The sequence below is a fragment of the Taudactylus pleione genome, unplaced genomic scaffold (genome assembly GCF_031769625.1).
Source record: "Taudactylus pleione unplaced genomic scaffold, aTauple2 ptg000129l, whole genome shotgun sequence".
NCBI classification, from domain to species: domain Eukaryota; kingdom Metazoa; phylum Chordata; class Amphibia; order Anura; family Myobatrachidae; genus Taudactylus; species Taudactylus pleione.
The window spans coordinates 7,627,163-7,749,058 of NW_028284531.1; the positions used below are offsets into that span (position 1 = coordinate 7,627,163).

A 121,896-nucleotide genomic window follows, 5' to 3' on the forward strand; every position below is an offset into this window, starting at 1 on the left:
CCAAATGACATTACTGAGGATATGTGTTTAGCCACCATGGACTTATCATCTCTTTATACGGTGATACCCCATCTGGCAGGTATTGAAGCAGTGAGAACCATTCTTAGCCCTGATACACATGTTGGACCTCCTATTGAGTTCCTATGCTAAAAAAAACACATTCTAGGTCAGTTTGGATCTAAGATAGTTTGATATAAAAGATATATCGATGATCTGTTCCTCATTTCGAAAGGGACGGACATCTAATTTTTTTTATATGATTTCCATCCTCAATGCGCTAGATAGCCCTATACATTCACTGCTTGGCTATGCTAAAAATTCCATCAATTTCCTTGATGTGACTGTGTCTAGCCAAGGGACCGGAATACGTTCTACCCTATATCGTAAACCCACTGACCGGAACACCCTGCTCCATGCATCAAGCCATCCCGTGAGCAGTTTTAAGGAATCACTGCCTAATTTATGCACGCCCCTACAACGGCATTGAAATGCACTGGCATGCCTGCGTTCACCTGACCACCCCCCCTTCCCCCGTCACCACCCACAAACGGCACTTCCTGTCAATCACTGTGCTCTGGGTCTGTGTAGCCTCAGCAATCACAGTTATCATTGCAATTGCTAGTTCGCAACTGCATACGCATGCGCAGAGCATAAACATCGGTCGATTGTGTGCGTATTAGCATCTGCGTTCCTTGCTGAAACATGCCCAGTGTCTCTCAACAAGTCTCTGACCTGATCCCCAGGCAATGAGAGACTGACACATCGTTAAACAGTCTCTTACAGGTGTTCTGGCAATCAAGGTTGCAAAAACTGAGCATATACAGTACCAAAAACATAAATGGATAGATAAAGCCAAAAGCACTCCAGGGCTTGCGGCAGCAAGACCCTACCGCAAGGGTCACCCACAGCTAGGCGAGCAGCCAGGAGGCCGCTCCAAAAAGGAGGAGGGACGGCCCTGATTCAGAGCGAGCGCTCTGTCAGAGCATCCGGCTCTGAATCAGGGCCTCTGTACGGACACAATCGGGGGGCATGTGCAGTGCAATTTGAACATATGTGCAGTAGCAAAGAATCGATCCACTATGTCTGACATAGGCAGTGTTGGTTAGCAGAGCGTATTCTGATGACCAGTATACAATACACATGGCCACTCAATTTTTCTAGAAAGACTATATTATGGGGGGCAGCCTGCAAAACATGCCATATTCTGGTGACCCCTGTACAATGCAATTCTGATAGCTAGTATACAATGAAAATGATCATGACTAGTGTACTATAACTGACACTCTGAAATTCTGGTAGAGAATGCAGATCAATTCTGGTGACTAATTAACAATTTAATCTAGATAATGGTCCTGAATCAGAGGTGGACGCAATGCTCTTAGCTGCTGCGATCACGTGTGCAGCGATCCTGAGAAAATATGCAAATGTTGCAGCCGCCTAGTGGCATCTCAAGTCCGCCGCTTGCATACAAAGAAACACACCATTGGACTTCTGAGAAACCCTATGGTCGCTCAGAATGTCCGTCGCTAGTAAAAGCCGGAGCCTTAACAACTGCATATGAATTAGCAGTTGCTAGCTGCAACATGCCCCTGAAACGGTTGAGACATGCCTGTATTTTAGCTGCCACCCCCCCTATTACCTCCCCCAAACCGTCACTGTCTGTCAATCATTCTGCGTCCTAATCCACACTACAACCGCTGTCACAAGATCATTGCGACCCATGCGCAGTGCGACTCTGACGCGTGGAGAGAAGGATAAAGGAGATTTATGTCTTACCTTCCCTTAAGTCTTTTTCTTTGACTACATAAGGGGCACAGGGACAACTCTTGGGTATAGTCTGGAGAGACTGGACACCAAATGGTTAAATCAATTTACCCACAAGCCCCAGGCTCCTCTCCTCTATACCCCGCTAATAGGCACTGGACCTTAGTTTAGTTTGCAAGCCCATGGCAGGAGTGAGGCAGAGGAGAATGAAGGCCGCCATACATACAGAAACATACATGTCATGGAAGTACAGCCGGACCAGTCACCAAGGAAACACCCCCCAGCAGACAGGTGCGTCAGGGCGGGCGCCCTCTTCCCCCTATGGTGTAGAAGAAAAATACTTAACAGGTAAGACATTAGTCTACTTTTCTTCTCCCTCCACTAGGAGGCACAGGGACTACTCTGGGATGTCCTAAAGCTGTCCCATATGGGCATTGACGCTCCTAAGCTGCAGTGAGCACAGAACGCCCGAAGGCAGTGTGTGAGGATGCAAAAGTGTCAAAAGCATAAAATTTAATAAAAGTATGAGCAGATGACCATACGGCAGCGTACTGCCCATGAAGTCCCCACTGACTGGGTCTAATGGGCTGTCACCCCAGGGGCAGGTAACGAATGGTAAATCGAAGCCAGCGGGCTAAGGTCTGCTTAGTAGCTGGCCATCCTTTCTCGTGAAAATCGTACAAGACAAAAAGAGAGTCTGACTTACGAAACCTCTTAGTCCATTAGACATACAAACAGAGAGACCTCACCACATCCAACGAATCCGCAGGGTGAGATGGATCCAAAGAATGAAATGCAGGAACCACTATTTCCTGATTAATGTGAAACTAGGATACAACCTTTGGAAGGTAGCCTAAGTGAGTCCTTAAGACAGCCCTATCAAAATGGAACACCAGAAATGGAGAGCAACACAAGAGGGCCCTCAAATTCGAGACCTTCCGAGCCGACACGATGGCCAAAAGAAACACCGTTTTCCATGTGAGCCAACGCAGATCAGTTCAAAGGGAGCCAACTGGAGAACCAAGGAAAGATCCCAAGGAGCCACAGGAGAAACAAACAGTGGGTGCACATGAAGTACACCCTGGAAAAAAGTTCTCACTTCAGGAAGCAGAGCTATCTGTCTTTGAAAAAGAACAGACAAAGCCGAAACCTGGACCTTTAAGGACCAAAGTCGAAGGCCCAAGTCCAGAACTGTCTGTAGAAAGGAAAGGACCTGGGATTAAAACCCCTGGTCGAACACCATCGTAAAATAGGTACGCCAAATCCTGTGATAAACATGTGCAGAAGAAGGCTTTCTGGCCAGCAGCATGGTCCGAATAACTCTTCTATAGAATCTCTTTGCTCTTAAGATGGATATCTCAAGAGCCACCCCATCACAGCAAGCCTGGCCAGGTCCGGATGTAGACATGGGCCATGTGACAGCAGATCCGGCCACAGAGGAGCATCTACGGAACAGGCCCATGAGATCTGCGTACCACACGCGCCGAGGCCAATCCGGAGCCACCAGGATCAGAGTGCCTCCTTCCAACTTGAATTTACGAAGGACCCGAAGAATTAGGAGATTGAAGGGAAGACATAAATCAGTGGAAAGGTCCAAGAACTGCCAGTGCATCTACCAGAAGAACTTCTGGATCCCTGGCACGAGAGCCAGGGGCAGATTGGCCGTAGACTTCACCGGGAGTTTCCCTGGTGGGCCGGACCATGTTGGGGCCATTAAAATGTTTTTTTTTTCTTTCTGTTTTTTTTTTTTTAAACCGTGTCCTGGCCAGCACTGATCGGGAGGCGGCCTGAGCTGGTGAGAGGCCCCACCTTCAATCAGTTCAGCAGTCTCTGTTCAGGCGGCTGCCTGAGACTGACGGCTCGGCAGATAAGTACTCCCATTCCTGTCTCTCCCCCCATCTTCAGCTCAGTGTCCCTGAAACCCTTCACAACGAGCTCCCTTCTGACTGCACCACCTCTTAAAAAAACCCAGCCAGCCCAATAACAGTGGGCAGCCTAATGAGCACAGTGTTCCCCGTTCCCACCCCCAATCTCACTGCCCTCCCTTTCCATCCAGCCAAGTGCAGCCCCATCTCACTGTCCCGTCATCTAATCCAGTGTCCCACTCATATATCACTCACTCCATCCCCCCAATACCTTCATCTAGCCCAGTGTCCTCTCTCCCTGTGAACAATATAGGAACCACTTTATCACCCCCCCCCCCCCGATCATTATGACCACTGTGTTAGGTATGTGATGCCGGTGCTCTGAATCCCTGCGGTCAAAATCCCAACACCGGCATTTCGATATGGTTAGGATACCAACACCTGTTGGTCAGTATCCTAACCCCCCCTTTTTCCTACCCCTATCCCTCTCATCTTGGTGTCTAAACCTAACCTTCCCCCTAGAGCCTAAACCTAACCTCCCCCTTCCCGCACCCTAACTTTCCCCCTTAGTGCCTAACCCTCCCCCTAGTGCCTAAACCAACCCCTAACCCTCCTCTTAACCCCACTACTTACCTTTGGGATGACGGTGTCGGGCTCCCGGCGCCGGAATTCTGACCGCCGCAATCCTCGCGGTCGGTATTATGACCGCATCCTGGACCACTGGTAGGATTAGAAGAAAAGAAAAGGCTGAGGGACAATAATCTTCAGTAAAATACCAATTCTAGAAACCATATATACAAATGGTACCGAATTATCAAATATATTTTATTATTTAATTATTAATATAAAATTGTTAGATCAGAGAAACTCAAATTTTGCCCTGCCCCAAAACTTGTGTTATTGTAGTATTATCTGGTTGAACCCCTATAGCATGATGATGACGTTGGCTTTATTCCTAGGCAATCAGATGGCTTCCGGACGATGTGATGTCTTGCATGAATATAAATACTGACACTGTCTGTCCAGGAGGGATCAATTTCTTCAGAGCTTCCCCATTGCAGAGAAACCACAAAAAAGTAAGGTGCATTTTTTATTTAGTACACACAAAAATTAGTATAGCTCTACTTGGTCTAGGCCTGTTCCTGCAAGTAGTGACACACTTGCATGACTGCTTGATTGACGTCTGTCATAGCAAGCAGAGTGGCCACAGAGGATCTCTTCACATCGCAAGATGAGACCATCCTTGTCTTGTGAGACAGAGCTCCTCTTGCGGTGGAGGGAAGTTGAGAGCCCCCCTCTCACCCACTGAATAGATACTGTGCACATGCACAGGGTGTCTATACACTGGATAGAAAGATACTGGGGACATGTCAAGCAGCTCCTGGAGTGCAGGGGATCCCCCAAGTGTGACGAAAAGAAAGGGAGTGGCTCGTGGCCATGGTATGTAACATGGCACGCCCCTTCTCATATGGCACATCCCTTTTTTTCGGGCACGTGCAACAATCCATAGGTTGCTCTTACAGTTAGCCAACGTAGGCCACTTTAGTTTCCCAATCCACCCCTGGTGGGAGCAATATCTCATTACCTGGTGATTGTAGCGAGACGCCATCATGACGATGTCTGGTAGGCCCCCGCGATGGACTAACAGCTGGAAGACATCCGGATGTAATGCCCACTCTCCGGCATGTACATCCTTACTTAGAAAGTTCACTTCCCAATTTTGGACTCCCAGGATAAAAACTGCGGACAGTGATTGTAGCGAGACGCCATCATGACGATGTCTGGTAGGCCCCAGCGATGGACTAACAGCTGGAAGACGTCCAGATGTGACGACCACCCTCCGGCATGTACATCCTGACTTAGAAAGTTCGCTTCTCAATTTTGAACTCCCAGGATAAAAACTGCGGACAGCGCTGGAAGATGCCGCTCTGCCCAGTGAAGGATTTCGGCTACCTTTTCAAATGCTCCTTGACTGCGAGTGCCGCCCTGGTGATTTATGTAGGCCTCCACGGTTGCGTTGTCCGACTGTACCTTCACTGGTCATCCCCGAAGGAGGTGCTGTGCCTGACACAGAACCCTGTATACAGCCCGGAGCTCCAGAATGTGTATGGAAGCTAGCTTTCCTGATGTGTCCAACAGCCCTGAAAGGTGAGCTGACAAGTTACAGCCCCCAAAGGCTTGCACTGGTGGTGAGAAGGACCCAGGGGGACATTCAGAGTCGGTCGCAAGCGCTGAGCGCTCGCAACCGACTCGATGTTGCTCCACTGGGCATGCGCACGACAGAGCCGGCTCCGTCGTGCACATGCGCGAGGCCCGGCTAGCGATGGACGCTCCGTCGCTAGGGGTCTCACAGCAGATGGGGCGAGCTGTCGATGGTGAGTGACAGCTCTCCCCGTTTGGGAGCCAGGCAGGGGGCGTGCCTGCCCAAACGGAGACATTCCCGCCAGAACGCTTGCCGTTTGGGGGTGGCCCCACTGACATCATTGCTGATGTCAGTGGGAAGCTTCCTGCTCGATTAGAGCAGGAAGCTCCCTGGGGTTTACAAGTGCCCAGACCCAACCTTAGGGTCTGGTCGTAAGCCCCGATGGTCGCGATGGTCTTGACCATCATGACCATCACCCATGTCGGTTGCTAGAGCTGTGGGTGTTAACCCACAGCTTAGCGATCGACAAGGAGGTGGTCGTTCAGGATGCATGGGGGCCACCCTGATTCAGTGCGACCGCTTGCAACTAACAACCGCCTCTGAATGAGGTCCCCAGTCCTGGATCCAAAAGGGGTGTCCCTTGTCCAAATGAGATTGCTGAAGCCACCACAGTAGGGAGATACGAAGTTCCTGGGGGAAAATTAAAGTCTGAGCCTTGAGGTTTGGACGAGACTTGATCCAACGCCTAAGAAAGAGTCCATGGAGAGGACGGGAATGAAACTGTCCATATTCCACCATGTCGAAAGTCGAAACTAATGACCCCAGAATTAGCATGCATGAGTGAATGGACACTCGCCTCAGATTGAGAAAGTTGCACATTTATTTATTTTTTAAGTTGAGTCATTTTAAGAAAGTTGCGAATTTTGGTTTGCAATGACAAAATCTTGTCTGGAGGAAGGAAGACTCTATGAGTTCTGGAATCCAACAAGGCTCCCAGGTGGAGCACCTCCTGGGATGGAGATAGTGTTGACTTGATCCAGTTGATTATCCACCCGTGTGATTAAAGAAGCTGTATCATCAGATGGAAGTGATCACTGAGCACCTCTGGAGATTGCGCTAAGAGAAGCAAGTCATCCAGATATGGAAAAATTCTGACTCCCATTCATCGTAGATGTGCTGCCATGACTGCCATGATCTTCGTGAACACAAGAGGGGCCATGGACAGACCAAAGGGTAGTGCTTGAAATTGGAAGTGGTTGGTTTGTACCACAAACCTGAGGAAATGTTAGTACAGAAATTGGCTCACATAGGGATATGCAAATAAGCATCCTGTATATCCAAAGACGTCATAAAGTCCCCCAGTTCCAAAGCTAAGTTGATGGATCAAAGGGACTCCATGCAGAATTTGGGAATGCAGAGAAACTTGTTTAGATGTTTCAAAATGAGAATGGGCCGGAAGGAGCCATCCAGCTTCTGCACCAGAAAGAGGTTGACATAAAAGCCTAACCTTCTCTGGGATGGGGCAACAGGAATGACAACCCGAGGCCATGAGAAAGCAAATTGATGCCTCTAGAGCTTCTTTCTTTTCTGGTTGAGCAGATGGAAAAAACCTGTAAGGTGGATGCTGTGGAAATGTAAGGGTGTAGCCTCGAGACACAACGTCCTTGACCCAAGCATCCATTGTGGTCTGCATCCACAGGCGAAAAGCGAAGAAGCCAGCCTCCCGCTCCGAGGTCCCATCATGTGGCAGGCTTGTCCACTGGCTTGGCAGCTGGATGTCTGGTAGAGCAGGCCTGCTTACCTCTAGGCTTAGAGTTTTTGGAGGCAGAACCCTGTGTTCTTGGAAATGGCTGAAAGGAACGAGATACGGAAATCCTGGGTCTCGTAGTGGTGACAAATGGTAGAAAAGCTGATTTGGAGGCTGCCAATGTAGTCACTTTGTCCAGTTCTGGACCAAACAGGATCTCACACGAATGTTGAAGAGCTTCCAGAGCCTTCTTAGATTCTGTGTCCACTTTCCAAGTGCGCAGCCAAAGAGCTCTTCTGGCAGCAACTGCAGAAGCACTAACCTTAGAGGTTAAAAGTCCAGAATCTATAGCTGCTTCAGAGAGATAAGAAGCTGTTTCCCTAACGTGTGCAACCATAGCCACTGAATCACTCCTATGGGCGCACAAGAAGTCTGTCCAGCGGCCTACAGGTTTAACTACCCAAGCAGATGCCAGGGATGAGCGAGCCAGGGCTCCTGCATTCATATCAATGGTTTTCAAGAAATTCTCCAACTTTCTATCTGTAGGATATTTAAGAGATGGTGTATTTGGTATAGATTGGAGGGATAACCTATTAAGGCGGGTAATATGGGCATCCACCAGGGGAGGAGACTTCCATGTAGCCCTATCTGCTGCTGGGAGAGAGTGCTGGGAGAGGGTAAAAGGTAGCAATATGCTTGGAAACCTGAAAGCGTCTACTAGGGTGTGTCCATGCTTCCGCCAGGAAATCTTCTAGCTGTGCAGAAGATGGAAATTCCGCCACTGACTTTTTCTGGTCAGGAGCCTTAGATCTGGGAGGCTATTCTTCATCCTTGTCAGGTTTGGATTATTTTTTTAACCCAGGGTGGATACAGGAAAAGAAACTGGAACGGGTTTGCAGTATTGAAATGCAGCAGGTTTAATAGGAGTATTATAATTCATGAAACGGTGATAGACCTATAAATTGGCAGAAATAAACAAGTCCAAGTGATGTGTGGCTGAAAACAAATGTCTGGCAGGAAAACAAAGTCCAATTAATGAGGCAGGGGACAAGTGTCGGGCAGAAAAAACAAAGTTCAATTAATGAGGCTGGGAACAGGTGTCAGGCAGACAAAAGAAAGTCCAATGGAGGTGTGACTGAGGAACAGAGGTCTGAAGTAGTGGAGTGGGTTCTGAGTCAGGAGAGCTGGAGGGTTCACAAACTGTGGGGTGAGTAACGGGGTATAGCAGGGTAGATGCGGGTATCCAACAATAGCCTGTGATGGAGACAGAAGAGGAAACGGAGCACTGCTGGAACTACAATTATCACACCGAGCTAAGGAGCACAGAGAACTCTCACACAGCTTGCGCTGTGTATCCATTGCACTGGCAACTAGAGGGCGTGCTGAACACCATTAAGTCCATGGGAAAGTGCATGATAGGCTGCTGAAAGTACACACAAGATGTTCCAACCTGATTGGCCTATTCAGGTCACATGCCCAAAACCAAGATGGCGGCTCCCAGCAATCCCCAGCGCGGCAGCGCTGCCAGTCTCAGCTGTCACCACATGGCCTTCGGACATCCACGAGCACCTGGCGCCAACCTCCAGACACCAGCACCTCCACCAGTAGGACCACGCCAAAGCACCCGCACAGGCAGAGACCGCGACCCGCCAGGTACAACAACTCTGGTCGTGACAATCCTTCACTAACAGAATAGACTTAACTGCTCTAATATGAGCTTCTACGTTACAGGAGACATTGTTTCCTTTGGAACAGAGGAAGTCTCCACATCTGAAGCAATGGAGGTGCTAGCCTCACCATCTGAGAAAGCTACTGAATCCGAACCTCTGTCAGGTAATGGAGTGGGACTTTCACATGGAGCAGGCCTACATTTAGGAGTCCTATCTCTATCAATCATCTGCTGAAAAGACGTGGACACCTGATCTAACCCCTGAACAGACTGAGCAAAAGTTTGCATCCAGGGAGGCTCTGCCATGGGAAGCTGTTGCACATCAACAGGGACAGGTGGATTAAGTACTGACATACGGTCAACAAATTGTGACATTACCTGTGTCAGACGAGACGCCCAAGCTGGTTCTTGACTAGAAGCCATAGGCTGCAGGGCTCCAAAGCAATTGACACACAGGCCATCATGCTCCGGATCCTGAGGAAAAATGACAGACAGACACTGTTTACATGTGTGCATTGCTGTAGTGCATGCAGGGGGCCATCTTACCTTTAATCCCCCGCTGAGCGCCAGCTGCAGCTTGCGGCTCCTGTAGTGTGGGAGTCCCACGGGCCGAAGACACTGACCCAGTCGCCAGTACTGCGCCCACCGGCGCTGGGGTGGTGGAGCGGCAGTGGGGGCAGCTGCGAGGTTGATCTTTCTCACCAAATGTTCAGTGTCTGCTGATCCACTTTGTCAGTCCCTCCATTGGCTGCCGGTCTTCTACCGTATTCAATTTAAAATACTTACACTCACACATAAAGCTATTAACCAAACCACACCAACATACATCTCTTCACTTATCTCAAAATATCTTCCAACCCGACATCTCGGTTCTGCACAAGATCTGCGTCTCTCATCCCTGCGCATTACTTGTTCCCATGCACGGTTACAGGACTTTTTTCGGGCTGCACCCAACCTGTGGAATGCCCTCCCACGCACAATAAGACTTTCCACTAGTTTCCAAACATTCAAGTGTTCTCTGAAAACTCACCTCTTTAGACAAGCTTATCAGATTCCAGGACCGCCCACCTAACCTTTTATAGCTCCCTATCTAACTCTCTATCTATAGTAAACACCTATCACATCTTCTCTTTCTTCAATTTAACATCCTTCTAACCCTAGGCCAACTTTCCAGTGTGATTGGATTATACAGCCCACCAAGAATATCTGCAATTGGGCTGGACCAATTTGCAATATGTAGCACCTCTCCTTGTGTATCAACACCTATTTCCCTATAGATTGTAAGATTGCGAGCAGGGCCCTCTTACCCTTATGTATGTCATGTATGTATGTCTTTTACAACCCAGTATAATGTTAATGTTGATTTAAATTGTAAAGCGCAACGGAATTTGCTGCGCTATATAAGAAACTGTTAATAAATAAATAATCCTATAAATAAATTATTGTTAAAATAACAAAATAAAATCAATAAATAAATACGGAGGAGCACCTAAAGTAAACCCCCTAATAACTGGTGCCCAGCTCATGCTGGCCCCAAACTTAAAATGAAGGTCCAGTGCCTGGAAGCGGGGTATAGAGGAGGAGCCTGGGGCTTGTGAATAAATTGATTTAACCATTTGGTGCCCAGTCTCTCCTCTCCAGACTATACCCAGAGTAGTCCCTGTGCCCCCTAGTGGAGGAAGAAGAAATACAGTATTGTCTACTTGCCACTGCATCCACTGCTGCATTCTACCAATGAGAGCAAACATAAAGTAATGTTAACCCCAAAATGTTGCCTTATAGTTTCTTCTGTCAACAATTATGCACTATAGTTTAATATGCCATGTGGCCAAACTAAAATATGATCCCACTCTCAATGTCCACAGGATCGGCTGTGTGTGGTTACCTTTATTAGTTACTACTAACAATTATTAAAGGTGCATACACACGTTACGATTTTTTGAACGATTTAACTATAACGATGTCGTTATCGTTCAATTGTTGAAACAATCGTTATAACGATGAACGATTATCGTTCATGCGCATTCCCGTTTGTAGTTCACTCTGACTGACCAACTGAACGATTTTCATTGAGGGAAGTTACAAAAATCGTTTGTATTTCAATGAATCATTCATTACACTTTAAAAAATCTGACAGATAATCTGACAGAAAATCGTTCATAAAATCGTTCAGAACATCATTGGTAACAAAATCGTTACGTGTGTATGCACCTTAATTATTTATTCCTGGTCTTCACCATTTAAAATATGGAGCAAATAGTCACACCGACCCCTTCTACTGGCTTCTTTTACCGCACCTTTAGTCCAGAGAATATTTCATAAATCCAGGTCTGACTTTTATATAACATATCTTTTCAAATAGTACAACAGGACCAGTTTATTTGTATCTAGTAAATACACATTTTTGCTTGTTTCTTTGCAATTTTAGAATAAATGTTCAAGCATCAGTAATTTGATCGCCCTTTCTTTTTGTATTGTACATCCAGAGCATCATATCTTTATCTGCGCCTGATTCACTACCATACGTAACTGCGTATGCAATAGCGGTTACGAAGTTGTGTATGGTAGTAAATCAGTATGCTAATTAATTGCGATCGCTATTCCCTCGCAGCACTACACAAGGACGCCCACTTTACTTACCATACATCCGTAATGGTTAGCAAGACTGCAAAACCATCGGTACAGTCGAGTACCATCACAGCCTCACACACACTTGCACAAGCTCTGACCTTACTCAGAAATTGCTAACAACCACACACGCTACAAAAGACCTCAGACTGCTTAGGCCATTGCAGTGGATAATTTATGCACATCCCTGCAACACCGTTCAAATGCACTGGTTTCTTACCTCCTTGAAGAAGGCAGAGCCCCTGCCGAAACGTGTCGGAGACCCCCTACATTCTGACACCACAGCCAGCTTACACCAGAGCTCTTCATTCCCGCGGAGAACTCGGTCGAGCCTTGCTGCTTCCAGAACCCTCTCTACCTACCACCCGCAGGGCCGCGCTGGGCATCACACCTAGCAAAGCCCTGCGCACCCCTCTTGATCACCACTCCACCTGCTAGACCCAGGCGACCACGCACCGCGCCCTGGGAGCAACCAACACCAGCTCCACTCACAGCTGTTCGTCCAGCAGCAATCCCTAAACGATCCACACCAGCAGGCACCCACCAGGCAGCGGGAACAGAACGCCAGCAACGCGATGCACCAAGCCCCACAGTGCACCAGCAAGCCACTACCACACACAGAGCTTCCTCCAACCGCTGACACCGCAGCAGCCATCCAACACCGCATCTGCAAAAGGAAACTCTAACACCAGCTACCAGCAGCCCAAGCCTTTTTCACCAACAATTCCTGCCGGTAGGTAAGTGACTCCGAGACTTATACCCCTGCGCGGGACGCCGCCAGGGTGTACATCCACAACCGCCAGACCCGCTGCCAACCCACCACTCCCCTCCCCCCGAGACATCCTAAGACTGTTGACCAAAGGTCCAGCAGGGGTAACGTGCCGGTCTATTGAACTGCACGGAAAGGAGCCCCCTAAAAGGGTCCACTCACCTCCCCAGTCTTCACCCACACACACCCCTAAGTGGATCGCTCACCCCACCTGGGACCGAACAGGATTAGTACTGTTTTTTTCCAATAAACCCTTTGGCCCCCATTTCTGCCTCTGTCTTCATTTCCTCACCCACCACCTCCAGTCCATTAGACCCCCTTCCCTCCCTACACCCCATCACTCCACACACAACATCGAACACAAAAGACCACAACACACTATTACCCCAGCATTACACCCATAGGGCGAGCGCACCCTCCGCACCCTCTACCCAATTCTATCGTTACACAGGACCCGGTACTCCTGCTTTTAGGAAGATGCAGCACCCCGACACAAACAATATATCTCACATCCCATCTGCCCATACAGCAGAGCGCAGTTCTAACCCATCATTTGCAGTTATCTTCAAATGCACTGGCACGCCTGCGTTCACCCAACCACCTTCCCCATCACCACCCACAAACGGAACTTCCTGTCAATCACTCTGCAATGGGTCTACAGAGTCAATGCTAGTCATAGCTAGTTTGCGCACTGCGATGCATACGCAACAATCATGGGTGCGTAATCGCAGCTGCGTATGGTAGTGAATCAATTTGAATTTTCCAGGTGCCATGGCCTGTCATGCTCTCATTTATTAAAATACATAATAATGGAAAATAATTATTTAACTTATCATAATTCTCTCATCCTTGCCATTCTGACCAGCATTCGTATATTATGTTATCCCTCTCCCCCTTCCTTTTACAGTAGCAACTCCTTCTTAAACCTTAGAACAAAACCATTTACCATTGTCGTGTAGTAATTCAGTTTTGCCAGGAATTTCCTTTTTTTTTTTTTTAACAGAGAGTGCAGCTTAACCTCCTGGCCATCAAATCTAAGGTTATGGTTGGCATGGAATTTTCCAAATATCTGCAAACTGGGCAAGCCTGGAACACATGGATGGGTATTTAGAAAATCTGCAGGAGATTCAAATATGAGGCTGATTCCATCTCTACTCAGACATATCTGACACCCATTTGACCAGGAGAATGCTAGAAAATAAACAGTTCTCAAATAATAGAATCTATGGGGCATATTCAATTGGCCACGTTTTTTTTTTTTCTTTCTAAATTTCTTGAGGTGCATGAAATCACGGCCAGCCCCAAGGTTATTCCTATTCAATTAACTTCGAAAATTGTAGCCACCAAAATTTTTTTTGTGCAGCTTCAGAGCAGATGCAGAGTCGGGGAAAATTGCTAATTTCAAAGTTTTCTTATCTTGGGGGACTTCAACTGAGATGACCGGTTAGTACGCCACAGTTTAGCCTACATTTGTCCACCCCATTCATTAATTTAATTTTTATCATATTTCTCCAAATATTCTGCTTGTTTGCCCCTCATGTATTTCTTGTAACTACTGAAAGTGATAAAACATTGGATCTCTTCTATTTTAAGTAACAAATAAAGAATTACCTTTGATAAACTGATTTACATGCACATATTTCTGCGCTTACTTAGCTAATCATTTGGGGGTCTATTTACTAAGCAGTGTTCGGAGATAGAGTGAAAAGTGATAAGGAAGTGATAAGGTGCCAGCCAATCAGCTCCCAACTGTCATTTTTCAAACACAGCCTGCGAGATGACAGTTGGGAGCTGATTGGCTGGCACCTTAACACTTTCTTATCACTTTTCACTCTGACTCCTAACACTGCTTAGTAAATAGACCCCTTAAAATTCTGTTCAAACAGTTTATCTGTTGATTAGGGTTCTGGAGGAAGCCCTCTGATGGTAAAATTATCAACATATTTGCCAGATAAAAGGAAAAACTATGGAAAAGCCCTGATAGTAGTGCTATATATCACAAACAGCTTTTATTTACATATTTCTACAAAAACATGTTTTTTTGGGTTTAGCCTTTCTTCTGTAATCTGGAAATGTTCCCTCCATTTCGCCATGGATAGATAGCTCAGCCTATCCAGGTAAAGGGGCCTATCCATTAGCAGATGTTATTCTGAAAGATGAAAGACAAAAGATATCTATTGAGAATTCCGGTGGCTGTGCTGAAAGATATCTGTCATGTACATGACAGATTTTGGCATACGACGAACGATGAACGATATCGCATGACATCATTCAGGAAGTGGATTTTTTTCTCTGCAGCGCTCTGTAGCTGCTGCTAAAATCTTTCGTCGTTCACCGCATATAAACTGCTAGATATTTCTAATATCTGGCAGCGATATGCGATAAGTGACCAACATGTTGGAGAGATGAAAGATTCAATTTATCGGCCGCGGGAGTGCGCATCTGTCATCGTTCAGGGCCTATCAATAGCAGATAAATCGATATATCGTTCAATTTATCTGCTAATGGATAGGCCCCTTAACAGGACCACTGTTAGAAAACCAGACGTGCTTCAGTCTCCTTAACATGGCATAATTGCTCTCACAGCCACCCTGAAGGTTACAGTGTTGAACCAGGCATTTGACAACTTGTGCCTAAGCTCCTGTCAGATGGAGGCAGTTGGAGCTTATTCCTCAATCTATCCTGTTCCGGTTATCCAGTTATGGAAGATACAATTTCCTTGGACCCAAACAGAGCTCAATCATTTGACGGCAACATTTCCATTTAAAACCCACACATCAGGCATTGACAATGCTGTGCAGGCAGCCACCCAGGGGGCCCACATGTCACCGCCACCATTGTTTATTTGTATGTGACTTATCAGGTGAGGATGTTGGGTCAGGAGCTGCAGCTGCAAGTGGGGGAGGGGGTCAGGTATTACGGCCACAAGTGAGGCATGGGTTGAGGGGGATATAGGTGCTGCGGTCGCAACTGGGATAAGGGTGTCGGGTGCTGGCCACGAGCAGGACAGGGGGCGGAATGAAGCCCTTTACTGTGCATCTCATTGCTACAATGCATGGTCAATGCCACTGAGTCCTACTGTATCTCCTCTCTGGTGATCGGAGAGGAGGGTCTTAGTGAGAACAGAACAGCAACAGGTAAGTGGGCGGCTGGGATGAAGGGTGGGGGGAATAATGGGTATGGTAGGGAAAAGTTTATAAGGGCTATATTTATTATCAGGTCCTAAATATTTTGCGGCAATAAGAAATTAATGATTAATGGGATGTATTAAAATACACCCACATTACAGGGTGTGTTAGAAGGGAAGTGATCGCTGATACGATCACTTAATTTCTCCTTTGGGTGCACTACGTATCCTATAGAACCATCTCCTGGTAACTCTTGCAATCTGTGGCCCATAAGCTACAGCGGCTAATGCCATCTGGAAATGGTATCTACCAAGGCTAAGCTCCAGAATGCATTGCATTCCAGAGCTTCGTAAATTTGGCAAAAAAGCAGTCCCCATAAAAACCTATGGGGCAGCATTTGCAAGTAAAAATGGATATCGGTTTTATTTATATTTGCATGTACACGAGTAAGTTATGCATTGCTTTTATTATGAGGGTGAGTTAAAATGAAGGGCTTAATGATTTTTTTGGGATGGTAATTAACTTTAAGGTTTTATTTTATTAGAGTGATGGAGGTAATGAATATAAATGGAATTAATGATGGGGATAAGGGACTGTTTATATTGGGGGGAGGCACACATGGGGGGAGGCACACATCATTTTTTAGGAGGGATTTTTAAGGTTGAGGGGATAATATTGTGTGGCAGTCTCAAAACTACTCTATATTGTATAGTGGTCACTGTATTATATGGCGGTCATTAAATTATTTCTGCTGTATTATATGGCAGCCTGTACTCACTGTATTTTATGGCAGTCATTTACATGCTCTCAGTATTGTATGGCGGGCACAAAAATGCTGTCAGTATTGTATGACAGACACAAAAATTCTCTCAGGATTGTATGGCGTTCACAAAAATACTCTGATTACTGTATGTGATCGCAAAACTACTCTGATTATTATTGTATGAATATCACAACAATGGGAAGGGTGCAGTGCATACCGTATGAGAGTTGTATACTGTATATCTCAGTACTATTTCACTTGCGACTGGGTGGGTGTAACTGGGCAGCAACAGTGCGCTCACACTTAGGAAAGGCTTGCTATGGTGTGCTGACGGATTTACAGGAACTGTCACCCCTTATCGTTAAATAGACCCCTATGTGTTTTGTTTCTTTATGTATTAGTTTGCTTTTTAATTTATTTATTGTTTCTGTAGTGGTAGTTGGTTTTTTTGTTAAATAACTGCCTTCAACTCCGGTTTGTCTAGTAAAGGCATTAGTTGCATGAACGGATCGTGGAGATGGCCCAAAACCAGCATCTTGCCTAGGGCCACGTGATGTCTGTTTCCAAGGATCCCCTTCTGGATTTCCATTACTGGTCTTTCAGACAGAACTATTATAGAATAACTTTATGTGAGACATATGGGGGCATCCAAGTTTATTTCAAACAGTCACAACCTTTAGCCTATTTATGGTTACAAGCTACATCAATTATTGTTCTTTCATTAATTGTATATTGTTATTGTGTATATTTTTAGAATACTAGTAAAATAACTGTTCTTTTAATAATTAGAGTATTTATCTCTTTATTTTTCATTGAGAAGGATTGTGCGCTGTTTGTGTTATTCATATAGCCAGAGGCCAGCTAATATACCAGTTACAGAAAACAAAGTGAGAGATTCACTAAGACTATTCCCACAGGGGCCTCTACTTATTTTGCCCATCTATGGTTCTACAGTAGATATGCTTCCAGGCTATATCGGGAAAACTAAGCCCACGAATGAAGACTGCTAGTTGGAAGTTTTTTTAAATTGTACATATTTTGTTCCATACAAATATGTAAATAAAAGGTGTTTGCGATACATAGCTGTACTGTTTATGTTTTATCTATACAATTGTATAAGATGTATTGACCTTTGGAAATTGCTAGTCATTCTACCATCTGTAAGTATCCTGCAAAACTTTGATAAACAGATAAACTTTTCCAGATCCCTGCATTATATATGTGCCTATATTCATTCACCATTAAAATGCTCCACTATTAGGGTGCTTGTTTTCCACCATACTTTCGGTTTGCGTGCAGGTGTCAGGGAAGTCAGCCATTCTTGTGGACAAAAGTAAATAGTGCATGAATTAACATAGCGGTAATTCACATGCTCTCTCAATATTGTATGGCAGCCACAAAATTGGTCTCATTATTATATGGCGTTCACAAAAACGCTCTCAGTAGTGTATGGCGGTCACAAAAATGCTCTCAGTATTACATGGCGTTCACAGAAACGCTCTCAGTAGTGTATGGCGATCACAAAAATGCTCTCAGTATTGTATGACAGACAAAAATGCTCTCAGGATTGTATGGCGGTCACAAACATACTCTGATTATTGTATGGTGCTCACAACAATGGGAAGGGGCTCATGCATACCCTGTTAGAGTCTTATATATCTTAGTACTATCTCCACTTGCGACTGGGTGGGTGTAACTTGGCAGCAACAGAGCACTCGCACTTAAGAAAGGTTTGACATGGCGTGCTGACGGATTTGCAGGCACTGCTGATAGAAAATGTTATCTATCACCGCTTAGCGTTAAATAGACCCCTATGTGTTTTGTTTCTTTATGGATTAGTTTGCTTTTGTAATTTATATTTTGTTTCTGTAATGGTAGTTTTTTTTTTTTTTTTAAGATTTGTGGTCAGCTCTAGTGTGTTTAGAAAAGGTATTCATTGCATGAATGGAATCGGGGTGGGGGCCCCAAACCAGTATCTTGCCTAGGGAACCATGAGGTCTTAATCTGGCTCTGTTTCCAAGGATCCCCTACTAGTAATTGGTTCTGGACCGGATTTCTATTACTGGTCTCGCAGACTGCATTATTACTGACTCGCTTTATGTGAGACATATGGGGTATGCAAGTTTATTTCAAACAGACACAACCTTTAGCCTGTTTATGGTTACAAGCTGCATCAATTATAGTTGTTTCATTTCAATTGCTATTGTGTGCATATTTTTATAATACTATTGTGACCGGACGCCTTTCACCTAGGCCATCCCTGGTCACGGGTTAGCACTCTTGGACTCCCACTCACCGTCAGTGACCGCCTGTCACTGACTCCGCCCACTGCACCATAGGTTGTAACGATGCTGCCACCACCAAACTCTACCACCGGCGTTTGGAACCGCTTTTTACGTTACCCTCAGGCTCCTCCCTCGGCACCTGGAACCGCTTCTGCTGCGTATGCGTTTGACTAGCTGCGGCCACACCCCCTGATTGGTGTCGGCTATTCCCACCTGATCCCTCGCAGTGGACCAGGTCTGCACGGTAGCTTGGCAGAGGGCTTGAACTTGGAGACACGGAGCTCTTACCCAGAACAGCAGGAGAACGGAATAGCGTTTTGCGCAATTCTGTTGGTCGCAGGATTGAGATACAATTGAATTCAGGCAAGATATTTATTGCTCAAAGTCTTAAAGAAGACCCTCCCTTCCGTCTGAAGGGGAATATCACACAGAAATCAAACAGCAATTCTCCACAAAGGATTTCCAAAGATGTACCACATACAGAAATCTTATCAGCAGCTCTTCTCCTCAAAGAAGTTACAGGGTTGTACCCACACAGGGCTCACAGTCCCTCTTTTTAAATCATTCTTACACACAACATCACAGGGGGGAAAATCCACCCTGTGTTCCTTCTAGCCAATCAGGCTATCTCAGAAAACATAAATTAACAACATATTACATTTCAAAGGAGTCTCTCAATATCCTCCTTCCTAATCCACCATCCAAACTTTAAGCACAAACTGATTTATCATACATTATACTGTCTCCTAAAATGTTGATATAACATTTCACAGGAAATGGTAAATGACATTCATCCTTATCAATCAGTTTGGCATTTCCAACCTTAACACATTCAGCTTTTAGAAGTGGCATCCAAAAGGATCTTCTTAAAAACAAATTGTCTTTTCAAAAGGAAGTTCTGTATCTGAAGGGTTTGGCTATATGACACCATTCACACCTTCACACGGTAACCTTCCAGCCAGAGTTCACTGACCACAACAGGTCTTCCTATTCTTCAGACCTCCTGCTAGTTTCTGCAGACACAGAGGCTGGTCATGTCATATTCAGGCATATATTCAAGAAGTGCATTTTCTCTACAAAATATACATTTAAACCGTATAGTGCATAGCCTATTAAACATATGTTGCTTCATGCACTAATGCATTGCAGATCAGCTGCAGTGCATTACAGCAATACATATATACTTTAATACAGTTTATTATAAACCATGTGCAGTGCGCTTTTACACTGTCCTTTTAAAAATGGCGCAATGGCATGAGGGTTAATCCCCTCAATGCCTTGGCAGCCATTTTAATCACGTGTGGTCGGCCTCCGGCCACACTTCTCCCCTCCCCCTCAAGCGGGCTACCAGAGGGCCATGTCCCAATGATTTGGCTCCTGGTCCCGCAGTCTCTTGGGGGGTTCAGGGAAGCTACCTGGGGGACTTCGGCTCTGGTCTGGACAGTTCATCCATATTGCAGTGGGCCTTTCCTTGTCTGTGCACAATGTCCAAATAGTCACACTGAAGTCCAAGGCTGCACCACAACAGTCTGTCAGTTTCTCTTTTGGGGGGCAGGTCGCACACATAGTGCCGAAGGTGGTCCAATGCCCAAACAATTGCCAACCACTGTGTTCCAATTGTGGCATACCCCACCTCCCACTGTAGCAGTATCCTGCTCAAACAAGCCAAAGGGTGGTCCTGCTCATATGGCTCCTCCTGGCTCTGTACTGCTCCCAGTCCGTGCAATGATGCATTAGTTCGTACCACAATGTCCTGGTCCTGAAATTGCGCCATCTGCACTGGAGCTGGTATCAGAGCCTCCTTCAATCACTGGAATGCCAACTCACAAGCGGGTATCCAGTCCACTGACTTGGGAAGTCCCTCCCTGGTCAACTCTGTAAGGGGTGTCACTACAGCACTAAGGTCAGGGACAACTCGTCCATAGGGCCTTACAGTTTCTAAGGTCTGTACCTGTCTTGGGGTTGTGGGCCGGGGACAGTTTCTGGTTGCCTCCACACCCACTGGTCTGGGCCTACCCCTGTCTCCCCCCACTCTATACCCCAGGCACTGCACCTCTGTCATCTCCACCTGGCATCTGTCTGTACTACCTGTCAGACCTGGCCTGCAATCCTCCTCCAATGACCTATGACTATGGGAACCGACCCTGTCACCTAGGCCTTTTCTCACCACCTCGTCCGCTACCTGTTCCGTAGTGATGGCGGACAGATCACCAGCCTCTGAGCTCCGTGTGGAATCCACCATGGGTAGGCTGTGTGTCTTCCCCGATCTACTTGGCACAAGCAGGGGACCTTGCTTTCTAACTGGCCTATCCCCTCCTACTTTCCTGGCTACCCTGTATCTTAACCCTTCCCGCCAGGTCATACTCACTGTTGCTATCCCTGAAAGGCCGCTACCAGCTTGGCACGATATGCCTTCTAGATATGGGTCAGCAAGCTGAGCTTCCCTGAACTCCTGTCTGGGGCCCTCACTTCCTTCTAAGTAGGGACATTCTACAGGGGGATATGGGTTGGGATCGCTAGGGTCAGTTTGGTTGAGGTCAGTCAAAGGGAAGTCAGTGTGGTCACTCATACTCAACGCCAGAGTTGGCAAACCACTAGGGACAGGAGCATCACTGGGCACCCTCACAGGATCCAACGAGCCGGAACCAACATCCTCTGCGTTGCTAGGGGACGTAGGCATACCAGAGGCAAAAGGCATGCTGGGTAGATGTGCTGATCTAGCCGCTGTAATCTTTTCCTCTGGGCTGGTTGATGCTGTGGTAAGCTGCGCTGGCAGTTGTCTAGCCGCTGTGGTCTTTTCCTCTGGGCTGGACTGTTCTGGTGCAGTTGATGAAGACTGTGATCCGGAAAGTTGACTCCGGGTGATGGCATCAGCAAACGTGGTAACGATTCCACCACCAAGGTCATTCCCCAGAACCACATCAGTTGGAAGGCCATCCATGACAGCAACATCCCTCAACTCTGGGCCAGCTCTCGAGTCCAGGTAGACTCTCGCCACAGGTACCTCTCACTCCATTCCACCTGCCACAGTCACTTTGGCAGTGCGACCTGGCAGTACTGTGGCAGGTGCAATTAGGCAGGGGCTCACAACAGTGATTGAGGCCCCAGAGTCTCTTAATCCTTGTCCCTGCAGGGGCCCCACTTGGACCATCTGCAGGTGCTGCCACATATTTTGGGGTGGCCCCTTGGCCATGCAGGTGACTCTCTCCGTAGAGTCCACCTGATTCTCCCCACACTCCATTGGACTGGCTGGAGTAGGAACAGTCTCTTTGGGCTCACCTCCATGGGTCAGGCAAGCAAGCCGGGCTCCAGCACTCGGATTTGGGGCACGAGTCTGGGGTGCTTGGGGTGTGGGACAGTTCATCCTCAGATGTCCGATTTTCCCACAGTCATAACACTTTTTGACCAGTCGGGGCCCCGGTGGTCTATGATGATTTGCAGGGAGAGGGCGGGGCGATTGCTGGCCAAGAGCACCCGGGTTGGAGGATGTCCGCTTTGGGGGATGATGAGCAGAAGAGGGGTGTTCCCCTGGTTGTACAGTCCATTGGGGTCGGCTACTAGTCGGGCGCTTCTGCCCTTGTGGCCGAATTGCCACATACTTGTCCGCTAACTGGGCCACCATCTTCAAGCTGGGTGGCTCCCGGTCTAGCACCCACTCCTTCGCCTCTAGGGCACACCTGCAGTAGAACTGCTCTTGGCATAGCAGATCAATCAGTGCGACCCAGGTAGTGGCACCAGATCCCTTCACCCACTTCACCACCTACTGCCTCAGCTGGGTGGCGAACTGCTCATGGGTGCTGGTAGGGTTCTTGGACAAGTCCCGGAACTTTTTCCTGTAGGACTCAGGAGTGACAAAGTATCGCTGTAGGAGGGCCCTTACGACTACATCATAGTCACCGCAGTCCTCGGTGACCACTCCTCGATAGGCCTCCAGGGCCTCTCCGTGCAGTGTGGGCACCAGGTGTCTGACCCACTCCCGCTTGGGTAAATTGTGTAGTTTACAAGTCCTTTCAAATACTTTCAAATGTCCATCAATGTCCCCATTGCTGCCTGCAAACTTGGCAAACTGGATACGATCTGATCCCGGTACAGCAGTCTGCAATGGTGCTTGGGGTACCACGGCCCGTGGTGCCCGCTCATCATGCCACATACGAATGATGAGCATATGTTGTTGTTCCGTTGCTTTTTCTCCCAATTCCGCTAGCCGCTCCGCTAGGGTATCCATTCGTTGGGATCCCTGCCATGCTGGGGAATGCTGAGAAACATAACTGCTGTGAGAGGGGGCGGGACTTGTTGCTCTCACCACATTCTGAGGGGCATCAGTTGTTGCGCCACCTGCACTTTCCACCTCCATCTGATGCAACTCCATTCCGCTGTAATCAGCCATCCTGCGCGTTCTCCTGAACTGCAGTTACTCCTCTCCTGAGTAACTCGGCTTCTCTCGTCGGGTGACCGAAAAGCTGCCTGGGATAATCCCACCGCTATGCCACCAGATGTGACCGGACGCCTTTCGCCTAGGCCATCCCTGGTCACGGGTTAGCACTCTTGGACTCCCACTCACCGTCAGTGACCGCCTGTCACTGACTCCGCCCACTGCACCGTGGGTTGTAACAATGCTGCCACCACCAAACTCTACCACCGGCGTTTGGAACCACTTTTTACGTTACCCTCAGGCTCCTCCCTCGGCAGCCTGGAACCGCTTCTGCTGCGTATGCGTTTGACTAGCTGCGGCCACACCCCCTGATTGGTGTCGGCTATTCCCACCTGATCCCTCGCAGTGGACCAGGTCTGCACGGTAGCTTGGCAGAGGGATTGAACTTGGAGACACGGAGGTCTTACCCAAAACAGCAGGAGAACGGAATAGCGTTTTGCGCAATTCTGTTGGTCGCAGGATTGAGATACAATTGAATTCAGGCAAGATATTTATTGCTCAAAGTCTTAAAGAAGAACCTCCCTTCCGTCTGAAGGGGAATATCACACAGAAATCAAACAGCAATTCTCCACAAAGGATTTCCAAAGATGTACCACATACAGGAATCTTATCAGCAGTTCTTCTCCTCAAAGAAGTTACAGGGTTGTACCCACACAGGGCTCAAAGTCCCTCTTTTTAAGTCATTCTTACACACAACATCACAGGGAGGCAAATCCACCCTGTGTTCCTTCTAGCCAATCAGGCTATCTCAGAAAACATAAATTAACAACATATTACATTTCAAAGGAGTCTCTCAATATCCTCCTTCCTAATCCACCATCCAAACTTTAAACACAAACTGATTTATCATACATTATACTGTCTCCTAAAATGTTGATATAACATTTCACAGGAAATGGTAAATGACATTCATCCTTATCAATCAGTTTGGCATTTCCAACCTTAACACATTCAGCTTTTAGAAGTGGCATCCAAAAGGATCTTCTTAAAAACAAATTGTCTTTTCAAAAGGAAGTTCTGTATCTGAAGGGTTTGGCTATATGACACCATTCACACCTTCACACGGTAACCTTCCAGCCAGAGTTCACTGACCACAACAGGTCTTCCTATTCTTCAGACCTCCTGCTAGTTTCTGCAGACACAGAGGCTGGTCATGTCATATTCAGGCATATATTCAAGAAGTGCATTTTCTCTACAAAATATACATTTAAACCGTATAGTGCATAGCCTATTAAACATACGTTGCTTCATGCACTAATGCATTGCAGATCAGCTGCAGTGCATTACAGCAATACATATATACTTTAATACAGTTTATTATAAACCATGTGCAGTGCGCTTTTACACTGTCCTTTTAAAAATGGCTCAATGGCATGAGGGTTAATCCCCTCAATGCCTTGACAGCAATTTTAATCACGTGTGGTCGGCCTCCGGCCACAACTAGTAAAATACATTTTCTTTTAATAATTACAGTATTTATCTGACTTATATTTATTTTTTATTGAGGACTGGGCTGTCTTTTTTTTTCATATATTAGAACCAGAGGCCAGCTAATATAGAAAACAAAGTGAGAGATACAGTAAGACCACTCCCACAGGGGCCTTTACTTCTATTGCCCATCTATGGTTCTACAGTGGATATGCTTCCAGGCTACATCGGGAACACTATGCCCAAGAATGAAGACTGCTAGGTGGAAGATTTTTCTTATAATTGTACATGTTTTGTTCTGTACAAATATGTAAATAGAAGGTGTTTGCGATATAGAACTGTTAGCGGTTTTTATGTTTTATCTATACAATTGTATGAGATATATTGATGTATTGACCTTGGGAAATTGCTAGCATTCTACCATCTGTAAGTTTCCTGCAGAACTTTGAGAAACAGATAAACTTTTCCAGATCCGTGCATTATATATGTGCCTATATTCATTTACCATTAAAATATTCCACTATTAGGGTACTTCTTTTCTTTTCTAACAGATTCTTTACATCTGGGGCATGCGGGTGTCAGGGAAGTCAGACAATCCTGTAGACAAAAGTAAATTGTGTTTGAATAAATAAGTTTAAATTGTGTTTCTGGCTTAATGATGCATTGCTAAGTAGTACAGTATGATTGTGGTTATAATATAATGATCTTGAAGTTATTTATTTATTGATCTCTAAATCAGTCATTTTTAGCAAATACAAATTACTTTCTATGTAGGTAAGTAAAGATGTGTCCTCATATACCATGACTGCAGTCGTGGCATACAGCCTCTTTCGGCGTGCCAAATCCTTTGCGACTCAGCTGCTAGACTGCACTGTGGCTGCTATGGTGCCTGAGCTGCCTCTGTGGCCTGCCACTCCCCCTGCACCCAGTCACGCACACAAGGTGGGCCGGTCCAGTCAGGGCCGCCGAGGGGGGCACTTGATATTGACTTGGTGCCGGCCCACCAGCTGATTACAGCTGGTGCATCGGCAGGCAGACATGGAGAGACAGCGCCGCCGGTTGCGAGGCAATCAACGCTAGTGGACCGGCAGCCAATCAGCAGTGGTGGCTCTTGATTGGTTGCCGGTTCACAAGCTCAGATTGGCATGCGACCGCCGCCAGATTCAAATTGCACCGGCGCTGTCATTCCATGTCTGCCGCTTCGCCAGCTGTAATTAGCTGGTGGCCCGGCCCTAAATCCACACCTGCTGGCTGCTGATGGCACACCACAGGGGATGAGCGAGAGGCTGCTGGAGGGGATGAGCGAGAGGCTGCTGGAGGGATACGGGGAGGTGAGTTCCTGGGGGGGCATAATGTGTAAGTGGCATTACTGTGTGGCATAATGTGTAAGGGGCACTACTATTGTGTGGAATAATGTTATATGGGGCACTACTACTATGTGGTATAATCTGTAATGTGCATTAATATGTGGTATAATGTGCAAGGGACATTACTGTGTAGAGTAAGGGGCATTACTGTGTGGCATAATGTATAAGGGGCACTACTACTGCGTGGTATAATGTGTATAAGATGTACAGTACTATTGTGTGGCATAACCTGAATGGGCTCTGTGTGGGGGCAAATTTATATGTTTTTTACCTCTGGGTGGCTCTTTTAAGATCATGCTATGTGGCCTCCTCAGTTCTAGTAACGCCCTTGCATGTAAGCACAGAGGGCTGACTAATATATATGGTCAAAAAGGATTAAAGGTGAGTACATATTAGACGACGGCAGAATCCGTACGCACCACACGATTTGGTGACCGACCGCACGATACTTCGTTACCCCACTGCATCCACATGCATGGCATTTTAGATTGAGCAGCATATAGGGCCGACCTGAAAATACGACGGATGACGCTGTGTGAGCGCGCATAGGGCCTGATTCAGAGCCGGACGCTCTTTAAGAGCGCTCGCTCTGAATCAGGGCGTTTTTTTTGTTGTTGTTGCGGCCTCCCGGACGCTCGCTAAGCTGTGGGTGACCACCCACAGCTTTTGTGGGCGGCCAGGTGATGGCCGCGACCATTGCGGCTTGCGACGAGACCCTTGTTGTAGGGTCTCGTGCGTCGCAAGCCCCAGAGAGCTTCCTGCTCTAACAGAGCAGGAAGCTCTCCACTGACATCACTGGTGATGTCAGTGGTGCCTCCCACAAACAGCAGGCGTTCCTTTGGGAACGCCTCCGTTTGTGTAGCCACCCCCCCGCCCCGCCTACTAAACGGGGCAAGCTGACGATCAACATCGACAGCCGCCCCTTTTGTAGTGAGTCCCAGAGCGATAGAATTTCTCTCTCTCTCCGGGGCTTATGCATGTACGCGCTGCGCGCCGCGCTGTACCCCACCATCAACCCGCTTGCGAGTGCTATGCGCTCGGCAGCGGGTCTGAATCAGGCCCATAGTTTGTACACACTTGACAATGTGTCATTACGATCCGTCGTAATCTGGCAAATTGTTAAAAAAATTGTGTGTACCCAGCTTAACTCTGGATTTGATATGAACTTGCATGAGTCATAAAGTTTGACACTTGCTCAGACTGTGAGGTTAATAGGATACTTTTGAAGCTTTCACACAGGTTTTTGTCAGACTTCCAAATTCGACTTGGGCCAGCCCCGAAACCTGTGTACTGTGATACCCCTTTTACACCAACGCGCATCAACCCAGGATTTTTGTTGGTGTAAATGAATAAACCCGAGTCCAGTGACCCGGAGATCTGACTTGGCTGGCTTGCAGATTTGAGCACAGGTCGTTCCTGTGTTACCCTGCAGTGTAAACGGCGCAACCTAGGTCACGATGACACGGGTCGCGCCGCATGCCGCCTGATTGGCCGGCTTCAGTGGCGTTTGGAGATGACATCATCTCTAAGCGTCCACTGCCGAACAACCAGAACAGTGCAGTGCACCCCAACCGCCCTCCCTGCCTCCGGATCGCTGAGGAGTAAGGTAAGGGGGTTGCAGAAGGGGAGGGTAAGAAGCGTTGCTCACCTGCTCCGGAGAGCCGGGTATGTGCTGACCTGGCTCTCGTCTGGCATAGCCCGGGTCGGCCGCAGTGTAAAAGGGGAGTCTGTCCCGAGTCTGATCCGGGTTGGAAACGTTTTCCAAATCCCGGGTCAGAGCATAAGAGTGTCCCCATTTATAACGATTGTGTGACAAAAACCTAAATCTGGTCAAACTACACCACCATGCCAATTTGGTTGAGCTAAGTCCAAACTCTGGCCATGCATAAAGGACAGACAGACACGCTTTCTCACTTTTTATATAGATAATCAAAATGCTGGTGACAATATTATCCCATTAAGGTCACTTCAACAACATATTATAATAAAACACAAAAATCAGTATGACCCATGGTACAACTAGTATTTTGCAGCATGATTAATACATTGATAAGTTGTAGTGCATCAGAGCATACTGCAATTATAGTGAACATATCTTCACTCGACTGTACTCGCCATATAAAATTCTCTCCACATATTAAGCTATAGCTAATGAGCTGCTATAGTAACACTTAATAAAAAAGTTTACTGTATTTTACAGAATACAATGAAGATGATGTACTTCCATATTAATAAAGATTTTCCTATATTTTGAAAAATAATATTTGTCAGGCAAACAGGGCCGGTGCAAGTTTTCTGGACACCTTAGGCATTTCTTCAGCCTTGCGCCCCCCTCGGATAGCTAAACAAGCCCTTATACAGTGCCCCCAGCAGTGGTCCCCTCTGTGCGGGCTCCCCAGTAGTGCCCCTTATACAGTGCCCCCAGTAGTGGCCCTATGCAGTGCCCCTTATATAGTGCCCCAGGTAGCAGTCCCACCTACGCAGTGCCCCTTATATAATGTCCCCAGTAGTATTCCCTCCCTGTGCAGTGTCCCTTATATAATGTACCCAGTAGTAATCCCCTATCAGTGCCCCTTATATAATGTCCCCAGTAGTAGTCCCCCCCTGTGCAGTGCCCCTTATATATTGCCCCTAGTAGTAGCCTCCCCCCAGCAGTGCCCCCAGTTGCAGCCTCCCCCAGCAATGCCCCCAGTAGTAATCATTGCCTCAGTAGTAGCTTCCCCTCAGCAATGCCCCCAGTAGTAATCTTCCCTCAGTAGTAGCCTCCCCTCAGCAATGCCCCCCAGTAGTAATCTTTCCCTCAGTAGTAGCCTCCCCTCAGCAATGCCCACACGCCCACAGTAGTTGCCTCCCTCCAGCAGTGCCCCCAGTAGTAGCCTCCCCCAGCAATGCCCCCAGTAGTAATCGTGCCCCCAGTAGTAGCCTCCCCCCAGCAATGCCCCCAGTTGTAATCGTTCCCTCAGTAGTAGCCTCCCCTCAGCAATGCTCCCAGTAGTTGCCTTCCCCCCAGCAGTGCCCCCAGTAGTAGCCTCTCCCCAGCAATGCCCCCAGTAGCAATCGTGCCCCCAGTAGTAGCCTCCCCCAAGAAGTGCCCCCAGTAATAGCCTCCCCCCCAGACACACATGTAAAAAAACAAAACTCCACTTACCTTAATCCCAGCTCCGGCGTCCGCTTCTTTGTCCCCCGGGCTCCGGCAGTCCCCGCGGGCCGCTTTGCATGATGAGAGAGACGTCATGACGTCTCTCTCATCAACCACTGCGGGAGCCGGTAAATGGAGCTCATGAGCGAGCTCCAGTCCGGCTCCGGCAGTGGGCGCAGCAGCCGATGAGAGTCTGTCTGACTCTCATCGGCTGCTAAAACAAACACACAACTGCCGGCGCCGGCGTCTGTGTGTTTGTTCCTATTAGTGTAGTGTGGACGGCACTTATGTGCGGTCCACACTACCGCCCTGCAGGGCCGGCGCTCTTAGGCAGCTACCTAAGTTTGCCTAGTGGTAGCGCCGGCCCTGCAGGCAAACCATGAATGTCCTCTACTGGATCCACAGGATACTCCCAGGCTAATTCAGAGCATTTCATGCTCAGTAATAAATGCAGATCTCCTCCTGTTTTCAAAGTTGTATACATCATGTGGCCTACATGTAAAAGTCATCGCAAACACTATCATCGCCATTTGCACCTGCCAATCCTTGGTGCAAGAGATTTGTCTGATCTCAGATGGATCTCTAACTCTGAATAGCCCGCAATTCACACTTGCCTACCCTCCCGGAATGACTGGGAGACTTCCGAAACTACGGTGGCACTCCAGTTCACCTGGAAGAGTGGACTTCCGGAGCCAGCCATCAACCGCCCGCAGTCGCTCACTTACCAAGTGAAGCAGGCGGCCAATGTGATTATTTGTCCCTGCTCCGCGGCATTGTTGCAGGGGGTGGGGTCACAGTGATGCAATCGCATCTTCACACGCCCTCTGGACTGTCCACTTTGCCCGTAACACCCCCCCATGCTGAGACAATCTAAGTCAGCAAGTATGCCACAATACCACCTACATGCCCACGACACTCCCTCAGAACACAGCTTAGAGCTGTATTCAATTAGAACGGATCCGCGATACTTTTTCACCTCCCAGACTTTTCGCCTACATCGCGTATTTTGTACTTGGTACCCCCGGATTTGGCTTGCTGAAGGTATTTGGTGTTTTTAAATGGGCTCAATAGCTGTTAAATAGCGTTTTTGTATAAGTGGTACAGAATAGTATTCAGGAGTATTTTTTGCAGAAAATAAGTTATCCCAGCAAATTTGGGGTACTTGAAAATGGGGGTCAGCATATTTAAAAGTTGCTAAAGTTAAAAAAATTGTGAAAAACCCACCTGCCGCAAGCACCTGCAATAAAAAAAACACCTGGGGCATACTTGGGGACCCCCCCAGAGTCAAGCTAGTTTTTAACTTTGTCCCCCAACATTTTTTTTTATCGCCCCCAAATTCAGTCATTTTTTGGGGTGTCCCTAAGTGTTTTTTTTCTATTTTTTTACACAGATTACCCTTGGATGACTGCCTGAAGGCTGCAGGGTGGTTCCCACATTGCACCCCAAAACCACAATTCTGCACTTTTTTCTGCCTCTCATTCATAGGCGAAACTTTTTCATCTATTACATTGCATTGAGGAGGAAAGTCTATCAAATTGAATATGGAGTAAAACCCAAACAGGCGAAAATGACTTCACCGGCGAAAAGTTTTCGCCAAAAACACGCGAAAATGGCTTATTGCTTCAAATTTATGTGCAAATGCCCAACTGCCACAAATGAAAATGGGTACAACTCTGAATCGCCCATAGTTGCTGAAAGTAGCGTGTGCTGTGCTACGGAGCATGCGCAGGGCAAATAATAGTAAGCTCTATTCTCAAAATGGACTTTCGTGCAATTCTGATTCAGCCCCTCTATGTGTGACACCTTATAAATAAAAAATATTAATACTAATTCTGCTGCCTTCCTGTTCATTGTAAACTTGACTTGATATTGTTTGTGACCAGCTAATGCAGCAGTAGCTATGGTATACTGTATATGGCTTGCAGCCGCCACCTGGCGGACACATGGCATCTTACTGTCAGCCAGCTCCTGCTTCTGCTCTGGGGACACGCAGCGCTGCTGGCCACGTTTTATGTGACATTTGATTTATTACACTTTACACCAGCAGGGATACCCACCATAGCTGGCCGGCCAGTGGACAGCTTCCTCATGGGACTACAAGTCCCAGCTAACGGCTATCCCGGCGTCCGGCCACTGCTCACACTGCAGTCACACGCTATAGAACTACATCTCCCAGCATGCTTTGCTGTGACGTCACTTGTTGGCAATACCCGGAAGTTAACATTCCCGTAACACATGGGAAGAGTTCAACTCGGGCTGCTCTGTCCCTGCCATGCTGTTATATGTGTCTATGTCTATTATTATTATTATAGTTAAACACTCTGTGTTGTAAGGTAATTACTTTGTGTATAATGTATGTGGATAGGCCATGAGAACTTGCTGATGGCCATTCTAAACTAAAAAATGTCATATTTCTACTTATCCGTTTTTCATTGAGGGTTACATTACTTTGTGAAATAACACTATCTGGGGAATTCAATTGGTGTTTTGGGCACCCGACTTGTGTTATTCAATTGTTTAGCCGATGGACATGAGTGTCGCGGGCACTTATTACTTGTTGCGTATGTTGTGCCCAAATACTTTGGGTTTAGACACTTAAAGTGGCTAAACTCGTGCAAACTACTGGTCGCGTTGAGTTTTGGAGCCTAAAAGCCCAACATTGGGTGGATTTCTGCTCTTCACTTCAGGAGTATGTGAGCAAAAATAATTGGCCCGCATGACATTCGCGCACAGCATCACAAACAATTGAATAGCTCCCATCACTTTAGACAGGAGCTGCGGCTGAATTGAATTCCCCCCAATATCACTTTTTTTTTGCAATTGTATGGAATTAGATTTGTATATACGGCATTTTGTTTTATTTGATGGATAGGTAAATTTTAGTCCTTTCCCTGGTTATCCAGTAAATATCACCTTAACATTTTTTGTTGTGTCGCAGATGGACACCGTACTTACATTATTGCCATTGAATCATGAAGACCGCGGAACCCAAAGGTGCCGGCTGGGACCCAGGGCGATGTCTTACCTGGGAGTAAAGATCGGTTTCCCCCTCCTAATATCATTACCCAATGGAAGCTGTTTGTGCACTGCTTGGCCGAGAAAGGATTTGTCGGATGTGTTTCTGCAAGCTGACCCTATGTGTTCTACATTGCCTAAATCCACAGTGGACTATAAGGATTCCATTGTTACTTTGAATCAGTTAATAAGCCTAAATTCTATAAAGCTAAAAAGAGTAATAGTAAACGTTGTGCTGAGGAATTTAGAAATGAAATTAGCTGTATGTGGACTATTTCTCCATGAGATGGTGAGAGACTTACTGAGAAATGTATATGTGTTGCCAGGCTATTTGGTAAGTGTGATGGAAGATTCGCCAGTGGTAAATGTAGAAATAGTAGACATGGATCCCAAAACAGGAGCAGCTGGACTTATAACGGCAAAAACAAACTTGCTCATTAAACAGACCATAACGCAGGAATGTTATACACGATTAATAGACAATGTGCCACAATGTCAGATTGCTGGGATGGATGAAGTATGTGCCTCACTAAGTGAGATTATAAATTTACCTTTTCACTTCCCAGAGACCATCACTAAACTAGGCCTTGCTTGTCCCAAAGGGATACTCTTGGCTGGTCCTCCCGGAGTTGGAAAAACTCTTTTGGTAAAGGCTGTTGCACGACAAGTCGGTGCCTATCTAATTAGTCTGAGTGGGCCGTCAGTTCATGGGTCAAGACCTGGAGAAAGCGAGGAGAATTTGAGAAAAATTTTTGAGAAAGCCAGAGATGTGTCTCTGGGAGGTAAATGTATTCTTTTTATTGATGAGATTGACTCCTTGTGTCCTAAACGGGGGAACTCAAATAATGCCCCTGAAAACCGTATAGTTGCCCAGCTGTTGACACTCATGGATGGGATTCACAGTGACAACAAGATGGTTATTGTTGCTGCTACAAATCAGCCAGATGCCATAGACTCCGCACTAAGGCGACCAGGAAGACTTGACAGAGAGGTAAATATATTTTATCGGTTTGGGCAATAATTTTAATTTATTGATCTTTTTAACTGTAATAGAGGTATTCTCAGATTTTCTTATGTGCCTCATTTCAACTATGGTTTATTAGTACTACTCTGTTTTTTATATAGGAAAAGGTGCTAGTGCTGACCTAAAGCTGACACAAGACCTATGGTAGCTTCTATTCTCTGCATGAGTCTTCAGATACTCATTTTATTCATTTCTGAAATTATTTAAATGATTTCTTCCTGTCTCTGGAAGTGATTATAAGTTTTAGAATTTGTACCAAAAAAAAGTTTCTGTTACTGCGTACCACTGAGTACCACCAGAAAAAGCACTGCCATGCTCCATTGTTAAGCAATTGTTTACAGTGATTATTAAAAGCAAGAATTATATTTGCCATTTGGACAATTGTAATTTTCAAAACAGTTTACTACATTTTATGTACTCTGTACTATCTGAGATGGTGATTTCTTTTTCAAATATGTCAGGTATGTGTATTGTTTTTTTTAGATTATTTTATTTATTTATTTTTTTCCTTTTGGTGTTGTTATAAAAGCGGTATACTTGATCCAACCCCCCCCCCCCCAGAATAATTATATTAGTGACAATACAGTAGTTGTGTTATATATACATACAGCTCTTATTGCACACAATGGGCCTGATTTAAAGTTAAACGGAAACTAAAGGCACACATCCACTAGAAAACAGGCAAAAGACTGCACGATTACTACATTGTAATAGTGCAGTCGTTTGCGTCAGTCTATGTTGTGCCTACACTGAACGAGCAATCAGTCAGTGTAGGCACATCAATCATCTGCAAACATGCTGAACCTGACGTTATCGTCGCATGTTTGCCCGATGATAGATATCTAAACGACCAGCGGGAGCGCGCATCGCTGGTCATTTTAGAATTTTTTTTTTAAACGATGTGCAAACTATTTTCAAACGATTGAACGATAACAATATTGTTCAATTTAATCGTCTAGTGGATGTGTGCCTTAAGGGTTTTTCATAGGCAAAAAATTGTGTCTATATATACACTTCTGTTTTTACAGCTATTGAGTTGCATGTATCTTAAAATGTGCAACTTTAGAAATAGCTTATAGAGAAGTCTGATGCAATCATACAACCATCACACTTGTCAACTCAGAACCTTGCACAAGGACTGTGAAGCACAAAGTTGCATGGAATTCTATTACGTGCGTCTTTTGATTGAATTTAATTGATTTAATTGAATTTACACATCAACTGATCCACCACCCCAGGAAAAGTGTACACAAGTATAATTAAAATACAAGCATTCAAAATAGAGAAGTTGTGCGTATGCGCAGTTCAACAGATCTTGCACAAGATATGTTTTAAGGGCCGTATTCACTTACACGCAAGCTATCGTTTCCCGACAGTTACAGTATGCTGATTCTGCTCACAGTTCCACAGCCTCAAGAATAAAGTGCAAAGCCTCCGGTACCCATGGCTAATGGCATGTGACCCTAAATGTTGCAAATAAATTAATAACTATAAATCGGACTCCATAATTGTATTTGCAGCCGCAGCAACTATAAGACAGTTCCTGTATTTACCAGTCCACTTATACCCCTTTTACACCAAAATCCCGGGTCTGACCCTGGAATTTGAACACTGGTCAATCCCGGGTCGAACTCGGCTTCAGACCCCGTTTACACTGCAACTCAACCCGGGTTATTCCCGGGTTTGCCCCGTTTACACTGAACCCTGGTAATCCCTGCTTTTCTCTATAGAAGTCATTAAAAATGGTCTGCTTTTAAGGTCTGACAAAGATGGTCACAAAAGGCAGCAAAAGAGAGGGGTTGGGACTGCTTACAGCATTGCTACAGGGTGCTGTTCTGGCTGTGGCAGCCTGTGTATCAGCCTGCTTTTGTGGCTGCTGGTCAGGCTGTGGTGCAGGCTGCTGTTCTGGCTGTGGCAGGCTCTGTGCCTGCCTGCTTTTGTGGCTGCTGTGGTGCAGGAGGTTAGGCAGGCAAGCGATGGCTTCATGTGAGTCTCTCTATGCAAGGCACTGACAAATTACATCATCTGCCGGTGCCTCAGAAGCTCCAATCAGCATCATTCAGAGCTAGCCGGGTCAAATAAGCAGGGTAGCACCCGTTTACACTGCCTCGTGACCCCGGAAAAACCCGTTTTGAACCCTGCTCTCAACCCGAGTAAGATTGCCCGGTAAATCGACCCGGGTTATTTTTTTGGGAGCCGTTCACACAGAGCCTCAACCCGGATCGACCTGGCAATAACCAGGGTTATTTGTTTGGTGTAAAAGGGGTATTAGTATGTCAAAACATCCTTTTAGAGCGGTAAAAAAAACAAAAAACCTATAAATCTAATGCCTTTTATTTTTTTAGATTTAAAACACTTTTCCTGGCCAATGTGTACTCATATACACGTATGCACTGATGTATGATCATTGCTACCATCTGTTTGTAAGATGCCACAAAATTCTATGACTGAACAACACGTATTATGCACAATAACAGATCAGGTGTACACAAGGTTAATAAAGAAGGTGCAAACATGAGACAGGGTGGAGAGGGCCCTGTTTATGAGAGCTTACAGTCTATATCAGCGTTTTTCAACCGCTGTGCCGCGGCACACTCGTGAGCGGTTAAGTGTGCCGCACGGTCAGAGCTGCCGTTTTGCGGACCGGGCAGCGCTGAGCTCTTCTGGGAGTCTCAAGCGCACCCGGATCATCAACTATGCAGATGCGGCGGCGTGACATCACAAGTCACGTACGCCGCGTTTCCAGTCAGACTGCCCGCCCACCAGCCAGCTCCGCGGCCCCTGGAGATGACCTGCATGAAGGCCACCAGCACCCCCAGTCAGGATGCCTGCCTCACCAGCCAGGCCCCGGGGCCACCAGCACCCCCAACACGCCAGCCAGCCCGGCGACCACCAGCCAGCCTGTCTCACCAGTCAGCCCCGCAGCCACCAACAGCGCCAGCATGCCTGCCTGCCTCACCATCCAGCCAGCCCCACAGCCACCAGCTCTACCTGCACGCCCAGCCAGCCAGCCTGCCTGCACTCTGCTGACAATTTGTATATGAAGAACAGGTAGGGACAAAAAAAATGTATATTATTTATGTGGGAGCCAGTGTACTTTGTTTTTTTGGGGTTAGCAATGTGGGTTTTTTTTCTTTGGGGGCCAACAATGTCTTTTTTTTGTTTCTGTGCGGACGAGCCAATGTTAATTTTTACTGTGGGGGCCAAAGTATTGCCATTTATTCCTGTGAGGGCCAATGTATGTGTTTTTTTTTATGTGGGAGCCAATATGTATGTTTTTTCCAAGGTCGCGAACGCCGAATGGTGTGCCTTGTCAATATTATGATCTTGTGTAGTGTGCCTCCAGTTAAAAAAGGCTGAAAATCACTGGTCTATATAATGACAGATAAAGGCTATCGAGGTCATCTCTTGTGCCAAACTACTTTTTTTATTGAGTTGTCCTTTACTGCAAGCAGCTGAGGTGGAGTATGTTGCTGCATTGCCATATACTGCATTATATGGTATCTGCACATGGATATACAAAGCATTATTACGTTTAAGAGCCTGACCGTCAAAACTAGGAGTCAGCAGAAACTTTAAGGAGTGAGGGAAGTTGTGTGCATACATTAATCTCAATAGAAATCACTCTTAAAATAAAAATACCAGCAGTATTTTTTTTCCCTTATATACATTGGCTACCTGGTTCTTGGGATGTGTCCTGGACGTGACCCCAATGAATGTGGCTAGGGGGTACAGGAATCAGAAATGTGGTAACTACTTACACAGATTTGGATAAAATGAAGCATTCACTAGCATTATTGGTACTGACAGGCCCAGATTTACACCCCCTGAACCACCAGCCATGTTTACTATGCTGATAGTGTAGCTAACCCTTATTTTTCCCGAAATTTCCATGGTCCCAATCAATACCACAAACCATCTGTATATTAGAGTGTATGATACTCTGGGGGAGATGTACTAAGTCTTGGAGAGTGATAAAGTTCCAACCAATCAGCTACTAACTGTCACGTTATAAGCTGTGTTTGAAAAATTACAGGAGCTGATTGGTTGGTACTTTATCACAGTCCACGGCTTAGTACATCTACCTGTCTGTCATTTAAGATAATCATGGAACTTTTTGTTTGCTCACAGGAATGTATGCTTTTTCACATGACCTCCCTTCACATGACCTTACCTCACATAAGTACATATCAAATATGTAATATAGAGAGAGTATAAATACTGAATTACAAACTGCCGGCAGGAATCTAAAGAATGCACATTACAAAGTTGGTACAATGAGGAGACAGCCTGCCGTCTTGTCATCCTAGGCTGGACTTCTGTGGCCTTTGTATAAACTTCTATATTAAAGATGTTCTATCAGCATAAAATAAGAGACAATGGTTATTTATACTGCACAAAATAATATGTATGGCAAACCTTGTAGTTTCTATTTCCTCTCCTCTCTCCCTGTAGCCACTGTGACTTGCTCCAGTGGTTGTGTCCTCTTTCTGCAATGGCGGAATATAAGCACCTGTGTGTTATCTGTAATGGGAAGGCTTTGCGACCCTCTGGGCAGCTAAACAATTCTATAGGTGCATACACAAGATTTTCTGTCCAACCATCTAACTAGTTGATTGGTTGGAATGAAAATCTGGTAAGGTATGAAAGCAAATGACAATCAGCAATTTGCTCCCAAATGCCGGAAAATGGACAAAAACTGTTGTTTGAACAAATTAAGATCAAACATTTAACAAACTTGTCTGACGACCATTTCATCTGTTTTCTGGCATTTAGGAGCAAATTGCTGAATATCAGTTACTCCCATACGTTACCAGATTTTCATTCCAACCAATCAATTAGTTGGATGGTTGGACAGAAAATCTTTACGTGTGTACCCAGCCTAAGGCTCTGGCTTAAAGAAACCCTTCCCATCTCTAGGACAAGTCAGCTCAGTACTCATTCTTCTAAGCGTTGCTCCGATTCAGTCAGGGGCAACTGTCACGGAGGAAAGGTCTGAGCCCTGAGAAACATTGTATTATTTGTTACTGCATAACTATAAAACTACAGTATATAGTCTAAAATTAACAGTACAGGTTCATCCTTCTCCTTTACATACACCAAGTCAGCATTAAAGGATATGTATAATTGCCTATGGAAATTTGTGGATAATTGCTTACATAAGCATAGCAAACGAGTCACCTGCCTGGCACAAGATGCCTGCCATCACCCAGTCTACTACACCTAGCCTCTGCATTTTCCAGGCATGCAGAGGGATTTTATGCCCATACCCGCCCATACTAGAGGCCTGCGCTTTACTGACTGCCATTCTCTTGTCCAATTGGTCGATGATTTCTAGATCACGTCACCACAACAGTACATGTTACATTTGCAATCTACATTCACTCTAGAGACCACAATTGCCTTGTTTGGCTGCAAGGTTTATAACAGACCATTAAATACTGCACACTCTCACCTTCAGTAAGACTGCCAGCATAGGGGAATCTAACATAAAATGCAGTCCCCTACTATGGTACTGTCTTGTAACACGCACACTGCTATATGTCGGACAACTGGTTAAATGCACTCTAATTAACAGTTTCCCTATTAGACTTGTGGGTTAATTTTATTTTTTTTCATGCACAAGATAGTTTGTTTTAATTGAAGAAGAAAAGGCCATTGTGTACATACATTAAAGTATATAACATGGCATAGTAAAATACAAATACAGGTAAAATAAGAGTACATTCAGAAATTATTAAGATGTATATTTTTCTAATAAGGTATTATTACACAGGGTTATTCTGCTACTTGGCTCAGCAGTCACATTTGACCATATAATTACATGTATAAGTGTGGCCAAATCTAACTGTTCAGCTGAATGGCCTGATCATAGTGGGGATAGGGTGAATGGACATTAATGGTCAGTTGCGGTCGCATCCAACCAGATTTACCAACCATCCCAACCGACTTCTGTATCTTCCTGTTTATATGTTGATTGTGGTAGTCAATCCTTTTGGGCCTATGCGCATTGCAATTTATAGCCAATTGGTCTAAAACAACCTAATTTGCTGGCAAAATTGAAATCTGACAAATGTGAAATGGCTCTTCTAAAAGTGTTTATCACATGCAGGGTGGGATACTGTGTGATATTCTCACCTGCTAACAAAAGGACAGTGTACACAAGGGAATTATGGTTCCACAGACCACCATATGTGGCGATGGCTTTCTGTTCATCTAATGTTACTACGTGACCATGCATAATTACTAATTGAGCGGGAGTAGTAAACGTGCAAGGCACTCTGAAATGTATACTTTATTCCTCCAGATCATTATTGGAACTCCCACATTAAGCCAGAGAAGAGCCATTCTTGAAGTACTTACGGCAAATATGCCTATCAGCAGCGACGTGGACATAGCTGCTCTAGCAGACATGACAGTGGGCTATGTAGGAGCTGATCTCACCGCTCTGTGCAGAGACGCAGCCATGCAGGTGGTACTAGAAGCCCATCAGGTAAGTGGCAGCTCTACAAAATCTATTATTGGGTTTCAGTTTAGTGAGTTACTAAACGCGTAAAAGATTAGAATAACTACCATTTAATCCACAATGTACACATTATTGGCAAAATAACATTACAGTATAAAGAAGTCATTACTTTGTTTTTTCCCCCTTGCCTTACAACGAATAAAGCCATCAGATAAGGGCATTTAAAAATAAAAGGGGTCCCCAATAATCTTGTTCCCCCAATAGAGAGCATTAAATCCAGAGTACTCTTTATGCAATATATCTCTCCTGGACTTGAGTTAGGAATAGGAGAAGCGGGTGTGTGAGTGCAGACAGCCTGCTCCTGGGCCAGCTTCCTGCAGTGCACTCAGAGCTTCCCTGGCGCCATAGTGTATTAGTGTATAGTGATGGCTGGATTTCTCTTCCTAGTGAACAGAGCCATGGGGAATCCTGACTTGTGCTTTTCCTCTTTAATCTACGTTGTCAAACATTACATTATTACAATAAACAAAATCAACATTAGTATTAAATTAAAAGGAAACCATATTCTAAAATATTAAATAAATAATCCACACACCCCACTGCTGATAATGAATAACGGCAGCAACCAATATATTTGATCCAACGGAGCATTAATGTGTATTAACGACAACTGTGATGAGTACTCATTAGACCTTGTGTCTAGGTAACTAACGTCACAACTAGTCAGTTTCTAACATTACATTTTCTAGCAGAGGTAAGAAAATATCAACTGTCCGACTGTTTATGACAGGAGCAGCAGCTTTAGGGGTCTATTTACTAAGCCTTGGATGGGAGATAAAGTTAACGGAGATTAAGTCCCAACCAGTGGTGGCTCCAGAGGTGGGGCTGCAGCACAGTCCAATATTCAAATAGGGGTCTCACCAACTGCCCTTTCAAACGCTGTAAAACATCGCTGGCTCAGACTCACTGGCAGTTGATGCGGTTCCCCTATTTGAATTTTGGTCTGTGCTGCAACCCTACTTCTAGAGCCGCCACTGGTCCCAACCATTCACCACCTAACTGTCATTTTTGAAACACAGCCTGTGACATGGCAGTTAAGAGCTGATTGGTTGGGACTTAATTTCTGTTCACTTTTTCTCCTTCATCCACTAGGGGACACTGGAGCTTCATGACAGTGGGGTATAGACGGCGGGTTGAGTTGAGCCTGGCACTTTAAAAATCTACAAGTGTGACTGGCTCCTCCCCCTCTATGCCCCATCAACCCCAGTTTTTAGAATGTGCCCGAGTAGAGCCGGTGCACAGGGGCTGTCTCCAGCCCTTATATTAATTTTATATAGATAAAAGAATCAAAGTCACAAGAGGACAGGCAGACTGTTAGCTGTGACAGTCTGCCTGCATCGTGGGAGCCGCCAGAGAGGGGACCACACGGCTACTGCAGCCTGTGTCCGGTCACCCTATGGGGAGGGGAGGCTGCTTTAGGCAGTTAGGAGTCATCAGACTCAGCGGGGCCCGCCACAGCTACCACTGGCTTGTGTCCGGGTCCCCGCTCTCCCCTCACTGCCCAGCGCTCTGGCCGCAGCAGCCCGGTGAGTAGCACACCTCTCCTGACTAGCAGGAGAGGTGAAAATAACTGCTGGGTCTGAAACAGCGCGCGGCTGTCAGCCCCGCTGTCAGTTGCCACGCTGGTGTTGTGATAGAACACCGGCGCTGGCTGTTAGGTAGGCGCGCTCACAGCAGTCCTGCCTCTGCGTGCCGGTGCTTGTGTAAAAGGCACCGGCACGGTTATCACTGGCGGCGGTCGTGCCGCTGGCCCCCGCTGTCAGTGCGGGGACAGAGAGTGAGAACGTCCCACTGTATAAGTGTATGCCGCGCGCATACAAAGCGGCGGCCATTAGGAGGAGGAGCTTATGGGTCCCTCCTCCTCTTCCTCCTTCACTGCCTGGGCTAGTTTGGCGCGCTCTGAACGGGAGTGGCGCCTCAGACTGCAGGCACTGAGCGGAGGGGGAGAGAAGAAGACTGAGCATCTACAGGGGGTCTGTAAATACAGAAGGTGGTTTTAACTACTTTCTGGTCCTATTGACTGCTCCTCCCTTATATGCCTGTCTGCCCCTGTTACTGAGTTGCATTATTCTTGAAATTCTGCTCCTCCTATACTGCTCTGCCTGCAATTTGAGTAGCATTATTATTGAAATTCTGCTCCTCCCTTATTGCTCTGTCTGCTCCCATACTTGAGTAGCATTATTATTGTAATTCTGCTTCTCCCTATACTTCTTCTGCATTCCTGAATTGTATGTGGTGCTTGTCTGTGAGTACATGATGACATCCAGGACAGAAAAAACTGCATCACAAAAGCTGTTTGCCTGCACTAAGTGCAGGAAGAAGTTTACCCATGCTCGCTCCGAAGGGTCTTCCCTGTGCGAGACGTGTGAAGCAGACAGTGCTAACACGCAGTCTGTCACTCCCTCCTTCATAAATAGTTTGGCCGGGGTCATGGCGGACCTTTCTTCTGAATTAGCCGCTTCCCGTAGGGAACGGGAGTCTGCCAGAGATCTACCTGGCACATCTCACCCTTCTTTTCTAGCAGAACCAGCGTGGGCTCAGAATTTAGTCCGCTCGGTGAATAGCCTTGCTCAAGCGATGGGTTCTGCGTCTAAAGCTCCTGAAGCTACGGTAAGTCGCTCATCTAAAAAGAGGGCTCTTCCGGCGGTTCTCCAGTCGGATGAGGATTCGGCAGCGGATCACTCGTCTCAGGAGGAAGGGGAGATGCTGGACGAATCAGACGTAGAGACTTACAAGAACCTGAGGCATTGCAGGGTATTGACGCACTCATTCTAGCGGTAAGGGAAGTTCTTAAGATTTCTGGCCAGGAAGCTCCAGAATCGTTAGAAGACTCCTTATTTGCCAGGTCACAGAAGATGGCCGTCACATTCCCTGTTTCTCTCCAGTTGGATGAACAGATGACGGCAGCCTGGCAGAATCCGGACCGTAAATTCCAGATTCCTAAGCGTTTTTTCTCTCTTTACCCATTTCCTGCGGAAAATAGAAAGAGGTGGGAGACCCCGCCACCTGTGGATTCTTCGGTTTCTCGGTTGTCAAAGAAGACCACGTTACCTGTTCCAGGAGCTACTACATTGAAGGAAACCTCAGAGCGGAGATTAGAAACCACTTTGAAATCCATTTATACGGCCGCAGGTGCACTTCTCCGGCCGGCCTTGGTAGGATCTTGGGTCAACAAGGCTGTGGAAAAGTGGGCGGAACAATTGACTGAGGGTCTTAGATCCAGCACTCCGCGGGCAGATCTGATTACCTTGGCAGAACATATTCAGGAGTCTGCTGTATACTTAGGAGACGCCTCCAGAGATATCGGCCAGGTAGGCGCTAGGATTTCTGCTTCGGCGGTCTCTGCTCGCCGGGCACTTTGGCTTCGTGCCTGGCAAGCGGATGCGGAGTCAAAAAGAGCAGTGGAAGCTCTTCCTTTCACAGGCGATATTTTATTTGGTCCAGAGCTGGACAAATGGATCTCGCTGGCCACTGGAGGTAAGAGTACTTTTCTACCTTCATCAGCACCTCCTCCGCGTCGCTCGTTTAGGGGACCTTCCTTTCGTTCCTTTCGAGCATCGGCAAGATTTCAGGGACGATCGCGAGGTTCGTCTTCAGCGGGGCGAGGAGGCCGTGCTAGAGGACGTCAAGCAAATATTGCCCGCTGTCCAGATCCCAAGCCAGCAGACAAGCCTGTGGCATGACGGGCTCCCATCCCATCTCGGAAATCCGAAGGTGGGGGCTCGCCTCCAGCGTTTCTCGGAGGTTTGGAGACGGACTTCTCCAGACACTTGGGTTCGAAATCTGGTATCTCAAGGGTACAAGATCGAGTTCGCTTTCACTCATCCTCGGCGTTATTTTACAACAGGTTTGCCCGTCGATCCCTTGAAGCAACTAATTTTGCGTCAAGCGATCGAGAAACTTTTGCTGGCCGAGGTCCTTGTGGCGGTTCCCACTGCACAAAGACAACAAGGGTTTTACTCAAACCTTTTTGTGGTTCCGAAACCAGATGGGTCAGTCAGACCCATTCTGAATCTGAAATCCTTGAACCAGTATCTTTCATTTCACAGGTTCAAGATGGAATCTCCCCATTCTGTCATTGCGGGACTAGAGGCAGAAGAGTTTCTGGTGTCGATAGATATCAAGGACGCCTATCTGCATGTCCCAATTTGGGTTCCTCACCAGGCTTTCCTCAGATTTGCCATCAGGGAAGCTCAATTCCAGTTTCAGGCCCTGCCATTCGGTCTCTCGTCAGCTCCCAGGGTATTCACCAAAGTGATGGCCGTCATGGTGTCTCACTTGCGCTCTCGGGGGGTGACGATAGTTCCGTACCTAGACGATTTACTCATCAAGGCTCCGACGGCAGAAGTCCTTTTACACCAAGTGTCCCTTACACATCAGATTCTCATTCAACATGGATGGATTGTGAACTTCCAGAAGTCTCAGTTGATGCCGTCCCAGAGACTTCAGTTCCTAGGAATGATTCTAGACACTGTTCTGCTTCATATATTCTTGCCAAGGGACAAGGCCATAGCCATACAGGAGCTGGTTCGTCTAGCGCTCAGACCCAGGAAAGTATCTGTGCATCTTTGCATCCGTCTCCTGGGGAAAATGGTGGCTTCCTTCGAGGCCATCCAATTTGGCAGATTTCACTCCAGAATATTTCAACTGGATCTTCTGTCTCAGTGGTCCGGGTCCCACCTACAGATGCATCGGCTGGTGCGTCTGTCTCCCCGGACCCGCATATCCTTGCTCTGGTGGCTTCGGACGGAGCATCTGTTAGCGGGTCGGCGCTTCGGAATTTGGAATTGGACCTTGGTCACCACGGACGCCAGCCTCCGCGGATGGGGAGCGGTGGTTCTGGACAATCACTTCCAGGGGCTTTGGTCGCAGCAGGAGTCCCTCTTACCAATCAATGTTCTCGAACTGCGGGCAGTCTACAGAGCTTTGATACAGGCTGCTCCTCTGTTACGAGGACTTCCGGTTCGGATACAATCCGACAACGCCACGGCAGTGGCATACATAAATCGCCAAGGGGGAACCCGCAGTCGGATGGCAATGAGAGAAGCCAGTCGCATCCTTCTGTGGGCAGAAAGACACGTAGAGGTCATTTCCGCAGTGTTTATTCCGGGGGTCGACAACTGGGAAGCAGACTACCTCAGTCGTCAGGATCTTCATCCCGGGGAGTGGTCCCTTCATCCCGAGGTCTTTCATCAACTGGTTTGCAGATGCGGGAAGCCACAGATAGACCTGATGGCATCTCGGATAAATCATCAACTACCCCTTTACTGCTCCAGGACCAGGGATCCGGCAGCGGTAGGAGCGGATGCTTTACTGATCCCTTGGCCGTACAGCCTTGTGTACCTGTTCCCACCGTTTCCGCTCCTCCCTCGGATTCTCAAGCGGATCAAACGAGAGTCGTCCACCGTCATCCTAGTGGCTCCGGATTGGCCTCGTCGGGTTTGGTACTCCGATCTTTTATTCCTTCTGGCAGACGAACCTTGGCCTCTTCCGCTACGATCGGACCTTCTACAACAGGGTCCATGTGTGTACCCGGATTTACGGCGGCTTCGTTTAACGGCGTGGCTATTGAGACCGCCATCCTAAGAAGCCATGGAGTTCCTAGGTCGGTCATTCCTACCATGCTTAGGGCTAGAAAACCGGTAACATCAGCGCATTATCATCGCATTTGGAGGGCTTATATCTCCTGGTGTGAAGGTCGTGGATCCTCCACTTCCTCTTTTCATTTACCACGTCTTCTTCTTTTTCTTCAAAAAGGCCTCGATGCGGGGTTACGCTTGGGATCGCTTAAAGTGCAGATTTCTGCTCTTTCTATTTTTTTCCAGCGTCGCCTAGCTCTGATTCCGGAGGTTCAGACCTTTTTTCAAGGGGTACTTAGAATTCAGCCTCCCTTTGTGCCACCCACGGCTCCTTGGGACCTGAATCTTGTTTTATCTTTTCTTCAGTCATCCACCTTTCGAGCCTTTGCAGGAGGTGGAATTGAAGTATTTGACTTGGAAGATGATCCTTTTATTGGCCCTGGCTTCGGCCAGACGTGTGTCTGAACTTGGAGCCTTGTCCTGCCGTTCCCCTTACTTGATTTTTCACGAAGATCGGGCGGAACTTCGTACCCGGCCTTCCTTTTTGCCCAAGGTGGTCTCGGGTTTTCATCTGAATCAGCCGATTGTAGTGCCAGCGTTGTCGGACTCTTCTGGGGATTCTCACTCCTTGGATGTGGTTCGGGCACTTCGCATTTATGTGTCCCGTACTGAGGGGCTACGTAAATCAGAGGCTCTATTCGTCCTTTATGATGCTAATCGGCGTGGCTGGCCTGCGTCTAAACAAACTTTGGCCAGGTGGATTCGTCTGACTATTCGTCAGGCATATGTTGCTTCTGCTCGACCACCGCCGGTATCCATTTCTGCGCATTCTACGCGCTCTGTGGGTACTTCTTGGGCGGCACGTAGAGGTGTCTCGGCTTCACAGCTTTGTAGGGCAGCGACGTGGTCTTCTTTTGTACGTTTCTACAGATTTGACACTTTTGCGGCTTCTGCTTCAAATTTTGGTCGTAGTGTCTTGCAGGGCGTTCAGCACTCTCCCCCCCAGGAGGGTAGCTTTGGGACGTCCCCACTGTCATGAAGCTCCAGTGTCCCCTAGTGGATGAAGGAGAAAACAGGATTTTGGTACTTACCGTTAAATCCATTTCTCCGATTCCACAGGGGACACTGGACGCCCACCCAGTGCTTCTTGCCTGTTCTCAGTTGCTTGTTCTGCTTCAGTTCTGTTGCAGTTTTGTCTGTTTTTATTGTGTGACTGTTTATCACTGCAGCCTGCTGTGTTCTTGCAGTGTGTCAGTATGTTGGATGTTTCTTTTCCTGTTCTCCTTCTCTGTTCTTCAGTCTGTTCTCCGTCTCCTCTCGGGCTCAGTTCTTTAAAACTGGGGTTGATGGGGCATAGAGGGGGAGGAGCCAGTCACACTTGTAGATTTTTAAAGTGCCAGGCTCAACTCAACCCACCGTCTATACCCCACTGTCATGAAGCTCCAGTGTCCCCTGTGGAATCGGAGAAATGGATTTAATGGTAAGTACCAAAATCCTGTTTTCTCCATCCAAGGCTTAGTAAATAGACCCTTTGTTCAATTACCTGAGCAGTACATTATTATTATTATCCTTTATATGGCGCTACAAGGGTGTCGCAGCGCCTTACAAGGTACATAATAACTATTTTTTGCGTGCTCATTTGTTTAACAGTACAAACAATACAGGACAAATACATGATTTATAAACATTGCAGCATAACACGTAAATAAGCAGCATGGTGTCAGCAACCAAGTGTTAGGTGCTGTTGTAAATTAAAATAGAAGTAAGGGAAGGAGAAGCACATGAGGTAAGAGGGCCCTGCTCGTGAGAGCTTACATTCTAAGCTCTCTTATAGATGTCACACCATTTGTGTAATAGATGTAGATCAGTGCAGAATGTGTCTTACATATTCATGAAAAAAGTTTATGTTGTCATGGACCTTAATATTGAAGATTTAAACTCAGCCAAAAATTAAGAGGGTACTTATCCATCAGTACTGTGCTGATCAGATAGGGAGTCCAGTGTATGTAAGATATTGAAGAGAAGGCTTGCCAAGTATGCCTCAGTGTCCCCTCATGGGAACAGTCTATAAAGCAGTCAAGAGTATGTAGGATATTAAAATAAAATAAAAAAATGCATCTTCTTAGTCATTAATCCCTGTGGAGTAGTTTCATTCACTTACTTGAGATCTCCTTTGCAATGCAACCATTATAGGCTCTGGTGACAGACATCTTTTAAAGAGAGGCCAGACAAAGTCTTTCAAACATTTTGATTTAAATACCTGAAGATCAGCCAGGCTTACAGAGGTCAGATAGTGGAAGACGTTAAGCATTCAGGCAGCAAAAAAATATGACATTGATATGCAAAGCATCTTTTTTTTATCTACTTTATGTACAAATAAACGAGGTGGATAACTTTTTATTCATTCACTTTGGGGGACGCTGTTAACTTTGGGTGTAGAGGGTGCTGTGGTGTGAGTAGGCACTCATGTAAAATTCTCAGACATATTTGTATTCTGTCTCTTCCCTTATACACACAAAGGCCACCAGATTGCAGGACCGGTCTCTACTAGGTCAGTTTGGGAATGGATTTATGGTGGTCCTCCCATAAGCTGCTGATGGGGAACCTCAGGCCCGGGGGCCATATAAGGCCCGCGGAATAATTTTGGTCTGGCCCTCTCAGCTTTTTTCTACTAGACTCATCTGGCTATCGGTGCCTAGAATGGCACCCTTCAGCCAAAATCTATGCAGCTGTGCCACCTGGAGCGTCCTTAGGACACTTCAGACGGTCACACCACTGCCGTTACAGCTCTGTGGAGCATCCTCAGGCTGTAATCACCGGCGATTGTGGTCCCGCCCCCATGTGACATCACATGGAGGGGGCATGGTCTGCACCAGGCTCGCAAATAATGTTATATATATCAGAATGGCCCTCGGCAGAATAAAGGTTCCCCATCCCTGTAGTAAGCCAATGCACTTGTACCAGACATGGTGGGGAAGCTGTCTATTGGAACTGGGCCATTGGGGGGAAGTGCTTTCCCCAGTAGTAGCACCTCTTTTTTGGTGGGCTTTGCCTAGTGAAAAGTTTGTCTGAATCCTCAGACAGCCATTCACTGAGAACTTAATTTATGTTGCTGTACTCAGTGCCTTGTGTTGGGTTGTCTGTGTTTCCGCTATTCTAGTTGAATACTATTCATGCCACACTGTAAGTTTATTTTCTACTACTAGTATTAGGTATCAACTTTTTTCATCCACTGCATTGTCAGTGTTCCCTTATTGCTACAATAGCATTTTAAAAAAGGAAATTATGTTGTGATATTAATAAATACGTTTTTTTTATATATATTCTGGGTCTGTTAGTTCACTCTCGTTTACTAGATTATTGCTTCTGCTTTCACTCCTGATCAAGGCAAAGAAAAGGGATTGCTTCTATATCCAGGGCTGCAGTGGGTTGGCGGGAGGGATCTGTGATGTACTTAATATGTCCAAAAATGACTGAATGAACATTCAGAATCAGATACCCAATGTGCAGCTTGTGAGACTAATGCCCAATCACATTTGGAGTGGATGCATCTCAGATGGTGGTGTCAGATTGGATCAAGGTGTTTGCGCACTCAATAGTAAAACGGACAAGGGGGCCAGACTGTCCTTGGTAGGTAAGGTGAACAGATTTCTCCTCCTCCTCCGGGTCCATACCCTGGAAAAGGCTTCACCAGCGTTTCCTCCTCACTGTAGAAGTTCTAAGAGACCTCGTTATCTGGCAAATCTCATAAGCAAATTCACAATGCAGGGACTGTAAATAATGCATTGACATGTAAGACTGGTTACTGCACAAAGAAAGGAAGATACCAATAGGTACTTAACAGGCACTGAAATTAGTGATTCAACCAAGCAGCTACTATATACAGGGATAGTCACTCCCTAACACATAGAAATCACAGAAATATGGGAGGGGTAGTAGCGCTGACTATTGAGGTGGTCTGTATATACTAACAACAATGTGCATGTATAGCAGTTGAATACATTCAGAATGTTTTGTTTATAAAATACCACAATACTAATAAAAATTCACAATACTATTGTGACATAATAAAAAACAGTTGATCTCACCCACAACCCTAGAGTTCAGTGTCTGCTGGTTCTCATATAGCACCTTTTGGACACTGGGAGTGCAAAAAGAAGTAGAATAGGACTGTCCACTGGATATATATCCTTTGAAAAAGCTGCACCTTGATGGAGCAAAACGCGTCAGTACCTACCAAGGTTCATCACCCTCACCCAATTTTCATTGCCATTAGGAGAACTGACTTTATCTCATACACTCTTTCTGATTGTATTCAACTGCTATACATGCACACTGTTGTTACTATATACAGCCCACCTCAATATTCAGCGCTACTACCCCCCCCCCCATATAAGACTGGTTACTGCTTTAAAAATGTATTGGAATTGGGACACATGACAAAATATTGGGAAACAAGAATACATTTTCGTCTATTGTTCTTGGTCACCTGCTACACTAGTACCTTATCCTTTGTAGAGTGAAGATAATTTAAATTTATTGTCCAGGTGACTGCTGCATCTGGAAGAAAGTGGCATGGGGGGGTCACCAATGCTCTTTCTCACACAGGGCACCAAACTTTCTAGTTACGGCTCTGGCTGTCTTGGACACTGCTCTCAGTCTGTTCAGAATCTCGGCCTTGGCAATAGCAGCCCGATACGTTTTATGGGAGGCAGATATGTAAACTGAGAAGGCTCTTGGGAGCTGTGTCATTTCAGTGTTCTATCCTCTTTTGCCCGTAACTGAACAAGATTATGGGGGAGATTTATGAAAGCTTGGAGATAAAGTACCAACCAAACAGCTCCTAACTGCCATTTTTTTAAACACAGCCTGTAAAATGGCAGTTAAAAGCTGATTGGTTAGTACTTTATCTCTCTCCAAGCTTTCATAAATCTACCCCTATATATCAGGCCACGGGAGGAAAGAGCTTCTTTTTACAATCTAAAGGTCCAGAGGTATCAGTCTTTAGGTTTTCTGGGAAAATGGAAAACTTACCCAAAGGGGTAGACAGGCTGTGCTGGCAGACGTCCAGGTCTCAAACCTACAAATAATTTTTACAGGGGCTGCCCTGTGTGATGTAGGGGTATGTTGCCCTTCATACAGATAATTTTTACAGGGGTGATTCACTCCATAAAAATAATGGAGGACAAAAATTTGGAGGATAAAATAGGGAAAGATCAAGAACCACTTCCTCCTAGTGCTGAAGCTGCTGCCACTAGTCATGACATAGACTATGAAATACCATCAACGTTGTCGGCCGATGCCCAATGTTATAGTCGAGGGCAAGTAAAATCCAAAAAGCCAAAGTTCAGTAAAATTACCCAAAAAAAATACATTTAAATTGTCTGAGGAGAAACGTAAACTTACCAGTAATCCATTTACGACACGGAGTGGCAAGGAACTACTAAGGTCCTGGCCTATGTTCATGACTAGTGGTTCAGCTTCACATGACGATGGAAGCCCTCCTGCTCCCACTACAAAAATGAAAAGCGTTAAGCTGGCAAAAGCACAGCAAAGAACTGTGCATTCTAAGAAGATATCACAAATCCCCAAGGAGAATCCAAGTGTGGTTGGGAAAAGGTGGCTCCTTCCACCATTTGCACACCCTCTGCAAGTGCTGGAAGAAGCACCCACAGTCCAGTTGCTGATATTCAAATTGAAGATGTCACTGTTGAAGTACAACAGGATGAGGATATTGGTGTAGCTGGCGCTGAGGATGATTCTGATGGTGATGTGGTTTGTTTAAATCGGGCATCGTCATACCTAGGCAGAAGACCAGAGATGTCGGAAAAAGTGTCCTCAGTGTCCTAAAAAATGCAGTTGTACCCAGTGTCCACTTAACCACGGACATGTGGGCAAGTGGAACAGATCAGACTAAGGACTATATGACTGTGACAACGCAGTGAGTTGATGTGCCGCCTTACTCAGCAACAACAGCATCATCACCAGTAGCAGCATCTCAGAAACGCCAGCTCGTTCCAAGGCAGGCTACGCTGTGTATCACCGGTTTCAGTAAGAGGCACACCGCCGACAACCTCTTAGAGAAACTGAGGGAAATCATCGCCCAATGGCTTACTCCACTTAGACTCTCCTGGGATTTGTGATATCTGACAACGCCACCAATATTGTGCGGGCATTACATCTGGGCAAATTCCAGCACGTCCCATGTTTTGCTCTAACAATAAATTTGGTGGTGCAGAATTTTTATGAAAAATGACAGGGGCATGCAGGAGATGCTTTGAGTGGCCCGAAAAATTTCCATCACCTGAAGCAAGAGGTTGTAACGCATTGGAACTCAACCCTCTATATGCTTCAGAGGATGGAGGAGCAGCAAAAGGCCATTCAAGCCTATACATCCACCTATGACATAGGCAAAGGAGGGGGTAAGTGCAGTGGAGAATGAGTTACGTGATGTACAAGGTTCTCCAGCCCTTCGAACTTGCCAAACGTGAAGTCAGTTCAGACACTGCCAGCTTGAGTCAGGTCATTACCATCATCAGGCTTTTGCAGGAGTAGCTGGAGAAAGTGACGGATGAGCGAAGACGGAGCGATTCCGCTCGATATGTGGGACTTGTGGATGAAGCCCTTCATTCGCTTTGCCAGGATTCAAGGGTGGTCAGTCTGTTTTAATCAGACCACTATATTTTGGCCACCGCGATCGATCCTAGGTTTAAAGCCTATGCGGTGTCTCTCTTTCCGGCGGACACAAGCCTGCAGAGCCTGCTGGTGAAAACACTGTCAGCTGAAGCAGAATGTGACACGGCAACAGCTCCTTCTTCATTTTCTCGCGCAACTGGGGCTGCCAGGAAACAACTTAGATATCTTAACCAACCCGCTGGCGGTGATGCAGGGCAGGCAGGACCAAGTTTGGACATCTGGTCCGGACTGGAGGACCTGCCAACAATTTCAGACATGTCTACTGTCACTGCATATGATGCTGTCACCATTGAAAGAATGGTGGAGGATTACATAGGTGACAGCATCCGAGTAAGCATGTCAGACAATCCATGCCTGTACTGGCAGGAAAAAGAAGCAATTTGGAGGCCCCTGTATAAACTGGCTCTATTTTACTTAAGTTGCCCCCCCTCCAGTGTGTACTCCGAAAGAGTATTTAGTGCAGCCGGGAACCTTGTCAGCGAAAGGCGTAGGAGGTTGGTTCCACAAAATGTGGAGAAGATGATGTTCATAAAAATTAATTATCAATTCTTCCGGGAAGACCAGCCTCCAGAAAGTACAGAGGGACTTGTGGTGGTGGATTCCAGTGGGGACGAATTAATACTCTGTGAGGATGAGGATGTACACAACACTGAAGAGGGTGAGGAATCGGTGGATGAGGACGACATCTTGCCTCTGTAGAGCCAGTTTGTGCAGGGACAGATTAATTGCCAGCTTGTTTTGCGGGGGCCCAAATGAACCAATCATTTCAGCCACAGTCGTGTGGCAGACCCTGGCGCTGAAATGATTGGTTTGTTAAAGTGTGCATGTCCTGTTATACAACATAAAAGTGGGTGGGAGGGCCCAAGGACAATTCCATCTTGCACCTCTTTTTTTCTTCTTTACATTATGTACTGTTTGGGGCCTAGTTTTTCAAACTGCCATCCTGTCTGCCACTGCATGCCACTCCTAGATGGGCCACGTGTTTGTGCCGCCCACTTGTGTCACTTAGTATAGTCATCCAGCTACCTTAGTACAACCTTTTGGCCTAAAAACAATATTGTGAGGTGTTCAGAATAGACTGGAAATTAGTGGAAAGTAATGTTATTGAGGTTAATAATAGCATAGGAACAAAAAAAAAATACAAATTCTGTGATTTTAGCTTTTTTCCAAAAACATATAGATCCAAAACACAAAACCCAGAAGGGTGGTTTTGACCAAACCAATCCAGATCCAAAACACGAAGAAAGATCCAGATCCAAAACACACAAAAAGTGGTCGGTGCACACTCCTAGTTATAAACTGTTAAAAGTACAGTCTTGTCCTAGCCAAGCACAGAACATTTAAGGGTGTCCTCTTCTACACCACATGTCAGAGTCTACCAGTAGAGATGTCCTGTCGATTCAGAATTAGTTGAAAACTCCTGCAGACTACTACCAGTCCTCTAAGGGGAATGATGTTATCCTGGTTCGAAGCAGTGAAGTTTGTGCACTGCTACAGTGACTTTCCAAAACCATATTCTGGCCAGGTGGTTGCAGTCCTTTTTTGAAAAATAAGTTCTTCGGACTGGTCAGTCAATTTTGCGGTGGCTGAGGAGATGCAGGGGACAACATTCTATCTAATATTGGACCATTTTGACCATCGATGCCAGCCTGCAGGGATGAGGTGTGGTAACACTGACCATTCACTTGCAGGGTTTCCAGTCACTCCACAAGACAAAGCTACCTATAAACATTTCAAGCTCAGAATGGTGCTTTATGCTCTGCCACAAACTCAGCCTCCAAGGGGGCAGACCTATTCATAGTTGGATTGGCATACATAAATCATGAAGGAGGAATTTATCTATGGTGATGAAGGAAACCGCAAACATATTCCTTTGTGTACAAAGGTATGTCCTGGCAATATTGGTGGCGTTCCTCCCTGGGGTTGACAACTGTGCATTCCACTTTTTGAGCCAGCAGTCTTGTGGAATTTTTGTCCTCAATTCTAAGAGGCATGTGTGACCTGATGACCTCGCTTAGCCTCAAGTTATTGACTCCGCCGTGGACAGGTAACATGCTGCCATCACCAAGATCCTACAATTGGCGCTTGGAACGCTTACTTCCACCCAGGCTCCTACACTGGTAGCCGGAACCACTTCTCCCAGGCTCCTATGTCGGCATCTGGAACCGCTTACTTCTGAGAATGTGTGGGCACACTGCTGCAACACTTCGTGGATAGTGTCCGCTTATTTCCACTGGTCTCTCACTATGGACTAGTCTCGGCAGGATAGCTGGCAGAGGGCTTTAGCTTGGTGACACTGGGCTCAATCCAAAACAGCCTGAGAACGGAATAGCGTTTTGCGCTATTCTGTTGGTCACAGGAAACAAGCATCTTGAAGCAAATAGATGTTTATTGCTCAGTCTTTTAAAAAGACAATTACTCCACAGCATACAGGTACAGATCTCTCAGAGTCAGAGGATATACATATTTTCAGAGCACACAGGCCCATCTTTTATATGGTTCAAACACACAATAGTACAAGGGTTAAGACTGCTCTGGGTCCCCTTAATCAACCAAACTAGGTGCCGGCACATCTAGGAGAGGAGAATGGTTCATCCAAATCTTCCAGGATTCTGCCAGAGAACCTTGCTACCTCCTCTACCCAAAATCTGAGCTACTCTTCCAGTCCCTAGGGTTAAATGCCGAAACCGCCACATTGGAAGCCAGTTTTCCTGATCCCCAGCATGCGACTGAGCCCACTCGTAGCTCTGCAGCCCTAGACAACTGTCCCGGTTGCACTGCCTTCCTGCACATTCTGCTGCCTAGCCGCGGTCAGCAGCCGACACAGAGCGGTGGGCTCCAAATACTAGGGAGCTGGGAGCCAAGCTCCCATTCCCCAGCGCTCTGCCACTCACAGCCCTGCAGCCTGGGACTTAACTCCTTGCTGCAGCGGCTCTCCCTGCATCGTTGCACTGGGAGACTGCTTTCCGGGTTTCTGTCCCCAACGGCCAGCTCACAGGTCTGCAGCCCGAGACTAAGGGCCTGATTCAGACCATTAGCACTTAGCCTGCCGATGTTTGCAATCTGCGCATGCGTATAAGATGCAGTGCGCGAACTAGTCCATGCGATAATGAAGCACAGAATGAGTGACAGGACGAGCAGTTTGTGGGTGGTGATGGGTTGGTCGATAGTAACGGGGGTGTGGTGGTGCGAACGCAGGCGTGTCTGTGCTTCCTAACGCCATTTTAGGGGCGTACATAATTAAGACGCAGCATCAGCATACATGTCACATAGCTGAATTACACACTGCAGCACTCGCAGTGCTTGCGGTAGGGTATGGTCAGCCCCAAGTGCTGCGTATGGGTCCGATGTTACCGAATGTTTCATACACTTCCTGGAGATGACGTGTATTACTAAGGGAAAGTGGGCGTCTTGGGTCAGGTTCGTGAGCATCTAAATACACCGCAATCCCCTACCAAGACATAGTGGGCGTGCTAATGTCTTGCCATGCGATCATGAGATTTGCATACTTTGGCAGCTGATGGCTGCGTGCGAATGCATCTAGCGAGCGGGTCTGAATCAGGCCCTAAGTCCCGGCTGCAGTAGCTCTTTGTAAGAAGTTCCCCTGGTGCAGCACCAAATCAGCCGGAGCTATTCCGGGGCTTGCAGCGCATAACCTATAAACATTTTTTTTTTACACTTTATACATTTAAAAATGCCGCCTAGCGCAGATTGGCCCTTTAAAAATGGCGCTGCGACACGTGGAGGCCCAATTCCCCTCGTGGGTTGGATCTCCTGACACAGCATGTATGCTATAAATTACTCGCTGCACACCACCCAGGTAACCCCTACACCACCATGAAGTAGGAAGATGATCTCATCTTATTCTGGGGAGATGCTTTTCACTGGCAGGAACTGGCACTTATCTGGATTGATGAGAATATGGTCCATTTTAGAAACAAATCCTGGACAAGAACTTGCTACACTTTGTTTTTCAACTGGACTAGGATGCAAATCACACTGCAAGTATGCAGATGTGTCCTAATTCACCTAGCATTTATGCGCCATATGGCGCAAGACTTGTGGCGCAACTTAGACACTCTACCACAGGTAGTAATTCCTATGTTTTCTAAATTTTGCATCATTTTTCCGCATACAAAGTCACTCAGTGTACCAGGCATGCTAGAGTAGTACTTTTGTCAAGAAGGAAGATGCAGAATAAGCATAACGATACGTGGAGCTAGACATGACGCAGTCACTTGTATCATCACTTTTGCCTTTTTTCCCAGAATAGTGACTTACTCGCACACAGTAGTACATGAAATGCAAGCGCCAGAAATCAGTGTGCCCTTACATTGTACTTTTGTCGCATGAGTGATGCGAATGAAGGCCGTACACACTGGACGATTTTTATGACCGATAACGTTGAATGATATATCGTTCAAATCGTCCACTGTGTATGAGCTTAACAACGAACGATGCGCACTTCCGCGGGTCGTTACTTATATCCCCAGTCATCTATACATGCAGCTCAATCTGATATCGTTAACAATGGAGCATGGAACCCGCCGTCGTTCCCAACATCGGCAAGTGTGTTTGCACTTGCCGGTGCCGCTCACTGGACACAGTAATTGCACAAAAAGGAACGGGCAAACATTGCTCCATTCTCAGGGCATGATTCAGAGATGGACGGAATTGCAGAGCCGCACACAGGCAGCTTTGCAATTCCGTCCATCTTAATGTAATTGCAGAAGGAGGTGTTGGACACCTCCTAGCTGTATCTGCGAGTACCATCGAAACCATTGCGACCGATGGTTGTGATGGTTGCTCCTTTGGTCAGGCTGTGGGAGCTGAAGCTATCTGCAGCCTGACAAGGTGCTAGTCACTTTAGAGGCCAGAATTCTGCGTCTGCCAATGCAGACCCTGGCCTCATCCCTCCCGGAAAACAGGGACGAGACACCTGTTTCCCGGAACGGCAACCAACAACGCCCTCGCTCCACCCCCACAAACGTCAGTCATGCTGCAGCATGGGGGGGGGGTCTGCGAGTGTAATCGCAGGATCTGTTTTGCACATGTGCAGAACAGGTCCTTCGCGGGCACAGGCTCCTTACCACCGGAGATGTACACTCCTCAGAAGATGAATGTACATCTCTGAAGCAGGCCCTCAGTGCTCAAAGTTAGTAGGAACATATCACAAATACATTTCAGTCTGTAATAACTGCTAGAGGTGGTTTAACAAGTATGGGAAATTAATACACCATCAATTATAATTTGTATATTTTATGATTATTTTTACCCATCATGTTTTGGGTGACTCTTGAACAGATGAATGTTTATCGTGAAAATCCCCATTCTAAACATAAAGGTCCCAGGCTATGAGCTTTCTGTATGGGGAAAAAGTGATGGAGGCTGAAAGCTTTTTCTGTATGGGGAAAAAGTGATGGAGGCTGAAAGCTTTTTCAAGGCAGTGTAAGAGACAACGTCAGGACAGAGATCTTGTTACACAAGCAGTGACACACTCAGTTTCTGACATTCTGTATCATTGCTTGTGGTATAGTAACTTAGTACTCATGTTTTGTTTTCCTCCACATAAGTTAGTGTATATGTGCTGCATTAATGAGGCTAACAAATGCAGGAGCACAAAGCGCTGGTATGATATTGGTCTGAGTGCCAGTCATACCAGCATGTAATAAATGTGCCTGGATTAGATTCATGATGTAAAAGATTGGGATTAACACAGCATGAAATCCAAGATGCTTAAATAACAATACTAATTAACACGTCCAATGCTGGAAGAGTGGGTGCTTAGAATTATTTCCAGTCTATGGTTGTTTCTTATTGACTAGTTCCTTAACTTACAATGCGCAAGCTACAAAGGGTGCTTCATTACTGGGTTCTTTGAAAGTTAGGGATCTGTTCACGTGGTCAATAATGATCATGTCGACACTAGAATGTCGACGTGATTCAACATATCAACTGGCGCCATGTGGAATGTCGACATTCTCAGAATGCCGACTGTTAAGCACGCCGCCAGTAGGGTTATGGCTAGGCTGCTGTATGTGGGCCCGATTCAGATCTGAATGGTATTGCACAGCCACAAGGAAGCGGCCTTGCTTATATCTTCCAACTAATATGCTAATGCAGTAGGTGGTGTCTGTAGGTTATAGACACCTCTTGCATGTATCTGCGATCCGCCCATAAACGCTGCCTCGGAAAAGATTGCATAAGCTGAAGTTTACGCAGCCTGGAAGGCTCCTGGTCACTTACAGGGCCAGGAAATCTGCGTCCTACGACACAGACCCTGGCCTCCAAGGAAATGTAGGCATCACGCCCTAGTTTCCAGGAACGCCGCCCACTCCCCGCCCCCAAATGGCTGTAGCCTGATTGACAGGAGGCACTGCATGCGTAATTGCAGGACCCGTTCTTCCCTTGCGCCTGACACCCCACCATCGGATATGTACATAAACCATTGGGTTTATGTACATATCTGAATCAGACCTTTTGTTTGGGGGGGGGGGGATTAGGGTTAGAAATAGAGGGAAAGTACTCAATGGAACGACACTCAGTGACGCATCTGTGGGAACTGCCAGGAACCAGAAGACACCGCTGGAGATGCTGCTGCCGGGACCAGGTAAGTGACCACTGGACCACCAGGGACTTTAGGTCAATATTCTGTCATGTCAATATGCTAAGCATGCCGACATGAGAACTTTCAACCTACCATACCACACCCGCATTTGAATTGATAAATTGTAACAAGAAATAAACCTGCTTACGTATTGGTGCTCTGGGTTATATTTCAGAACAGTCAGGTGAACCTGGTCAGCAGAAGACATTTCTATGAAGCATATAAAAACATATGTCCCGCTTCTGCACGGAGTGCTGTTGGAAAGGTGGAGTTTAAGCCGGTATATTGGGACAAAATTGGTGGACTGGAAGATATTAAACTATTGTTGAAACAGGTAAAAAGCAACTGGACTCCTTAGTCTATGAGAAAATTATCCTTTTTTTTTTTTTGTATGGGTGTCCAGTATAGAGGATGAGCTGGTAATTTCAAATTTCCTTTTTTAGTGCTTGAATATAATTGATATTCCTGATAATTTTAATACCTACAGTATATTTTTGTTACAACATTTCATGATCTTGTTAATATGTGATAAAATGTGTCTTAATGGTGCACACACACAGTCAGATTTTCCTTCAGATCTGTACAATAACTATTTTAAAAATCATTCATATCTGAAGGAAAATCTGACATGTATGTCAGATGAACGATGCGCGTTCCAGTTTGTCAGATAACCATATCTGACATCTGATGTGTTTGCAGTCAGATTTGGACGATTCCATTCATTTTAATACAGGCAAAAATCGTTCAATCGTTGGTAAATCGTTCATCTGACATAGCTGACCGTGTGTATGCACCATAAATCTAATGAGAAATGTAGGTTAGTTTTGTTGTTGATATGGATACTTCTATAGACATAACTGACTTTTGTGCTAGAAAATTGAACTGCATGTAAATATACATAAATTAATAAAGCGCTCCTCCACCAGGGAAAATGACTGTTCCAATATCAATACTCAAGTCCTCCTATAAACACGATGATGATGATAATACAATACGATAATTAATGAAGCTTCAATGTAGTCTTCATAAATCTAAGTCCAATAAGCGTTCAGTAGGCACTTTTACAATCTTAAATCCCAGCAATCATGATATCCACCTGCACACAGTCAGCCCTCACTGCGCGCCGCACTCGCAAACACCGCCGCTCAGGATTGTCATCCAGTCAGCCAATCCGGAGCGGCAGTGTTTGCGGGTGATGATGGGATATCATGATTGCTGGGACTTAAGATTGTGAAAGTGCCTACTGAACACCTATTGGACTTAGATTTATGAAGACTACATTGAAGCTTAATTATCGTTTTGTATCATCATCGTGTTTATAGGACTTAGAGTATCTATATTGGAACAGTTTCATTATTTTCTCTGGTGGAGGAGCGCTTTATTAATTGGTAAACGTCACATTATAGAGGTGCACCTCACTGTGTGGATCGCAGGTGTGCTTCTTAAAAAATATGCTTTATTGAACTACATGTAAGTTTAGAAACATTGGCAGATTGGGAACATGAAGTGTCCCTGGAATTTTTTTAAAACTGGTCTTGTGGATAGAAGTCGTCAACTTTAGGTGGGGCTCTATGCTACCATTGGATGGGCTAGCAAACAGTTAGCCCTATGCACAATCCTGAGCATTCAGTGACCACCACATTGTACATTAAATATCCCAGTAGCTGCTTTCCATTTACATTAAGCATCCCAGTGACCACTGTACAGTACACAGAGCATTCTAGTGATCAACATACAATAAACAAGGTATCACAGTGACTACCATACAGTATATTCAGGGCCGAAACTAGGATATCTGTCACCCAGTGCAAGGCAGCAATTTTGCGCCCTCTCCCTTTCCGTACCTGGATTTTGTCCTTGCTCCTCGATAAGGCAGTGCACTACTCAGACATCCCTGGTATAGTGACTTACATTATTCCACACATCATAATGCCCATTACACATTATGCCACACACTGCAATGCCTATTACCAAAGTGCCACTTACATATTTGCCCGACCCCATTTTATGCCCCACAGTAATGCTTCTAATTATTTTAAAATTACCTGCTCGTTGCCAGGGGTTACATGCTCGTTGCCATGGGGTTTCATGCCTGTTGCCAGGGGTTACATGCTTGTTGCCAGGGGGTTTCATGCTTATTGTCAGGGTATTTATGCTTGTTACCAGGGGTTACATGCTCGTTGCCATGGGGTTTCATGCTCGTTGCCAGGAGTTACATGCTCGTTGCCAGGGGGTTTCATGCTTGTTGTCAGGGGATTTCATGCTTGTTACCAGGGGTTTCATGCTCGTTGCCATGGGGTTTATGCTCGTTTCCAGGGGGGGTTTGAAGGGAGAAGATGCAGCTCTCGGCATCCTCTCCCTGCAGCGCCAGCGTTCCCGACACTTCCGGGAACGCTGTGCATATTGCGCTCTGCTAACAGACACTAGATGTCCAGTAGGACCTCTAGCATCTGTCTCTTCTTTGGCGGCGGCCATTTTTGGATGGCCGTTTTCAGCAGAATCCATGCGGACGGCTAGTCCGCATGGAATCTGCTGAAAACGGCCATCCAAAAATGGCCGCCGCCAAGGAGGAGACAGACACTAGAGGTCCAGTAAGGACCTCTAGCATTTGTCTCCTCTTTGGCGGCGGCCATTTTCAGATGGCCGAGCCAGATTTTTCACCCCCCCCCGCAATACCCACCCGATGCACGTGCACCTCTAGCCCCCCCCTAGTTGCGGCCCTGGTATATTTAGCATCCTGTGATCTCCAAATAGTACATTAAGCATCCCAGTGATGGTCATATAGTACTCTGAGCATCCCAGGGGGAAGGGGGGGGTTATAAAACAGCAGAGACTGAGGAAATACTGTACACATGGTCTCACACCCCAGTCAAGACTTCTCTACAGCTCCAGCAGAAAGTCACATCAGTATCACACACAAGTCTCCTATATCAGTGTAACACAGGACCCACAATCTATTGGCTGTGTTGTTGTTGTGTAATGGAATAAATGGATGATAGCCTTCTAAACTAGCTGGTACTCCACAGGACACTGGCTGATGTTGCCATCGCCTGCCACAAGTTAATGCTAGGCCGCCACCTTTAGGCCGTGGTTAGTTTCTGATGGTAAATACGGACAGCCCCAGCCTTTCACCCCCATCACACAAGTACATAAAGGTAAAATTACATAAAAAAAAAAAAAAAACCCACCCGGCAAACGGCAGCCGCGGTGCCCATTAGGCTATTGGCCCACTGGAAATATTCTCTGTGCCTTTATAGTCAATCTGCCTGTTTAGAAAGCTATATCACTGTGTCAACATAATAGAATAAAATCCTTGGTACTGTATTCTTACATCTAAGTATTGTTTGGCACAAGTAGGTGGGGCCAGTTTCTTGAGTACATATAAATGAATTTTGTAAAAAGTAAAATGGTGTTATTTTCATTTCCATAGCACTCAAATATTTAGAACTGCTCCAAGGAATATATAGAGGATAATGCAGAATATATTATAGTGGCAATTACAAAGAAATTCACCAAAGCGTTTTTTTGCCCCTTAAGGCTGAACTGGATACAAGAATAGACTCAGCATCTTTATAGTTAATGTGCAACTCAATCATTGGCTTAGAAATTGTTAGGTATTTAATTTCTAATATGTATTATAATGAAATACATACTCATTTAGTAGCTTATCTAAAAAAAAAAAGGAGAGGAGAGTTGTAAGTAGACTGGAGGCTGGCAAGTTAAGGGGAAATTGTATCGATGCGGTAGAAATTCAATTTAATTGCTCGTATATTAATATAATGTGAAGAACTTAACTAATGCTTCTGTCTTTGATATGTCCAGAGCATTGAGTGGCCGCTGAAGTATCCCGAAGCCTTCCTCAGGATGGGCTTAACACCACCAAAAGGAGTCCTACTATATGGGCCTCCAGGATGCGCCAAAACCACTCTAATTAAAGCTGTGGCTACCAGCTGCCATTGCTCCTTTTTCTCGATTAGTGGTGCCGACCTTTTCTCACCATATGTAGGGGACTCTGAAAAGACTCTAGCTCAGGTAAAAATAACCTGTGAATATTAAATGAATTGCCTTACCTATTTTTAATATCTGTTTTTTGGCACAGTGAGCGGTTCTCTTATTAACATACGAAGCTGTGGTTATGTCATGGTGTCCTATACTTCCTGCATATGGTACTGCCAGTGGGGGGGTGGTTCTGAGATGAAGAATTACAATGATCTTTCTCTCCCTAGCTTTTCAGGCAAGCAAGAGCAAGCACTCCAGCCATCGTGTTTCTGGATGAGATTGATGCTATTGTGGGGTGTCACTCAGAGTGCAGGACAGGCTCTGGTGTCCAGGAGAGGATCCTCTCTGTTCTCCTAAATGAACTCGATGGTGTTGGGCTAAAGACTACAGAACGCAGAGGGCGCCCACTATTACTAGAAGGTGACCACCAGCTGGGTTATAATGAAAAGGTAACTTGAGACTTCAGTTATTAATTTTAAGCAGCATGTTCATGGTCAGACTGGGTCTCAGATGACAATACACGTGATTTTTTTTCTTTGTGTTCTGTCCCTTTAAAAGGGAAGCTTTATCAAAGTGCAATCATTAATGGCACCTAAAGAAATTATTATATAAGAAGAATTCCCATTACAAGGTATATATGGTATTCTCTAAACTCCCTCTATATGTTACTTTCAGATGGAAATGAAGGAAGTTGTGAACAGACTGGTGATGATTGTGGCTGCTACAAACAGGCCAGATGTTTTGGATGATGCTTTACTGCGGCCAGGAAGACTGGACAAGCTCCTCTACATACCACCACCCGATGAGGAGGTACTGTAATGGATGTTTTTGTAATTTGCAAGTTAAATACTCTAACTGAATAAGGCTGTATTTCCAGACCGTTCATTGCTCTAGTCTGAGCTCCTCGTATGTTAATAAAAAAAAAAAAGACCTTGCCTACTTTAATAATTATATGACATGACTTGTATATGTAATCATTACATATATTGTATGATCTGCATTTGTGCTGATACCTACAGGATTTTATGTAAGAATCTAAACCAGGGAGTTTTGAATGAGGTCCCTTGTACTGGAATCCTATCACAGGAAAATTGATATTAAAAAGCATATTTACTAGATAATGGCTGCTACTCATACATCTTAGCTGAGCAGAGTTTTAGGTTACTTTTGTGGGTACGTATTTAGCAAAAAATGAATAGTTGTTAAAGGAGTCTTCCCAGCAATGTTTCTCTTTAATCTACATTACATGCCTGGTTGGTTGTTTTATTTTGGAAGGAGGAGGGGGTGACACATAATACAGTAAGCAGCACTCATGGACAATCAAAACGCAGTCATGATAGCAGTTCATGACCAGTACAGCCTGCCAGAGTTTATTAATGAAATAGCTCCCACATAATTACAATCAATAATGAATTGCAGTGACTGTTGAGTCCGGAACTAATCTTAATCCTTGCACTGGAACAAAGGAAATAGTGTGCTACCAAAGTACATTGGATATGACTTCTTTGCTTACCAGTAGTTGGTGGGATCCGCCCAATGTTACTCCTTATATTTTGGCCCCCACATTTTGATATTTGCTGAATTCCTTACTGTCATGTATTGTCTTTAAAATAAAAGATTAATTAAAAAAAAAAAAGCAGCAAAGTCTTCCCATCAGTAAGAGAATATTGAGGAATAATACTAAAACTCTTTAGATAAAGGTTCATTTTGGAAAGTGCTCTGAAAATCTCTTATGTAGTGTTTTGTTTACACCCCAACAGGCACGTTTATCTATACTAAGGATCTGCAGTAGCAGTGTGCCATTAGATGGTGACGTCTGTCTGGAAAGCCTGGCTGTAGCTACTCCTTACTACTCTGGGGCTGACCTACAAAATCTCTGCAAAGAGGTGAGGAAGTAATTGAAGTCTAATGGGTACAGTATAACGACTAAGGAATTCTTTACCATAAATAGCTGGCTCTCTTGTTGAGGTGTGGATTATTTTATTTGTAAGTCTTTTTTTATTCTATTTATTTAGTACACACCATCATCTTGTAACTTTTGCCAGCTTTATTATAGAACATATTTTACTACTTTGCTATTTAATCAAACACAACATCATCTATACAAAGAAGTTGTTTGTCTTCACAGTATGTGGTGGGCAAACTAGTTTATAGCATAGGAATTATGAATTTACAAGGAAAGTATTTTTGTGTTCACCTTTTTTTTTTCTTTTGTTAATTACCACCTGCAGGCTGCCCTAGTTGCATTACATCGGAGTGGACTACAGGCTGCCTGCGTAAAACAAGAGCATTTCCAACAGGCTTTAGTATCGCTGACACCATCTCTGAATGCCAGGGACCTGATGGCCTATAAGAAACTAAAGGGTCATACCGGAATAATGTGATAAATGGAATACAGACTACAGGTTGAGTCTCCCATATCCAAATATTCCGAAATACGGAATATTCCGAAATACGGAATTTTTTTGGCATGACTGAGATAATTAAACCTTTGATTTTTGATGGTTCAATGTACACAAACTTTGTCTAAGGCACAAATTATTAAAAATATAGTATAAAATTACCTTCAGGCTGTGTGTGAAAGGTGTATATGAAACATAAATGAATTTCATTTCTGTACACAAACTTTGTTTGAACCATAAAATTATTGAATATATTGAATAAAATTACCTGCAGGCTGTGTGTATAAGGTATATATAACACAAATGCATTGTGTATATATTTGGGTCCTATTCCCAAGATATTTCATTATAATATGAAATTATTCCAAAATACGGAATATTCCGTTATCCAAAATACGCCTGGTCCCAAGCATTTTGGATATGGGAGACTCAACCTGTACTTTATAATATAACAAGTGCCGACATGCATGTATTATTTTTGCACTAGAAGTGGAAGAACAACTTCACAGTACTATTTTGCAAGTTTTATTGCAAGGATAAATAACTATATAATTACCTGAAAAACAAAGTATGCTATGTAATAAATATTTTATTATAGACACACTGTATTGTGCAATTTCCTGTACCATCCTTCTTTTGTTACAGAAATAATGTGCCAGGAACTTTTCATTAGAAATCATTAGCAAGAGAAAGTTAATGAAATTTACATAAACAGGTAACAAAAACAAACTGGGCACAATCACTATTCCACTTGAACTGCATCACCACCTTCTTCACGTGTGATCAGTGCATATAGGGTTGTGGGGGCAGGGAATATATATATTTGAATACATACAGCTCTCACACATGGTCTAGTTCTGCCCTTGTTGGATTGTAAACCCATTAGTCATCATCTTAAATAAGGCTTTATGATGAAGGGCGTTGAAGGGGCATGCATGTGAGCCCCAGGTCTCATAAAGGTAATACCATCCATAATGTACTTTGGCTTTTAAAAATACTTTTTTTTTTTTTTTTTTTTATATTGGCATATTGTAATGTATAACCAGTGGGTAAAATCCACTAAGTACTGGTTTAATAAAATATACTACTATCTCCAGTTTATGTACAAGCTAAAATAGCAAAGAAAAAGTGAATTTTCAAATGGACCCAATAGTGATTGAATGGAATAGAACCTTTGTTGTAAAAATAAAAAGTACATTTGAAAAATCCGTTCCTTCCAATTGGATATAACACTGCCCAAACAGGGTGGTCAACATACAAAAGACAAAGTAATATGCTTATGTAGTGTTTGTTTCTTCTTCATATAACAGTGTTTGTTTGGTAAAATAAATGAAGATACAATTGCAGCATATTTTCAGTTAAATAAGTGTGAGCTGTCATATCACTTGCTCCGCAAGGATAAAATAACAACAAGTGCCATCTAGTGGCCAAATAATCAATAAAAAAATCTTTTCGATGGAGCACATCTCAGACATGGAAATACTTGTTTTAGCCAGCTCGGCAAGCCATATAAAATGCGTTTCTCTCTATGTAAACTAAGTATCACACTGGCCTGTGCTTATCACAGCTGGCAGCACAATTTAAGTACCAGCAGCTTGGGGTGGCATTTGAGAGTTTAGTGTCATACATAATAATCTCATGCTTACAACAGACACTCCTTATACTGAAAGCAGCACTATCACAAGGTCAGCGTTTAATAGCAATGACCAAGTGCAATAGGGAAGAATACTGGTAAAAAGAAAATAGTTCCAACTTCTTACAATGATGGCATTTGCTTATTCTGCAGCAGTCTCATCAATCTGTAAACTTTAGCTCATATCCTACCATAAATCATTAGATTTATAAGTTTGTCAGTTAAGTAGGGTTGATTGTATCGCTGCTACATTAGACGCAGAGCAAGTATTTATAAACTATATATATACAATGTTCTAATGTATATGGGAGGCAGTAAAAATGTATTCTTAACCTGCTGTGCAATGTAATATTTTATGGAGACACTGCCTGCTCCGGAATGAAATAACTTAGGTGCTTGAACTTCCAAAAGAAACAAAGGTTTGTAAGGTTTTGCTGATGGGAGTATGAAACAATTTGCTATATATATGTTTAATAGAAACTAAATTATGTCCTATCAAATACAAGTCATCCATCAAACAAAATGGATTACTTTGGGTCCTCATGGCAGGGCTTCCTTCTGGCCCTAGGGCTGAGGTTTGTGCAAACGTGCTTAAATCTGTAAACAGCACTTTAAAATTGGTCTTATTTCACTATGGAGCATTTCGTCTATCTTTAAAAAGACTATAAGGATCACAGGTTGAAATAAAAAAAAAAAAAAAAAAAGTGTGCTTCTATTTAGGATGTGTGCCACAATATACACCATCGCTTCATCACAAACGTTCAAGGTTAGCAAGTATTGCTGTATTGTGGTAAGGCAACAGTCCATGGGACTTAGGCACTGGAACAGTTGGCACATGCTGTGCTCTCTTCTTGCCTGTAACTCTGCAGCTGAATAAAGCACTTGTACATTCCATACTTGTTCAGTAGTATGTGTTGCGCTTTGCTTTGAACTTCCTCCCACTTTGATGAAGAGCCAGGACCTGGGGTTTGGGAATGACAGAGTATAAGTTAAATTGATTTGTCCATCTTCAGGCATGCTTGTCACCTTAAGTGTTGCTCCTCCCCCCACATAATCTAAGGCTGGGTACACACGTAAAGATTTTCTGTCCAACCATCCTAATAGTTGATTGGTTGGAAAGAAAATCTGGTAATGTATGGGAGTAACTGATGATCAGCAATCTGCTCCTAAATGCCAGAAAACAGATAAATGGTCGTCAGACAAGTTTGAACAAATTGTTTAGATCAAACATTTAACAATCAGTTTTTGTCCATTTTCCGGCGTTTAGGAGCAAATTGCTGATTGTCATTTGCTTTCATACTTTACCAGATTTTCACTCCAACCAATCAACTAGTTGGATGGGTGGACAGAAAATCTTTACGTATGTATGCAGCTTTAACGTGTATACCTAGTTTCAATTATTTATTCAATTCTGCCTGATTGAAACAACAATTTGGTGATGTATGGGAGCAAAGGACAATCGCCTATTTATTCCCAAACAATTTTAATTTTATGGCATTTAGGCGTAAACGGTCGATTGCCATTTGATCCCATACATCACCAGATTTTTTGTTCCAACCAGCCAGATTGTACAGACTCTTTATAGTGTGTAGAATTTTGAGGACAAAAATTTATTTAATTTTGGAATAATGGTGCATACACACGATCAGATTTTTTCTTCAGATATGGACGATAACGATTTAAAAATCGTTCAGTCGTTCATATCTGATGGAAAATCGTTCATATCTGACATGCCTGAACGATGGACGATCAACGATGCGCGTTCCCGTTTGTCAGATAACGATATCTGACATCTGATGGGTTTGCAGTCAGACTTGGACGATTCCATTCATTTTAATGCAGTCAAAAATCGTTCAATCGTTCAAATCGTTCAAAACTTTGGTCAAATCGTTTAATCGTTCATCTGACAAATCTGACCGTGTGTACGCTCCATAAGGCTGTAACATAACAAAATGTGGAAAAAGTAAAGCGCTGTGAATATTTTCCGGATGCACTGTAGCTTGAGGGGGATAGCCTTCACCGTGGAGCACTAGTTATTGTATGGGAACTTTACCTTTTGATTCTAAAGCTGGGTACACACTGAGACAATGTGTACCGGAACGATACGGCAGCCGACATATCGTATCTGGGTGCACATAACGTAATGAACAACGCAATGATCCCTCATTCAGTCCTTCACTAACATGCATGGAGCCACATGTGCAACACATCAAACCTGACATCGCATGGGAGTGCGCATATCGTATATTGGGCCAACTACATTGTCTCAGTGTGTACCCAGCTTAAATGTCAGAGCACTACTTCAATAGAGAGGAATGACAATGCAGACGGTACCCTGGCCTGTGGGAAGCTCTTTCTCAAGTCTCATTTCAAAGGACACAATAGCTTGCTATTTAAAATAATTTTAAAACGGTGAATCCATGTAAAATGGATTCTGTGGCCATTGACATTCAGTGCAGTCTAAGGCTTTTCGGTCTCAATCTTACTGGACAGCGCTGCATGTATAGGTACAATATTCTCTACCCCAAAATTCTTCCTTGCAGCTCATAAAGCAAAAAGAGCTGCATCATGTGAAGCAGTACAAGGAGATTCTTTATATACAGCCGTATACAATCAGCTATGGTATAACATAACTTTCTCCGAGGTCCACAGGGTCCATAGAATCTACCTAGGGGTATGTAGTGGAAATGATCCATTGCACCAAACAGCTCTAGCTTTGCAGCTCTCAGCATGCATCAGTCCTCCTCCCTATATACCCCGCCCCCAGCCATTAAGTTTGTAAACAAGCCCAACGGCAAGAGAAGGCAGTACATCGCACTCAAGAAACACTCAACATACAAAGAGGGAATAAGTGATACGGAAATAACAAAAAGAACAGAACTGAGGCCAGGTGCGTCCGGGAAGGTGCTCTGTGAACGTTATGGACCTTGAAGAAAAGGAGTCATCTAAGGTATGTTCTACCATAACTCTGATTTTCTTCTTCAGGGTCCATAGGGTCCACAGAATCTACCTTGGGGACGTCCTAAAGCAGTTCTCTTAAGTGTCGGGACGCTCCTGCGCAGAGACGAGAATACGCTACCCAAAGGAAGCATCCTGGGAGTCAAACGTATCAAATGCATAGAATTTGATAAACGTATTGACGGAAGACCAAGTGGCTGCCTTGCACAGCTGTTCAGCCAAGGCGCCATGTCTACCCGCCCACGAAAGTCCAACAGAGACTGTCACTTTGTTAGGAACAGGGAGACCAGCATGTGCATAGACCTGCCAACGTCTGCTTGTTTGCTGGCCAGCCTCGTTTGTGAAACCCATATAACACAAACAGAGTCTGATTTCCTGATGGAGATGGTAAGATCCACGTAAATACGAAGAGCTCGAACCACATCCAGGGAAGCTTCACCTGTAGACAGATCTGAAGACTGAAAGGCCGGAACTACAATCTCATTTATATGGAAACGGGAAACCACCTTTGGAAGATAACCTGCCTTAGTACGGAGGACAACTCTTTTGTTGGAAAATCAAATATGGAGAGCGACATGACATAACAGCGCTGTCAAGTCCGAAACTCTACGAGGCAATAGCGAGGAGAAAAAGTGTCTTCGCTGTCAACCATCTTACGTCCACCGCATCCAAAGGTTCAAAAGGGAGCCGCCTGTAATGCCCTTAGAACCAAAGTCAAATCCCACAGTGCCACCGCAGGGACAAATGAAGGTTGCAGCCGGAGAACCCCCTGCAAAAAAGTTCTAACATCCGGCATAGGGGCAATTCTGTATTGGAACAAAACTGACAGTGCAGAAACGTGAATTCTCAAGGTAGCCAGGCGAAGACTTAAGTCTAATCCCGCCTGAAGAAAAGCAAGTGTTTATCTGTGATAGATGCGGCCGGAAGCAGGCTTCCTTGCCTTAAGCATCGTCTGAATCACAGAGGCCGAAAAACCCTTGGCTTTGAAGACAGCAGACTCGAGAGCCATGCCATCAAAGCCAGCCGAGGTAAATCCCAATATAGGCAGGGACCCTGCACTAGCAGATCCGGCTGTAGAGGCATTGGACTGTCTATGGACAGAAATGTCAGGTCGGAGAACCAATGCCTCCTGGGCCAGGCAGGGGCAATTGGTATTATCCTGCCGTCTTCCTGCTTGGACTTTGACGACCCTTGGGAGGAGAGATTAGAGGAAACAGGTATGCTAACCTGAAGTTCGACCTCAGCGACAGAGTATCCACAAAGGCAGCTGAAGGGTCCCTTGTTCAGGACCCGTACCTGAGGACCTTGTGGTTGTGACGTGACGCCATAGGTCTACGTTCAGTACTCCCCACTTATCCACCAGAAGTTGAAAGACATCCGGATGAAGAGCCCACTCTCTGGCATGTATGTCCTGGCGACTTAGAAAGTCCGCTTCTCAGTTGAGAACCCCTAGGATGAATATTGCAGATATTGCTGGAAGATGGCATTCTGCCCACCGCAGAATTTCTGCCACTTCCCTCATGGCAGCAAGACTGTGTGCCTCCTTGATGATTGATGTAGGCCCACTGCTGTCACATTGTCAGACTGAATCTGGACCTGCAGCAGTATGAGAGCTCTGTGCACTGCACCAAGCTCCAATATATTTATTGGTAGGCGACTTCCCTGCACCGACCACCTTCCCTGGAATGTGGTGGTGAACAGTCACCGCTCCCCATCCCCGCAGACATACCATGGAGCCCAGCACCTGCATTGCCAAGTGTACCAACACTCTCTGCTTGCAGAGCAGACTGCGCACCCGGGATTGTAGTGCCACAATCATGTCCTCTGGTAGAAGAATCCTCTGTCCCAGAGAAACCCGCAGCGCCCTCAAGTACACCATCTGCCGAGTTGGAGAAAGAGAGGACTTCTTCCAATTTATTACCCAGCCACGCTCTTGTAGACAGACAATGGTCATCTGGAGAGGACATTGTAACATATGCTGAGACTGTGCTAATATTAGATCTCCTTGTCTCCTGAGATGAGCCGTCATGACTGCAATTATTTTGGTACCCGAGGAGCTGTGGCCAGCCCGAATGGTAAAGCCTGAAATTGGTAATGTTGCTGATCTACTGCCAATCTTAGAAATCTTTGGTAGGATCGTGCAATCAGAACATGCAGATATGCATCCTGTATGTCCAGGGATACCATGAAATCCCCAGGCTCCATCGCCAGCATAATGGACCGTACGGTTTCGATAGTGACTTTTGGCACATGGATGAACCTGTTGAGAGACTTCAGATTCAGAATAGGGCGACGTGACGAATTTGTTTTTTGAATCAAAAATAAATTAGAATAACCACCCTTTCCCTGTTGCGTCACAGGGACGGGGACTATGATTCCTGACCTCAGGAGGGCCCTAATAGACTCCTGGTAGGCCGAAGCCCTGCCTGTGTCTACAGAAAGGTTTGTATCCACAAACCTGAGGGTGATGCCTCAGGAACGTGATGACATAACCCCGAGAGACCAGCTCTCGAACCCAGGCATCCGTAGTTGTCAGATACCAGGCCTGGGAGAACTGTAGGCGTCAGCCTCCAACCCTGAGACCCCCCCAGGGGGAGACTCACCCCAGACGGCAGTAGATTTACTATCTGACTTGTAGGCAGGACATTTGCCTGACCAAGATTTCTTGTGCTGACATGTCCTGCGGGACTGACTGTCTAGAGGAAGACTGACCCGTCGCCCTACTCTGTGGACGAAAGGACCGAGCTGCCGACTGCCTAAATTTAGGAGTAGTCGTGGATGGCAATTCAACAGACTTCAGTGTTGCCAGAGAAGTTATTGTGCGATCCAGCTCTGGTCCAAACAGTACCTTCCCCGCAAAAGGCAAAGATTCAAGAGCCTTCTTCGATACTGCATCCGCCTTCCAGGTTTTTAGCCAAAGGGATCTTCGGGCTGCAACCGAAGTCGCCGAGACCCTAGATGTCAAAATAAGGAATCAGTAGGATTTCAATCCCGGCAGCCCGACACAGGTGGAAATCCCGAACGTCGGAAGGTAAGTAAAAACTAACCTATTCTACCCCCTAACCCTCTCTTAGGGGCGCCTAACCCTAACCTCCCCCCACCCCAGTGCCTAAACCTAACCCCCCTTCCCCGCCACCTAAACCTAAGTCCCCCAGGGGGGGGCCTAACCTCCCCCAGGTGGGGGCCTAACCTCCCCCAGGTGGTGCCTAACCTCCCCCTTCCCCTGGCCTAACCCTAACCTCCCGGGGGGGGGGGGTGCCACTTCCCCTAGCCTGACCCTGGATCTGGATGCCGGGTGCCGGTCTCCCGACGTAGGTAAATTGACAGGTGTTGAGATTTCGACGCCTGCCACTTAACCCTTGCCGGGATTCAGCAGTCAGGAAGCCGGCGGTCGGCATTGCGTCCCCCAAAATGTTCCATATACACAGCAGCTTCCCACATCTGATAGAGAAAAGACTCCTTTTCTCTGGTAGCATCAGATATAGTACTTTCCAGAGCTGTCGTCCATTCCTCCATAGCTTTCACTACCCAGGCTACAGCCATAGCTGGTCTGGTAATAGCTCCAGATAATGAAAAGATTGATTTTAAATGATTGTCAAGCTTCTTATCTGTAACCTCTCAAAGAGGATGCTGCAGGAATGGGTAACGTAGTGCTTCTAATCAACCTCGTGACATGAGCTGGGGGAACTTCCCATTTGTTACACTCACCTAGTGCAAATGGGTACAGAGAGGTTATATTCCTTGTGGAGTACTCCATGCCTCAGACATAAGATTTGTCAGTTGTTCAGACTGAGGAAAATAGTCATTAGCCACCTTTTGACGCCTAAAGACCACTTTGGCTGTCGGCGGTGCCTCCTCCTCTATACTGAGGACAGATCTAACCACTCTCACCAGAGAGGGGGACATCCACCAGAGACTGATGGTCTTCTATTGAGTAAGACCCAGAACTCAGTCAGAATCTGAAGAGGAGTCCGGGTCGTCATGAGGCAGCTGATAGGAACCTCTCTTATGCCCCCCTGCTTTGCCGCCACCTGTCTATTCAGCTGCTGAGCAGCTATAGATGGCGGCATACTCTGACTAGAGTGAGCAGTAGAATTAACCCAACAAGATTTCATGGGGGACATATACATGAAAGGATGCAACTGCTGTGAATAGACCCATAGCATGGGGAAATACCGCAGCCGGAGCCCGCGCGTCTGCAACTTTGTCCACCAAGTGCAACAAAACCTGATACCACCAGGTGTAAAAAGTTTGAGAAAAAAAAAAATACTAAGAAATCACACGTACATAAGTATTCACAGCCTTTGCCATGAAGCTCAAAATTGAGCTCAGGTGCATCCTGTTTCCACTTATAATCCTTGAGATGTTCCTACAGCTTAATTGGAGTCCACCTGTGGTAAATTCAGTTGATTAGATATGATTTTGAAAGGCATACACCTGTCTATATAAAGGTCCCACACTTGACAGTTCATGTCAGAGCACAAACCAAGCATGAAGTCCAAGGAATTGTCTGTAGACCTCAGAGACAGGATTGTCTTGAGGCAAAAATCTGGGGAAGGGTACAGAAAAATATCTGCTGCTTTGAAGGTCCCAATGAGCAAAGTGGCCTCCATCACCCATAAATGGAAGAAGTTTGGAATCACCAGGACTCTTCCTAGAGTTGGCCGGCTGTCTAAACTGAGCGATCGGGGGAGAAGGGCCCTAGTGAGGGAGGTGACCAAGAACCAAATGGTCACTCTGTCAGAGCTACAGCATTCCTCTGGAGAGAGGAGAACCTTCCAGAAGGACAACCATCTCTGCAGCAATCCACCAATCAGGCCTATATGGTAGAGGGGCCAGACGGAAGCCACTCCTTAGTAAAAAGCACATGGCAGCCCACCTGGAGTTTGCCAAAATGCACCTGATGGACACTCTGGTCTGATGACACAAAGATTGAACTCTTTGGCATCAATACCAGGCGTTATGTATGGAGCAAACTAGGCAACGCTCATCACCAGGCCAATACCATCCCTACAGTGAAGCATGGTGGTGGCAGGAACTGGGAGAGTAGTCAGGATAGAGGGAAAGATGAATGCAGCAATGTTCAGAGACATCCTGGATGAAAACCTGCTCCAGAGCGCTCTTGCCCTCAGACTGGAGTGACGGTTCATCTTTCAGCAGAACAACGATCCTAAGCACAGCCAAGATATCAAAGCTTCAGGACAACTCTGTGAATGTTCTTGAGTGGCCCAGCCAGAGTCCAGAATTGAATCCAATAGAACATCTCTGGAGAGATCTGAAAAAGGCTGTGCACCAACGCTTCCCATCCAACCTGATGGAGCTTGAGAGGTGCTGCAAAGAGGAATGGGTGAAACTGCCCAAAGATAGGTGTGCCAAGCTTTGTGGCATCATATTCAAAAAGAATTGAGGCTGTAATTGCTGCCAAAGGTGCATCAACAAAAGTATTGAGCAAAGGTTGTGAATACTTATGTACGTGTGATTTCTTAGTTTATTTGTTTTTTTTATTAAATTTGCAAAAATCACAAAAAAACTTTTACACGTTTTCATTATGGGGTATTGTGTGTAGAATTTTGAGGAAAAAAATGAATTTATTCCATTATGGAATAAGGCTGTAATATAACAAAATGTGGAAAAAGTGAAGCGTTGTGAATACTTTCCGGATGCACTGTATAAATAGTATAAGGCAGTGGTTCCCAAACTTTTTCGATTCATGGCACCCTTATTATCTACAAATTTTTACACGGCACTCCTAGACCAAGGGGTAGGTTCCCAGTAATAGGCATGTGGGTTGAATTAATTAAAATAGGGCTCATTGCTCAGAGAAAGGGGAGATAGTAGAGGTACCAGGTAGGCCTGGGCCAATGCCAAAACTGCATGGTTTGTGCTCCTCACATAGCTCTCCCCCCTCTCACATAGCTCCCCTGAGCACAGAATATCCCCTCCCCTCGCTGCACAGATCTACTCCCTCACACCACTCTCATAAAAAATATTTCCTTCCAACCTTGCGATTTTCTGCTCCTCTCATCATGCTGCTAGATGCACGGCTCACGGAGTGGCGGCATACTAATGAGTCAGCCTGACTCATAAGACTGCTGGCTGCGGGAACGGCCATTAATTCCACCCTTGACAGCCAGGGCCTGGGACTCGGTGGAGGTTTGGAGGAAGCAGCATGCATGCAGAGGAGAATGGAGGGGGCAGAGCCAGAGCTCATAGCCCTCTCTGTGTAAATGGGCGCACGCTGTAGTTATGGCTAAAGCGCAGTGTTGCCAGTCTAATAACTTGATGGCCCAAATAATTCCTTTTGGGACCAGAGTAGACCAGCAGGTCGCGGCACCCCTGTAAGTGTGCTGCGGCATCCAAGGGTGCCACGGCGCACAATTTGGGTTTGAAACACTGGTATTGTAAATGCAATGTGACTCCCTATCAATGAAACCCCCCACACCTTTCAGAGGGATAAGGAGAAACACAGTGACAGGTACAACTGACAGTTTGAAACAAAAAGGCAGTACAATACAGCAGCTAGCATTAAAGTCACATACAATGCATATATACGCACAAATGCTATTGCAAGTGGTACTCTGAATCAACTAGCCAGCTCCAGAGGGGTAATGGCAGCATATAGAGTACTATATGCCAGGCCCAAGGGCATCTATACAGGGAGACAGACCAACCTCTGAGACCAAAAGCTACAGTAGTACACACACAAAACGCAATCTGCGAGCATCTCACCACGAGGTGGTCAAATATAGCAAACCAAACGCTGAATTCCACCCCGGAAGTTGCGTCTGGTTCGGGGGGAGGAGCGCCTTATCTCCCCTGAGCCGCAATTTTGACGGCACAGGTACGCTGGCCTCATAAGTAGTAGACGCTTACTAGTGCGCTCTAGCGCATCTACTACCTATCCCTGGCGACAGATGGTAAGGACCCGACCATCTTAGTGAGGACACGTCACATGAGGCCTTCACGCGCAGCTGTACCTATGAGTGTACTACACCGGATGCTAGGACTGCCGCGCACTTACCTGTCATCTCCGTGCCAGACCTGCAGTCTGGACCACAGCACAGGCGCTAGCTAAGCCACGCTGAGGCCCGTCGAGAACCTCAGGGCATATAGCGATACTACCGTTTTCGGCCCCAGCAGAGTTAGTAGGAGTCTTAGTACCTGCGTCTTTAATGGCGCCTGGTACTGCTAACTCAGTAGTCATTAAAACTAAGTAAATCATAAAATAAAAAAGCCTGGGACTGTCGAGGCAGTCCCGCTGTTATAACAGGTGCGTCTGGATACTTGCCGCGCACCAAACAGAAAAAAACGAATGGCTGGGGGCGGGGTATATAGGGAGGAGGACTGATGCATGCTGGGAGCTGCAAAGCTTGAGCTGTTTATTGCAATGAATCATTTCCACTACATACCCCAAGGTAGATTCTGTGGACCATATGGACATCTTCAACAATGATGGCGCAAGTAATGGAAATTAATAGACCTGTGCACACACACTAACAACTATTGACTATACATTCCTGTCAACTTGCCTGCTGCTTTCACAAGCAGCAATTCTCAGAATAATACAATGTTGTTCTATGGAAAAGGAACCCACAACAGGACTTAGTACACTAATTACACTATGCGACATGGAGGCTTTATGAATTTCCTTCAAATGCTTTCTTAAACTAAGGACAAAGTGCAAGGTTTTGCATTTGCTGTATACACATTTGGTGCAATGCACTTACTTAGTTGTAAACGGATTATGGCCGTGGATTTTCCTGTTGTTAGCGACCAGACATTAAGGTCTTCTACTGAATGTACATCATCAATTTTCAGCATGTCGTCTTTGATTTGATCTACATTTAGGTGTTTTGGAACGCCTGGAATAAAGTGATTACATTTGTTGGGACATGTACAGTTTATAACAGATTTCATAACTTTGCTGGTAATTACACAGATACACATTATAGCCAGATTTAGCTTGTAGTATTTGTTCAAGATTCCTAATGCAATTATAACTCACACAGGGCTCGATTCTATTCTGCGCGAAGTGAATAGCTCTGGGAATCAGCTCCCGGAGCTATTCAATACACCGCGCAGCTAACCCCGACTAAGGATTTCTTCTCACACCCCTCCGAGGATGCGAGCAGAAATCCGACAAAAGTCCCGGCACGAGGCTGTTTTCTGCCCATCGTGCCTGGAAAACAGCATCGCGCCGGGAAGTTCAGTCGGGGAATGCCCGTTCTCGCGCCTTAAACAGGGTGTTTAATCGTGAGAACGGGCATTCTCCGACTAAACACTGCGCACAATTGTATAGCTCCAGAAGTTATCTCCTGGCGCTATTTACATCGCGGGCAATTGAATCGAGCGCACAGATTATTAAATATATGATTGTTCAACAGTTAAAATGTAACTGCACTAACCTTTGGAAAAGTAAACAAGACATTAATATTTTTTATTGCTGGCAATTATGCTCAGTTCACTCAGGCGGCTTCCTACACTTGTGCTGGTAGTGTTAGACGCTCTGCCAGGAGGCTACCTCTCCCCAGCAGCCACACTGTACTCCTAGCCCCGAAAAGACCAGCCGGGCACCTACCCATTAACTTACAATATCCCATTCATTCACATAGCGGGACGCCGCTATTTTTACCTACATCAGACTGTTTATATCAACTACCCATATTTGACTTTGGACTATCTAATTACGGTGCATTGATTTTCATATAATCAGACAGGCATTCTTATCCACCAACCAGCCCCCTTCTTTTTTCTAGTTGGTGCAACACACATCTTTTTGCATGTGCAGCATTTCTGGCTTTTTATGGTTTAGCATATCTCCCAATAAATATTTTCTTTATATCATTATTGCATTTGTTTTGGTGAGGTATTTTTTGCAACATTGCATAACACATTTAGTATTGGGCATAGGTATATGAATATTGTTACTTTGTGTAGGTATTGGTTTACCAATTGATTGCATCATTATCATTTGACATATGTTAGCTGAGCGCAGTTCACTCTTTCAGCAATTATTTAGGGATAAAGTCAGTTATCCCGAACGGCAGCTTGCTTAATTTCTACATACCTTTTTGTTTTAGTGCGCTAGTACTCCTCTGATCTAATATGCTCAGTTCACACATTTGATCTTTGATTCATTTAGATGACCACAAATTACTAATACATAGGGGTCAATCCAATTCAGAGATGTACATAAACACAATGTTTATACACATGTCCGATGTGCAGATCCGGGGCTGTGATGTCGCACGCAGTGCCCCAATGCCACAGCACAATTGACATGCTGCTGGCGTTTGGGGGCATCTACACAGAGTATCCTAGAAAATGGGGGTGTGTTGGCCCCGTTTTCTGTGCATGCCGAAGCCGGTGGCTGCATGCTTGGACCCGGCAGCGTGGTTTTCCCAGATATCATGAGTAACCTAAATGTCAAGGAAAAGGTCAGATGATCACGCAGTTGATTCCATGGCTGCTTCTTTGGACGCAACATCAGATCAAAGAAGCCAGCAGTGGGCGTCTTTTTACTTAAGATGCCTGCTGTGGCTATTGCATATTATAGTACAGCCGCTGTGTACAAAGATGCAGTGACTGTGCTACTGCGTCAGTCTATGAATCAGGCCCTATTGCGAGTTGGGTCTCACATCGAACACACAGCAAATGTAATTTGCAAGCCAATTCCGAACCCACATTCATTTTTTTGCAGCGGAAATGCACGTTTTTTGTGTGCGCATCCCAAGAGCAGGAGAAAAGGTAGGGAAAATCTTTATTTTAAGGTCGAATTGTCAGTACATCATGCAGAACCTTTGGTACACCCCTCCCAATTTCTCAGGTGAAGTTCTCCAAACAGCTCAATAATGGTGTAAATGACGTGGGCCAGGTACGTGGAGGTGTAAATGACGTGGGCCAGGTACGTGGAGGTGTAAATGACGTGGGCCAGGTACGTGGAGGTGTAAATGACGTGGGCCAGGTACGTGGAGGTGTAAATGACGTGGGCCAGGTACGTGGAGGTGTAAATGACGTGGGCCAGGTACGTGGAGTGGTATTGATGGGAAAGCTGTTTTAGAACTTGCAGAGGAGGTAAAAAAGTTTTATTCCAACTTTATACAAACATGTATAAAACCACTGAAAAACTACTATACAGACATGCGCACGGCATCTATTCACCCGGCGGTGATCTGTCACCACTACTTTTCCCACCGTGCGGTACACTGCAGGGGGGGGAATGGAGGCACAGGGCGGGCTGTCTTAGCGGGGCACAATTTGGCCCCTTTAAAATCAGGCAGGGCGCTGCGCCCTGCTAAAACAGCCTAGAGGGAATACTACCCATAGTTTCTGTGGCTACCAGCACATTGTGGTTGTGGATTTTCAGAAGTTCATTTAAATCCTCCATTTGATTCTAGTTGAGGCCAACAACCATACTATTTGCACAGGTCTCCAAAAGTTTTCACTGGAGATTGTTGCCATTATGGTGAGACATTGTTGCTAATTGATTCTAAACTTTTATTAGACCTAGAGACTGGATATTTATCTTAGTAAAGGCGGGTATCCACTTGCCGACAAAGGAGGACTGAATGCTTACAATATCGTTAAGTCGTTCATTATACTGTGCAGTGCCCACACTGAACGATATGTCATTCAGTGCAGACACCCTCCCTCAGCCTGACAATATCATCAGGTTGACAGTCATGTTCGGGCGATGAGCAATGCCAACCAGCGGGAGCATGCATCGCTGGTCGTTGCCGGCATATCCACTGCATGATTAATGAACGATCACGATGTTGTAATCGTTCAATCGTCCATTTATATCAACAAGTGGATACGCACCTCAAGAGGGATTTTTTTTTCGCAGAGAGGTGCCTGTAAACTTAATTTTTTTATATTAGCTTAGGGTGTAATTATTGTATATTAAATAATGTCATTTTATATCGTCAAAGTTGATTACATGAACACATTGTTTCTTCTTCACAATCCATAGGGGACGCAGGCTTAGACAATAGGTATAGGGTGAGCAGGTGGAGTCCGGGCACCAAATAGTTAAACCTTCTCCGAGGAGCCCAAGCTCATGCCCCCCCACCCATACCCCGCCCCCAGCCAGGCCAGTTCAATTCGGGGTCTGTAGAATCAAGGCACATGATAGAGACTGCTCTGCAGTCTCTACTTAATTTGTTTAATATTTATTAAATTTTTTCTACTTTAAGTGGATAACGCTAGGCATCCTATAGGACGCCTGCACTGCCGCTCCACCAACTCACAGCGCCGGCGGCCGCGGCACTGCCGAAGCTGGTCACACAGCACACTCCAGGGATCCGCAGCCGGATGCCGGGGAGGAGAGCACAGATGGTGCTCTGATGCAGCTTCGTTTACAGGGGAGCCGCACTGCAGCGGCTGTTACCACCGGTGTGGGAGACCACTGGCGGTGCTGACAGCGGTCACCTAGCAACTGCGCTAAACCATCAAGGCACAGGCAATGGGGCGCTTCATTAGAAGCAGTCATTGCCCTGGGGGATCTAGTATAGGCTCTCCCCATTTAGCCCCTCCCCCGTTCCCTTGGCACGCTCACTGCAACAGCCATGACACAGGGATTCTCCCTCTTCCCAACTGAGACACTGAGCAGCCATTTTAACCTGGAACTGCTTCAGTCAGTCTCTGGACTGGGTCAAGATATACACTACGCTCCTTCCTACCGACTGGGGTATGGATTGTTGAGCATTAACTGCCCATTATTACAGCATTGAATGTTTCTGTGTGCATGTAATTTCAGGAGTACGTTTTATTTCTAAGTTTCTTCTGACAGTTTTGTAAATCCCTCGCCTGTAAAGCCCGGCTTATTGTGGGGTGAGGTCACATTCATTGCAATCCCCCTTTTATTGCACACAGTAGTTTTCCTAACTGGTGTGTGGGAGACTTCCCTTGATTGCTTATCAGGTTTTCCAAGGGAAAAGCACCCAAGGACAGGGGTGCTTCAGTGTTGTGTAACTGCAGAACTTGTACCTCTGTACTTTCTCCTCAAACTCCGTACACCGATAGGCTCTGTGTCCGGTGTTTAGCAGATTTGCAGCAGAGTGTCAGTCAGCCATGACTTCCACCTAGAGCCGACCTGGACTACCTCATAGGTAAGGTTGAAGTTGGCTAAGGACTAGTCCATATCCTCTGCAGTGTCAGAGTGTGCCCGTCACACAGACTGGCAACCCCGGGCCAGCTTCCCCCCTACTAGTATCCCTACTGGGACCTAGCTGGGTACCTTACAGCATTCTGCCTTAGGAGCCCTTCTCGCTTTAACCGCAGGTGTCTGCATCTTTCCAGCTGAGGCTGGACAGGAAGTGCACTTCAACTGAGGTCGTATGTTTGCTTCCCACTACGGCCCTAACTGGGTGGAGTTTGTATATTCTCCCTGTGCTTGCGTGGGTTTCCTCCAGGTGCTCCGGTTACCTCCCACACCAGTCTAGATAGTGCTGCGTCCCAGTCTAAATAGTGTTGCGTTCCTGTCCCGTAATTGGAAGTACCTCAGCTCATTGGGACAATATATCAAATATTTCAGACCATACCGCAGCTAAATGTAGCACCCGGTTTAACAGGATACAAGCTATTCTTAGCTTCAAGAAGACTGAGGCCTATGGCCACACCACCCTGAATGTGCCCTATATCGTTTGATCCCAGAAGCTAAACAGGGTCACGTCTTGATTTGTTCTTGGACTGCCTGGTAAATACCAGGTGCGGTAGGCTACAGACCCCTAAGGCTAGCGCTTAGGTTATCATGCTTCGATAGACTGTTCCTGCATTCCCGTTTTTTTGCGGTGTGGACATTCTGCGGAGGGCTCACCCTAATAGGCACCTCCAGGTTTCCAAGCTCATTTGCCCCCTTCAATTGTCTACCTGTTGCAGACAGGCAGAATGAGCCTCCTCAGGGAATGCTCACTTGGCCCACCTGGTCAAGAACGTCTAGTCCTGACTTCTGCTTACGTAGCTAAAGCCATTGGAGGTTGGTTGAATTGCTCTTTAGGAGAGTCTTAGCCGAATCAGGTGAGAACATCCATCAGAGGGTGGCTTCTTGTATTGAAGAGGCGACAATAGCTACTGGTCCTGACTTCAGGTGTCAGCAGCCTTGGTGGTGGTTAGGCAAACTCTCTGGCTTAATTTCTGACTCAGACTTCAGAAAGGGCATAGGGGCTCTTCCACTTTCAGGTAATTTGCTGTGCTCCTGTTTTGGTTAGGATGGTAGCCACAATGATGGCATCCTGGTCAACCTTCCCCTCTTCTGTGACTAAGTCACAAAACTTCTAATTTTCTCTTTCCTCGGAGGAAGGTCCAAACTTTCTCATGGCTCCGGGTTACTCAGGTCTACCAGTTACCCTACCGCCAGGCCTACTGACAGGCTTGTGCTTCGCTAGACAGACGACCACCTAGGGGGTTCCCAGAGTGAAAAGTTGACTTTTGCGGTTTCCATCACCTGGATGGAGACAGCGCAGGGTGTCTCCTGGGGCTATGCCGTAGCAGGAGCTGACTTATATCCTATATTTTCCTACTTTTAAAAGCATGTCTGTCTTATAGTAATTGTAAATACTAAGTCCTTGTTTACAGAAAGAAGATTCCTATATAAATGCTGGGTAATAACTTACGTTTACTTTCTCAGGGCCTGCTCCCTGCAGCTGTGACAAACATATACTAAAATCAAGGCGTTTAATAGACCTCATTTGCAGCTAATCCCAGTACTATTACTATACTCGTATACAGCCAGGTAAATGCATAACACTTTACATTAAAAATAAGGACTTCTCATTTAAACAAAGGATGCTTCTCTAACTAGCTCAGAGTAAAGATAGTGGAATCAATTAACATTTAATGTACAAACTTCATTAGTTTCTAAAGCTGGGTACACACTACACGACTGTGCAACAGAGTAACATGGCAATTCATTGTAACGTGTTGCTGTACACACTACACGATCTGGAGTATGACAGCACAATGTATCGTTACATGCTGCATGTAACATCGGGTCGTCCGTGGAATCGTCCATTCTGATCTGCACAAGGGCAGTGAACAAAGGATTGGGCATACACACTATACGATGTATATTGTTCCGACACGGTTTGGGACGATAAATCGTATAGTTTAAAAAGATCATTCTGCAATTGTAACTTAAATAGTCTGATGATTTCTCTGACTAGAAGAACCTAGATTTCATTGCAAGCAGGAAATGCTTTTCTTCTAAGCTGCATATACAGTATGATGGTTAGCAATATTTTCTTTTATTCAGAAAACTGCGTATATGCATTTACTCATAGATCATGCTTCAGTGAAACATACAAATACACAAGGCTCCATCTTATTCCCTCCACGCTAATTGAACTCAATTTATCAATGTAGACTTAATCTGTTAGGAGACACTATTTGTTTGATAAATAAATTAAGTTCTTCTTAACATGAAATCAGGGAATATATTGACTGACATTCAAAATAAGAATTATTATGAAGTAATAGATTTCTGCTTACCTTCAAGTATTATAATCACTGTGTCTCTTAGAAGTCGCACGGTAGTGAAAAGTACTAGTACAGAAAATACATAGGTACAGATTGGGTCTGCAATTTTGTATTCTGGCTGAAAGATAGAACTGTATATTATTTACTCTGTGTTATGATCATATACAACAGAAGAACATTAAGTTCCAATCAATATTTGTTTTGCTATTAGAGGTTAGAGACCTGAATTTCTTGAGAATAGTATACATATATTATTTCACAAAACACAGGTAAAATGCAGATTCAATTAGATGCAAGCTCCACGTTGTGCACACTTCTGGGCATTGCAGTAAGAAAAACCTTGTTTATTTAGGCTTTTTGGTACTCATTGTTAAATCCATTTCTCAGATAAAGAAAATGGACTGTGTGGTCCACACCAGACATAGGGCCTGATTCAGAGCCGCTCGTAAGCGGCCGCTCGTTCGCTCCGAGCGATGTTTGCCCAACTGCGCATGCGTACAGATAGTTATACGCATGCGCGAACCAGTCAGTGCGGTCGAAATTCATGTGCTCGCAAAATAGCGAATGCCTGATAATTTGAGTGACAGAAAGAGGCGTATGTGGGTGGTAACAGGGGAAGGTGCTTGAAAACGGGGAGTGGAGATCCGATCGCAGGCGTGCTTAAAGGTCAAAACGGGCGTTTTATGGGTGTGCATAATTAAAACAGCAGCGTCATTGACCACGTCACTTGGCTATTTTATAGCCAGAACTGCTCGCAAAATTGTGGTAGCAAAAACCAACCACAAGAATAGAGAGCAGCTCATACCCTGGTCGATGTATTCGATTAATCTAATAAATAGCGGAAATGACGTAGGATGCGCGTAGCCAGGGGGCGTAGTTTCCAAAAAAACGACCGCAAGTTTTGTTAGCTCGTTCAGACCTAGAGGCGTGAACAGAATGCAAAGAGCGAACGGTTCATTTGAATAGCCACCCCTATTTTCTGGACGGAGCGAGCGCTAATTGCGTCCGGCTCTGAATCAGGCCCATAGTCCCACAGAAATGTAAATTAATTTGTGGCTTATTAATATAAAACACATTGAGAAAATCTATATCTGAACATTTTTCGCATAAGAGGCTCAATGATTAAAATGGTTGCCAAATGTATTTTAGGATGGTCTCTATGCTACCACTAAAAAGATCCGTTAACCTATTCTTACCTCTATATAAATAAACTATTCATGAAACCTGTGGCTGTAGATTGTTTGGCTGATTAGCACTTATATAACAGAAGGCAACATATGATCTCTGTAAAAATTAGATTTTTAGTCACAGTAAAATCTCTTCCTTGGAGTCCATTGGGGGGGGATGCCATTACTTCTGGGTTATGCATAGTGAGGTATGGAGACGGGCACTAACTAATTGAAACTGGCTCCCACCCCCTATATAACCTCTCCCCTTCCACCATAACCTTAGTCTATGTTTAACAAAGCCGGAGAAAGACCCACGGAAGAACTGAGAAACCAGAAACCAACAGGTATCTAGTATGAAACCAAACAAGGGAGGGATCCCAGCTTCCCCCAGATGAACTCCAAGGAAGTGAATTTATGGGGAGTAAAAACCAAATTTCCTTTTTCATCCATCTGGGGGATGCCATTACATCTGGGATATATCAAAGCAAGCCAATAAAGGAGGGGGAGAGTCGGAACAGACAGCTCTAAGAATTTTCCGCCTAACACTGGCTTCCCACGCGCCAAATGTATCGAAGCAGTAAAATTTTTGTAAAAGTGCGTACGGATGACCAGGTAGCAGCTTTGCACAACTGCTCAACCGAGGCACCATGCCGTACAGCTCAAGAAACCCCAACAGCATGAGTCGAGTGGGCCCAAATTGAGGCCGGAACCGTCACATTTGAGGACAAATATGCCTGCCGATTGGCAAAAGTGACCTATCTAGAAATGGATCCTTTTGAAGCTGGCCAGCCTCTTTTTGGTCCATCAATCAACACCAACAGGGAATCTGTATGCCTCAAAGACGCAGTACTGTCCAAGTAAATGCGTAACACATCCAACAGTGCTAAGTAAGAAGCTTCACTAGTCACTAAATCCTGGCGAAAAGCTGGAAGGACAATATCCTGGTTAATGTGGAAAGCCAAAACCACCTTCAGAAGAAAGGAAGGTTTAGTGCGTAACACTACCCCTATCCTCATGAAAAATGAGAAGCGGAGATTTACAAGAAAGAGCCGCTAACTCAGATACCCTTCTGGCCGAGGTAATGGCCAAAAGAAAAAAAAAAAAAAAAACAACCTTCAAAGTGAGAGATTGCAATTCTACAGATCCCAAAGGCTCAAATGGTACCTTTTGAAGTGCCTCCAAAACTAATTTTAAGTCCCAAGGAGGAACCGGCAGGACGTAAGGAGGCTGCATATGAAGAACCCCGTGTAAGAAGATTTGAACTTCAGGAATGGAGGCCAAAATTGTCCCTTAAGAGAGGACAATCTAAGACCCTTAACCAACCCCTCTTGCAGAAAAGACAAGAGAGGAGACACTCGGAACCTTTCAGGTTTGAACTTGTGTTGTTCACACCAAGAAATAAATATCTTCTATATTTTATGATAAATCTTGGAAGTAACTGGTTTGCGAGCCTGTATCATGGTTGTCACAACAGATTCTGAAAACCCTTTGGCCCTCAAGATATTGGATTTAAGAACCATGCCGTCAAAGCCAAGTGAGGGAAACTGGGTGACGACATGGACTCTGAAGTAACAGATCTGGACGCAGGAGCAGACGATACGAAACATCTGCCAACATATTCCGAAGAACGGTTTACAAATGATGGTGCGGCCAGTCTAGTCACCAGAATGACCGGCCGTGCCACTAATCGAATCCGCTGAATTACCTTTGGTAACATTACCAGAGGAGGAAAGATGTATCCCAGCTGAAACACCCAACGTGCTGTCACGGCAACCACCAGAGATGCCCGAGGACTAAAGGGCATATATCTATACTTTGGAAGTTTCTTGATGAGACGAGAAGCCATTAGATCTATGTCTGGAGATTTCCATTTGGAAACTATTTCCGCAAACACCTCCTGGTGTAATTCCTTTTCCCCTGGATGCACATTGTGGTGACTTTAGGAGTCCACCCCTGAAATGTAATTTGCCGAAATAGCTGGAACCCAATTTTCTGCCCAATGAAGGATGCGAGAAACCTCCCTCATTGCTTGCCAGCTGCATGTGCCAACCTGCTTGTAAGTAGTAAGCGCAAAAAAGAAAAAATAATGGGAGCGCTAGTCCAGCTACTGGTTTGAAATCAAACAATTTAGTAAAAATACATTTAAAATTGCTATACAATGGTACACAGTAGGAAACAAAACAACAGATAAAAAGCCAAGTGGCCACTAGAATATTAATCCAATTTTACAGGGATCCGGTTAAAGCATTCATATATACAAATATGATATGATATGGCAGGTAACCAAAATATCCCAGTCTCAATAAATGCAATGATTGCAGCGAAATCTGCACTAGGTTAATAGCTTAAAGTCCAGTCACAAAATAATCAAGCAGATAAGCAGGTTCAAGTTAGTAATTAGTATTAGCAGCAAAGCGTGATAGTTAGTAATGTCATTGAGGCACAAGTCCACTCAATAAAGATGTTTTGTAAGAAAGAAGCATGGAGATATATTACCATCCAGTAGCTTTTCTCGTGTCCAGAGACACTAATGACTTAATAGTTCTTACCTCTACCCTTATTCCAGGGGAAAACACTGGCTCTTTTAGAAGCATAATTAATCCTGTGCTACAGTCGTGTGTACGCTGGCACCTATAGATAAGGCGCTATCCACACCGTGTGGTCTAAGGTTTGCGAGCCTGTATCATGGTTTTCACAACAGATTCTGAAAATCCTCTGGCCCTCAAGATATTGGATTTAGGTCCGAGGCAGAGGGACCTCTGTGCTTATTCCGCGGCACTTTTAGCGGAAAACAATGCTGTAGTATGTAGGAGACGCTGGGGATATTGCTTTATGCCACTTCCGGTATTCTGGAACTTCCGGCTTCCAGTATGCATTCCACCTGCCTCCCACGAGTCAACTGACGCGTTTCTCCGCCCTATGACACGGCGGTTTCAACTAGGATAGCTGCACGCTTATTGGAGCCTCATTTTATCACTCACAAAGAGGGCTGATTGGTGGCTAGATTTTCTAATTACCTGTTAACTGTTTACATGCCATCCTATAACAATATTCTTATAAACAGACTCCAACATCATATACATTAATCAAACATTTAATATAAATCATAACATCTTAATAATTTATAAGATGCTACATTGAGGTGCCTCCTGTATGTTACTGCCTAGATTCCTGAGAAACAGTGCAGTAAAGAAGCTTATATATCACAATATTGTAAACCCAACATAGATCACCAGGTTCATACTAGGGATGTGCGCCGACCCCCATGTTTTGGTTTTGGATCTGTATCTCCTTCAAGGTTTCAGATCTGGATTTGGTTTTACAAAACCACCCTTGCGTGTTTTGGTTTTGCATCTATTTTTTTCAAACAAAATTATATAAACAGCTAAAACCACATAATTTGGGCCTGTTTTTGTTCCTACAGTAATATTAACTTTAATAATAACTTTCAGACATTTCCAGGCATTTTTAATGGTATACAATCGGGAAACCGGCTGCCTTAATACAGACAGCCGGCTTCCTGACTGTCATATCCCGGCGAGGGTGAAATGCCGGGCGTCTAGATATAGACGCCTGACATTTCCCCGACGCCGGGAGACCAGCGCCCGGCATTCCGATCGAAAGGATGCCAGGCGCCGTGAGCGGACAGCGGCATTAGGTTTAGGGCACCCGTGGGGACGGTTAGGCTAGGGGGAAGGGAGGGTTAGGGTTAAGCACCCCCCCAGGGGACTTAGGTTTAGGCGGGCCCAGGGGGGGATTAGGTTAGGTTTAGGAACCCCTAAGGAGGGTTAGGGGGTTAGGTTAGTTTATACTTACCTTAGCGACGATCGGGATTTCTAGCGCTGTCAGCCAGGCGCTGCCAGGAATCGAACCGACAGTATTTCATACCGATTCCATTTTTAACCACCTCACAATGTTGATTTCACTATTTTTCACCAATATAGGCCAAAGGCTGCAGCGAGCTGGCTGGCTGAAGTAAGTGACAGAGCAGTGGCACAAACGCAAGGCAGTTTAAAAAAAATATAAGACATCTATGAAACATTGCCACACAGCAGTGGCAGACAGGATGGCAGTTTAATAAACTATAATAATGTCAGTCGGCAAGGCCCCAAATTGTGCAAAATGTAAGGAAAAGAAGTGCAAGATGGAATTGTCCTTGGGCCCTCCCACACATGCTAATGTGGGATATTAAAAAGGACATGCACAGTTAACAAACCAAGCACTTTAACAACAAGAACTGACACTTTTGTGGTTGAAGTCCTTGGTTTGTTTGGGCTTCAACAAATTATTTTTTGGAAGGACTATCTTCAATTATTAAGTAGGAGGATGTTGGTGGTGGAGATTGCATGTACTGGTCCAAACTGCTGGTAGCCAATACTGGACTGCTTGTTATTAATTTACAAATTATAATTTTGTTAAACAAATTGCATGAACCCACTGCAAATGACGTAACAGGGAGGAGGTGCCTAGATGGTTAACGTCCCTTTCTCTGGTAACTTTGGCTTTACAAATGGAACAGATGCCTTCACAATGGTTGTCAGAATTTTGATTAAAAATAATTCCACACCCAAGACGTGGCTTTTCTGGCTCTCTCTTTATCACGAACAAGAACTGCTGCCACTGGTGGCTACTCAAACATCCTCCTCATTAGCGACAGATAGGACACACATATTCCCCTCATCCTCCTTTTGCACTTCCTCCACACTATCATCCTGATTTTCTATTATTTCACCATCTAATACTAGCAAAGCCATCATGGCGTCAGCTGTTATACTTACTTCCTCTATCAAAGGATTGCTTAATAGTATATTATTTTTTTTAAATTACTACTAGTAGTAGTCTTCTTAGTCTTTCTGGGATGAAGATCCACCCCCAGCAGCAGAAACAGACATAGCACTCAAGGATCCTTCTGAGGAATCACAAATAGGAGAGGAGTCAGTCATGCTTATGAAATTGGATGGAGCAGGACTACTTGCGATCACGATTGAGGATGTTGATGATGCAGGTGTTGGATATTGCAGGCGCTTGGATCTAACAAAGAGAAGGTAGCAGCTAGGTGACAATGGACTGATTGTTACGTTTTTAGCCAAAGTTTCTGAATTTTGCAAACACTTTGGAATTTGATGAATGCGCTGCAAGTGACGTAACAGGGAGGAGGTTCTTAGATGGTTAAGGTCCTTACCTCTACGCACTCTTGCTTGGCAAATGTTACAGATGGCTTGACAACTGTTGTCCGGATATGGGTGGAAATAATTCCACACATGAGAAGTGGATTTTTTTTGTCTTTTGCCCCGGCATAACAATGGGCTTTTTCATACCATGGGCAACAAATGTCCGATTTACACAAACATCCTCGGCATCAACATCCTCATCATCCTTGTTAGCGCCAACTACAGAAATATCCTCCTCATCCTTCTGGTGCAATTCCACAGAAGCATCCTCAATTTCTAAGTCAGCATCAGCATGTTGACTTGTGCTGCTCATCCCCACATTTGCAGAGGGTACACAAATGGTGGAAGGAGGATCTTCTTCAAGTAGTGTGTTAGAAAGGTCAGGCTCACACATGGCAACAGCGGACACAGACTCTCCTCGGGAATCTGACATTTCTGAGCACACAGTTGGTTCATGTGCCTTAGTGATTTTCATTTTTTTTGACACTTCTCAGAGAAGGGCTTACATCATCATAAGATGCAGAACCACCAGATATGAATAAAGGCCAAGGGCTTATCTTTTCCTTGCCACTTCATGTACTAAATGGCATATTGAAAATTTTTTGTTTCTCTGCAGCCAACTTAGCTTTTACTTTTTTTTTTTTTTTTTTTTAACACTGTAAAACATTGCTTGTTTGATTTTAAATGCCCCGACTTAAGCCCTTGGGCATCGGCCTTCATAGAGGACATTGACAGCCTTGCATCATCATCATGACTGCTGACAGCAGCTGCAAGGCTGGTATGCGGTTCCTGCTCTCCTCTCATTTGATCGTCCTCCATATCAACAACCTTACACTGCAGTATATATATATATATATATATATTTATTTTTATTTATTTATTTTTTAACACTGGGGAAGAGCACCCCTGAACGAGGCAGCAGCCCCTTGATGAACAACACAGACAGCACCCCTTCTTTATGGACAACAAAGCAACCCTGACAAGTGCAGACAGACCACCTGCAGGGTCACAAATAAGTGGACGATAAACTGCGGCAGTATCACCGTACAATAATAACACAGCTAATTTGCCAACGCCGCCGCTTTACCGCCACTGGTCTATTCGCCTGCACCACCTGCTGAGGGGCTATAGACGGCAGCATAACTTTGACTAGAGTGAGCAGAAGAATCAAACCAACAAGGATTCATGGGGGGCATATACATAGAAGGATGCAAATGCTGTGGGTACCCCCATATCAGTAGGCAATATCGTGGCAGGAGCACGCAACGCTGCGGCCCTGTCCACCAAATCTTGTGTTGGTGTACAAGATATAAAAGGTGGCTGTTAACAACAGGCACTACACAACCCATCTTGCACAAAATCCTGCTCAAACAGGTCTGCAAAACAGGATTTACATGGTTTCAGCACAGGAAGCTCATCCTTCTCTCCTTTACATTTAGACATAGCAATGTGTAACAGGTATAACGTATAGAGTATAAATGCAATGTGACATTAAATGAAAAACCCCACACACCTTCAGAGGGATGAGAAACACAGTGATAGATATATCAGACAGTTGTGAAAAGGCAGTATAAATACGGTAGCTAGCATCACAGTCATATAAAATGCATAAATATAATGAAATGCTAAATACAAATGGACTGAATCAACTGACCAGCCCCCTCAGGGGTATTGGTAGGATATAGAGTGCTATATACCTGACCCAAGGGAGAGTTATGCAGGGAGACCGACCTAACCTCTGAGACCAACAGCTTTCAGCAGCACACCCAAGTTGGACTGTGAGCGTCTCACACATGAGGTGGTCAGAAGTAGCAAACCAGAAGCAGGAATCCGCAACCGGAAGTTGCGTCTGGGTTGGGGGAGGAGCGGCCGGGGGAGCGCCTATCTCCCCATAGCTGTGATTTTGACGGCACAGGTATGCTGGCCTCACAGTAGTAGACGCCATCTAGTGAGTCTACTATCCGTCCCCAGCGACAGACGATATGGCCCCGGCCGCCTTAGTGGTGACACTTAAACGAGACCTTCACTCGCAGCTGCCTTCAATGAGTCTCCTACACCGGGGACCTGGACTGCTTCACGCACGATTCCCCACATCAGGAATAATCTTGCGGAGGTAGGAGTCGCAGTTTAAGCGTCGTATTCAGCACCTAATACTGCTATACTCAGATAAATAAAAAAATAAAAATAAAAGTCTGAGACTGCCTAGGCAGTCCCACTGTTAAAACAGTGCTTCTGGATACTTGCCGCGCACCAAACAAAAAATGAATGCCTGTGGCTGGGGGTGGGTAATATAGGGAGGAGGATCTGTGCATGCTGGGAGCTTCAAAGCTGTAAGCTGTTTGGTACAATAGATCACTCTAACTACATACCACCAAGGAAGATTCTGTGGACCCTATGGACCCTGAAGAAAAACTGATTTTTTTTTTACACTGGGGAAAAGCACCCCTAATTGACAGAGCACCACCCCTGGACAACACAGCACCCCTTTATGGACTGCAGCCCTAGCCTGATGGACAGGACAAGTGACAGCAGCTGCAGCACCCACTGAAGGAAGCCTCCCTTTATATACTGCAGCCTAAGGCTGGGTACACACGTAAAAATTTTCTGTCCAACCACCCACAACTAGTAGATTGGTTGGAATGAAAAGCTGGTAATGTATGGGAGTAACAGATGATCAGCAATTTGCTCCTAAATGCCAAAAAAAACAGATGAAATGGTCGGTCAGACAAGTTTGTTAAATGTTTGATCTAAACAATTTGTTCAAACAACAATTTTTGTCCATTTTCCGGCATTTGGGAGCAAATTGCTGATTGTCATTTGCTTTCATACCTTACCAAATTTTCATTCCAACCAATCAACAAGTTGGATGGTTGGACAGAAAATCTTTACGTGTGTACCCAGCCTAAAGCCCCTTTATGGACAACAGTGACTACACGTCTGCTGGCTTCGCTCTCTCCACAGCTGAAGTAAAAATGGTGCAGATCGCGGGGACCTTTAATATAATCCAAAACCAGGTAGAATCCAACAACGCGAGGATGACGTTTTGCCTCGTCTTGAGAACAGAGTCACGCAGGTAAAGCCCTAGCCAGTCTTGGATTTGACTCGGAATTGCAATGTTCGGGTGGGTCCGGTTCTCGTTGAACCGGACCCGCTCATCTCTAGTTAATACCCAACACTAAATAATACGAGTTAACTGCTTATCTGTTAATACACCGCCATCCCCCTCTGCAGTGAATCTCTCCAAGCAGAACTCCAGCCGCTCTCAACAGCTGTTTGTGCGTGAGATGCTGAAACTCAAATACCTGGGCGAGGTGTGGCTGGGTACGTCTTCTGTTTCATTCAGGATGCCCGACGTCATCACAGCCTTCAACATTTCCATCCGGAGACTACAGTGTTACTGCGGCCTATAATGACCACCTCACCAACGGCACAACCGCATGTGCAGCGGCGCCGTGTCCTGGGGGCGTTCAAGCCTCTCTCTCCCCCACAAAGCCAGCAGCATGTTTCTGCTTCTGTAATCCCCTCCAGTGGTCCTCCCCAAAAAAACGTCGGGTCACTGAAAGCAGCGGGTGCTGCGGAAGTCGGGGGAGGTGAGAGACACGCCGGCCCTACAGCCACGAGAGTAATAACATACTCATGCTGGGAGGCAGTAAATACAAGCAACAAGGTATTTTACATATAACATGTATAAAGCTTACCTTCTCTTTTGCCAGTGGCCCCTTCAGATGCGTGTCAGGTATGGAAAGACGCAGGGACTTGGTGACTTTCCCAAGGGCCGTCTTTAGAGTGGGATACAGGGTTCACACAAACTTCAATTCTATCTAACTTCCACTCTACTAATGCTTGTCTGTTGCAAGAAACTAAGTACCCAAACCAAACATCAAAATAAATAAAACCTAACTAAAAGCTAGGACCTAGCTAGTGCCTTACTCTCCAAGGCACTAAAATGACAGAGGTTATGTTAGAAGGGGAGGGGTTAGAGCCAGTTTCAATTAGTTAGTGCCTGACTCCACACCTCACTACGTATAACTCAGAAGTAATAGTATCCCCCAGATGGATGAAAAAGTAATGTGTATTTTGTAGATAAAAGCAGATGTATGTGCTTACCTGGTAAATCCTTTTCTTCGATTCCATAGGGGACACAGGCTTTACACTGGGTATAGGTTGGTGGGTTGTCTGGGCAGCACACTGTTAAATATATTGAGCACAGCCCAGACTCCCCCTCCCCCAACGACAGGCACCTCAGTTTAGTTAAGAAGCCTAAAGCCAGGGGCAAGAGGAAGGAGAAGAAAGACTGGCACGCACTCCGGTCCATACACACAAGAAATGTGAACAGGAGACACGGAAGCAGAGCAAAGACCCAGCAGGTCAGGTGCGTCAGGGTGGGCGCCCTATGTCCCCTATGGAATCGAAGAAAAGGATTTAACAGGAAAGCACATAAATCACCTTTTCTTCCTCCTCCATAAGACACACAGGATTTACGCTGGGACGTCCCAAAGGGAGGGGACGATCCTGGGCTGTGCTGAGAACTCTTTGCCCAAAAGCCGCATCAGGGGAGGCGAAGGTGTCAAAAGAATAGAACTTTAGAAATATATTGCAGAGAACCACCTGGCCGCTTTACACAGCTGCTCCGCAGAAGCACCACAGCGCACTGCCCGGGTTGAATGAGCCCTCACCACGGCCTGTGCTGAAACATCTGCCGCCGCATAAGCGTGGCGAATAGTCAAACGGATCAATCTGGCCAGTAACTGCTTAGTAGCCGGCTAGCTACATTTGTGAAAATCATACAGGACAAAGAGGGAATCTGTCCTACGCAAGTCCATTGTCCAGTTTACTTAAATCGGGAGAGCTCACAAAACATTCGAAGAGGCCTCCTCCGGTGAGGAATCTGTAACCTGGAACCACAATCTCGATTGATGTGGAACTTAGAAGCAACCTTAGAAAGGTAACCTAGTTGTGTTTGAAGGACAGCTCGGTCCTGGTGAAAGATTAGAAACGGAGAGCGACAAGAAAATGCGCTCAAGTCAAACACCCATCAGGCAGAAGCTATGGCAAGGAGAAAGTCTTCCTGGTAAGCGAACAAAAAAAGTCTACTGTATCCAAAGGGCTTAAAAAGGCGAAGACTAAAGGGCCATAAGAACCAGAGATAAATTCCAAGGAGCCACCGGCACAAACGGGGGTTGTACGTGGAGAACACCCTGAAAAAAAGTCAGAACATCTGGCAACAGCGCAATCTGCCTCTGAAAGAGTTCCGAAAGAGCTGAAACTTGCACCTTTAGTAAAAGCAAGACGGAGGCCCAAATCCAGCCCAGCCTGCAAAAAGGAGAGGACTCTAGAAAGTCGGAATGACCTGGGGTTAGATTCCTAGCCGAACACCAGTCAAAGTAAGTTCCCCAAACCAGGTGGTAAATCCTAGCTGAAGAGGGCTTATGGGCATTGAGCATAGTGTGAACGACTGACCTGGAGAACCCCTTATCTCTCAAGATGGATGTCTCAAGAGTCTCCCCGTCAAAGCAAGACGGGCCAGATCCGGATGAAAGCATGGGCTCCGAGATAGAAGATCTGGCTGCAGTTGAAGATGCAGAGGAGCGTCGGAGAGGTCCTGTAGATCTGCGTATCACGCCCTCTGCAGCCAAAACTGAGCCACTAGGATCACCGTGCCGCCATCCAATTTCAATTTGTGGAGGACCCGCGGAAGAGACTGGAGGAAAAACGAACAGGAGTACTGAACTGCCAGAACATCCACCAAAAAGGCACCCGGATCTCTGGTGCGAGGGCAGTACCTCGGTACCTGGCGATTGTGTCGAGATGCCATGTGAATACTGAATCCTGGATGCGATATAATTATGATTATTTTAATTGAATAGATCAGTATTTCAGTTGAGATTCATCCATTAATGGGAATACTCATTACCAACTATTTATTTAAATAAAGTGGAAAATATATGACCTATACTATATTATTTAATGATAAACTGATTATTTAATAACAATACAAGCTGACTTATGCTATACTAATTATCCAATACATATACAGCTGTTACTCTATATAAGAAAATTTTAGACACAAACATCTTGTGTTTATTATAGTATTAGAATCCACTGAGTAAATGAGTGGTGTAAAGTCTGCCTAGTGGGATTATAAGTGCTGAGAAATTGTAATAGAGGTAAATGTGGCCCTTCTGATCAGCTACAATTGTATCTAATATAGACAGTGAACTAGTGTTTCAGTTTAAGAGACACATAGTGCCCTGATTATAGACAATACTCCTAACCAGTTAGAGTCAATCTGAGTTACCCACTGAGAATAGCAGCTACAACTGTAAGACATTATCATTATAGAATTATAAATACAAACAGATATAATAAAGAGTTAAATCTCTATCTTAATAAGACATGAAAACAAGAAACTCGACTATTTAAAGGAATGCAGTGTTAGAAAGAGGAAGGGTGACATTTTTAACCAGGCAGGCAACATGCGCAACCTATAAGATGCCTAGCGCTCCTTACACAGTAAAAATTTAAATGATTAGTAAATCCAGTGAAGCTGCAGCACAGTGAGTCCTCTGCAGGTACCAACACTAAACTGAGGTGCCTGTGACCGGGGGCAGGGGAGTCTGGGCTGCGCTCAACAAGTTTAACCGTGTGGTGCCCAGTCTGCAACCTATACCCAGCGCAAAGCCTGTGTCCCCTATGGAGGCAGAAGAAAAAAAAATACACCATAACCTCTCTTGGTCCTGTCATATCTGTGCAAATGTACAGTCCTATGGCTGTCTTGTAACAGCAGCTACTAGTACCTACTGCCGTGATAAGTTCCACAATTTGGAGGACTCCCCGGGGTGCTTATGTTCGGAGCTGTTGTTAGAAATGCTGTCCACGTTCGTCCAACAGCTTCGGTCTGGCGGCAGCTGGGACTACCAAAGTACTGAACACTTGTCCTTGTGTTCAGTGAGCCGCAGTTCATCCTGCAGCAGCTACAAGGCTTGCTAGCACACACATCAGGTGTGTAACATGCAGTGTAAACCTGCCGCCCATGTCTGTAAATAGCCTCACAAGTGCAGTAAGGACCCGTGGGTTGTATAGAGGGTACTCTCAGATGGCACTGTCAGCTGAATAATGCGGTTGCTCAGTGTGGAGCCCTCAATGTTTCTTCTTCCAAATACCTCAGAACAACTTTAACTTTACTCTTTTATTTTAACAAGGTTGAAGCTGATAATAGTATTTCATATTGCTGTTGCTCAAGTATTTATTGCCTATTGCAGATTAGTGACAAAGATATTGTTGCAATTGAGGACTTCTCTAATAATCAGCAAAAGATTTCCATATTATATCCTGACCAGAGATTACTTCCAAAGGACATTTACTGCCTCTTGTGTTCATCACTCTCTCCAATTAGGTCTGCTGCTTATTTCTGCTGAGCACAGTGATAGTGATAGGAGATGTGCTTATGTAGTTTTTATTAGTTATTGAGAAAGTAAAGACTTTTTTTTTTATATAAGCCAATTCTTTATAACAGTACACACTATATTATATAGATTTTATTTACAGTGTGTATATATTAGCAGTTGATTTGTTGTACGGATATAAAAAGTAGGGGATTAGCAGTATCACCCAGAACGGCAGTTTAAAACCAGAGTCTTCATTTTATTAAGGTTCATGTCATGTTAGAATTCCTTTACTTGTTTGTTCAACTGAAATACTTCCCTTGTGTTTGTCCCATTTAAAGAGGGCTCAGTGACCTTCATTTTAATGGTTATGTCAGTGGTTCCCAAACTGGGTGCAGCGTGGCACTTGCTTGGATGCTGTGGTTGCTAGTCCTGCACCAAATCAAATTATTTATGGTCAATGTGATTGGTAGCGACCAGCACTGGTTTTGCCTATTATAAAATACGTGGACAAACAGCAGTGCCACCCTGTCCACCAACTCATAACTGAACCCAAGGATGACAGGTAAGCACAATTCACTTAAATTCATTATTTTTGCTGGATTTCACAACAAGAAACTTTTGGGCTACGGGTGCCATGAAAAAAATGTTGGGACACCGTGATACAAAACACTTTGGGAACCACTGGTTTGTGACAAATTATCGAGTAAACTGATATGCACTATTAATGCTTGGTAAACAATTAGCCTGGCAAGAAAAAAAATAAAAAATTCTGTAAACAGCAAAATATTGTATGATAAACAATCACAGTGCAAATAACGCTGTGTAAAGCTGATTTTTCTCACAAAGGGACTCTTACCTTGAAACGAATTATGTACGCAGCAATGAGTACACCAACACTTTGAGCGAGGTCACCTAGCGCGTGTATAAAAGCGGCTCGCACAGCTAGGCTACCGTGGCTATGTCCGTGGGGGCTGGGAGAAGAAATAGCTGGAGCACTTGGAGAATGTGAGTGGGAATGAGGATGGCCTGCTTGATTTAACAAGAATCCCATTCTGTAGACATGAAAATAAAAAAAAGTTAGAATCTGGAAACAAACACAAAACAAGCGTCTTGTACAAAGAGCACCTCATTGCTGGAAATAGCACTAAGTGTTACACACTCCATAATGGTACCCATATCAAATAAATCATGTGACATGGGTGGGACGCGTTTGCAGAGTACATAAGATCTGAGAAGTACACACCTATATATGCATAAATTAATAGTAGCTGACACCTAAGCAGTAAATATCTTATGCAATAAACTGGAATACAAAGCAGGTGGACGGACAAGAAACTATACAGAGCATTTACATCTTTCAAAACGAATTGCTGCAACTAAGCTTTAATTTCCTTGTTGTCATTTCTGATACTCCATAGATTGTGCTATGTGAATTTGTGGATAATAATAATACATTTCCCTATAACTCCCAGTTAATTTGTCTTATATGCAGACTTCTAGTACTTTTATCTGGAGAAACAAAGTACTCTTGCTTTTGAAGTCATCATTTGCTTTAGTGTCATTAGCGGAATGAGTACTACTAATCCTTAGCAGCTAATGTTTCATAACTAGGGTGTAGTACCTGAGTAACAGTTGAACAATTTTTCGCTTTCCATCACCGTAACTTACATGAGATTTACAGCAACACCAACAGCTGCTGTTATCAGCATCACATCCCCATTAATGTCGTAGTCCATGTGAATGGTTCGCTCAATTGCTTCATACAGTAAGAAGCCTGTGAGAACGTACACCAGTAATACACTGACGATGGCTGACAGAACCTCTGTAATCGAAATAAAAAGGCAAAATCTATAGCATAGAAGCAACAAACAAAATAAAATTACCAAATGTGCTGACAATAGTTGTTAAAAGGGGATCTCCACCTTCAGATAATTATATTGTCCAAGACGGTTCTTTCTCCTAACCTTAGAGCAGACAACAGAATTGTAGAACATAGCTTATCTGTTATCATACCCAAGGTCAATAAAAATAAGTAAATCTGCTTTGAAAATACAATTTTCTGAAGGTGGAGATCCATCTTAAAATTAGGAGGCACAGGTCAGGAATCTAGGAAGGTGACAAAGTTGAACTTCATTAGAAAGCACTCTGAAGTAATTATTGAACACTTGCTTTAACATGCATACTAATGAAAGTGGTTAATGCATCAAGCAGTGGAGAGTGGAGAAGTGGACCAGTGGAGAGGTTGCCCATAACAACCAATCAGCTATGGGCAACTTTTCCAAGTCTCCAGTTTTTTCACTGTTTAATACATCAACCCCTAATTTAATTCTATGGTTCTCTGCTGTGAAATAGCGAAGCCTTTGCAGTTACAGCCCTCGCCCTATTACTACAAAAAAGCTGTGCAAGCTATAGTCAGTGCAAGTTGCTTCTCATATGCCCAGTGGTTTGTGTAATGCCACAAAATTAAAATCAGATACTTGATATCTAGGCCAGACAAATTATTTCCAATTCAGGACTCATTCTGGATTATCTAACACGTAGTTAAGTAGTATATGCATTCAGATCTATGGAAATGACCTGAAAACATGAAATGCCAGTAGGAAATGTGTAGGAACTGTGGCTGCCTTACAATAAGGCTTACCCAGCCTTGACATCTGTTCTGTTTGTTGCGTAAGGCACGATTAGAAAAATGTTATTGCATGTAAAAACTTAATAAATGGGTATGTGGTGTTTGAGATCTATAGCCAGCATATACAGCAGAAGATGTGGTCACATGAACATACCCTGTATGGACAAACATACCCAGTGCATGAATGCAGAGTTTGCAATATACCTTGTGTATGCTAAGTAAAGTGATCACACACATACAAGCATATGCAGACTTGCTGGATTCTGGCACTCCACTTGTGCCTGGGGAAGGGACATTCTAATGTAGGCCAAGTACAGTAAGGGCGTGTTTGCAGGCAAGGACAGACATTTACTATTGAGAAAACCATACTATTTGCAGGTGCAAATAGTAGGTGATGATGGTGGCCGATTATCATTGATTGTTTGCTTATGCACCACTAAACCGATTGGTTCTTTCTACAATGTTAGGCATATATTATGCTTTTTGGGTGCTTGTTTAAGTAAATGTTTTTCTTTTTTTCTAGAATGTGAGTTGTTTCTGATGTATTAAGGAAATATTTTAAGAATTATCGATGCTCAATAGTGAATGCATATTTTGCAAACAATTTATTAACATGGGTGTAAGGGTATGTGATGTATGTCTGGCAAAAACCAGGTGCTTATACTGCTGGTCCTGACCTACCTGTACATTGCAATATACTTGTATATGCTTGAAACTGTGTTTTTGTAGAGAACGCAAAACAGTGCCTGTGTTTTGGAGTGCAATTGATCATCGGTGTTGTTTTTTGTCAATAGCAAGGTCTCCGTATAGTATATTTATATGATGGGGGGAAAAAAAAAAAAAAAGACTTCGTTCACAATAATGTATTTATAGTTACTAAACCTACAACATTAGTCCTACTTTAATTTTTATAAAAGTGGTGCAGCTCAGACATACCTAAGCGATGGAATCCAAAGGTGAAACGTTTGTTTGGAGACTTTGCCGACAACCAGAAGGCAAGCAAGGTCAGAATAATACTGATGAGATCAGTAAGCATATGAAGTGCATCAGTCATGATTGCAAGGCTGTTGGAAATGTACCCACCTGTTAAAAAAGGATTAAGAAGTTACATAATCTGAAGATTATGTTTAATTGAAACTCTACCAATGAAGAAACATTTACCATGTATTATTAGACAAGAGATCATTTTGTACAATTTTCTTTGAGAGAAAAAACAAACAAAAAAAAAACGTACTGTTACAAGGACCTGGTTTTAAGCAACCAATGTTTAAGGCATAGTGCACAGGTTCCCAAACTCCGCCATTGCAGTCCAGGTTTCAAGAATATCCATGCTTGGGTACATGTGACTTAATACCGCAGCCAATTGCGGACAGGACAGGTACACACACACACACACACACTGCAGGACAGGCACACACACACACACACACACTGCAGGACAGGCACACACACACACACACACACTGCAGGACAGGCACACACACACACACACACACTGCAGGACAGGCACACACACACACTGCAGGACAGGCACACACACACACACTGCAGGACAGGCACACACACACACACTGCAGGACAGGCACACACACACACACTGCAGGACAGGCACACACACACACACTGCAGGACAGGCACACACACACACACTGCAGGACAGGCACACACACACACACTGCAGGACAGGCACACACACACACACACACTGCAGGACAGGCACACACACACACACACACTGCAGGACAGGCACACACACACACACACACTGCAGGACAGGCACACACACACACACACACTGCAGGACAGGCACACACACACACACACACTGCAGGACAGGCACACACACACACACACACTGCAGGACAGGCACACACACACACACACACTGCAGGACAGGCACACACACACACACACACTGCAGGACAGGCACACACACACACACACACTGCAGGACAGACAGACACACACACACACACTGCAGGACAGACAGACACACACACACACACTGCAGGACAGACAGACACACACACACACACTGCAGGACAGACAGACACACACACACACACTGCAGGACAGACAGACACACACACACACACACACTGCAGGACAGACAGACACACACACACACACTGCAGGACAGACAGACACACACACACACACTGCAGGACAGACAGACACACACACACACACTGCAGGACAGACAGACACACACACACACACTGCAGGACAGACAGACACACACACACACACTGCAGGACAGACAGACACACACACACACACTGCAGGACAGACAGACACACACACACACACTGCAGGACAGACAGACACACACACACACACACTGCAGGACAGACAGACACACACACACACACACTGCAGGACAGACAGACACACACACACACACACTGCAGGACAGACAGACACACACACACACACACTGCAGGACAGACAGACACACACACACACACACTGCAGGACAGACAGACACACACACACACTGCAGGACAGACAGACACACACACACACACACTGCAGGACAGACAGACACACACACACACACACTGCAGGACAGACAGACACACACACACACACACTGCAGGACAGACAGACACACACACACACACACTGCAGGACAGACAGACACACACACACACACTGCAGGACAGACAGACACACACACACACACACTGCAGGACAGACAGACACACACACACACACACTGCAGGACAGACAGACACACACACACACACACTGCAGGACAGACAGACACACACACACACACACTGCAGGACAGACAGACACACACACACACACACTGCAGGACAGACAGACACACACACACACTGCAGGACAGACAGACACACACACACACACACACTGCAGGACAGACAGACACACACACACACACACACTGCAGGACAGACAGACACACACACACACACACACTGCAGGACAGACAGACACACACACACACACACTGCAGGACAGACAGACACACACACACACACACTGCAGGACAGACAGACACACACACACACACACACTGCAGGACAGACAGACACACACACACACACACACTGCAGGACAGACAGACACACACACACACACACTGCAGGACAGACAGACACACACACACACTGCAGGACAGACAGACACACACACACACACACTGCAGGACAGACAGACACACACACACACACTGCAGGACAGACAGACACACACACACACTGCAGGACAGACAGACACACACACACTGCAGGACAGACAGACACACACACACTGCAGGACAGACAGACACACACACACTGCAGGACAGACACACACACACACTGCAGGACAGGTACACACACACACACTGCAGGACAGGTACACACACACACACAATGCAGGACAGGTACACACACACACACAATGCAGGACAGGTACACACACACACACAATGCAGGACAGGTACACACACACACACAATGCAGGACAGGTACACACACACACACACAATGCAGGACAGGTACACACACACACACACAATGCAGGACAGGTACACACACACACACACAATGCAGGACAGGTACACACACACACACACAATGCAGGACAGGTACACACACACACACAATGCAGGACAGGTACACACACACACACACAATGCAGGACAGGTACACACACACACACACAATGCAGGACAGGTACACACACACACACACAATGCAGGACAGGTACACACACACACACACAATGCAGGACAGGTACACACACACACAATGCAGGACAGGTACACACACACACAATGCAGGACAGGTACACACACACACACACAATGCAGGACAGGTACACACACACACACACAATGCAGGACAGGTACACACACACACACACAATGCAGGACAGGTACACACACACACACACACAATGCAGGACAGGTACACACACACACACAATGCAGGACAGGTACACACACACACACAATGCAGGACAGGTACACACACACACACAATGCAGGACAGGTACACACACACACAATGCAGGACAGGTACACACACACACAATGCAGGACAGGTACACACACACAATGCAGGACAGGTACACACACACAATGCAGGACAGGTACACACACACAATGCAGGACAGGTACACACACACAATGCAGGACAGGTACACACACACAATGCAGGACAGGTACACACACACAATGCAGGACAGGTACACACACACAATGCAGGACAGGTACACACACACAATGCAGGACAGGTACACACACACAATGCAGGACAGGTACACACACACAATGCAGGACAGGTACACACACACAATGCAGGACAGGTACACACACACAATGCAGGACAGGTACACACACAATGCAGGACAGGTACACACACAATGCAGGACAGGTACACACACACACACACAATGCAGGACAGGTACACACACCCCCACTCACCCATCAGCTCGCCCAGCATGAAGAGCAGATAGAGCACCGCCGCCAGACCCAGCCGCCTCTTCACCATCCTCTGCCTCCTCCTCTCCCGCTGCTGGCGGCAGCTCTCGCACGGATCAGCCCGGCTCTGCGGGGAGCTCCGCTCAAGCAGCGAGTCGTCATCCGAGGACAGAGCCAGGGGCCCCCCGTTAACGACCGGGACATCATCTGCTACCAGCACCCGCAGCTTATTGAAGCGGGGCAGCCCGTCCTCCTCCTCGTCCACCGCCGCCTCGTCCGGGTAGTCAAAGCCGGCGTCATCGCTCAAGTATGGTGGTTGGTCCCCTCTGCGGAGCTTCAGCCTGACAGCGCTCCACCACGCGTGAGGCCGCCACATGGCAGCCGGGGACTCGGAGCTGCTGCGCTGACAGGAGACGTCCTGCCGCCCGCTCCCCGCTGCTGTTGCCGCCTGGGGACACACACACTGACTGACACTTCCGGGTACACCGCGCGTGCTCTACAAAACAACGTGTCACATGACGCGGAGGCGCGCGCACACATATATCTGCGCCGCACGTTACACGGAGCGAAGCGCGCGCCATGTGACTGACGAACGCGGGTCGTCCGCGAGAGCGCGCCTGAAAAAAAATCAGTCTCGTGATGCGGCGGGGATAGAGTCACAAACTGTGTACTCATCAATGTGAGGAGTCCCCCAGTGTTCTGTTATCCCGCACATAGAGATATCATGGCAGTGTAATGCAATTCATCTCCGTTATTGGGCAGCTACAGGTGCCACCAGAGTCTCTGGCTTCAAGAACCTGCTGGGACCTGTAGTTCCACAAGAAGACCAGGAGAGCCCTCAGACCAGAGCTGTAATTATACACACTGCAGCTGCCTGACACCCATTGCTGACAGAGACCTCTAGCGGCAGAAGTGCCTAAGTACTAACGCAACAGAAAACGTTTTTTTTTTCCCCTCTAAGCTTTATTCATTTAACAACAGCTACAAGGATGGTGCCTGGGAGAGGGTGAGGAGCGAGCTGTTTCCGGGGTCTCCGCAGCCCCCAGGCTGGGTTCGCGGACTATAATCAGATGTGTATGTGTGTTCTCTCTGGATTAAGGGCAGCAGCAGGATTCCATGGAGGAAGGAGGTGATGGGCCGGCAGTAGCAAGCAGCAGGCTCCCTCAGGGCCCCGACGCTGCAGCAGGTAGGGGGGTGCACACTGTATCGTAATCCGCGCTGCACAGTAATCATCCACTCGCGGCATTTCTGAGATGCAAAAGTTTTCATCACAGTTTTGTGATTGCGGAAACTAGTTGCTGCTGATCTGTTACCATGTCACACATATCCTCTGTTACCATGTCACACATATCCTCTGTTACCATGTCACACATATCCTCTGTTACCATGTCACACATATCCTCTGTTACCATGTCACACATATCCTCTGTTACCATGTCACACATATCCTCTGTTACCATGTCACACATATCCTCTGTTACCATGTCACACACATCCTCTGTTACCATGTCACACACATCCTCTGTTACCATGTCACACACATCCTCTGTTACCATGTCACACACATCCTCTGTTACCATGTCACACACATCCTCTGTTACCATGTCACACACATCCTCTGTTACCATGTCACACACATCCTCTGTTACCATGTCACACACATCCTCTGTTACCATGTCACACACATCCTCTGTTACCATGTCACACACATCCTCTGTTACCATGTCACACACAGCCTGTGTTACCATGTCACACACAGCCTGTGTTACCATGTCACACACAGCCTGTGTTACCATGTCACACACAGCCTGTGTTACCATGTCACACACAGCCTGTGTTACCATGTCACACACAGCCTGTGTTACCATGTCACACACAGCCTGTGTTACCATGTCACACACAGCCTGTGTTACCACGTCGCACTATAGCCTCCCTTGCCACGTCGCACTATAGCCTCCCTTGCCACGTCGCACTATAGCCTCCCTTGCCACGTCGCACTATAGCCTCCCTTGCCACGTCGCACTATAGCCTCCCTTGCCACGTCGCACTATAGCCTCCCTTGCCACGTCGCACTATAGCCTCCCTTGCCACGTCGCACTATAGCCTCCCTTGCCACGTCGCACTATAGCCTCCCTTGCCACGTCGCACTATAGCCTCCCTTGCCACGTCGCACTATAGCCTCCCTTGCCACGTCGCATGCAACACTACCCTACTAAAGTTTGTCCAAATATGCGCATAAAGAAGAATCATGTAGTGGCAATGCTCAAATACTGATAGCTAAGAGTTTCCCTTGTGAACTATACATACATTTTACACATCTGAATGTATTTATACAATAAAAAATTTTTTAATATATACATAAAACCTAAATCTGGACTGGTATAACTTATTCCGCTAGACTCCCTGATATGGATGGCAACGGCAGGAATATGTGTCAAAGCCTTTGCACCATATTTAAGGCAGTATAAACAACTCTGTTTCATCCACATAAATAATATTTTCCAATGGGGGAATAGTTAATATATGTTACCACTGTCCGTATGCATATGTAGGAGACCCTGAGTTTGGCAGATAAGTCTGCACTATAATGTCCCGGCCCTCCATCTCTTGACATCTGCACCAAAGGGAACTTTTCTTTTTTTTTGTTTGTCCAACTCTGCATCTGGTAATCAAATATCTGCAACATGGTGCATTTTGCAGTTGTTTTGGCCCAAGTTTGTTCTTCAAGAGTGTCTCTCCCAGGTCTGATGTACTTGTAAGTTATTCTTGGTTTGCGGTCACTGTGGTGGCTTTGGTGTGTCTGCGAGGCCAGAGAGGAGGAGACTACAGTAATCAAGGTGAGAGATCAGAAATACATGAATGAGCATTTTGGTGGCACCTGGGAGGAAGAGCCTAATCCAGATGGCCTGCTGAGCGATGAGTGGAATTGGGGATGACACAGAGGTAGCAGACATGGGAGACAGAGGAGAGGGTGTTGTTAACAGTGAAATGATGAGGAGGTGTAAGGACTCTGGGTTGGAGAGGGTTGGTATTGGACATATTTCAGGAATCGCTGAGACATCCAGGAGGAGATGACAAGGCAGTTTCAACCTGAGAGGGAATGGAGGGAAATAAATTAAGGAGCTAAATTTGAGTGTCATCAGTGTATAGATTGCACTAGAAGAATAAGAAGCAATTATTTCCAAGGGAGCTGATGTAGAGGGAGAAGAGAAGGGGTCCAAGAACAACCCTTGGGGGTCATTTATAGAGCAACGTTATACAAAATGGTACTATAACATTTACATAGACATGAGATAATCGGAGCAAAAACCAATGTCTCAAATATCCTACAATCTGGTGAAGGAATATGGACGTTGACAAACTGTGTATTGTAAATCTAATCATGGCGTGACGTTTTGGTAGATCTGGGAAGTGGAGCAAGTTATTATTTGGCCAAGGTACAGCACAAGAGAAATCCCGGAGGTGTGAGTGGGATGAGGTGACAAGACAGAAGGTTGTGTCTTTTACAGAGAATCCTTTTGGGATGTACCTGGAGATTAGGAAAGATGTAGAGAGGCGATTAACACAGTTGGAGGAAATGTGTATTTTGGCTGAGCTGTAAAATTCATAACCGATTGGAGTGAAATCACTCTGTGTAGTGAGACCACAGAGGAGAATACTGTTGCATCAGACTATTCAGGATATGATTTAGAGTATACAGCAACATTTTAGTTGCATCATGATTGAGAAAGAGACGGAAGTGATATTTGTCAGCTGAAGAGAGCTGGCGGCTGTAGATTGTGAATATAAGGAGTAAATGACAGTACAGAGTCAAACATTACTCCTAGTGACACTTAGCAGCAGCATTGTGAACAGGAGAGATGGGCGTGTAAACATGTCTAAAATACTTGTTAGATCGCCCAAAATAAAGACTTTTCATGCATTTCTGCTCGCCACCTTAGAAAGCTACGAGCAGAAATGGCACTCGCGCCCAATCAGAGTAACAAATGAATTGCTCTGTAGTGTTTCAATTACAGGGGGACATGCAAAAAACAATTGAATCCCCCCCTTAGTTTGGCAGCCACATTCCAAACAGGACACTTCGTAAATCCACATAATTAGCCACTTTTCATTCACCTTCTGTATATTAAAGACTACAATTCATCTACCTGCCCCCACTAGATGTCAACATTTGATATTGTATCTATTATTTTATAATAATATGAAATCTTGGGGCCTGTATTTTCCACTTGTGAAACAACAACATTTATAAATCCTAAAAATGGTTGTTAAATGGTACTAAAACTGCAGAATCTCATTGCAGTCTGTTTTGGAAACAAAAAGTTCATAAATGAAATGCAGAAACAGGATTGATTTAATGTGTGAAATCGGATATCACTGTGCTTCTACAAAATTGTTTCAGAAAAGGACATATAATAAACAGTTAGGTCTAGAATTGGATGCTGCAAGGGACCTCTGACGTCACAACCACGTGATCCGCAACCAAAGGGGAGGGGCAAGGATCCGAACGGGGGGGCCAAAAGTGTCCCCTCGTGGGCTCGCTATGCTCGCCACGCTTTGGACAAGGTGGCACGCTGCGCTCGCCACAAAAATATATTTCCCCTATACCCACGTGGATGGTAACACTGGAGCAGTCCGGCGCTGCAAAAGCAGTCACGTGGTTGCAACGTCAGAGTTCCTTTCTCCAACTAGGATCTAGCAGCAACCTCTAATAAACCTGAGCATATATCATAAAATAATATTGAGCAAAACAGGAGCCTTGTTTTTTTTCTTTTTTTAGTGTTTATATAAGGTATTCCCCCTTTGGCATATCTCTTTGGTGTTTTTCACATTTTAATTTCTTAAATTACAGAATAATAATGGAAGTATTATGAAATTTCTACCACTGGTGAACACAAAATGCTCTGTACTATATAAAAACAACTGAAAATGCTTTTCTTTATTACAAAAAAAGAAAACCTACATATATTGATAAAGAACAATCAATGCAAATCTGATAAAATGTTATTCAAAAGCACCAATCCACGGAAGGATATAAGAATACTGGTATGATATTCAGGGTGGAATTCAATTGTGTTTGGGTGCCCGCAGCTCATCGGGAGCTATTCAATTGTTTGTGCCACTCGACACAATTGCCGCAGGTGCCCATGACTTCTCACTGATTTCTGCTTGCATCCTCCTGAGGTGCGAGCAGAAATCCAACCAAAGTAGGTCTTTTGGGCTCCTTAACCTTGCACCTGGCTTTTAGACTATATTAGCCGCTTTATGTAGCTAATCCCCTGTATTTTGGGTGCAACATCCACGATATGTGATGGGCGCTCGCGGTTACTTGCACCCGTCGACACAACAATTGAATGTCGCCTGCCACTTTTAGTTGGGAGCTGTTGGCGCTGTAAACAATTAAATTACCCCCCACTTAGGGTCTTATTTATCAAATAGGCCTGAAAAAAACTATTTTATATCACGAATCACCGTAGCGATATAATACATTTTCCAGGTGTTTTTAGAAAACGAAACCTCCAGGGCCTGAGTGATGCTATAGTCCCTGGTAATACTGGATGGCAGCAGTAAGCAAAGACCGCATTGCCGGCCAGTCAGCGTCTTCTCTGGACATGTGTGATCAGCCGTTGTCGGGTCACACATGCACACTTCACTGTAAGCCTGGTATCGGCCTTCCATTACAATGAACAAATAAATTTAACATTTAGAATAAAGCATTTTTTCGGGTTTACCATGTCTGCTATCGCCATCCTAAGATAGCAATAGCATCCAGTTGGAGGTACTGGTACTGCTGCTTTCCTTGGTAAATAGCTTCCCTATGATTTGCATGATGAAGCTATTACAGGAGGTCCTCTGCAATGGCCACTAACAGCTGCAGGGTTTGAGAAATGGGATCGGTATGAAATATCCCCGGACGCATGTACAGTAAGGCATGCTGAGACCATTCATGTGTGGGGTTACTACTCACTCACAATTTTGCCTAAGAACACAGCCATGAATAAAGAATGGTACCAAAACATCCTCCAAGAGCAACTTCTCCCAACCATCCAAGAACAGTTTGGTGATGAACAATGCCTTTTCCAGCATGATGGAGCACTTTGCCATTTGGCAAAAGTGATAACTAAGTGGCTCGGGGAACAAAACATCGAAATTTTGAGTCCATGGCCAGAAAACTCCCCAGACCTTAATCCAATTGAGAACTTGTGGTCAATCCTCAAGAGGCGGGTGGACAAACAAAAACCCACAAATTCTGACAAACTCCAAGCATTGATTAGGCAAGGATGGGCGGCCATCAGTCAGTATGTGGCCCAGAAGTTGATTGACAGCATGCCAGGGCGAATTGCAGAGGTCTTGAAAAAGAAGGGTCAACACTGCAAATATTGACTCTTTGCATAAACTTAATGTAATTGTCAATAAAAGCCTTTGACACTTATGAAATGCTTGTAATGCTACATCAGTATACCATAGTAACATCTGACAAAAAGATCTAAAAACACTGAAGCCGCAAACTTTGTGAAAACCAATACTTGTGTTATTCTCAGAACTTTCGACATGGCTGTACAGTATTACAGCATAATATAGTGGCATTATATGAATAAATTATCTGTGATCATGTATGTTCAAAAGTTATGGAGAAACATATACAACACTTACATTAGCAATAAGTTTGGGTGGTTAGTGCTATCTGCAATCTATGCAGCATGAAAGTAATGTAAGACGCATGATTAGTGTTTTGTCTAATTATGTTTTCTCTTCTGTGCCATGTTAATATTGTGCAGGGCCGAGTAACGATGCCATTGATGAAGGATTACCAGAAAATTTGCTTTCTCTCGACTCGGATGCTGTAGAGCAGCTGAGTGAGGGGCTAATTTCCCACTACCTACCAAATCTGCAAACTTCAAAGGTCGCCTTACAGGAACTCACGTATGTATAGGAAGGACTATATCATCCTAGTGTAGTATATCCATGTTAGGCCATATAGCTTTCCACATTCTACATAAGCCATATGAGCCTCTGTTTGTGTACTGTATATGATGCTGTGCAATTTATTATCCTGATATTTATACAGATGCAAATATATATTTGATTGAAAAGTAGTGAGACTGTCTCTGTTTTTCTATCCCATAGGTAGATATGGCAACGCTATGCTGGTTATTGTGAAGCTCATCCTGTACATTGATGTATCTGAACCTGCGGTTGGACTGCCGTAGTCGTCTTTGTTTGATTACAGCAAGTGTAAGATCTTCGTACATTTCGTCATGGCTGATTAGGAAGACGTGTCTGTGAGATTACGTCAAAGATGTGTGATTGAATTTTGTGTTTAAACTTGGAAAGAGCGGAAATGAAGCTCATGAAATGTTACAACAAGCATATGGTGGAGAGAAAATTAGCCATTCTGCAGTATTTTGGTGGTGGAAGCACTTCAGAGGTTAATACGCGAGTGACTGACAAAGCATGTTCTGGGATACTATCCACCATAGTTACAGATGTCAACATTGACTAAGCTGCGAAGATGTTGCAAAAATGACAGGTGGCTAATTTTACGCAAACTTTTGGCATCTCATGCAAACTGATTCAGCATATTGAGACAAAGGAACTGAAATTGCATCGTGTGTGTGCCAGGTGGGCACCCAGAAATCTCACAGAAGAACAGATGCGATGATGAGTTGAATTGTGCAAGAGCACCATTCGACTGTCGGAGAGGATACCCGATTTCCTGTGACGTGTGACGAATCGTGGATTCATCATTCTGATCCGGAAACCAAACGACAGTCCAGTGTATGTAAACATTTCCGCTTTTTCCAAGTTTAACACAAAATTCAATCACACATCTCTGACCTAATCTCAGACACTTTTTCCTAATCCGCCATGACGAAATGTACGAAGATCTTCCACTCGCTGCGACCAAACAAAGAAGACTACAGCAGTCCAACCGCAGGTTCAGACACATCGATGTATGAGCTTCACAATAACCAGCATAGCGTCGCCAACGTCTTCCTATGGGACAGGAAAACCGAGGCAGTTTCAATGCTTTTCAATCAGCCCTCGTATGATGTTTTTTGCTTCATTTGAAGTATACTACTGTATGTAAAGAACATTTAGCCATTAGAAACCAATTAGACCAATCATCTTAGATTTTTATGTATGTATTGGCTGTCAAAATATCTAATGGTAAAACCAGTTACAAGGTCAAAAGTAGAAATGATGTAATCACTTGATGGAAAATAAGTCTTAGAATTAGGTTCAGGATGTGAATTAACAGCATGAAGCCTCCTAATGGTTTACAAATTACGTAAATTTTTAGGGCAAACACTCCTACTGCTCCCCAGTAATATCCACGCACATTCCACCACCTTGCTACGTGCAGGCAGTCCTGGTCTCCCCTCCCCTAATTCATTTTCCTTTGAGGATGGATTTTGTAAGACATTTCATGTTATAGTAGAAGGCTTTATATAGCACCTCTATCCATTAGCAGTTTATATATTACATTTGTATGAAGTTTAACAGACTGCTTCATAATTATGATAAACTGTTAATAAATAAATAATTAGTGGGGCTATATACAATTATATTGGCTTTTAGTTATAGGGCACCACCAGGGTCCCGCAGCGCTTTACATACATGATCAGCCATATCATTAAAACCACTGACAGGTAAAGTAAATAACATTATCTTGTTACAATGGCACCTGTATAGGGGTTGAATATAGTAGGCAGCAAGTGAACATTCATTTCTTGAAGTTGATATGTTGGAAGCAGGAAAAATGGGCAAGCGTAAGTGTCTGAGGCACTCTGACAAGGGCCAAATTGTGATGGCTAGACAACTGGGTCAGAGCATTTCTAAAACGGCAGGTCTAGTGGTGTGTACCCGGTATGCAGTGGTTAGCACCTATCAAAGTGGTCCTTGGAAAGACATCCGGTGAAAAGGGTCATGAACGGCCAAAGCTCATTGATGCGCGTGGGGAGTGAAGGCTAGTCCGTCCAGTCCAGTCCAAACGAGCTACTGTAGCACAGATAGCTGAAAAAAGGAATGCTGGCTGTGATAGCAAGGTGTCAGAACATACAGTGCATCGCAGCTAAATCTGTCTAAAATACTTGTTAGGTCGCCCAAAACAGACTTTTTGCGCATTTCTGCTCACCAACTTAGAAGGCTACGAGCATAAATGTCGGCACTCGCTCCCGATCGGAGCAACAAATGAATTTCTCTGTCAGGCTCCCATTACTGAGCGACATGCAAAAAACAATTGAATATCCCCCTCCTTAGTTTGGCAGCCACATTCCATACAGGACACTTCGCTGCAGTCTGCTCAGAGTGCCCATGTTGACCCCTTTCCACCTCCAAAAGCGCCTACAATGGGCACGCTGGACCACACAGTCAGAACTGGACCGTGAAGCAATGGAAGAAGGCGGTCTGGGCTGAGGAATCGTGTTTTCTTTTACATCATGTTAATGGCTGGGTACATGTGCATCGGTTTCCTGGGAAAGAGATGGCACTAGGATGCACTATGGGAAGAAGGCAAGCCGATGGTGGCAGTGAGATGCTTTGGGCAATGTTCTGCTGGGAAACCTTGGGTCCTGTCATTCATGTGGCCTCTCTCAGCAGGATAACGCACCCTGCCACACTGCAAAAATTGTTCAGGAATGGTTTGAGGAACATGACAAAGAGCTCAAGGTGTTTACTTGTCCTCCAAATTCCCCAGATCTCAACCCGAACAAGCATATGTAGGATGTGCTGGAAAAACAAGTCCCCCGACACCCCCCCCCCCTGCAACTTACAGGACTTAAAGGACTTAAAGTATATTGGCTAACGTCTTGGTGCCGGATACCACAGGACACCTCGATAGGTCAGAGCTTTATTGGCAGCACCAAGGCGACCTACGCAGTATTAGGCAGGTGGTAAATGTTATTGCTGATCGGTGTATGTTCATTCACTCAAAAATCTTAGTTTACTTTTTTTATGTGGTAGATGTTTTATTTTTAAATCGCATCAATCCAAAATTAATGAAACACAGAAGTCTCAGTTGCATACATTCCAAATCCACCGCCTTCATAGTGCTAACATAATGTCCAAACTATAAACCATGAAATACTAAAAGTGGATCACATATATTCTTGAACTTGTTTTATTTTATTTTTGTAATTGTCAGGTTAGATTTTTAATGTTCTATATAATTACATGTGATAGATTTTAAAATATTAGGACATATTCTCCTGTACTGTGTGTAGGCTTTGTATCCAGGGAATCCTGCTTTTATTAAACCCTCTATCAGGCTATGCAATCATGAGGAAAGGTAATTTGTTGTTTTATTAACCATTTCCATTGGAAACTGGATGGTCCATCTGGAGATTTCCACTGTTTGGCCAAATGTAATTGTGAACAGAACAAAGCATTACTGCCAACAGAAGAAGATTCAGATAATACTGGCTGTATTGTGAACATGTTTGAGCTGTCTTGTAATTATGACTAATATTTGAGGTAGTTCATGATCCTCTTTGTTTCAGGCACCTAAATCGACCTCCCATTGATTTTTATATTTAGGGAAAGTAGCTACTAGACTATTTGTCAGCCAGCAGATAATGGTTTAGTCTGTTTTATTACAATAATTCACCACCCTGGATGTTTGTACCTTGGGGAATATATTTATTAACTTTCTTTTTTTTAATGCATAACTATTCCTGCGCTGTTTAAAATAAATAAAAAATAGCCCTCTGTGGCAGCCCATATGTTTGTGCCCTTTGGGACCGTCACACACTGGCAGCTGATGACCTCCAGGCATGTCTCACAAACTATAATGTACAAATGGCCAGATGCTCAAACAATTTATAGGTAGCAATATAAGCTGAAAAAAAGAAGGGTTAACTAAAAATGGAAAACAATAAACCCAATATGAATACCTCAGCTACTGCTAATAGCATGATTCTAACTAAACAATGAGAGTACCCCCAGTGGGTCACATATTTTTCCCGGGACTTGCTGGTATCCCAGGTCACCATGATTAATGCTCTTTTAGCTTTATTCAGGGACTTCTTAAATTAATAAATAGTCCTTGCTAAAGAGCTTGAAGTCATTGCATGACCATGTCAAGGCAATTACTGCTAAATACGGAATATAGTCATAATCCCGGCGTGCGGGATGCCGGCACCGGAATCCCGACACCAGTCAGAATCCCAGCACTGGCATCCCGATGGTAAGTATTGGGGATAGGGGAGAGTTAGGGTCAGCCACTAGGGGGGAGGGTTAGGTTTAGGCTGAGGGAGTGGGAGGTTAGGTTTGGGCACTAGGGGGGAGGATTAGGTTTAGGGTGCGGTTAGGATACCTACCGACAAGATGCTAGTGTGAGGATTCTGACCTTGAGATCTTGAGCGCCGGCATCCCATACCCAACAACTGAATCCGAATTACTAGTTGTAAACAGCATTAAAACCGCTCAAACACAGAGACTTAAGGAAAGGTCTTGCAGAATTGTTTTGTGTCCTTTTGGCTACTTAAACCACATTAAAAGTGCGTACTTAAATTGACTAACTTGGTAGACTACTTGGGTCTATTCATCAATACAATGTCTGACAGATTTACTGTCTAAAAAGGTTGTAAAAAAACAACAAAAACTCCAAATAACTAAGATGTTAGCCAATATTTGGTGTGTCTTTCTGTATTCTTTTCATGCTAAGCATTTGGTGGATATTGGGATACACACTGTACTTGCATGTGTAGAAAGAGCAACATAGGGCAGTATTCAATTAGTTTTGCACCCGCAATAAAGTGCCGCCTGACGGACTTTTCGCCTGCATCGCGTCTTTTAGCCACGGAAACTTATCGTGCGCATCCCCGCTATTCGCCGTACTCAATTCCAAAAGACGCCAAAACAGCGACACGTGAAGTCAGAACAGGCGGAAAGTGGTGTCAGAATCGGGGAAAATCAGCCTGAACCCCCCAAAAAAATGCAGAAATATTAGGGATCAATGTAGTAGTGCCCAATTAGTCCTAATTAAACTTTGGGGTACTTAATTTGGTATAATTGCCACTAATTAGTGTCTTTGCACAAGTGGTGAAGAATGGCATAAAGCAGGTTTTTTTGTAGAAAATAAGTCGTCCTGGCAAATTTGGGGTACCTGAAAATGGGTGCAAGCATCTTTTAATGTCGCTAAAGTGAAGTTTTTAAAAAACACACTTGAAGCAAGCACCTGCAATCCCAAAACACCTCGCCCATACTTGCAGACCCCTAAAAAAAAGTCTATTTCGCTAGTTTTTTATGTTTGTACCCCCTCTTTGTACTTTTTCGTTCCCAAATACAAAGTACTTTTTTGGGGTGTCCCTCACTCTTTTCTAGGTGTTGTTTTTTTTTTTTTAACGCAGTTGAACTTTGGGAGCTGTCCCAAGGGTTCTGAGTGTTTTCCCCACCTTTGCACCCCAAAATAAAAAAAGTGAATCATTTTTTTTTTTTTGCGTATTACATTGCATTGATTTTCCGCGTACGCGAAAAGCATGTGGAATTGAATACGGATATAAGTTTCCGACTGGCGCAAAGTCGCAATCGGCGATACTTTTTCGCAAATCTCAGATTTTCGCTTCTAATTGAATACGGCCCATAGTTTTTAATTGTGTTCTAATGGTAACATATGTTTTCTTATAGGCAAAATCAGGTGGTTTTATTAGACACCCTTGACCAGGAAATCTCAAAATTCAAAGAATGTAATTCAGTTCTCGATATCAACACTCTGGTAAGCTATGTGTAACTTCATACATGTGTTTAGTTATCTACACCTGGTAATGGTGAGAGTTCCTACATTTAGTAATGTTTTTTTCAGTCATAGGCTTTGCCCAGCTGGTGTTTTCATGTTGACCATTGTGTAATTCAGTTGGTTTGATATTTTCATGGTGGCAGTGGGTGGCTAATCTCTCTAACAAACACCTCCCCTCCAAGTAATCTTCTCCTACCCCCTGTCTACACTCACTCCTTAACTTCTCCATCCCTTTTGTCAGTAAAAACCCCATAAAAATAACCAAGCATAATGGGCGGTATTCAATAGTTTACGCGGTCCGGATCTCCCGTCTAAACTGACAGGAGATCGCGGGCCGCTATTCAATTATTACTGTTTTTCGTGCTGATCGCGCCCAAAGTGGTCGGGTTTAGCCGCGTAAAGCAGCTACCCCCGACCAAAGTGCAAGGTGCGACTGCGAAAAGTGATGTTTGGGCGTCTAAACAAGTCACTTTTCGCATATTTTAGCTCGCACCCCGCTGGGGCTGCGAGCTGAAATGGAGCGCTGGCAGCTGATCGGGCCTGACAGGAGCAACAATTGAATAGCTCCATCGGACGTGAAGGGGGCTCGAAACAATTGAATTCCGCCCAATAAGGCTTCCTATGGCTCTCGCATCGCCCAGCATATAATAAGGACTTTTTAAACCTGGGCATTATAATTTTTTACAATTTTGTTAATGCAAAATGTGGCACAATTGAGACTAGAATTAGAAAAGCCAAAATGTCAATCCACCTTTTAACCAATTTACAACTTCATTTGACTGTTTTAACCTTAGTGCTGTATTTGTCCAGGTTCCTGTACAGTGGGGCCAGCAGTGTAGCAGTCTTTCTGGCCCCACTGCAGCCTGGCATACAGCAGCGTGTGCTGGACAGGTAAGATGGAGGAGGGATGACGGTCCCGGGCCCCCGCAGGGCCCTTCCAACAAGCCTGGGTAATTAGTACCCGCTCCCTCTTTCCTCTCATCTAAATCTCTCTGCACATTTTAAATCTGCCCCACCCGCAGTGCAGCATGGTTTTACCAAGGTGATCAGTTACTTGCTCTTTTTTTTGCTTTGCTCCCACCTCAGAGTCCTATTTGTCTAAAAATCGCACTTAAACTGGAGCGTTGTTTGTGCTTTTAGTTTTACATGTTTAATTTTGCTGTATTTTAGTTTTCAGAAGCCAAGTATTATCACATCAAGCTAGTGAATATTAGGAAGGAAATGATGCTGCTTCATGAAAAGACATCAAAATTAAAAGTGAGTTTGATTTTGAAATTGAAATACTTAGTTAGAAAGTGTCTCGTGCCCCCCATGATGGCACTGGTTCCTCCAGAACTGAGAGACGGCTTTATTAACAACATTCGTTTAGCGCACATAATGGCTGCTGCCAGCATGCACATGATACACTTTAAATGGTTGTGGTACGGAGTGTGGGACTATCTGCTGCTGATCATTTGCTTTTCTTGTATGCAGAAGCGGGCACTGAAGCTACAGCAAAAAAAGCAGGAGGACAATCTGAAACGAGAACAGCAACGAGAGCGCGAGCTGGAAAGAGAGAAACAGTTAACAGCTAAACCAGCTAAAAGGACATAACGTGTAGAGGGCATCTCAGCCAGTTCTTACACTGCACCAGTTACCAGAACCTAATCTAATCAAGGAAAATATCATCTGATAGTTGGAAACAAGCACAGTGTACTGACTTCCTTATATACTTATGTTGCATTTAAAGATCAATAGTTAAGTATTTTAGATTTTGTTTTTTTTTGTGTTTTAATTTATTTTAACATGCTAATTTCATGCTTATACTGTTTGCACTGACTAGAGTACAAATTCAAAGTGCACTCCAAAATTGCATTACTACTGAAGTGTCTTCTGACCGAACATATTGTCCCATAGGTACAAAGGGAGTATAAACTATTGCACTGGAGGTTGCATATGACACTTGTTTGCTGTGTTTAAGGAGCCATAGATTACCTTTCCATTATCCATGATAGCTCGCAGAGAACTTAGAATTATGTTGCCAGTGACATGGCCTGAGGCCAGCGGTACAGTGCACAAAATCCCCCATAACACACAGCTGCAACCTCTGCAGTAATGCCCCAGGGACACACATTTTTCTCAAACAACAGTAGCAGGCACTATTATCTCCATTAGGTTATAGCAGGAACCTGCACTTAATATGTTGCTAGACTCATGCCCCTCCATGCAAGATTTAATTTGATGATCATCTCTCAATAGATTGTAATCTTGAAACCTTGGCAAAATATTGACATTGCACTAGTTATAATTGTTATCAATATCGCTTCTGAGCACCTATAACACTGCGCTTCCTTATAAGTCAGATTTTGGGCCAGTGCACATTGGTGGTTGTTGTTTTTTTTTTTCCTTTTTATATTATTCTTTTTCCCCCTCCCTAGAATAGCATTCTTATGAGTGAGTGTAAGAACAACACATGGACTGTTTTCTTCTAAAGGGAGGGAGATATAATAGTATATCTATCATTAGTATTATTTTTATTCATCATACATAGAGAAAACGCAGTCTGCTTTAATATGCATTTTATTTTTCTGGAAAGACAATGCCAGTGTGCACATACCCTTAGCAGTCATCTAGGTGGCTATGGATATTGTTGGTTATGGACAGCTCCACCATCTATGGTCAATGGTTTTGAATCATCAGGTAGAAACGTTCAATGGTTCTTTAGTGTGCATGTGCAGAAGGAGCAAACCACAGCTGTGATTCACCATTGGGCTCAGACAATGATATTTTACCATCAGTGACTGGCCATCGATGCTGATACCACTGATGGTTGGAAAACAATTGATGACCAACCCTAGCTATGGAACAATCCATTTTATTATCTGTTTATTACTTTAAAGATTACTTAGCCTAAAATAAAAGTTGCTTTATAGCAAAAAATCTTTGTGTTTATGCAAGCCAAACTTTCTCCATGTACGTTCATCAACAGAAAGCAACTTCAGAGTCTAAAATTGGTGTTGGGACAATATTATAGGTAGTGTTCTTATGTGCTCAGGTTGAACCTACAGCAAACAGATGCAATTTCATTTTGTAAACGACACAAAAAATGTAATTGCATTGCTCACCCAGGGCTTGGCTGTGAGATACATGCTATGTCAATATGAGAGCTGTAAGCACTGCTCATGCGTGGCGATTGTTACCGCACCAAGACGCAGAACGAATATAAACCTATGTAGTGTGGTTTTTACTGGTCATTCCTATGAGGATAACGGGGGTGGCTAATCAGACACGGGCATGTTGCTGACAGTGGCTGTTCCTGAAGACGCACAACCACTCGCACAGGGCGCCATCTTCAGATGGAAACTCTGCACCTGCCATAGGGCTGATGCAAGTTTCGAAGGTGCACCAATCGGATTTCCACAGGTACAAGACGCTGCAAGTAGGCGTCTTTTAAAGAAATCGGCCGCAGTATTGGCATAAGACGCAGCCACGTCTGTGTGCAACTCTGAATAAGCCCTCCGTACTATATTACTCAATTCCTTTTAATGTGAAGGTTTGTCAGAGAACAGAACTTTTCCAGTTTATGTTTGTGAGTGTTATGTGGGCAATGTAGTCGATAATCAGACTGATCAGCCAATCCGATTATCTCATAGTGTGTAATGCTAGGTGCACACCTCAACAACCCGAAGCAGTACACTGGGCCGATTATCATCTGCGTGTCCGATGATTGGATTGTTGAGGTGTTTACCTAGCATTACATCTACACTTTTATTTAAACGTATTTTTATTTAGGATGAAGCAAACACAAAACATTAATTTGAGTCATACAATTTCCGATACAAAAATATGGTAATATACAACAAATGACATAGCAAAGTATTCACATAAGTGAAGGGTATAAAAATCTCATAAATAAAAAAAAGTCTGACAAAACAATTATTGCTTTGCAATTATTGAAAGATAAACTAAGGACATTACACTTTTTATTGGTAACACTTCTATTGTAGGTATTTTACAAATATTAAGGAGGTAATTGTTATTTGCTTAAATATGTTTGAAGAAAATTCAAACACTAGTGTTATAAATTTCATCCTATTAAACTTAGGTATAGGAACGTTTTTGCTACTTTACATACAGAATAGTGTGCACCTCCAGAACATTGGCTAGTGTCACACAGGCTGCAAATTTCATCCTATTAAACTTAGGTATAGGAACGTTTTTGCTACTTTACATACAGAATAGTGTGCACCTCCAGAACATTGGCTAGTGTCACACAGGCTGCAAACTGGCAGTGGAAGCAGGTTCAATGCTGCATTTATTTTTACTGCACAATTTTTCTTCTCAT

At 45.0% G+C, this 121,896-nt stretch overlaps 3 protein-coding genes across 3 annotated transcripts; 2 read left to right on the forward strand and 1 right to left on the reverse strand.

Moving 5' to 3' along the window:
- Positions 1-31,334: 31,334 nt before the first annotated feature.
- On the forward strand, positions 31,335-66,141 carry AFG2B (AAA ATPase AFG2B). The gene is made up of 9 exons (XM_088472814.1): positions 31,335-31,460; positions 32,066-33,133; positions 39,474-39,659; positions 58,750-58,908; positions 62,397-62,606; positions 62,801-63,022; positions 63,249-63,383; positions 64,334-64,459; positions 64,805-66,141. Exons 2-9 carry the CDS (start codon positions 32,066-32,068, stop codon positions 64,955-64,957), a joined length of 2,259 nt encoding a protein of 752 aa, XP_088328940.1. The 5' UTR covers positions 31,335-31,460; the 3' UTR covers positions 64,958-66,141.
- SLC30A4 (solute carrier family 30 member 4) lies at positions 65,487-105,342 on the reverse strand. Its single transcript, XM_088472815.1, has 7 exons — positions 104,837-105,342; positions 101,335-101,481; positions 99,438-99,591; positions 98,626-98,821; positions 84,054-84,159; positions 77,294-77,428; positions 65,487-67,569 (listed from the first exon to the last, which is right to left on the reverse strand). The coding sequence occupies exons 1-7, from the start codon at positions 105,207-105,209 to the stop codon at positions 67,421-67,423; spliced, it is 1,260 nt and encodes a 419-aa protein (XP_088328941.1). The 5' UTR covers positions 105,210-105,342; the 3' UTR covers positions 65,487-67,420.
- A 58-nt stretch (positions 105,343-105,400) lies between these two features.
- On the forward strand, positions 105,401-119,976 carry BLOC1S6 (biogenesis of lysosomal organelles complex 1 subunit 6). Its single transcript, XM_088472816.1, has 5 exons — positions 105,401-106,019; positions 111,613-111,757; positions 117,464-117,551; positions 118,743-118,829; positions 119,046-119,976. Exons 1-5 carry the CDS (start codon positions 105,950-105,952, stop codon positions 119,163-119,165), a joined length of 510 nt encoding a protein of 169 aa, XP_088328942.1. The 5' UTR covers positions 105,401-105,949; the 3' UTR covers positions 119,166-119,976.
- The last annotated feature ends 1,920 nt before the right edge of the window (positions 119,977-121,896 follow it).

Bases quoted from the DNA above. Each gene is read 5' to 3' on its own strand.
- AFG2B (XM_088472814.1), top strand. From the start codon at position 32,066: ATGGACACCGTACTTACATTATTGCCATTGAATCATGAAGACCGCGGA. The intron at 33,134-39,473 runs GTAAATATATTT...TTATTCCTCCAG, and splicing joins CAGGAAGACTTGACAGAGAG to ATCATTATTGGAACTCCCAC. The intron at 64,460-64,804 runs GTGAGGAAGTAA...TACCACCTGCAG, and splicing joins TACAAAATCTCTGCAAAGAG to GCTGCCCTAGTTGCATTACA.
- SLC30A4 (XM_088472815.1), bottom strand. From the start codon at position 105,209: ATGTGGCGGCCTCACGCGTGGTGGAGCGCTGTCAGGCTGAAGCTCCGC. The intron at 77,429-84,053 runs GTAAGCAGAAAT...ACTTTATTCCAG, and splicing joins AGTGATTATAATACTTGAAG to GCGTTCCAAAACACCTAAAT. The intron at 67,570-77,293 runs GTAAGTGCATTG...CCCAAACCCCAG, and splicing joins CATAATCCGTTTACAACTAA to GTCCTGGCTCTTCATCAAAG.
- BLOC1S6 (XM_088472816.1), top strand. From the start codon at position 105,950: ATGGAGGAAGGAGGTGATGGGCCGGCAGTAGCAAGCAGCAGGCTCCCT. The intron at 106,020-111,612 runs GTAGGGGGGTGC...AATATTGTGCAG, and splicing joins GGGCCCCGACGCTGCAGCAG to GGCCGAGTAACGATGCCATT. The intron at 117,552-118,742 runs GTAAGCTATGTG...GCTGTATTTTAG, and splicing joins TTCTCGATATCAACACTCTG to TTTTCAGAAGCCAAGTATTA.